Genomic DNA, 144,179 nt, shown 5'->3' with positions numbered 1-144,179 from the left:
AGAACAATTTTACTTTTACATAATGAACTCCCTCCCTTGGTAAATTTCATTTCGGTGTAGTCTGTTTTTCAAAACAATAGGTTGAAATATGGAACACAGCACAGCACCATTCATAAAAACAGAATGCAAGACATCAGGGTTTCCATTGAAAGTCAAAATATCTGGGGTGCCTGGGTGGCTCAGTTGGTTAAGCGGCCGACTTCGGCTCAGGTCATGATCTCGCGGTCCGTGAGTTCGAGCCCCGCATCAGGCTCTGTGCTGACAGCTCAGAGCCTGGAGCCTGTTTCAGATTCTGTGTCTCCCTCTCTTTGGCCCTCCCCTGTTCATGCTCTGTCTCTCCCTGTCTCAAAAATAAAAAAAGTTAAAAAAAATTTTTTTTAAAAAAGAAAGTCAAAATATTCTTTTGGATTTGTAAATGTATGCTACCAATATTTATCATGTGCAATGTGCATACAGCAGAGATTATGGGGATTCAACAAAGAAGCACAATTTGACATCTTTGGGAAGAGAGTGCTTCAGTGAATAAAAATGGAAGTTAACAACAGAAAATTATAAAACAGGTGTTATCTATATGTACACAGAAAATGGTAATTCAAGAGAGAGGTTTTAATTTAGCCTGAAATTGTCATTCTTTAATATGAAATAAAATAAGGCAGTCTCACTCAGTAATGAAGTATGGAATAATGGAGAATGGAAATGGATTAATTTACTCAGAAAATGCCAATATCCTCAAAGGAATAAAGCCCTGGAGTTGGAGCAGTGAATACAAGAGGAATTAGAGCCCTCAGAGAGGTGCTGTGCCCACATAAAACGTGTTCAACCCCCTTGCTTCCTGAAGTAATCATAGAGTTCCCACTCTATAAAATAATTATTGTCCTCTGTCTTTTTTTTCATTTAATTTACTTTTTTTAATTTACATCCAAGTTGGTTAGCATATAGTGCAACAATTATTTCAGGAGTAGGTTCCTTAATGCCCCTTACCCATTTAGCTCATCCCCCCTTTCACAACCCCTCCAGGAACCCTTGTTTGTTCTCTGTATTTAAGATCTCTTATATTTTGTCCCCCTCCCTGTTTTTATATTATTTTTGCTTCCCTTCTCTTATGTTCATCTGTTTTGTATCTTTTTAAAAAAATTTTTTTAATGTTTATTTATTTTTGACTGAGAGAGAGGCAGAAAATGAGCAGAGGAGGGGCAGAGAGAGAGGGAGACACAGAATCCGAAGCAGGCTCCAGGCTCTGAGTTGTCAGCACAGAGCCTGACATGGGGCTTGAACTCACAGACCACGAGATCATGACCTGAGCTGAAGTTGGAAGCTCAACCGACTGAGCCACCCAGGTGCCCCTGTTTTGTATCTTAAAGTCCTCATATAAGTGAAATTATATATTTATCTTTCTCTGACTAATTTCACTTAGCATAATACCCTCTAGTTCCATCCATGTAGTTGCAAATGGCAAGATTTCATTCTTTTTGATTGCCAAGTAATACTCCATTGTATATATATATCACTTCTTCTTTATCCATTCATCCATCGATGGACATTTGGGCTCTTTCCATACTTTGGCTATTGTTGATAGTGCTGCTATAGACATTGGGGTACATGTGCCCCTTTGAAACAGCATACCTGTATCCCTTGGATAAATGCCTAGTAGTGCAATTGCTGGGTCATAGGGTAGTTCTATTTTTAATTTTTTGAGGAACCTCCAGACTGTTTTCCAGAGTGGCTGCACCAGTTTGCATTCCCACCAGCAGTGCAAGAGAGATCCTCTTTCTCTGCATCCTCGCCAACATCTGTTGTTGCCTGAGTTGTTGATTTAGCCATTCTGACAGTTGTGTGTCCTCTGTCTTTTTTTTTTAAGTTTATTTATTGATTTTGAGAGAGAGAGAGTGAGCGTGTGACAGGGAGAGGGAGAGAGTGAATCCCAAGCAGGCTCTCACCAGTCAGCCCAGAGCCTGTGTGGGGGCTTGATCTCAAGAACCGAACCATGAGATCATGACCTGAGCTGAAATCAAGAATCAGACACTTAACTGACTGAGCCACCCAGGCACCTCTGTCTTCTTGAAACTTTATTCTAAGTGACACTTTATTTCTTGGTTGGATTTCTTCCTGATTCTTCTTTTCCATCCTTAAGTTCCACCTTCCTCCATGAAGTACTTCCTACTAAATAAAGGAGAGGAGGTAATGAGGCCTTCTCTACCCACAAGCAACTGATTGAAATAAGCATGTCTTCAACTTGCTTCACTCACCACTACACAAAATGCTCTTAACGTTTTTCTTAAATACAGCATAATTTGTAGTGTATTTAGTTTGTGTGGTGTTTCTGTTTAGTTGTCTTTCTCTTTTTTCTGTTGTATTAGTGTTTCTATCCAAGACGATCATGAGCTTTAAACAATATTTGACACAGAATCTATTAAGCAGATTAATGCTTCAGGTGATGATTCAGGTCAAGAATAAATATAGTCCCATAGACATTCATAAAGGAAGTTTTATTTTAACATTTGTAAGTCATAGCAGGGCTTACTGAGAAAATTTCCAATCCTAAAGTAGAATACAGGTGTCATCATTTTAAAAAATGAGACATTTCAAGCCTTTTCTCTTTACCAACTCAAACAACTCATAATTTTTGTGGTGTTAAAAATAATTCAGCAGAAGTGAAAAATTTGCTAAAGAAGGGACACAGAGGGAGCAATGGAACCCAAAAGGATTCTAAGGGCACAAATGTGACAGGAGGACCACGAAACTACTTACAAATTACCTGGAGACTTCAGTGACCCCCCAGTGCCTCCATTCCTCAACACTGAGATGGTCATTCTGTTTCTTCACACCAGATAATTAGGTTTCCATGAAAGACACAGCAGAAGTTGCTTCTGCACCCCGTCATCCACACTCCATTTCTCGTTGGCCAGCAAGCTATACCCCACAGAGGTGTGCAGAAAAAATAGACCCTGAGGTCTCTGCCCCTTTTTTTGTTTCACTGAATCAAAAACTGAGGAATTTCTTATCTGAACTTATTTATCCATTGGGTTTAATCTGTTGAAAGTTACTAGTAACAAACACTGCCAAACAAAATATTAAAAATTTTGCTCCTTGTGTTGGAACTGCACAGGCTCTGATTAAAGTCCATACATCTATAGCCAGTCTTTACTTCTTCTGAGCTATTTGGGTATAGGCAACTAACTTCACTTGTTCATGCCTCAGTTTACTTATCTGTGAGATGGCAATAAATTAATACAAGGAAACATTATACTTACAATCAACACTGAACTCTAGCCTCTTTCTTATTAAATTGTCACTTGTCTTCAGAAAGTATGGATTACTCTGGGATACCTTGGAAGCTGCTGTTAGGAAGCCCTATTTTCCTGAGATGATCAGCCTCCAAAGATAAAGTTGATAATGAGTCTCAAGACACACAGATGTCATCCGTGTAAATTACTAGGCACCACCTTCTGCCCTTTACACATTGGGCAGCTCCATTAGACAGGGAGAAACAATTACTCCCAGAGATCCCTGTTCTAAATCATGAATTCACCTTGGACACTGGTAACTCTGTTGTGTGGGTCCCCTGAAACTGATGGCACGATTCACTGACTCTACTCTGTTCAAACCTTTGTTACGTCTGGGTACATTACTTTGCTTCTACAGAATTTTCTCCCTCATTTGGGAGAATCCTTATCAAAAAAAATATCTCTAGGTTAGTTTTCCTTAATCTTTTCCTTGTCTATCAAGACTTAAAATCCTGAAGAATAATGGTGTTCTGTTAATGAGGTTAGTAATAGTAGCTGTTGAGATATAATAATAGCAATATTTTAAGTAGCTTAGACTTACATACCACTTACTATGTGCCAGATACAGTGCTTTACATATATTAATTCTTTGAATACTTCTAACAGACCACTGAGGAAGGTACTATTCTAATCACCATTTTATAGATGAAGAAGCTGTGGCACAGTTTGGTTAGTAATGTGCCCAAGTAGTACAGCTAGTGAGTGGTAGCACTGGGATTTGAACCCAGGCAATCTGGTTCCCAGTTCTTACTCTTTTAGCCTCTATGATGTACAGCTTTTTTATTAATTAATTATAAATTAGAAAGTGACAGAATAAGTATTCCTCAAAGCCTCTAACCTTAATCTGTATACCAAATTGTCCCAGGTGTATGTCCCTAGCTTCTTCCAAACTGGATGGAAAATTCCATTTAAGTTTTTGTTACTTTTTATAACCTCTCCATAATATCATATCAGGAAGATATCTTTTTTTTTTTCATTATCTCTTTTAATCTTTATTTTTTTTCCAATATATGAAATTTATTGTCAAATTGGTTTCCATACAACACCCAGTGCTCATTCCAAAATGTGCCCTCCTCAATACCCATCACCTACCCTCCCCTCCCTCCCACCCCCCATCAACCCTCAGTTTGTTCTCAGTTTTTAAGAGTCTCTTATGCTTTGGCTCTCTCCCACTCTAACCTCTTTTTTTTTTTTTCCTTCCCCTCCCCCATGGGTTTCTGTTAAGTTTCTCAGGATCCACATAAGAGTGAAAACATATGGTATCTGTTTTTCTCTGTATGGCTTATTTCACTTAGCATCACACTCTCCAGTTCCATCCACGTTGCTACAAAGGGCCATATTTCGTTCTTTCTCATTGCCACGTAATACTCCATTGTGTATATAAACCACAATTTCTTTATCCATTCATCAGTTGATGGACATTTAGGCTCTTTCCACAATTTGGCTATTGTTGAGAGTGCTGCTATAAACATTGGGGTACAAGTGCCCCTATGCATCAGTACTCCTGTATCCCTTGGGTAAATTCCTAGCAGTGCTATTGCTGGGTCATAGGGTAGATCTATTTTTAATTTTGTGAGGAACCTCCACACTGTTTTCCAGAGTGGCTGCACCAATTTGCATTCCCACCAACAGTGCAAGAGGGTTCCCATTTCTCTACATCCTCTCTAGCATCAATAGTCTCCTGATTTGTTCATTTTGGCCACTCTGACTGGCGTGAGGTGATATCTGAGTGTGGTCTTGATTTGTATTTCCCTGATGAGGAGCGACGTTGAGCATCTTTTCATGTGCCTGTTGGCCATCCGGATGTCTTCTTTAGAGAAGTGTCTATTCATGTTTTCTGCCCATTTCTTCACTGGGTTATTTGTTTTTCGGGTGTGGAGTTTGGAGAGCTCTTTATAGATTTTGGATACTAGCCCTTTGTCTGATATGTCATTTGCAAATATCTTTTCCCATTCTGTCGGTTGCCTTTTAGTTTTGTTGGTTGTTTCCTTTGCTGTGCAGAAGATTTTTATCTTCATAAGGTCCCAGTAGTTCATTTTTGCTTTTAATTCCCTTGCCTTTGGGGATGTGTCGAGTAAGAGATTGCTACAGCTGAGGTCAGAGAGGTCTTTTCCTTCTTTCTCCTCTAGGGTTTTGATGGTTTCCTGTCTCACATTCAGGTCCTTTATCCATTTTGAATTTATTTTTGTGAATGGTGTCAGAAAGTGGTCTAGTTTCAACTTTCTGCATGTTGCTGTCCAGTTCTCCCAGCACCATTTGTTAAAGAGACTGTCTTTTTTCTATTGGATGTTCTTTCCTGCTTTGTCAAAGATGAGTTGGCCATACGTTTGTGGGTCTAGTTCTGGGGTTTCTATTCTATTCCATTGGTCTATGTGTGTCTGTTTTTGGGCCAATACCATGCTGTCTTGATGATTACAGCTTCGTAGTAGAGGCTAAAGTCTGGGATTGTGAGGCCTCCCACTTTGGTCTTCCTCTTCAAAATTACTTTGGCTATTCGGGGCCTTTTGTGTTTCCATATGAATTTTAGAATTGCTTGTTCTAGCTTCGAGAAGAATGCTGGTGCAATTTTGATTGGGATTGCATTGAATGTGTAGATAGCTTTGGGTAGTATTGACATTTTGACAATATTTATTCTTCCAATCCATGAGCAGGGAATGTCTTTCCATTTCTTTATATCTTCTTCAATTTCCTTCATAAGCTTTCTATAGTGTTCAGCATACAGATCTTTTACATCTTTGGTTAGATTTATTCCTAGGTATTTTATGCTTCTTGGTGCAATTGTGAATGGGATCAGTTTCTTTATTTGTCTTTCTGTTGCTTCATTATTAGTGTATAAGAATGCAACTGATTTCTGTACATTGATTTTGTATCCTGCGACGTTGCTGAATTCATGTATCAGTTCTAGCAGACTTTTAGTGGAGTCTATCGGATTTTCCATGTATAATATCACGTCATCTGCAAAAAGCGAAAGCTTGACTTCATCTTTGCCAATTTTGATGCCTTTGATTTCCTTTTGTTGTCTGATTGCTGATGCTAGAACTTCCAGCACTATGTTAAACAACAGCGGTGAGAGTGGGCATCCCTGTCGTGTTCCTGATCTCAGGGAAAAAGCTCTCAGTTTTTCCCCATTGAGGATGATGTTAGCTGTGGGCTTTTCATAAATGGCTTTTATGATCTTTAAGTATGTTCCTTCTATCCCGACTTTCTCAAGGGTTTTTATTAAGAAAGGGTGCTGGATTTTGTCAAAGGCCTTTTCTGAATCGATTGACAAGATCATATGGTTCTTATCTTTTCTTTTATTAATGTGATGTATCACGTTGATTGATTTGCGAATGTTGAACCAGCCCTGCATCCCAGGAATGAATCCCACTTGATCATGGTGAATAATTCTTTTTATATGCTGTTGAATTCGATTTGCTAATATCTTATTGAGAATTTTTGCATCCATATTCATCAGGGATATTGGCCTGTAGTTCTCTTTTTTTACTGGGTCTCTGTCTGGTTTAGGAATCAAAGTAATACTGGCTTCATAGAATGAGTCTGGAAGTTTTCCTTCCCTTTCTATTTCTTTTTTTTTTTTTTTTTTTTAATTTTTTTTTTCAATGTTTTTTATTTATTTTTGGGACAGAGAGAGACAGAGCATGAAAGGGGGAGGGGCAGAGAGAGAGGGAGACACAGAATCGGAAACAGGCTCCAGGCTCTGAGCCATCAGCCCAGAGCCCGACGCGGGGCTCGAACTCACGGACCGCGAGATCGTGACCTGGCTGAAGTCGGAGGCTTAACCGACTGCGCCACCCAGGCGCCCCCCCCTTTCTATTTCTTAGAATAGCTTGAGAAGGATAGGTATTATCTCTGCTTTAAACGTCCGGTAGAACTCCCCTGGGAAGCCATCTGGTCCTGGACTCTTATTTGTTGGGAGATTTTTGATAACCAATTCAATTTCTTCGCTGGTAATGGGTCTGTTTAAGCTTTCTATTTCTTCCTGATTGAGTTTTGGAAGAGTGTGGGTGTTTAGGAATTTGTCCATTTCTTCCAGGTTGTCCAATTTGTTGGCATATAATTTTTCATAGTATTCCCTGATAATTGTTTGTATTTCTGAGGGATTGGTTGTAATTCCATTTTCATTCATGATTTTATCTATTTGGGTCATCTCCCTTTTCTTTTTGAGAAGCCTGACTAGAGGTTTGTCAATTTTGTTTATTTTTTCAAAAAACCAACTCTTGGTTTTGTTGATCTGCTCTACAGTGTTTTTAGATTCTATATTGTTTATTTCTGCTCTGATCTTTATTATTTCTCTTCTTCTGCTGGGTTTGGGGGTGTCTTTGCTGCTCTGCTTCTATTTCCTTTAGGTGTGCTGTTAGATTTTGTATTTGGGATTTTTCTTGTTTCTTGAGATAGGCCTGGATTGCAATGTATTTTCCTCTCAGGACTGCCTTCGCTGTGTCCCAAAGCGTTTGGACTGTTGTATTTTCATTTTTGTTTGTTTCCATATATTTTTTAATTTCTTCTCTAATTGCCTGGCTGACCCACTCATTCTTTAGTAGGGTGTTCTTTAACCTCCATGCTTTTGGAGGTTTTCCAGACTTTTTCCTGTGGTTGATTTCAAGCTTCATAGCATTGTGGTCTGAAAGTATGCATGGTATAATTTCAATTCTTGTATACTTATGAAGGGCTGTTTTGTGACCCAGTATATGATCTATCTTGGAGAATGTTCCATGTGCACTCGAGAAGAAAGTATATTCTGTTGCTTTGGGATGCAGAGTTCTAAATATATCTGTCACGTCCATCTGATCCAATGTGTCATTCAGGGCCCTTGTTTCTTTATTGACCATGTGTCTAGATGATCTATCCATTTCTGTAAGTGGAGTGTTAAAGTCCCCTGCAATGACCACATTCTTATCAATAAGGTTGCTTATGTTTGTGAGTAATTGTTTTATATATATGGGGGCTCCGGTATTCGGCGCATAGACATTTATAATTGTTAGCTCTTCCTGATGGATAGACCCTGTAATTATTATATAATGCCCTTGTTCATCTCTTGTTACAGCTTTTAATTTAAAGTCTAGTTTGTCTGATATAAGTATGGCTACTCCAGCTTTCTTTTGGCTTCCAGTAGCATGATAAATAGTTCTCCATCCCCTCACTCTCAATCTAAAGGTGTCCTCAGATCTAAAATGAGTCTCTTGTAGACAGCAAATAGATGGGTCTTGTTTTTTTATCCATTCTGATACCCTATGTCTTTTGGTTGGCGCATTTAATCCATTTACATTCGGTGTTATTATAGAAAGATACGGGTTTAGAGTCATTGTGATGTCTGTATGTTTTATGCTTGTAGCGATGTCTCTGGTACTTTGTCTCACAGGATCCCCCTTAGGATCTCTTGTAGGGCTGGTTTCGTGGTGACAAATTCCTTCAGTTTTTGTTTGTTTGGGAAGAACTTTATCTCTCCTTCTATCTAAATGACAGACTTGCTGGATAAAGGATTCTCGGCTGCATATTTTTTCTGTTTAGCACACTGAAGATATCGTGCCAAGCCTTTCTGGCCTGCCAAGTTTCAAAAGAGAGATCAGTCACGAGTCTTATAGGTCTCCCTTTATAAGTTTATCCCTTGGTGCTTTCAGAATTTTCTCCTTATCCTTGTATTTTGCCAGTTTGACTATGATATGTCTGCAGAAGATCGATTCAAGTTACGTCTGAAGGGAGTTCTCTGTGCCTCTTGGATTTCAATGCCTTTTTCCTTCCCCAGTTCAGGGAAGTTCTCAGCTATTATTTCTTCAAGTACCCCTTCAGCACCTTTCCCTCTCTCTTCCTCCTCTGGGATACCAATTATGCGTATATTATTTCTTTTTAGTGTATCACTTAGTTCTCTAATTTTCCCCTCATACTCCTGGATTTTTTTAATCTCTCTTTTTCTCAGCTTCCTCTTTTTCCACAACTTTATCTTCTAGTTCACCTATTCTCTCCTCTGCCTCTTCAATCCGAGCCGTCGTTGTTTCCATTTTGTTTTGCATTTCGTTTAGAGTGTTTTTCAGCTCCTCGTGACTGTTCCTTAGTCCCTTGATCTCTGTAGCAAGAGATTCTCTGCTGTCCTCTGTACTGTTTTCAAGCCCGGCGATTAATTTTATGACTATTATTCTAAATTCACTTTCTGTTATATTATTTAAATCTGTTTTGATCAGTTCATTAGCTGTTGTTATTTCCTGGAGATTCTTCTGAGGGGAATTCTTCTGTTTGGTCATTTTGGATAGTCCCTGGAGTTGTGCGGACCTGCAGGGCACTTCCCCTGTGCTGTGGTGTATAACTGGAGCTGGTGGGCGGAGTCACAGTCAGACCTGACATCTGCCCCCGGCCCACCGCTGGGGCCACAGTCAGACTGGTGTGTGCTTTCTCTTCCCCTCTCCTAGGGGCGGGATTCACTGTGGGGTGGCGTGGCCCGTCTGGGCTACTTGCACACTGCCAGGCTTGTGGTGCTGAGATCTGGCGTATTAGCTGGGGTGGGTAGGCAAGGTGCACGGGGGCAGGAGGGGCAGGCTTACCTCGCTTCTCCTTAGGTGATCCACTTCAGGAGGGGCCCTGTGGCAGTGGGAGGGAGTTAGACCCGCTACTGGAGGGGTGGCTCCGCAGAAGCACCGCGTTGGGTGTTTGCGCGGAGCAAGCAAGTTCCCTGGCAGGAACTGGTTCCCTTTGGGATTTTGGCTGGGGGATGGGTGAGGGAGATGGTGCTGGCGAGCGCCTTTGATCCCCGCCAAACTGAGCTCTGTCGTCCAGGGGCTCAGCAAGTCTCCCTCCCTTTGTCCTCCAGCCTTCCCGCTTTCTGAGCAGAGCTGTTAACTTATGACCTCCCGGATGCTAAGCAAGTCCCACTTGCTGTTGGGACACACTCCCTCCGGCCCCTCCGCTTTTGCGAGCCAGACTCGGGGTCTCTGCTTGGCCCGCGGGCCGCCCCTCCACACCGACTCCCTCCCGCCAGTCCGTGGAGCACACACCGCCTCTCCGCCCTTCCTACCCTCTTCCGTGGGCCTCTTGTCTGCGCTTGGCTCTGGAGACTCCGTTCTGCTAGTTTCTGGTGTTTTCTGGGTTAGTTAGGCAGGTGTAGGTGGAATCTAAGTGATCAGCAGGATGCACGGTGAGCCCAGCATCCTCCTAAGCCGCCATCTTCCTGGTCTCCTCCCCAGGAAGATGTCTTTAAAACAATCTGAGGCAAACAATTTTTAAAAATTCAAATATTTATTCTTAATTTATAATTGGTGAGAAAATACTTTCTGGATAGGGAGGGATTGGTATGTTCATAAACAAAAGCTGGGGTGGAAAACAGTGAGCTATGTGTTTTGACTGGAGACTATGGGAGGGTAATAAAACTTGAAATTCAACAGGAAATAAGCCTGGAGAGGTAGGATGTGGCCAAATCATGGAGAGAAGGCCTTAAAAGCCTGGTTTGGAGTTGTAACAAACTCTATAGCTGGAGGGGTGGATCCACTGAGAGCTCTGTGGAGAGTCAGGGTCCTAGTTGACTTAGGGAGATACCTGGAATGGTGGCAACTGAGGTAGAGAAGCAGAAGTAGGAAGCTTAGGTAAAAGGTCTTTGCATATTTCAATTATATCTACCAAAAGACAAGTAGGAATGTTTATAGCACTGCATTCATAAGAGCAGATGTATTCATAAAATCCATAAAGTGGAATAATAAATATTAACTAAAAGTGCCTGCTACTATACACAACAATATGAATGAGTCTCAAAGACATAATGCCAAGTGAAAGAAGCCAGACAAAAAAGAGTATATGCTAGATGGCATGACATGACATGATGCTCAAGAGCAAGGAAAACAAATATATGGTGAGAGAAGTCAGACTAGTTACCTCTGTGGAAGCAGTTGGTGTTTATTGGCTGGGAAGGGATATGGGTCTAACTGGGGTGTTGGAAATTTTCGTCTTTTTATCTGAATGGGATTACATGGTTTACACACACACACACACACACACACACTCCTGCATATATATGTGAAAATTCATTGTGTTGAACACTATGATTTGTGTGCTTTACAGTTATACCTAAGTAAGAAGATTTTTTTAAAGATTATCACAATAAACTCTACTAATAATTATAGAAACTTCCCAGTGGAGAGTTCCTTTTATTTTTCTCTAATTAAAAAAAAAAAAAACAGCATATTTCTTCTTCTACTTTAGATTTTCTTCCTGGTTGGTTGAGTGATCTCTCTGTGATTCACTGAATCAGTAGCAAGGGTGGAAGGGTTCAGGAAGAGGTGGAGAAAGGAGAAAAGGCTTTTGAGGTGATGAAGGAGTTGGGAGGAAATGAATCAACCGCTTTGGGCGTGATGCAGTGCGGGCTGAACCACTCAGAAGAGACAGCTTCTCTTCCTCTTACAATGATTTCAGCATAGCTTCCCTGTTTTTATTTCCCTCCACCAATGCTGCCATCTCATGTGAATGAAACAAGGCAGGTCACTGTGATTAACCCATTTTCACATAAAATAACCAGGGATTTTTTTTTTTTTTAAACTGGAAGCTAATTGGTAATCTGTATGTAGAGCATACAAAGGATTTGTAGTGATTGGACCATTTAATACCTGCAAATGTGCAAATGGAAAGAAAGCTGATTTTCTTGCAGGTTTACCCATATGGAAATTTGCAGTTCTGAGATGAACTCATGGTTTTGGAAATAAGCTGATACAAATCAGACTCAGACCTATTTACATTTTTTACAACTAGTGAATTTGAAAATTCTTTCTAATACAACAAATATTTGCTGAGCAGGTACTATATGTAAGACAAGGCACTGTTGTGGGGGAAACCAAAATAAATGAGGTGTAGTTCCTGTATCCAAGGAGGTTACAGTCTAGCAGGGAAGATCAGATTGGTGCCAAATAGCTGATTGGCAAGAAGGTACGTGATAACTAGCAAGAGAAAAGTACAGAATTTTGGGGAGTTCAGGGACAGATGGGTGGGATTTCAACAGAAAAAGGTGAACAAAACTTTGGAGACAGAAAGGAATGATGGTACAAGTAGCTACTATTTTTATGCTACACTGTCCAAGACGCTATCACATACTTTCTCATTGAATCCTTAGAAAAACTCTGTAAAGTAGTTATTGTTGGCCTCATGTTCCTGATGAGTAAATTGAAGAATGAGGAGGTAGTGACTTTCCCAAATGAGAAGACCCAGGACCTACATCCATGTGTCTCTGACTCTGTGGCTCCTTTTTATAAAAGCAGACAATATACCATAAAGTTAAGAACATGGACACTTGAGCTAGACCGACTTTGAATCCCAATCCCCTTACTTCCTGATTTGGGGACCTCTTGTATTTAATTTGTGTGTGTGTGTGTCTCTTCATTTGTAAACCATGGTTAAAAATAAAAATTTGCTTCAGTAAGATTAAATGATTTTACCTACACGAAGCATTTAGAACAGTTTCTGAATGTATTAATGGTATGCAAATATTTGCTACTATTATTTTTTTGAAAAAATGTTTTAAAAACAATAAATATTCTGTGGGAGATTGCTAAAAGATCTAATAAGAGTCTGGTACACTTGTTAGAGGCAAGACTAGCACATAAAAACCAATAATGCTCCTTCATCCAGGAGTGATCTATTTGAAAATGTATCAGAAAAAAAAAGAAACAGTTCAAGGTGGCAACAAAAGTTATCAAATATTAAGGAATAAACCTAATAAAAATGTGCAAAAAATTTATGGAGCAGATTTGGAAAATACAGATAAAGGTCAATAGAAATACCTTTCTACTGAGTTGGGGAGAGAAGACATTATAGATAAAAGGAATGCCATGAGTAAATACAGTGAATGGGTGTTTGAGGGAATAGTTTGGTACAGGATGGGATACACATAACAGGGAGTGAGATTAAGGCAGAAATATTCATTTTGAGTAAGGCCATAGATGGCTTCGAATGTTGGAATAAAGATTTTGCAATTAATTTAATAGGTGGCAGGGACCTGTTGCAGATTTATGAATAGAGAATAGAACAGACCTCAGAAAAGGAAGATTCTCCAAGAGAAAAGAATTTAAACAATCGGCTAGAATTTGCCTTGGACCTGGGGGAAGATAAAAATTTATGGATTTTAGGATGGTTAAAAAGGAAAATGAGCCTTTTTAAAAAAGCTTATTTATTTATTTAGAAAGAGGGAGGGGCAGAGAGAGAAGGAGAGAGAGAACCCTAAGTAGACTCTTCACTGTCAGCACAGAGACTGATGTGGGGCTTGAACTCACAAACCATGAGATCATGATCTGAGCCTAAATCAAGAGTCACTTAACTGATTGAGCCACCCAAGCACCCCAGAAAATGAGTCTTTTGAAAATAATGCTAAATAATAAATCAATCTTCTTGACAGTATTTTTTAAATCTGTGAATTATTTAATGATTTTTAGAAATGTATTGAGTCTGAGTAAATTGCTACTTGGTTTACCAGCCAGCTGAATATCTATTCTGGCAATAAGGAAATGGTAAACTTCAGGATTTGCTTTTATCTTGGTGTGTTTGGGGAATATTACAATGCCATAGATATGTATTGTCATGCTCAATATGAGAATGTGAATAGTCCTACTCAAAAAAAATTCTTGGCAAAAGTTGTTAAGTTTTTCAGAAGTAGCAATAGTAAGGAATAACATTAATAATTTGTTATTTAATGAATGCAATGTGAAGCACAGGGGTTACATAAAGGCAAAAAGGGAAGGAAAATGAATTGAACAATTACTATATGCTCCATGTTATGGGATTAGATTAGCCAATTTGTAAGGTAGACATTATTATCCCTATTTCACTTGGCATCAAATTTCCTCTTCATTATTTACTAATTATCAATCCCAGGTAAGTTACTTAAACTTTTTTAAACCTCAGTTTCATCATTAATTAAAATGGGGGAATACTAATGCCCAAGTCCCAGGGTTACTGTCTGGATTAAAAACAATAATACACATTAAATCCTTAACCCAGTGCCTGGCTCATAGAAGGTAACATATACTGATTTACATGCACCAGGCACTGGGCTAAGAAATTTAAATTCATCATCTCTCATTAAATCTTCACACCCTTTATTGTAACTCAGTTGTTATTGTTGTTCTTCTAAGTAGTAAGTTTTATTATTATTTTTTTGTAGCTCAGAGAGATTGTTACGTGTCCAAGGTCAAGAAATTAACAAGTGGCAAAACTGATATTCAAATTTAGGTTTGTCAGAGGGAAAAACCCAGAAACTTTTAACAATACCCCATATCATAAAATGATAAGATTATAATAAATTTCCTAAATTCCTTTTTTTACCATAGAGCTTCTGATTTGGACTCTGATGTGAGAATAAGACATTTCTGAGGTACAGAATCACATTTTTGCGTTTTAAAATGGACCTAAATGAAAACGTGATGCAGGTTGGAAGAATGTATGTGTGAAAATAATCAGTGGTGTAGTTAGAGGAGAAACCATAATAGCAATGGCTCTTGAGTATCTACAATTGTGCTCACCCATTCAGTGTGGTATTTGTACAGACTAATGAGTGTATATGGCCCAGCAGAAAGAATCTGGGTGACCTTAGGCAGGAGAAAAAGTCAGTCAGTCATATCTTCTATATATGAGAAGATATAATCACTTTGCTAATTTTAAATTCTACATCCAAGTTATAAACCCAACAGTGTGCACGTGACACCACTGTAACTCCATAGAGAGCATTTAATTTACTTTATTAGGTGTTCCTATGGATAAATCCACTACTTTTGGGGTGAAGATTTTGACAATCGTTTGGGGTGAAGGGATGGGGAAGAAACCTCTGAGACCATGAAGAAAGAGCAACAGATTCTTGCCCAATTATACCACTGGCCTTATTTTAGGATTTAGCATTTCATTTTTCCAATTAGGTTTGCAAGTTTAGGGACAGAGCTGAACTTCTAGAGGAGATTTTAAAGATTGCCTAGTGGGAGGATTGAGATGGAGGAAACACAGAGCTTGGCATCTGACAAGGAATTTACAGAAAAATAGAAGTTTAGTGGGGCTTTTTTGCCGTGTGGTATATGATATCAACTTCTGAATATCATTCATTAAATCTTTGGTGAAATTTGCATTTTGGGGGCTGTTGCTTAAAGAATGTTTTTTGTTTGCTTGCTTTTGTTTTTGTGTGATGGGAGGATAAGAAGCTGGTCCTCCTACTTGAAGGACGCTTAAACATATGCCAACACTATGATTTTTTCTAGCCTACAGAAATGATGGCCTTGAACTTTAATTTGCTTATAGTACTCTGAGTTCATTATTCTTTTCCTTAAATAATTATTCTGTTGATACAACATTTTTCTGTCTTTGAGAAGGTGATACAAGTTCCCTGGGCTAGTTGGGGCAGGTTGGGCAAAATGCCAGGTCAGAATATCGAGTGACTGACACAACGAAATGTGACACTAATGAACTAAATAGAACCTGACTTGGTCTGGTATATGTGGCTTCTTGAGCGAATTCTGTCTTTGGTAATAGACCAAGAGGTTGGGGATGCCCTTGAACCTCCCATATGTCATTAACTGAGAATCTCTGACCTGGGAACCAGGAGCAAGCTTCTTTTAGGAGATCTATTTACATGTCAGAGAGTCAGACATCCCAAAGCCTACACTGACACACTATCACACATGTGATACTGACATATGTAAATTCCCTGGATCAGCAAGAATAGGTCCTTTTGGGAGATTGTTCTCACATAACATCAATTATACTTGGCTACAGGACTAACTTGCTTAATTAAAGCAAAAGAAGAATCTCTACCCTCTCTGTTCCTTACACTGTCCATTTGGGCCTCAGGGTGGACACTGAATGTCCTGCTACCTTTTGTTGATAAAATCTGCAGCTGGTGAATTTATAATCTATTCTCTCAGCTGGATCCAGACCCAGTGGTTCTCCCTGGCAGTCTTGGTCTTACCTTGGCTCTTGCTGACATTACAAGACCCTTGATTCTCTGCCATGTCATCTATGCAGTCCTCATCTTGGATATATCCTAAAGTCCTTGATATTTCTTGATGATAAATATATAAATATAAATATATAAAAATATATATAATATATTTATTCTCATTCACCATGGCTGTCCTTTGGCACTATTTGCAGGCCTCTGATTAACTATCTCTTCTGTCTCTACTCTGGGGCACACTGGAGTTTCTGGATTCCTCTGATACACTTGAGAGTCAGGGGAAGAGCACAAGTGCTAATTGGTCTATCTGCCGAGTAAACAGCACATTACCCCATTTCTGTCATTTCCGAGGGAGCACCTTTTTGGACGTCGTGTTTCCCTATGAATCTTTATGTCTTCTTGGCTTGTTCCCTGGAAAGCCAGGCAATTGTTTCTTCTGCTCTAGGAGCTCTTCCTCTTTTCATGAAAGTTCTCTGGGTTTTCTAGCTCTTTGCTTCCTGGGCTGAAGTTCAGGAAAGTCTGGGCCATACATCTCTGATCTCCTGTGTCCCTGTTCCTCTCACTAGAGTCTTCCTCCTTGCTACCTTCCTCCACCTGTCACTTGCAACTGCACATTTCTCTTCTCGTTTAATCTTTCCTATTCCAACCTTTTCTTCGGTTTAAAAGTATGCGGTGTATAGGGGAGAGGGGAGGAAACTTAGCTTACTAATAAAAGAACACACATTAGATATAACTATTTTACTAAATGAGCAGTATGTGTAAAGCTCCTGGGGGTATTTGCATTTGGAAGGAAGAGGCATTGACTACAGAAGGATTGTTGGTGTGGTGTGTGTGTATGTGTGTGTGTGCATGCATGCAGCATGGTGGTTGGGGACAGAAATCTGTTTTTGACTTTTCTGGGTGTTTCTCCAGGAGAAAAAGTACCACCTCTCCCCTAAACAAACCCTCAACTCTGGGTAGACTGATGTATTCCTGTTCCTGCTCCTTGTTTTCTTTGGGTGCTCCCCCCACCTGCTGTCCTATTCCTCGTCTACCTATCTAAATTCTATATATCTTTGAGGGACTCATCTCAGCTCCAGTCTACTAAAAGAGTGAAAAAATAGAAATAGTGAAAAACAGACAAAAACTGCCTTTTGTGTAATTCTTTAAGAGTGTCCTGGATTGTGGGGCAGTAACTCCTCTATTTACAATGGGGTGCCTGCTTTTGTTTTTGTACAAATAAAGGTTTGTGTGGGGTTTATTAACCTGTCTGGAGGCCCATTTGGCACTACTCTTATACTATTAATTAGCCTTTTCTGTGTATATGTGCTTTAAACAAGATTGAAGGCATTGCAAAAGGAGGAGTTCTCACTCTCAAAACACAAGAACATATACTAGAAAGAATTTAAACTATATTATACTGTTCATGTTCAAACCATATGAGGGAACTAAAGGATGAGAAAAGACAGGTTCATCATTCTCAGACTTTACTACAGTCTAGTAGGGAACATGCCCCAGGTAACATTCAGGAGGAAGAATGAAGGTAAGTGATACAACAGAAATATAAACTATTTTGGGAGAATTGGAGAGAGATATCCACTGTGGTTAAAGGAGGGTGGGAGTGGAGAGCTTCTCAGGGAAGGAATGAGAAGACAGGGAGACCACATGGATGAGGGAGGAGACCAAGGTGGAAGGAAAAACATGGTGACAGCAAGGTACGACAGAATGACAGAGTGGTGTGCAATAATGTGGGGTAGGAGGCAAGTCTGGGAGCCCGATCTGATCCAAGGCTCTGGGCTCTGTTTTGCATTCTCACTGGAAGAGGAACAGTTAGCAAATCATTAGCAACCCAAGTGTACTTTCTCTGCTGATCTTTCATCTTTTTCAAGGAAGCTCTGTACTTGTCTCATTAATAATTCCTACCCTAAACTTGCATAGTTGGATAGTTAGAATCTTTCTCTTCTGACTCAGGAGGGAGTGAAAATCGTAATTTAGTTGACTTTTATAGAACTATTTGTGTGGCTGTCTGGTTTGACTGGAATAATGGCTCTTTTCTTTCTTTGTTTCTCACCAGCCAGTGTGGTTTGTGATTTAATAACCAGGCAGAGCACTGAAATTAATACTGGTAATACTCTAAGCTTGAAAGAGAAAAGGAATTTTAAATTGTTAGCTTTTTTATGTGGGCAGCTTTCTGTTTTCTTTGGGAAGAGTTTAAGCCAGGCAAGATCTCACCATCAGTTTTTAAAAAGAAGCATTAAAAAGGAAATACCCCTGCTCTTACTTTATTTTTTCCTTTAATACTACCGGTTCCTAGATGAGAAGATCCTTTTTGCCATTCTGTATCCAAAATGAAGTGATGAATTGTGGAGGTTGTTTTACTTAAAAAAAAAAAAAAGCCCAACTATGATTCTGGTGTTTTTTTGGTAACTGATCTAAGTTTGTTTGGGTTTTTTTTCTAAAATTATATTAGTGGAAGATAGATACATTCCTTTTTGTGTGTAGGTGGTGTTGGGGAGCTCAGATAGAGACAAATGTGAAAAATATGACTTAGATAAACTGTCTAAGCGGGTGTGTTTGATCAAAATAAAATTCTTGGCCACCTTATTTTCTCATCTTCCCTAATTCTTTTGAAGAAAAGCTATTTTTTTGTTCTGAAGGAGAACAGTTCTTTCTCTTGCATTGGTAGAACCAAGAAGAAAGGAACACTTGACTGTTCTTTATTTTGGGAAGGACTGTTGTTTATTTCCTGGTGTTTACCAGGAAATACTGAGAGGATACAAAATACAGATTTTGGAAAAATGAGGGACTGTGCTGAAGAGTCAACATTAAAGAAAATGGAGGTTTTTCCACTATGTTTTTGGTGATATATGGTATATATCATGTTAATGGACTTGTCATAAAACTGAATGAATGATTGTAGGGACCCCCTCAATTAACCTCTTATTTTTAAAAATCCTTATTTTTTGTTAGTTGCTTAGATTTTTTGTTCATTTCTCACTTAAAACAAAATCTTCTGTCACTTACTGTACATTATTTGATTTCATCCCAATAATCACATAAAGTTCAATGTGATTTTCTTTATTTTACTGATAATGAAATTGATTGTTCAGAAAGGCTATATAAAGAACAGACCTGGGATTTGAACCATATGCTCTTACTAGTATCTTCTACCTTATTTTTCCTAAGGCAACTATGTATACATAGTAGAGCCATTAACAACTATTTGCTTATGATAAAAATAATTTGGAATCTTTTACTACAGAAAAAAATAAGTTAATCGTTAATCTATCCAAGGTTACTTCAGGAATCTCTGTTTAATACTCAAATGGCCCAAGTTCCCAGAGAACATGACCATAGAAATCCAGTCATTTCATCAGATTCTTTTTTCTTAGTATCTCTATTCTGACCATTATTCTTCTCCCTCGTCATTTCTCAACCAAGGAAGGTCACTTCTAACCATCTGAGAACCAACTTTCCCATCTTCTCCTCTTCTCTCCTTGCAGATTTTCCCCCAAATGTGGATGTGAGCCACTTCCTTGCTTCCCAAAAGCATAACTACTGCCAGGTAGTAGCATTTAGGAAACTTTTCAAAAGTCTCATGAATTACAGAGGGAAATTAAAATTAAAAAAGGAAGAAAGCCATGAAACTCTATGTTAGATTAAATAGCAATAGATAGAAGTCCAAGATACTTGTAACATTTACCAGCCTCATACCTTTGCTGAGGGTCATCTATTTATTTTTTTGTTTGTTTATTAATTTATTTTGAGAGAGAGAGAGAGCAAGGGGAGGGGCAGAGAGAATCCCAGGAGGCTCCACACTGCCAGCGCAGAGCCCAATGAACTGTGGGATCATGACCTGAGCTGAAATCAAAAGCCGGATGCTTAACTGACTGAGCCACCCAGGCACCCCACGGGTCATCTATTTCTATGCCCCACAAGCTGCTGGTGGCAGGCTGGGTACCATTCCAGAGGTGTGCTTCTATTCTTGTGTTCCAGACTTGCCACTCCCAAGGGAAATCAACTCTCCATGGGCACCCTCAAGTTAGCGCTGCTGAGTTGCAGAGCCCACAATGAAGACTACCTTCCACATGAACACTTAGAGCTGTTTGACTCCCCATCCCCTCCCTTCTTCTTCCTGAAGAATGCTTACATTCACTTTTGCAAAACCAAAAGACCCATTAACTTTTGTGCCAAACTCAGACTTTCCCCAAAGAGAATGTCTGGTCACCCAGACCCCTAGGTAGTCTGGTCACACACCTAAACCAGCAGAAAACTACGGGTACATTTAAGCACTTCTCCTGCTTTCTTAAAAAGTAAAGAAATACTGAGGTCTAGGCTCTGAGAACCTCAACACCTAAACACAGTTAAAAGTCTGTTTTTCTTTGTCACTCCTTTAGGCAAGGTTAACACCTACACTGTAAAGACATTATGAAATATCCAGGTTATTTTTTATTCGCCTATGAGTAGATGAGATGGCTTTCTAGTGTTTTTAAGTAAAGAGCAAATTATGGTGTGGAATATGATGTGTGGAGAGGAAAATGTGCAAAATTGGTCATCAGTGGGTTACTTTGTAGAGGTCTTGGAACTCAGCCACGGGTGGAACACTGAGATTTTTCTGTTGAAATGTTTTGTAAGTGATTACCATTAGATTTGTCTTCAGGGTTTGTCTAGAGCTAGTTCACTTAGCTGGTTTAGAACATAATACTTTCAATACAAACATTTGTATTCAATGATTCTTGAATGGGTAAGCTTGATTCTGTTAACTGGCCACAGATTCTCCTTTTAAAATTTATTATTTAAAAAAATTTGGCAGTACTCTACTTCCTGAATTAAACTAATTGTTTTGCTGTGTGACCTTGAGCAAGTTACTTAATTTCTCTGCTTCTCAGTTTTCTTATTTGCTAATTGACTGTACCAATAATAACTGCCTCATGGAATTATTGCAAGGATTAAATGGAATAATAAGTGTGAGACCTTACTGAGTGCCTGACCCACAAGTGTTCATCAATGTTAATTATGATTATTAGTATTAGTAATACTAGGAGTAGTTGCACCTGATAGGGACCCCTAGTTGTTCACTCTGTCAAGAAGAATGTACCTGCTGGGTGGCCAAATGATACCAAACTCAACAGCATTACTATTTTCAGTATCTGGAGTCAGAACACCTGGCTTCAAATCTCTGTTCAGCCACTTGCAAGCTTTGTGACTCTAGGCAAATTACCCAGCCTATCTAAGCATCATTTCCTTGTCAGCAAAATAATGATAATGGCACCTACCTCATGGATGTTGTGAGGATTAAGTGAGATGATCCACATGTAAGGAACTTAGCATGATGCTTGGCACAGAGTAAGCCCTCAAATTTTAGTGTCTTTTCCTTTTTTTTTCTTTTTTTTCTTTTTTATGTTTATTGTTGAGAGAGAGAGACATAGTGTGAGTGGGGGAGGGGCAGAGAGAGAGGGAGACACAGAATCTGAAGCAGGCTCCAGATTCTGAGCTGTCAGCACAGAGCCTGATGCGGGACTCGAACCCATGAACCATGAGATCATGGCCTGAGCTGAAGTGGTACACTTAACCGAATGAGCCACCGAGGTGCCCCACATTAGTGCCTTTTCTGTTCATTTTCTTCATTTTATCTTTCTTATGCTATTATTCTCATTACCTGACATTTATCCTGTGAATAGTGTCAACATCCTAAAAGGATTGCCTCTGCCAGGCTGCACAGAGGCATCTCAAAATGTGAGGGCTGAGAAACACTTGCAGGTCAAGAGGCCAAGAAAAGGGTATCTAGTTAAAATTATCAGAAGACTATTTTGCTTCAACCAAAAATGACAAGAGTAGGCCAAAGAAAAATTCCTGAGGAAGGTACTAGGGAAACTTCTAAATGCTCACACAAATAGTCAAGGATGTGGCTTATTGCCTCACCTGGAGGTGGGTTTCCCTGCCCTCCAGGCTCCAGTCAGTCCTGAGTCACAGTTGTGTCACCCACTCTTCTCTGCCCAATGCCACTTCCTGAGGCTGGTGAGGATTTTCCTCTAGTTCCTAAAGGCTGTGATGACCTTGTTATTTTATAGGGGCACAGAAGAAGTGTAATATTGTGAAACATAGCTCTAGCCCAGAAAATCAGGGATTTGGCTTCTGGCACTGATTTCAGCCTTGATTTGTCAGCTGACTTCAGGCAAATCATTAACTTTTTGCCATCTTAGTTTCATTAAGTGTAAAGTAGAAGGACTTACGTCTACCCTTCCAAACTCCTTGGGTCATTTCAAAGATTCCATAACACAACATATGCAGCAACCATTTAAAAATTTTAAATACCTTTACATACTTAAAATATGCCTGTATGATGTATGCAGAGACTTAGAGAGGAGAAGATCTAATTTCAGCTTTGATACCTGCTAATTCTGTAGAATTAATGTAGATCCCTTACTTTCTTCGAGTCTCAATTTCCTCATGAACCCACTCTTTAATAGTGTGTTTTACTGCTTAATTATATTTTCTAATATTTTGTTAAAGATTTTTGCATTTCTATTCATGAAGGATTTTGATCTATCACTTTCTTTTTTTGTACTCTCTGTGTCTGATTTTGGTATCAGGGTAATACCAGTTTTGTACAATGAATTAAGAATGTTTTCTCCTCTTCTGTTTTCTGGAAGAGATTGTGTAGAATTGGTGTTAAATTTTTTTTAAATGTTGGGTAGAAATCTTCAGTGAAACCATAATTTCTGCTTTAATCATCAAACATAACTTACAAATTATGAGGAGAGCCTATGTCAATTATATTTACCCATATTTTTCAATACTGTACTCATTCTTCTTTCTTGATATCTCAAGATTTCTTCTTTTACTGTTCCCTTTCTGTTTAGAGAAATTTCTTTAGTGATTATTTTAGGGTACATCTTCTGACAATAAATCCTCTTAGTTTTCCTTCATGTGAGAGTATCTTGATTTTTTTCTTTACCCTGAAGGATCTTTTCACTGCACATAGGAATCTGAGTTGACAGTTATTTTTTTCAAACTTGACAAATATGCCACTTTCTTTTGGCCCCATGAATTCTCATAAGAAATTATCAACCATTAGAGTTGTTTTTCCCACACAAATAAACCGTGTTTTTTCTCTTGGGATGCTTGTAATATTTTCTCTTTGTCTCTTCTTTAGTTTCCAGAAGGTTTTTTTTTTAAGCTTTATTTTAATTCCAGTTGGTTAACATACAGCGTAATATTAGATTTTGGTGTACAATATACTGAGTCAACACTTTCATACAACACCTGGTGCTTATCATAACAGGTGCACTCCTTAACCCCCATCACCTACTTAGCCCATCCCCCCCCACCCACCTCCCTTCTGGCAGTGTGTTCTTTAGAGTTCTCTATAGTTTTTTTTTTTTCTTTTTTCAAGTAAGTGATGAATCACTAAATGCTATACTTGAAACTAATATTACAGTGTATGATAACTAACTGGAATTTAAATAAAATTTGAAAACAGTTTCTGGAAGTTTAATTATGATATGGGTTGGTATGGATTTCTTTGAGTTTATCTTGGGAAACCTCATTCAGCTTCTTGAATATGTAGGTTTATGTCTTTGGTGAAATTTGGGGATTTCTCAACCATCATTTCTTCAATTACTTTTTAAGTTTGGTTTCTTTCTCCTCTCATGAGACTCAGCATAAATGTTACATCTTTTGGTATGGCTCCACTGTTCCCTGAGGCTGTATGTATGTATGTATGTATTTTTCGATTTTCTTTTTGTTGTTAAAAATGAATAATTTATATTGTTCTATCTTCCAGTTCACAGATTCTTTTCTCTGTCTTCTCTGCTCAATTTTTGAGCCCATTCACTGAGACTTTTAATCTGGGTTATTGTATTTTTCTATTCTAAAATTTCATTTGGTTCTTTTGTATTTCTTTTCCAAGGCTTTCTATTTTTATTTCATTTGTTTCAATTGTGCTGTAATTGCTCATTGAATAATATGTATTATGGCTGCATTAAAATCTTTGTCAGATAATTGTAATGTCTCTGTCATCTTGGTGTTAGCATCTATTGATTCTTTTTTACATTCAGTTTGAGATCTTCCTGTGTCTTAGTATAATGCCATGATTTTTTAATTGAAAACTGGACATTTTCATATTGCATTGAGACTGAGTCTTTTTCAAATCTTCTGTTTTAATTGGTGCTTTTTTTTTTTTTTTTTTTTTTTTTTTTTTTTTTTTTTTTGACAGTTACCTGGCTTTTCTTCAGCAAAGGAAACCTTTGCCCATTACTGCTAAGTAGAAGTAGAAGCTCGGGTTCCCCATATGGCTTCCATTGAAACTTATGACATATAATATATTTAATAAAAAGAAGGCTCTGAAAGGTGTTGGGGGCTCCTTTTTACTGCTGGGAAGTTAGGGCTTCCCGTGTGATTTTCAGAGAACATAACTGGTGACATCATTATCAATGGGCAGAAGTGACAGTCTTGATTCTCTACAAGGCTTCCTCTGGTGCCACCCTAGCAGGGCAAAGGAAGAGTGCCTCATTACTGCTGGGTGGGGGTGTTAAGTCCAGATTTCCCAATGAGTCTCAGTGACACCACAGGAAGAGGTATGTAGGAGCTCTTTATAGGCCAATGGGGATGAAGTCCCTGACTCCTGATTGGCCCTTTCTGACATCACCCTGGTGGAGACATCAGTATGCCTTGTTACAGCATCTCAAGGGTGAAAGTCTAGGCTTCCCACTCAGCCTTGGCTGGTGGGGATAGAAGTGAGATGTCAGTTTGTCTGTAGGGTTTGTTTGCAGTAGAATGGTTATTGTCTAAAAGTTTTCTGTTCTGTTAGATTGCTCTTTTCTTTAGCCTTTGGTTAGAGAGAGAGCACTTTTGTTGGGGCTTAATTAGTCTGTCCACTGGCATTTCTGGGTTGCTGGCTTCTTCAGCTCTAAGTCTGGTATATATAAGAAAAAATAAAACCTAAGAAATTTACTACCATGTTGTTCCTCAGATCCCAAGGTTCCTAGCAGATATGGCTAATTCTCTCCACTTTCTGTATTCTTATATTTGCTTAATATACAATGCCCCCAATTTTTATTTGTCTATATTGGGAAGAGTAGGGGAAAGTATGACTATTCCAGCTTCCCAGGAGAGAACCATTCCATTTGTTCTTCTCTAAAATAAAAGTCCCATGAAAATGTTCGAAGATATAACTTATTCATCTATGCTACCCCTTTCACTGAGTTTTTCCTTAACCCAGAGTATTCCTAAAGTGACAGAGATAGAGATCTGCAAGTTCAAAATGTGTTCTTAGGATGTTAATAAATTTCACAAGTAAAGGGGCAGACAAGTTTAGGAAAGGCTTTGCTAAACAGTTGCCTTTACTGCTGATTTCCTTAGGGCTTTTAATGTGTTGGTATGTATTTCGACTTCCCCAGGTAATAGATTCTTGAACAGGGAAATAAATTGATAGATTTGTAATTTAAGGGGACTAGGAAGGTAGTTGTATACAGAGTAATATAGATAATGAAGTAAATTATAATTTTTAAAAATCTTGCATTAAGTTTGAAATAATCTTTTCACCCCATTCACCAATAGGCAGAAGTATATATTAAAATGTGTGAAAGAAAGTAGACTTAAAAAAAATTTTTTTTAATGTTTATTTATTTTTGAAAGAGAGAGAAAGAGACAGAACACAAGCAGGAGAGGGGCAGAGAGGGAGGGAGACAGAATTTGAAACAGGCTCCAGGCTCTGAGCTGTCAGCACAGAGCTGGATGGTGGGGGGGTGGGGGAGGGGCTCGAATTCATGAACCGGGAGATCAGGACCAGAGCCGAAGTTGGACACTCAATCAACTGAGGCACCCAGGTGCCCTGAAAGAAAGTAGACTTTAAATTACCTTGTGGGAGGGGCACCTGGGTGGCTCAGTTGGCTAAGCATCCAGCTTCAGCCCAGGTCATGATCTCACAGTTTGTGAGTTCAAGCCCTGTATCGGGCTCTCTGCTGTCAGCACAGAGACCACTTTGGATCCTCTACCCCCTCTCTCTCTGCCCCTTCCCCACTCTTGCGCTTTCTCTCTCTCTCTCTCTCTCTCTCTCTCTCAAAAATAATAAATAAATTTTAAAAATTTAAATTACTTTGTGACAAGATTCTTTCATTAGACCAGCGTGTACCACTCCTGGTTACATTCTCTGCCCCTATCCCTGTCTTTGGAATATGTTGGTAATTTCCACAGATTTATAACACACTTTATGGACTGTAACTCTAAGACATCTCAGTGAACTTTACATATACTTAATGAAATGGAGAAGTTGATGGAATAATGTGGTGACTGAATGGAAATTAAGGGCACATTTTAAGGCCACTTAATGCTGAGTTCCAATTGAAAAATAAACCAAGAGACAATGGAATGCTCTAGTAACCTTGTAGAGAGGCACTATGTCCAGCTTTCTGATAAACTTGTCAGTTTGGGCTCTGACTGCTATAAAGACTTCATTAATAAGACTGCTCAGAAGCAATCCAATGTATTATGTATTTAAAAAATGATTTCTTGCAATGATATGTTTGAATAGACAAACAAAAAAAATAATATGATTTCTTTCTTTTGGTACAGGTTGGAGGGGGGAGGAGAATGCATAAAGTAGAAGAGGAAAAAGAGGACCCCCTAAGGAAGGATGTGGTGAGTTGGTGTAGCTGAAGAAATTCCATGTGAAGGAGATGACAAGTTCCACATTGTCATTGTCCACAAGAGCATCCATTTGTCTGGGCCAAAGATTACACGTTTGTGTTGGAGTGCTATACATGCTCCTTTCTGAGTTCAAAAACATTTTTAAAGCCAAAGAGGACTGTTGGTTCTTTCCCTTAAATTATAGCTTTTGTTTGGCTTATGAACCCACTTGTAAGTATGTTTTCCATACCATCTGGCTCCTGATCTTGCTCTTGTCTAAAATCACAGGCAGAAACCTTGGAAGCAAGCCTTGGGTTGTTTAGAGAGCTCATGGTCATTATGTAGGAGACTTCAAATTTCCTAAAATTCTCTTTAAAGGGATATTAGTAGTTACAAAGGAACATTCCAAAACATTTTAATACAAACCTTTTCATTTTCATTTTTGAATGTTTGATTGTACATTACAATGAACTTCGATATATGTCCTCACCAGCTTCAACAATAACAGCTTTTAGCCAATCTTATTTCTTCTATGCCTCAGTTGACTTCTCTTCCCACCTAGGGCATTTTGAAGCATATCCCAGGCACCATATAATTTCATTTTTAAACATTTCACTATGTATTTCTAAAAAACAAAGGCTTTAAAAAATAACTACAAAACCATTATAATACCTGAAAATAACAATAATTTATTAATTTCATGGATTATCCACCCAATATTAAATTTTCCCTTTTGTCTTATATTTTAATTTTACAGTTTGTTTGAATCAGGATTCAAATACTAGCCATACACCTATGTAAGTCTCTTTTAATTTGTATGTTCTTTCTTTCTCTCTTCTCTCCTTCTATGTAAAAAATGGGTTATTTTTCTGATTTTTGCCAGTTGCATCTTTGTGGTGTTGTCTAATATGTTTCTGTATTTTTTGTGAATTGGTAATTAGATCTAGACTTTAAATCTTGGTCAGATTCAGATTTGATTTTTTGATCAAGAGTATTTAATAGGTAGTTTAGTGTATTTTTATCAAGAGATACATGCTATCTGAGTGTCTTTTTTGAGGTTAACAGGGATGGATGAACATTATCTAGATCTATTAATTCATTAGGGTTGCAGAATGGTAATATATTTATTTCATTGACAATCTCCTGTGACAATAGACTTACATCCTATTCTTCCTTCTAACAAGAACCAAACCCTATTCATATTTCCTTAGTTACTAAGAACTTTTCAGTTTTTTTCACAAATCTTCAAATACAATTTCAAATTAATGTTCATAGACTTTTACCACCTTTCCTTGACACTTCCACATGGGGTTAGAATTAATGTCATGTATTCCTAGACTATAAGAACCAAAGTAATATCTTTCTTCTTAATAACGTGGTATATTAACAAAATGTGATACATTAGTATTTTCAAGTCATAAGAAAACTTTATGAATTATTCATTTCAACTGGTAAGTATCAAAACAACTTATAGGTTATTTGTTGCAGAGTTAGTTGGTATTGTTTTTGAAGTATGATTTAGCAAGATCTCTCTAAATTAAGAATGCAGAAAATCCTATGAACCACTAATTCCACTTATAGGAAATTTATCCCGGAGATAATTCCCATAAATTTCCAAGGATATATGAAAAAATTCCTCATTACAGTACTACTTATAATTAAAATTTGGGGAGGGGGAACCCTGAATTTCCTTTAGTAGAAGACTGATCACATAGTTTTATAGTCATATGATGAACTACTATGTGATTTTTACAAAATATTAAGTAAATCTCTATTGTACTAATAGAGTTCATAATCTGAGAACTCAGCTTTTGTGGCCAGGCAGGGAATGGATTCTATTATTATGAACTATATATAATTCTACAATTTAAAAAATGATAATGTATTATTTTTTAAATAGGAATAAAATCTAATAAAGTAATCTACAGTTTTAGATAAGATGGAGAAAAAGAGGGGATCTTGGGTGGCTTAGTCAGTTAATCATCTGACTTTGGCTCAGGTCATGATCTCATGGTTTGTGAGCTCGGGCCCCAATTTGGGCAAGCTTAAGCCCTACATGGGTGAGCTCAAGCCCCTCTTCAGGTGAGCATGTGCCCCACTTTGGGTGAGCCCTGCTTCTCTCTCTCTCCCTCCCTCTTTCTCTCTGCCCTTCATTCACTTGCACCCTCTCTCTTTCTCTCTCTAAAAAAAAAAGATAGAGAAAAAGAATTTGATGCAACTTCAATATTTCTGTGAGGACATTTAATTTACATGCAGGATCTTATGGTTGGCAAGTCATGGGAAATAGTCTTACTTTTAACCCTGAACATAATTAAACAATGACAGTGGAAAGAAATTAGGAAATTCAGCTCCTTAAATCAATGATCCATGTCAGTTTGAAGGAGCTCAGAGCATGATATATAAGTGATAGACAAGTGAATTCTAGCTGGAGTTGGGGAGACTTGAGCCAGATTTTGGTACATTGGGATAGATGGGACAGATGAGATTAGTATTCCAGGCAAAGATGACAAAAATGTAAAGTTGTGTTGGGACAAAGGTGTGCAGAATACTTTGACTGGTGTAAAGGGTTAATGAAGGGGAGAAATACAGGCATGGTTAGAAAGATATTTCTGGACCTTGAAATATGTTGTGAGGGTGTGGATTTTATTTTGTAGGCAAGAAGTCCCTGAAAATTTACAGAGTTGATCTGTGGAGGGGAGACTCAGTGAACTTCATTCATAGAGTCAGGGAAGAGTGATTGTTAATCATATTTTATAAGGCTACTGGCATGAAATCAGCCTTGAGACAAGGTTTGAGCAAGAAGAAAAGACCATCCCCTTTCCTATTCTCAACTAGGGCTTTTAACACCTGCCTGGCAAGGGAAAACAGTGAGAGGAAGGCTGTCACCTCTTGCCTTTTGCTTATTTCACTAATTGGCTATCTTAATGAAACTCCATTCTGTCTCTCAGCACCTCTAGTCATTGTAAATTTTTCCACTGGAGCAAGGAGAGATATCAGCTGACCACTTTATTCATCAGAGTGACAGTGTTAGCTTTCCACCTTCCTAATGAAATCTGCCAGTCGGCTGTGAAAATAGCAGGAAGCCAGCTATATTTAGCAAAGGAAAGCAACAAGTCTAAGCAGTGTGCAGAGAAGGGGGAAAATAGAAGCACTGAGTCTTATGATTAGTGCAACCAACAGTGCTGCTTACAATTTTCCATATTTTGAAACTGGCAAAAGCAGAGTGTTTTGTTTTTTAAACCAAAGTGAAGCAAGCCTACAGGTTCCTTCATTGTTATATCTAAATAAAATATTTTATTAATTTAAGGAGCAGGGTATTTTTAGATTTCAAAAGAATGACAGAATAATGTACTTTTTGAAATAATCTAGCCACTAAATATAATCATGCTCATATTTAGCACTTTCTTTTTGATTAAAAACATTTCAAATCCAGGAACTGGCAGAAAAAGTATTTTCAATTTCCTCTAAGACTTCGACTCTCCCATAAGCCTGTATTAAATTTTGTTCATTTCTTTGAGTTCCAGCAACTTCACCTGAGTTAAAAGTTTTAGATTGTGTGCCCAAGATTTAATAAGACTTGGAATATAAAACTCTTTTCATGCTTAGAATTTCAGATCCTTAGCACTTCTGACGTAATTTTCCATCACCACTCTGGTATTTCCTGAGACGCATGCATTCTTTGCTTAAACCCATATAGAATCGTGGATGAATTCACTCTTATGAGATCAGTTCTACTCTGATTAAATTTCCCTCTATTGAGCTGAAATCTTTCTTTTAATTTCCACTTATAAGGGCTGCCCTCTGCATAAAATAGACAATGTCTACTCCTAATACATAGTAGCGCTTCAAATTTTTGAAGTCACTGCCACTGTTCCCACGATCTTCTCTTTTACAAAGAGAGCAACCTCATCACCTTCATTCTTCTTCATGCAATTGGCTTTCCAGCCCCTCAAGATACAAGTATTATCTGACTAGAGTGTATATTTAATGGACTAAGATAATTCCTAGTCTTTTAACACATGTCCAACCTTTTGTTCATATTGACTTTATGGTCAACTCATCTTCCTAGGTTTTAAATTAAAGAGCACAATTGTGATATATCTATTAGAGGAAAATATTTCTGATATCTTTCTAGGGCATCTGCTATGTGAATACAAGACTTGTTGCTCAGAGCACCTGGTTGATTCTTTCCATGTGGACTCACATTTGGCACACACAGAAAGTGTTTGCTTAAACCTTCAAAGGGTTGATGTTTCTTCTTCATCTATGGTTGTACTCTGAGTCTCCAAAGTAAATAACTAAATTAAAAAAGAAATTTGAAAGGCTCTTTGTTTACTCCAAGGCCAACACATTGTTAGTTGATTAATTGATTAGTTTGTCTAGCTATTAATATTTTAAAGGATATTTCCGAGTAATTTTAGGTACATACATGCTATATTTAACTGCAAATTATCCTCCCTAGCATTGGGTTTGTTATTTTTCTAATCATTTCCTCTTTGGTGGGCTGCTGTGGTTGACAACTTCAGGAAGTCCTATGAAAACTTGACCAGAGGAGGATAAATTGAAAAAAATCAATATAATAATGGTTAGTCACTAGTTCCATACTGTCACCAAGCCTCCAAGATGTCACCAGGGACAATTATTAATAGAAATTATCTTCCTAGAGAATACAAAACACAAACGTTTCTTTAAGACATTCCTACTCTTTAAAAAATTCTAGCAAAAAGTAAGAGCAAAATTTGGCAGACACTATTGGAATAAATCTTGAACTTTTACTTAGAATAGATTTAAATTATATTTGCGTACCATTGGTAATGCTAGTGTTCATTTTAATATGTAAACCTCTCACTTCCTCTGTAACATTTTTCAGTGTTTACATAGTTATAACTGGGTGTTCTGAGCTATCCATCAGGAAAGACTTGTGTCATATTTTAACATGTGTCTAACCTCAAATCCTAAATACACAACTACTATATTTAAAAAGGGAGGGAATTGTGTGGATACTAAATGGATGCCAGAGTGGCATCCACCGACTATAAAATATATAATTCTAATCCAATTTGTAAACAACGGAAGTCATCAGAATTTTCAAACATTTCATTGCCCTATTATATCCTATGTCCAGCCAAGAGTTGAGCTCATAGTGAACCCAACATACTCAGTAACCCTTTAACTAACTCTTCCCAGCAGGGATTTATCCTAACTTACACAGATTGTGCTAGTCCTTTTCCACAAGGACAACTCTAGAAAGCAGTTGGTGTCAAGTCTTATACTTCACTCTAGAAAGCTCTCCCCTTGCATATTCACTCACAGCAATCTTTCTCTCTCTTGTTTAAGCAACCATACATTCCTCTGTGATATCTCTCATGTTGTCTCAACATATTATTTAACTCAATTTGCTAGTGAAGTTTATATGCATTCATCTTAGTTGCCCAAGCACATGTTAATTTCTTGAGCACTTAACTCTTTTAATCCTCCACTTTTTAGTTTTTAGTTGGGATATTCAACAAATAATTATTGATTTTGCTCTTTCGGGCATTATTTAGATCAGTTTTATTTAACTGTTTTATTATTATTATTTGTATAAAATGCCTTCATAAAAATGCATTTTTGGTATAATACAGTATCATATTCTTCCCTTAGGGAATAATCTTGTTATACCTTTGAGTATAGCAATATAGGGTTTTGTAATTTTAAGAAACTGGTTTTCAGTGTTTTCCTACATCACTTTGGAATACCGCTTCCTGATTTATGAGGGCAAAGCAAGTGGACAGTACTTGTTTTCATAAGACATTTTCACTCCAAGTGGCAATTCTCAAAAATACCATAATTCTATGATTTGGGGTTCTTGTATTTATTTTAAGTTACTGTTTGGGAAAAGTTCCATATTACAGTAATGACAACTAGGTCTTCTTTTAAGATAAATTTTAGCCATTGTTGGAGGTATTAATGCAAAGTTGCAAATAACTTACCCTTTCCCTACTGCCTAATCTATTTTACATTATCCTTTTCCTTTACATATTATAAAATCATTTGCAAAAAAATAGCTAGATGAGAACTTTAATAGTACTTGAATCTCAGCCCTGGGTAGATGCTACATGTAGTAGAAGAAAAACTTTATGAGGGGCTCCAGCATGGTTATAACATAGCTGAGAAGACAAGATTTATAGGCACATAAAATTATTGAATAAAATTAAAGGCTTAAAATTATAGAACACAGATAAACACATAGTGAATGACATATAAGTATTATATTTTACATTCACATAACTTCTTTCTCCAAGTTTCTCAAGAGAATTCAAAGAGCGAATACTAAGAACTAACAATTATTAACATTTACTATATGCCTTATGTTGAACAAAGGGCCTTGGATGCATTATTTATTTAATCCCCCAAAACAATCTTTCTAGCTGAGTACTATTGTTACTTCTATTTTAAAGGCCAGAGCACTGAAGCCTATAAAAGCTAAATCATTTGTTCAAAATCAAAGTGCCCAAGTTTGGACCCAATTTAGGTACTGATTCAAAACCCTTAGATGCTCTCAATCTCTACCCTCTGTTCTTCAAACTTCAGCTCACAACCAACTCTAGTCTTGAGAATGATTCAGTGGGTCACAAGTATGATGTTAAAAAATAAAATAAAATAAAATAGAAATTAGCACGGTACTTCCCACATAACATTGTTTTGTGAAACGTGTGTGTGTCTGCATGCACAGGAGCTCGTGTGTGTGTGTGTGTGTGTGTGTGTGTGTGTGTGTGTAAGTGGACTGGGTCATGATGTGAAATGTAATGCTTACTATGTGTTCGAGGCAAAGAAAAGTTTGAAAAATGCAGCCACACAGCTGTCTCATGGAAATCTTAAATAGGCATATGGAGAAGACAGAAATAGTGATTATTTTTTTAGTTGAGGGTTGAAGAAGTTGAGGACCATAGGCCAGGCAGGACTACTTTTTTTTTTATGTTTATTTATTTTTGATGGAGAGAGAGAGACAGAGTGTGAGCGCACGGGGGAGGGGCAGAGAGAGAGGCAGACAGAGGATCCAATGTGGGCTCTGTGCTGACAGCAGAGAGACAGATGTGGGACTTGAATTCATGAACCTGTGAGATCACGACCTGAGCCTAAGTTGGATGCTCAACCGACTGAGCCGCCCAGGTGCCCCCAGGCAGGACTACTTCTTAACATGAAAAATACATGAAACTGGGGAATTCAGTTTGGTTTCATTGGATGACAGCAATATGCAATGTATGGTACTCGATGGTATGGTGAATACAAAGATATTTACAAATGCCCTACCTTTCCCCACAAGCTTCCAGTCTAGAAGAATAGGTAATATTATTGAGGAGAGCAATGATGAGTAAGAGAGGCACGCTGAATATTGTGAAGAGGCAGAGTGGGTGTCACTTGAGTGATTTATTCTTTTATGGTATTAGGGATACTTAGAGAATGCATTTATTATAGATCATCTCCTTGCCTGCTTTCTATGGTGTCTGAACTAGTAGCAAAACTTAATGCCTGGGGGAGAGAGAGTTTCCTTTTTGAGGGAAATACAAATGATTTCCAGAGGAGTAATATATCAACTTTGCAGGGTTAGTCTTTAACATGCAAGAATTATCTCAGATTAGCAGGTTTTATTTGACAGCTAGGAGGTGAGATTCCAAATGCCTAGGCATTTATTGGGTGCAGGAGTAAGAATGATTTTTGAATGAAGTGTCACAGGGTACTAGTTATTCAGGGAAATAAGAGAAGACAGAAGCTAAGAAGAGAGGCCAGATTTTGCTTAAGACTGGCATGGGCTAGGGTGGTACATACACCCAAGTGATTAAAAAATAGGCAGAAAGGGAGCAGAATTTGGATGCTCACAAAAGAACTTGCAGTTGGCTGGAACTACTTACCCATCAGTTTCTGTTCCCCTTTGCTCTCCCACCTTTGTTGCAGGCCATGCATTCTCAGCTGAGATGATATTGTGCCCAAGGGGGAGGATTGGTTCTTGGATGGGTAAAAAAAATCATGCTTTATACATGAAGCCTCCCCTACAGGCATTATATATATCAGATATTATGTTATATTATATTATACTTATAACAGGTAAGCTAATATATGGTATATCTGTAACTTTAAATTTCATGGGAGGGAATTAGGAAAAAATATGTTTAAAAAGTCCCCTTGGGGAAAGCAATAATAAAAAGAAAGTTGAGAAACACTGATGTAGACTGGGGTAATTGGGAAGGCAAAAAACTGAGGAGAAGGTATGGATGAGGAAAGGTTGTAAATTAAAAGTTCAGCTTTACTCTGTATAGAAGAAAAGGAGAAGAGACAGAAAGAAAGGAGCTAGTAAGTAAGTGGGCTTCCAGGAAAATTTTCAGGGGAATATGGCAAAAAAGGGGGGCTGGGGGAGAAGATACTAGAAAAGAAAAGAATAAAAAAGAAATAGGAAAAGCAAATTTAAGAAGTATTCATGTAGATTGTGAATTGAATTCCCTTTGATGCTGGCCTAAAGAAGCAAATAAGGGTTTGAATTACACCTACTTAGTTTTGACTTTTGATCTTCAGTGGTGACATCAAGAAAGTCAATTCTTTGAGATGAATAATCTGCTCTTTTTCAATTTTGTTTAAATTGTTATGGAAACATGGCTGTCATAGGCTGTCTAGCATCCTTCCAATAATATAATTCCCTAAGTCTATATTATTTAGGAGCCACAACAATTGACTGTGTTTCTTTGAAAGCAGCACCTGAAGAGACTGGGCCTCATGAACCCTGTACTTTATTTGGGTTATGGAGTTCCTTTAATTATCCCAGAAGCCATTTAGACTGCATGGTCTGTAGGGAGTGTGTTTCAGTTCCTTACAGCTGCCTCAAGGGCATTAAACTGTGTTTTGTGCAACTTTAAACACCTATCTACATAAATGCCACCAGTCCAGGGAAGTCCAAAGATCTAGTATCTACAAAGAAACCAGGCATCCTAAGTGTTTTCTTGGCCTTAAGAAGGAGCTATGTCTTCTAATGATAGACAAATGATTCTTCAGAGGTCTTGCTGCAAATCAATGTTATTCTTGGGAAACGAGTAGAAGTCTACCTTGTTCTGTTTATTATCTTAAAACAGTAGGATCCTCCCTCAATGAACAGTACATAGGCCATTTCTCACTGTCAGTGATGGACTCAAAATCATTCATTGTATTGTGAATAAAGTCTTTTGGTTGTCTGGGAAGGTTTACTGCTTTGAACCATAGTGTGAGGATGTGTGTTAATTGCATTACAGTACAAACACCCAGTTGGCTTTCTCAAAAATAATGGCATGCCCCAAAGATCAGAAAGGCATGGAGTTTTTGCATTAAATTAGGAACACAGATGTTCCAGTTCATTTAATAAGGAATGCCTTACCAACGACAAACATCTGAATCACCTGAATCAATTATACCAGTTAAAGGAGTAAAATATGTCTAGAATTAAATGTAAGTGCTTCCTTACTACCTTTTAAAAAATGTAGTAAGAATATTTAATATGATATCTCCCCTTTTAACCTGAATGTGAGACAGGAAACCATCAAAACCCTAGAGGAGAAAGAAGGAAAAGACCTCTCTGACCTCAGCCGCAGCAATTTCTTACTTGACACATCCCCAAAGGCAAGGGAATTAAAAGCAAAAATGAACTACTGGGACCTTATGAAGATAAAAAGCTTCTGCACAGCAAAGGAAACAACCAACAAAACTAAAAGGCAACCAACGGAATGGGAAAAGATATTTGCAAATGACATATCGGACAAAGGGCTAGTATCCAAAATCTATAAAGAGCTCACCAAACTCCACACCCGAAAAACAAATAACCCAGTGAAGAAATGGGCAGAAAACATGAATAGACACTTCTCTAAAGAAGACATCCGTATGGCCAACAGGCACATGAAAAGATGCTCAACGTCGCTCCTCATAAGGGAAATACAAATCAAAACCACACTCAGATATCACCTCACGCCAGTCAGAGTGGCCAAAATGAACAAATCAGGAGACTATAGATGCTGGAGAGGATGTAGAGAAATGGGAACCCTCTTGCACTGTTGGTGGGAATGCAAACTGGTGCAGCCACTCTGGAAAGCAGTGTGGAGGTTCCTCAGAAAATTAAAAATAGATCTACCCTATGACCCAGCAATAGCACTGCTAGGAATTTACCCAAGGGATACAGGAGTACTGATGCATAGGGGCACTTGTACCCCAATGTTTATAGCAGCACTCTCAACAATAGCCAAATTATGGAAAGAGCCTAAATGTCCATCAACTGATGAATGGATAAAGAAATTGTGGTTTATATACACAATGGAGTACTACGTGGCAATGAGAAAGAATGAAATATGGCCCTTTGTAGCAACATGGATGGAACTGGAGAGTGTGATGCTAAGTGAAATAAGCCATACAGAGAAAGACAGATACCATATGTTTTCACTCTTATGTGGATCCTGAGAAACTTAACAGAAACCCATGGGGGAGGGGAAGGAAAAAAAAAAAGAGGTTAGAGTAGAAGAGATCCAAAGCATAAGAGACTCTTAAAAACTGAGAACAAACTGAGGGTTGATGGGGGGTGGGAGGGAGAGGAGGGTGGGTGATGGGTATTGAGGAGGGCACCTTTTGGGATGAGCACTGGGTGTTGTATGGAAACCAATTTGACAATAAACTTCATATATTGGGGAAAAAAAAGAGATCTCCCCTTTTAAACACATTTTTAAGTGTACAATATAGTGTTGATAACAACAGGCACAATGTTGTAGAGCAGATCTCTAGAACTTACCTTGCATAACTGAAACTTTATACCCATCAAAGAGCAAGTCTCCATGTCCCCCTTCCCCTGGCCTCTGGCAAGCCACCATTCTTTTCTGCTTCTATGAGGTTTTTAGGCTCTGTTAGATACCTCATGTAAGTGAACTCCTTACTACCCTTAAGGTGGCATGTGTGTGGTAAATGAATGAGAGCTATAAGAGGAAAAATTGAGCAATATAATGGTCAAGGGCAGGCGGGCATTTCCCAGATGTAGCTTGGAAACGTTCCAAATCGTATAGTAAAAGATAAATAATGTTTTTTTATAAATCCCTTGTTCCCAGTTGTGAGCTGTCTGATGTGATCATGACCTTGTCAGCAAATTCTATTTTCATTGTGACTGGAAAATCTTTTACCTCATGCTCACTTTGGGGAAATCTTAGTCCTTACTGTTCTAATTTCTTCCTTCACTAATTTGCCTTCTTCTCTTTTGTCTGAGAAGCTTCATGGAAAGTTCAACTCATTGGTCTAAGAGTTTCTTCCTCAAGGTCATTCTAAATGCTATTGTATTATATAAATTTTATTTTAGCAATTGCTATTTCCCCTACAAAAAAAATATTGTTATGTATTGCTTAGACCTAAGTTGTGAGGTAATATCGCTGGCACAACCTCAATTCAATATCAATATTAATATGAATGAAGTAGTGACAGAAGAATTCTGTAGAAGTAGAAAGAATATCTGATATTTCAAAAATGGATTTTATGATAGCCTCACTTTCTCTTAATACTATTAAATGGTTAATACCAGTTAAAGTTTGTTTTGTTTTGAAACTCTTTCTGGGCGCCTGGGTGACGCTGGTTAAGCTTCTGACTTTGGCTCAGATCTCGCAGTTTGTGAGTTCAAGCCCTGCATCAGGCTCTGTGCTGACAGTTCAGAGCCTGGAGCCTGATCTGGATCTGTGTCTCCCTCTCTCTCTCCCCCACCCCCACTCACACTCTTTCTCTCTCTGTCTCTCAAAAAAGAATAAACGTTAAAAAAAAAAGAGCTTGAAACTCTTTCAAGAATTTCAGAAAATAGGGGCACCTGGGTGGCTCAGTCAGCTGAGCATCCAACTTTGGCTTAAGTCATGATCTCACAGTTTGTTGGAGGCCTGCATTGGGCCTGCTGATGTCAGCCCAGAGCTCACTTCAGATCCTCTATACCCCTCTCTCTCTCTGCCCCTCCCCCACTCGTGCGCACGCTCTCTCTCTCTCTCATAAAAAACCATTAAAAAGAGAACTTGAGAAAATATCTCCAAATGACTTAACTAAATCTGTGATATACCATAAATGGCCCTAGAAATTAATGAATTAGAAACATAGTAACTTCACTATAATACTCCCACCACTGGCATATACTAGATTTGAGTTTAATAGTGTAAATTATCCTACACTATAATAGTTAGGAAAGTTCATCATGATTAAGATTTACATTTAAAATTGGCTGCATTTGTGGAGGAGGGAGAAGGGAATATTTATATATAGTTTCTACACATTTTTCTCCAGCTATGATATGTAACTAAGCTCTATTCAATATGTAATTAGTCCCATGATTAGTGCTATAATAAAGAATATAGCAGATACACAAGAACTAAGAACTAAGTGTGCCTCCTCCTCCCTCCCACCCCCCCCCCCCCAGGAGAAAAGTATCATTGAAAAGATAAGATAACATTCATAGGAAACTGCACTGCCATCAGGGAATTAAAGAAACTTAGTTTCACAGCTAGTATACTCCTTAAATCACTCGTGTGTATTTTAGCAAAAACCTAGAACATGATGAGAATATAAATTACCTTAGGTTGTTTAATAGCCAGTATTTTTGCGGTTGTCTGTTGAATTAGACATGACAGCCACAGGAAGCATAGGAAATGGGGTAGGACTGAGAGTGGGTAGGGGTGATGCTAGTTTTGTCCCACTGTGTTTCCATGAAATTTTGTATAAAGTGGCCTTTAGAATGTTTACTAAAACCCACCCAAAGTGGAAATGTTGCTGTTTTATCAGAACTTGAGGTAAAATAAACTTCCCCGTGCTGGACTTACTGGCCTGCCTCAGTAAGGCAGCTGGGAAGGTGCTTTCCCCAGGTAGTTGCTTGCCTCTCACCCCATGGGCGAGGTCTTGCTTTTTGGTGCTTTAGCCAGTACATCTCCTCTTTGCATCCTGAATCTTTTTATTCTTTTACTACAAGGAACCAAAGATTAAAAATACATGAAGTTTTATATCTAAAGGAGGAGGTAAAGACAAAGTCTGTAACTTTTACTTGCATCAGTGGAAGCTGATAGTATCTGAAGAGCAGTGATCTACAGGGCTGGCTGCATGGACTGGTGGGCTCCCTGGGTGAGTGACCTGTGCTGCCACATAGACCCTATACTCAGAAGGGACCTCACTTGGTTTCATAGTCTGTTGATGCCATCTTTAAATTAATGATTGTCTTTGAACTGGTGTTTTCCGGGAAAGCATGTGCTTGAGCAGCTTTATAATTTAATACCTTTAACAGCATCTTCCCCCTGCTTTCTGGGCAAGAGGCCCTGCATTTTCATTTGTACAAATTATGTAACTGCTTTTGTCTCTTTGGGGTATTCTATGGTCTTTTTATTCTACTAATAACAGCACACCTTTAGAGAATTTTCTCCTATAAGTAGTTAGGTTCATCTATTAAACTTATAACGTTTTGTTGCAAACCTTCTTGAGACCACACTATAGAGTCAGTTTATGAGAATCATTGATCTAGTCTGTTTGGGCCGCTATAACAAAAGTACCATAGACTGGTGGCTAAACAGCAAATGTTTATTTACCACAGTTCTGGAGGACAGGAAGTCCAACGTCAAGGCACCAACAGATTCAGTGTCTGCTGACAGCCTGCTTCTTGGTTCATAGAGAGCTGTCTTCATATAACTTCACATGGGGGGAGGGACAAGGTAGTTCTCTAGGCTTTCATTTATAAAGGCACTAAATCTTGATCATGAGGGCTCTGTCTTTATGATCAAATCACCTCTTAAAGGCCCCACCTCCAAAAACCATCTTATTGAGGGTTAGGTTTTAACATATGAATCTGGGGGGTACACATTCAGTTTATGGAAATCATGAAAAGGTGTTAACTGTTATTAGTATCAGTATTAGTAATTCTAAAATCAAGACTACTTAAAAAGATGAAGATGTGCTAGTCAAATGTAGTTGTCATGGATACTGAAGGTATTTCTAAAGATTTTCACAAATGTGGCATGACTTCCTTAGAGAACTACAAGGAAATTTTACTTGGATATGTAAATTCTGATAATTTTTTAAAAATCGGTCTTGTTAATATAATTATTAGTTATAATTGTAAAACAATTATCTGTAGAACTAGAATAAGCTGAAATCTTGCTATCTGATGTTACATCTTAATACAAAGAAAATTTTCTATAGACTTGTTTTGGGTAAATGATCTAGTTTAAGAATGTGAAACCCCTGGCAACTAACATTATCAACTCAGGATAACCTCAACTACAGAGAAAAAGGTCCATATTTAGCTAATTCAAAATTGCACATATATATTACCTCTGATTACAAGGACACAATATGCTTAAGTAGCAGGATGAGCTTTCGAGAAGTCAATTATACATGCTCACCTATAATGTTGTGAACTTACCGAGAGAGAGTAAAAGCTTATCTGTGCCATGCTACCTACACCACAAACCTTCTTCCCACCCCCACTCCCCAAAAAAGAGAAAGTAGGAGTTTCTAAGACTCGAATTTCTTGAGCTTTATTATGCATAAGGAATATCTGATAAGCCTTCAAAAATGCAAACTTCCTGTGTGGACCAACAGAGATCCTGGTTCTTTTGATCTGCAGTGAGACCCAGGAATTAGTAATATTAATTCCTAGAAATATTTTCTTTATTTGCCTAAGTTTCTTCTGACTTCCCTGGCTGCTTCTTGTTGGCATTTTTTGCTGGTTCCTCCTCAGTTCTCCTACATCTAAAGTTTAGTGTGACCAAAAGTTCCAACCTGTTCTTACACTGCTTTTCTTTCTATTTTACTCACTCTCTTAATGATCTTATCCAGTCTTATGACTTCCAAACTGTCCATATGCTGATGACTCCCAAATTTATATCCCTAGACTGATATTTCATAAATCTCAGAGATTGAGTGTCCATCTACTGCCATGACATTGCCTTTTGGGTTTCTAATAGGTATTGTCCTTATTTCAGCTGTACCAGAAGGGATTTGAATACTAACAGATTTTTTGGTGTTGCATTTTTGTTGTTATGTTTTATTTTAGAGAGGTGAGATAAAGGTAAAGAAATGGGGAAGTGAGACAAAGAAATGAAGAAATCTAATAAAGGATTCATTATCAAACCAACTACCCTCTGGGCAAGTGGAGTGCTGGGAGAATTCTGGGGACCAGTATAAAACACAAACATCATTTATTCCAGCCAAGGGGTGAGGGAGCTCAGGTATTTATATCCCGAATCCTGTCAGTTACTGGTTGACACCTGCTCTGGAGAATATTAATTTCCTAGCATGTCCAGCCACTTTTTGTGGTAATTTCCTCCCTAAGGAAAGAAAAAAAACCCAAAAAACCTCAAGGCAACCTGGCTATATGTGTACGTGACAATATCCCTCACGACCTTGTAACATGAGACCACTTAATCAGACTACATGTTTGTGTGTGACCATATATGGAAGATAAAAAAAAATAAAAATTGCAGAAAAAACTAGCCATGTGGCATTCAGGGCTCAGTTCTTCAGGTACGAACCCAACTGAGCAGTACCAGCTCAAATAAAGTTGCTTCCTGGAAAGAAAAGCCTCAGTGTCATGACTCTCTGTGCAAGACTTCTGCTACAGTAAAGCAGATTCCTGTGGCAAAGGAATGTTGTGTTCAGGAAAAGATGTAAAGTTCTGGAATTGAAAGTTGGGCAGGCATGCAGTGGAGTGGACAAGAGGACATAAACTACTTCTGCCACAGATACTTCAAACTCAATTCATCATCTGATATTCACTATTCCAAACCTGCTCTTCCAACAGAATTCCCCATCTCAGAAGTGCAGCTCCATTTTTCGGTTGGTTGGGCTAAAGACCTTAGAGTCATTGTTGAGTCTTTTCTGTCTTTCATCTTCCAGATCCCATCAACTAGCAAATTCTGTCCTCTCTAATTTCAGAATACACACTGAATCCAAATACTTCACTCACTACTGCTCCAAGCCATTATCACCTCTTGTCTAGATTGTCCCAATAGCCTCCTAACCTGTCTCACTGCTTCTGCCTTTTCACCAGTCTCTACCCAACAGCCAAGCAATCGTTTTAAAACGTAGGTCCCAGTGATGGTGCTTTGCTGCTCACTCTGATGGCTTTCCATTCCACTCAGAGTGGAAGCCAAAGTACTTTCTATGAGCTATACAATGTTATATTTTGGCACTTTCCTGCTCCAACTTCATTATCTCTCTGACCTCATCTCTTACTCTGACTACTGTCTTTTCACCAGCCGTATAAATCATATTTGATGTTCCTCAAACATGCTAGGCAAGCACAATCCTGCTTTGTAGGATTTGTAGCACAAATCCTTTGTATTTGCTGTTCCCTCTGCCAGCAGTGTTCATCTCAGCTTACTTCCTGACTTCCTTCATTTTTTTAGTCAAAAGTTACTTTTTCATCGAGAATTTTCCTTACTACTCTAATGTAAAATGTTACTTTTCCCACATATTCCTAACCTTCCTTCCTGATTTAGTTTTTTTCTTAGTATTTATCACTATAGAGCATACTATACATTTTTATCTATTTAACTTATTTATGTCCTGTATCTACCCTAGATCTTAAGCTCCTAAAGGCAGGATTTTTCGCTTACCGTCAATGTCTGGTATCTTTTTGGCTCTCGATAAATATTTGTTGAATAAATGAATGAAATTCATACTGCTATACTTTTTTACATTAAAAAATTGTTAATTGAAATATAACTAACATACAGTTCTTTGTTAGTTTCAAGTGTACAAGCAAGGATTCTTTCAACATTTCTGTACATGATTCAGTGCTCAACACAGTAAGTGTAGTCTTAATCCTCTTTATGTATTTTACCTATCCCCTCACCCACTTCCCCTCTGGTAACCACTAGTTTGTTCTCTGTATATAAAAGTCTTTTCTAATTTGTTTACCTTCTTTTTCTTTGTTCATTTGTTTCATTTCTAAAATTCCACATAAGAGTGATATTATATGGTATTTGTCTTTCTTTGTCTGAGTTATTTAACTAAGCATAATACCCTTTATGCCCATTATGTTGTCACATGATGAGTAATATTCCATTGTATGTACATATCACATCCTGTTTATCCATTCATCTATCAGTGAATGCTTGGGTTGCTTCCATATCTTGGCTATTATATATAATGCTACAACAAACACAGGGGTATATATATCCTTTCAAATTAGTGTTTCCATTTCTTTGGGTAAATATCCAGTAGTGGAATTACTGGATCATGTGGTAATTCTATTTTTAATTTTGTGAGAAAATTCTATACTGCTTTCCACGCTGGTTGTACCAATTGCATTCCCACCAACAGTGCTTGAGAGTTCTTTTTTCTCCACATCCTCATCAACACTGTTATTTCTTGTCTTTTGATTTAGCCATTTTCTTGTCTTTTTGATTTTAGTAAAGTGATTTGATTTGCATTTCTCTGATGGTTAGTGATGTTGAGCATCTTTTCATTTGTCTGTTGGCCATCTGTATGTCTTTCTTGAAAAACTGTCTACTCAATTCCTCTACCCAGTTTTAATTGGATTATCTGGGTGGAATTTTGTGGGTTTTTTTTGTTTTTTGGTTTTGTTTTTGGTGTTGAGTTATATGAGTTCTTTATATATTTTGGATATTAACCCAGATATATTAATCAGATACATCACTTGCAAATATCTTCTCCCATTCAGTAGGTTATCTTTTTGTCTTGTTGATGGTTTCCTTTGCTATGCAAAACCTTTTTATTTTGGTGTCATCCCAACAGTTTATTTTTGCTTTTGTTTCCCCTGCCTTAGGAAACATATCTAGAAAAATGTCACAAAGCTTGATGTCAAAGAGATTACTGCCTGTATTCTCTTCTAGGAGTTTTATGGTTTTAGGTCTCACATTTAAGAATTTAATCCATTTTGAGTTTATTTTTGTGTATGGTGTAAGGAAATGGACCAGGTTCATTCTTTTATATGTAGTTGTCCAGTTTTCCCAGAACCATTTGTTGAAGACATTGTCTTTTCCTCATTGTATATTCTTGCCTCTTTTGTCATAAATTAATTGACCATGTAAGTGTGGATTTATTTCTGGACTCTATTCAGTCCCATTGATCTGTGTGTGTATTTTTGTGCTGGTACCATACTGTTTTGATTACTATAGCTTTGTAGTGTGTCTTGAAATCTGAGATGGTGATACCTCTGACTTTGTTCTTTCTCAAGATTGCTTTGTGGTTCCATAAAAATTTTAGTATTCCTTGTTTTAGTTCTGTGAAAAATGCTATTGGTATTTTAATAAAGATGCATTAAATCTGTAGATATCTTTGGGTAGAATGGACATTTTAACAATTTGGTTCTTCAAATCCATGAGCATGGAATATCTTTCCATTGGTTTGTGTCATCTTCAATTTCTCTCATCAATGTTTTATAGTTTTCAGAGTACAGTTCTTTCACCTCCTTGGTTAGTTTATTCCTAAGGATTTTATTCTTTTTGGTACAAGTGCAAGTGAGATTGTTTTCTTCATTTCTTTTTCTGCTACTTCATTATTAGTGCATGGAAATGCAACAGGTTTCTGTATATCAATTTTGTATCCTGTAACCTGATTTCATTAGTCAGTTCTAGTAGTCTTTTGGTGGCATCTTTAGGGTTTTCTATATATGGTATCATGTCATCTGCAAATAGTAAAAGTTTTACTTGTTTCTTACCAATTTCGATGCCCTTTATTTCTTTTACTTATCTGATTGCTGTGGCTAGAACTTCCAGTACAATGCTGAATAAAAGTAGTGAGAGTAGACATCCTTGTCTTATTCCTGATCTTAGAAGAATTCTCGGTTTTCACCTTTTAATATGACATTAGCTGTGGGTTTTTCACATATGGCGTGTATTATGTTGAGGTATATTCTCTCTTGTCCTACTTTGTTTAGAGTTTTTTAATTGTGAGTAGATTTTGTACTTTGCCAAATGCTTTTTCTGTATCTAGTGAGATTATCATATGGTTTTTGTCCTTTTATTCAAGTCTGCATCATAAAGCCTTTCAAAATTAATTTATACATAGTATTGGACTATAGGAAGAGAAAGCCATTTCTCCATGGCAAAAAAATTATTTACTAAGACAGTAGACAGAGGTTGGCATAGCTTGGTATAATATTCATGGTGGCACATGTTGGCATACTCTTTTTGAGGCTGATGAAAAATGGCTACAATATTTCCCCCTTTTTAACCACAACATCAGTTAGTTCGGTAGTTGTTACTTGAGAAGTTGTGTGTCTCAGGGCTTGACTTTGTGATTTGCTTTTGCCAATGAGTCATTAGCAACCATGAGGCAAGCAGGGCATTGGAAAGGGCTTACATGTAAGATTATCAGGAGAATGAGGCAGAGGTAGCCTGCTGGAGGATACAGGGCCATGAGAAAGAGAACTGAGCAATATTGCCTGCCAAATACCAGACACATGAATGAGTCTGTTCTAGATTATCCAACCCTAAGCCACAAGCCAGCTTACCACAGTGACATGAGAGAACCCAGAAGAAAGCAGTTGAGCAGTCCAGTCTAAAAGAGGCACCTAGCCAAACCAAAGGTCTATGAGCTAAATAAAATGGTTGTTGTTTTGAGCCCATAAGTTTTAAGGTGGTTGATGATATCTATTGATATATTTTCTTGATGAATCAAATCTACATGTTTTTTTACAGTTGTCAGTTTTCATTTGGTTCCTATCATTTATTTATTTCACATTCCTAGAGGGGTCTCTACTCAAGAGTATATGTTCCTAATTCCTTTCCAAATATTTAAGAATTAAGCCCTACTCTTAGTATTTGATGTATACATCCTATCCCTTCCCCATCTAAATCACATGATATGACTTATTTAAGCATTTGCTGACAGCAATAAATTGTAATTAAATAAAGAAGATTAGCTTAATATATTCCATGTATATAACCTATAAAAATAGTCAAATTATTTAGGCTGCTTCCTATAATAAGTATGCTTGGTACCATATAGTGAATGACCTACGTCAATTCAGTTAGTTATAATTTTCAAGTTTTTCTAAGTACTGATAGTCTCCAATAGCTAGGAGTGGCTGGGAGTTACAGGACTCCTTCTCCAGAAACTTGCTACCATAGTACTATATTACAGGGAAAACAATCTAAGATAGAATTCGCCACATATTTAAGCATTTATTAGCAACCAGACAAAAACAACCAAGGTATAAGAACACCTCATTGTATGTCCTTTTAGGCTTTCCAAAAAGTACCTCACATGAAAATTGACTCCTAGGCAAATGCAATGACATTTTCATGACAGGTTCAGCCTACTTTCTAGTTAGATCAGGAAAAAAAATCCTCCATTAACTGGGAAGTTTACTCTAGACCTTAAGAAGAATAAGGCTATTTGGGTGTATCACATTCTTTCACTCTGTTCACTTGGAAAAGAGGTACTTGTATGATCTTTCTAGCTTGCTTTATGTTTTTGTGGTTTATCCTGTTGGGAGTTCACTCAGCTTTACGAATCTGTAGGTTTGTCTTTTGCTAAATTTGAAAAGTTTTTGACCATTATTTCTTCATGTACTTTTCCAGCCCTGCCCTCTTTTTCCTCTCCTTCTTGGACTTCCATGACACAAATGTCAGATCTTTTAATATAGTCCCACTGGTCCCTGAGACTCTGTTTTTGTTTTGTTTTGTTTTGCTTTTTTAGCCTATTTTCTCTTTGTATTGAGACTGGGTAATTTCTATTTAATTCACTGGTTCTTAATTCAGTGAATTAAGTAATTAATTCACTGGTTCACTGATTCTTTTCTTTGTCCCTTCCAAACTTGTATTGAACTCATCCACTGAGTTTTTTTCAGTTATTATATTTTTCAGTTCTAAAATTTCCATTTGTTTCTTTATATTTCTGTTTCTTTTCTGAGACTTTCTTTCATTTGTTTGGAAAATGTTTATAAATTGCTCATTGAAGAATTTTATGATGGTTGCTATTTAAGATTATTTGTTAGGTAATGCTAACATCTTTGTCATCTGTATGTTGGCATCTACTGATTGTCTTCTTTCATTCAATTCGAGATCTTCCTGTTTCTTTGTATGATGAGTGATTTTCAGTTGAGTCCTGGATAGTAAATTTTATAATAAATTATGAGACTCTGGATCTCATTTAACTTCTGTTTTAGGTGACTTTCAATGACTCCACTCCAACAGAGGAGGGGTATGCTCTGACTCATCAGGGCCAGGTGAAGGTAGAAGCCCGGGTTTCCTACACGGGTTCTGTTAACATCATGTGTGTGTGTGTGTGTGTGTGTGTGTGCGCGCGTGTGCGTGTGTGTGTGCACGCGCGTGCGCGCTCACGCATGTGTGTATCTCCACATTACTCCAGGCAATGAGATTTATGGTTTCCTATGTGTTCCCCACTGGCACCATAGGTAGGTGGCATCATTACCACTAGGTAGTGGAGAAAGTCCTAACTCTCCACTAGATGTTCTCAGACAACACTTCATTAGAGAGATGCTGGATCCATTCTTCCCACATGGTCTCCAGTGATACCAAAGGGGAAGCTCCTCACAGGCTGGCTGAAGTGAAAGTCTCAGTTTCCTTCTTAGCTTTCTCTGACACCATGCCAGTAGTGAGGGTGGGGGGCATGGGGCACCTTGTTATAGACTCTCCAGGGGGGACTTGGCTCCCCACTCAGCCTTGGCTTGCATCGGTGGGAATGGGGCCACAGGTTTTTCTGTGGTGTTTGGCGAAGTAGAGTAATTATTATATAAAATGTTTAGTCTCACTAGATTGCCCCATTCCTGTTTCTTTGACTAGAGAGTGCAGGCTTTTGTTAGGGTTTATTTTTTATTTTTTGTCTACTATGGTTGGCATTTTTGGGTTGCCAATATCTCCAGCTCCAAGTCTGAGATACAGGAGGCAAAAAATATATAACCCAAGGAACTTAAAACCTGTCATTCCTTGGATTCCATGGTTCCTGGCCAGTCTACCTAATTCTCTCCACTCTTCAGAGTTTTGTTTGGTTTGTTTTACATATATATCCAGGGATTTTAAGTTGTACTAAATGGGAGGAATAGGGGAAAGTACCTGTACTCCATCTTCTCAGAAGTGAAAATCATCTATTATTACTTTTAATAGTTTTAGTAGTTTTACTAAACTACTAGTTTAGTAGTTTACTAAAACTTTTAGTAGTTTTAGGCTCACAGCACAATTGAGAGGAAGGTGCATTGCCTCCTCCATTATCTCCCAGTATCAAAATGGCACATTTGTTACCAAGAATGAATTTACATTGACACATCATAATCACTCAAAGTCCATAGTTTACCTTTGGGTTCACCCTTGGTGTTGTACATTTCAGTGGGTGTTGACAAATGCATGATGACATATATCCATAATTATAACATCATATAGAGTATTTTCACTGCCCTAAAAATCCTGTTTGTTCTGCATATCCATCCCTCTCCTCCGTTGATCTTTTTATTGTTTCCATAGTTTTGCCTTTTCTAGAATGTCATATAACTGGGATCATATAATATGTAGCCATTTCAGATTGGCTTCTTTCACTTAGTAATATGAACTTAAGTTTCCTGCATATCTTTTCATGGCTTGATAGCTCATTTCTTTTTAGTGATAAATAATATTATATTGTCTGGGTGTAATACCACTTATTTATTCATTCACCTACTGAAGGACATTTTGGTTGTTTCCGAGTTTTGGCAATTATGAATAAAGCTGCTATCAACATCCCTGGCTTTTGTGTTTGGGCAAACACCAAAGAGAGTGATTGCTGGCTGATATAATGAGTACATTTAATTTTATAAGATACTGCCAAACTGTCTTCCAAAGTGGCTGTACCATTTTGCATTTCTGTCAGCAGTATATATGAGAATTCCTGTAGCTCCACATCCTGGCCAGCATTTGGTATTGTCAGTGTTCCAAATGTTGGCCATTTGGCCATTCTATTTGGTGTGTGGTGGTATTTCATTGTTTTAATTCTCATTTCTTAATGCCTTATGGTATGGAACATCTTTTCATATGCTTATTTTCCACTTTTATATCTTCCTTGGTGAAGACTCTGTTAAGATCTTTGTCACTATTCTGATTTTGCTATTCTATTTTTTTTTTTTTTTTTTTTTTTTGCCAATCTAATCTTAATAGCATTACTGGTTTTATGGATTTAGAAAATGCTGAAGAGCTCACGGGAGCCAATATTAACATGCAACAAGGGCACTATCCTAGCCTCTGCCTTGTTCAAAATTCCTACAAATAGCTGAGATGAATGTTAAAAGGTAATAATATATTTGTGTAAAGACCAAGGGCAAGTGGCCCCATAGATGGGCCATGAAGATTATTTTTAGTTAAAATATAATCAAGACCCAGCAGAATCAGGAAAAAGTCTTTACTTCCCCCTCAACTGCCTAAAAAGAATTTAGATAGAGGACCTGTTTCAGGAAGAGAGCTATCACCATAGATAACTACAATATGTTATGAACTAGGTATGGTAGATAGGGAGTAACCTAGGTATGCCTGTTTGATCAAAGTCCTTCTTGTCCCATTGTTTCTCAATGATCCAGCAAACATTTGTTTACCAAACATTTACTCTTTTTCATCTTCCTGTGAATTGCATTCCTTCCCTTTGAAGTCCCAGATCCCTACCCCCATACCTCAGGTTGCCTGACTGTCTTTGGAATTTCCATGTCTGTGTGGATTCCTCATGCATATGAAATTAAATTTGACTTTCTGCTGTCAATGTGATCTTAGTCCAGCTAGAAGGACCTTTGAAGGGGACAGGAAATTCTTGCTCCTGAACATTTGCATCTAAAAGAACTGTCAGTCATAGTTAATCATAAAAATAAGATTCAAAAAATGTTGATAAAATAGTTATCATAAATACTACACAATGCATTTTGATTCAGAAAATAAATTACATAATATAGTATAAAGGGCAATACTGGTCTAATATTGGTTCTTATGGAAAAAGCAAACAACAAACAGGAGGGTAGTACATGATTAGAAATTAAATAAGAAGCAAAAGAAACCAGTATGAAATCAGCTTGTATTCTGGGACAAGCACTGACATAGGCATCTTGTATATGCTACAGAATCTATATTAACAGGAGTGGCCAGAATAAAGGAGGTCATTGTCACATTGTATGCTGAGATGTGTGGATGCCATGTGGGCATTGTGCCCAACTAATTGGAGATGACAAACATGGTGACAGGTCACATGAAAGGTAATTGAAAAATGTTTAAGTAATTGAGGAAAAAGGGTAGAGAACATGAAAGATGCCTTGTAGAAAAAAGAATGAATCATGTTGCCTAAAACTAGAAGTGCAAGGTGGTGAGTTCTTTGTTAGTTTAATTATTTAAACAATGGCAAAATGACCAACTATCAGAGATAAAAGAAAGTAATCCTGCTTTTGGTAAGCACTAGGATAGATGACCTCTCAGGTCATTCCTTCCAGGGAATTCTAGGCCCAGTTGGAAAGAGAATGGCAAAGTGTTAGGAACTTGAGCCTCACAAAACAGAGCACAGCTGGTCTTTGACTTTAATGAGATCCAGACATTAGTAAGAAACAAAAGAGATATTTTTGTTAAGATAAATTCCAGCTATTATCTTAGGAAGCAAGAATTTCAGGGTTTTATAGGAGAGATGTGTGCAAATGAAAGCTAGATTAAAAGTTTCCAGGGGGATTATTATTCATACAAAAGAGCCCTTGTTTTTTGATTATGATATTCAAAGGCAATGGGATATGAGCATTATTAAAGAGAGGCACCTCCTTGTGTATTTTAAAAAATAACTTACTGTGGGGAGATGTCTGCAAATTTAAACATGAATGAGAAGATAAAAGACTCTTTCTCTCAAGGGTTCTGCTTAATTTTATAATCAAAGTGCTTAAAAAAAGGTGAATGAGGTTGCCATCTAGTGACTGCTTTCTGGTTTTCAACTTTAGAGGCTCTTGATTCTCAAACCTGGCTGTCTGTTAATTAGTATCACCTAGGAGTTTTCTTCAACTATGGATTGATTCCTGACATCCACCTGAGACTGGAATCAGACTCTTTGGAGATGGGCCTCCAGAGATTCTGCTTTATCTTAAAGATCTTCAGATGATTACTTTGGACCTAGTCTACCACCAGGGTTTGGCATTAACTGACCTGGGGGCATATTGTGTATGGAATGAAGTGTTGCACAGGCAAATTTATGTGAAGTGAAGTATTTACCTACCTGCTCTAAACACCTGGTTTTAGGCATATGCAACTTGATATTGCATCTTTGTATCTGTGCTACTAAAATAGGTTTGCCACTGCTAGAATTTACCTTCCTGTTATGCCCCAAGATATATATTCAAAGATGTTTACTCTAATACTGGTTTTAATAATGATTAAACTAAGAACTATGTACATGTTCATCAATAGGGTTTGGTTAAAAAAATGACAGTAAATACAAGCACTGAAATTATATGCAACTACATAAAAAGAATAAGGTAGTTCTATATATGCTGAAACCCCAAATGTAGTATGTGAAAAAAAGCAGCTGTAGTTTCAGCAAAGAGGTGATTCTGAGTCAATAGTCTGGAGTCAATCTTAGAAACACTGCATTAGTGACTAGTATTTGTGATATAAGGCCATGGATGGGACCTGAGGATTTTCAATTCAAATTTTTTTTAATGTTTATTTATTTTTGAGAGAGAGAGAACATGAGCAAGGGAGGGACAGAGAGAGAGAGAGAGAGAGAGAGAGAGAAAGAGAGAGTGAGAAAGAGGGAGACACAGAATCTGAAACAGATTTCAGGCTCTGAGCTGTCAACACAGCTCAACAAAGAGCCCTATGTGAGGCTCAAACTCAGGAACAGTGAGATCATGACATGAGCTGAAGTCAGAGGATTAACCGATTGAGCTGCCCAGGTGCCCCAGAATTTTCATTTTTAAAAACATATTCCTCAAGTGATCCTAATACAACCAAAGTTTGGAATCACCACCATGAGCATCTTACCAGTGACCCTCAAATCAGCTTCCTGGGTCTCCTCCAGGTCTGTGGCCAGTCCAGATCTTCCTCTATATATATATATATTTTAAATGTTTTTATTTTTATAAAATAAGACAAATGTTTTTATTTTTATATATTTTAAATATATTTTATTTATTTTTGAGACACAGAGAGACAGAGCATGAGCAGGGGAGTGGCAGAGAGAGAGGGAGACACAGAATCCAAAGCAGGCTCCAGGCTCTGAGCTGTCAGCACAGAGCCCGATGCAGGGCTCAAACTCATGAAGTGTGAGATCATGACCTGAACTGAAGTCGGACGCTTAACCGACTGAGCCACCCAGGTGCCCCAATCTTCCTCTATATTAATATGGCATTGTGGGAATGGTTTCAGTCTATACTGATGAGATAGCATGTCTTGTGGATTATCTCTATCAACAAATAATGAAAATAAGATTTAAAGTCAACTTACAGGGGCACCTAGGTGGCTCAGTAGGTTGAGCATCCAACTTCAGCTCAGGTCACAGTCTTGCAGTTCATGGCTTCAAGCCCCACATCGGGCTGGCTGCTCTCAGCGCAGAGCCCACTTTAGATCCTCTGCCGCTTTCTCTCTACCCCTCCCTGGCTTGTGCTTTCTCAAAAATAAATAAAAATATTAAAAAAAATTGTTTTCTTTAAGTCGACTGACAAAACACTCTTCAAACATGGATCCTTAAACAAGCTCTTGTGAAACAGAACTTGTTCCCAGTGTGTAGCTGTGGCTTCCTTAGTTAACCACCATGTGGAAAGTAATATGGTGGCTGTAGAACTATGGAAAGTCATCAGGTCACATAGAAATCAGTCTCTGTAAAAGGCAGAACAGAAAGTGTAACAAGGAAATGAAGAAGGAACCAAAGAAGCAAAAGATGAAAGTGCAAAAGGAGCAGAAGGTCACAATGGGCTGATTTGAGATGTGTTTGCTGCCTTATGTTTCCCAAAGGTTTGGGTTCCAGGAGATTATCCCCCTGTTAATAGGATTTTCAGTTAGCAGACTTTGTAAACAATAATCCATGAGTCTGTAGTGTTCTACAGAGTTGGCTTTTGGGACCCGTTTAGTGTTGAGTTCTCTCTTTACAGAGACCCAGACTGTTGAAAAAAATGAGCCTCTTCCAGAGAAAGCCCCTCAGTTGAACAAACGTTTTATAACAAGAGGTGCGAGAGTGAGAGATCATTGAAGATGGGGAATACAGGTGCAAAAGTCCCCCTCTGAACTCCCCAGCCTCCCTGTGGCCAATGGAAATGAGTCTCCACTCTGACTCTCCAATGTATGGTCCTACAGGGATGATGTAGTTTTGAGTAGATGATGAGAATTTAGTATTTCAGTTTACTCTATCTTGTTCAACTATCCCTTACTAAAAACACGTGAGAGTAAGTCTTAAATCAGTTTGCATGTATTTCTTTGTCAAAATAATGTTTATAGTTTTTCTGATCATAAAAGAAAAATTTAATATATAAACTTATGAAGAATGTAGAAAAACATAAAGGAAAAATCACACAGGCATCAACATAGTTTCCCTTCTAGTCCTTTTTGCATGTATACATTTACATACATTTCAAGAAAACTGGTATCATAGTTAATATTCTGTTTGGTATCCTATTCTGTTAACTCATTGTGTCCTTTCACCACAGGACGAAATATTTTTTTTTAATTTTTTTTTTTAACGTTTATTTATTTTTGAGACAGAGAGAGACAGAGCATGAACAGGGGAGGGGCAGAGAGAGAGGGAGACACAGAATCTGAAACAGGCTCCAGGCTCTGAGCTGTCAGCACAGAGCCCGACGCGGGGCTCGAACCCACAGACCGCGAGATCGTGACCTGAGCTGAAGTCAGCCGCTTAACCGACTGAGCCACCCAGGCGCCCCCGAAATATTTTAAAACCATTAAAAAAATTTCATTGTGTATCCCTACCACAATTTTTTCAATTTACTAATGAAGGATATTTAATATTTTCTGGATTTTCTCCATTATAAACTCTTTTTGGTTTTTCTTTTTTTTTTAAGTGTATTTATTTTGAGAGACAGAGAGAGCGAATGGGGGAGGGACAGAGAGAGAGGGAGAGAGAGAGAATCCCAAGCAGGCTCCATGCTGCAAGCCTGGAGCTCAACATGGGGCTCAAACTCATGAACTGTGAGATCATGACCTGACCCCAAACCAACTGAGCCACCCAGGTGCTCCAATAAACTCTTTTTTGGTTTTTAAAATTAAATTTGAATGCCACTGGTATTTCACCATTATTCATAAAATTAGTTGTTTTTAAGATATACATTCTTTATCCTATTTAGGAGTATATTACTTTCTGGTATTCCTTGTTTACTAATAATTTGAAAATCAGAAATTGGTGTTGAGTATTTTAGAGTGGCATTTTGCATTTTACCAGTTTCTCAGTCCAAAAATTTAAAGTCACTTGTGCCCTTTTTCTTTCTTTTAAAACCTCATATCCAGTAATCAGTAAATTTTGTCTATTTCAGCACACACATAGAATCTGACCACTTCTCACCACCTCCTTCATCTGGATTATTAGAACAGCCTTCAGACCTTACCCTGCTTCTACCTTTACCAGACTACATTCTGTTCTCTAACACAGTAACCAGAGTCATCCTTTTAAGATAGTCTGGCCATCCACTTTTTGCTTACAATCTTTAGATGGATTTCCATTTTATTCCTTAGTCTACAAGGCTCTGTCTTTTAACCTTCCATTGCTTTGACTTGATCTTCTGCCACTGCCCATTTGCACATCCACCCAAATCATGTTTGTTTTTCTTAGTACATCAAATGAGATGCTGGCTCAGGGCCTTTCTACTTGCTATTAATTCTACCTGGAATGCTTCTTTCCTTCATATCTACATAGCGAGCTTCTTCCTCTTCCTCTGGATTCTGTTTAAATGTCACCTCCGTGCAGCCTTCTCAGACCACCCAATTTAAAATTATAATTCCTATCATCCTTCCCTGCTTTACTTTTTCTATGTTTATCACAATCTAACATATTTTATCTCTTCTTTTTATCTGTATACTGCTTGTCTTTCTTCCATTGGAATGTAAGTTCTGTGAGGGCATCCTATGACGCCTGTGACAGTATATGGCACATAGTAGACAGTCAACAGATATGAACTGAGCTCAACCCAACTCAAATATTTGTTGAATAAATGACAATGTCATTGTTTTTTTATGGGAGTGGAGTTACTGATGTGATGTATAATTAAATTTTATTGTATTAATTATTAATATTTTAATATTAAATATTTATTCAGGCACCTAGGTGGCTCATTCTGTTAAGCAACCAATTCTTGGTTTCAGTTCAGGTCATGATCTCTCATTTCCTGAGTTCAAGCCCCATGTCGGGCTCCACACTGACAGCATGGAGCCTGCTTGGGATTCTCTCTTTCTCCCTCTTTCTCCCCTTCCCCCACTCACTCTCTCTGTCTCTCAAAATAAATAAATAAGTTAAAAAATTAAAAGAAAATGAAAATACACCTCTATGTTTATTGAAGTATTATAATAATAGCCACGGCATAGAAGCAACCTAAGTGTTCATCAATAGACAATAGACGGATAAGGAAAATGTGGTATATCTATCTGTATATATATATAGGTACACACACAGAGTTAAATATTACACAGCCTTAAAAAAGGATGAGATCATACCAGTTGAGACAGCAAGACTGGACCTAGAGGGTATTACACTAAGTTAAGTAAGTTAGACTGAAAAAGACAAATACCATATAATTCCACCTCCAAGTGGAATGTAAAAAGAAAAAAATACAAATGAATAAACAAACAAAAAGCAGAATCAGACCTATGAATACCGAAACAAACTGATGGTTGCCAGAGGCAAGGAGGGTGAGGGGTTGGTCAAAATAAGTGAGGGAGAGTGGGAGATAACAGGCTTCCAGTTGTGGAATGAATAAATCATGGGAATAAAAGGCACAGCATATAAGGAATACAGTCAAGGATATTGTAATAGCAATGTAACAGGACAGATGGTAACTGCTCTTGTGGTGAACAAAACATAACATATAAACTTCTCAAATCACTGAGTTGTATACCTCAGACTAATGTAACATTGTGTGTTAACTATACTCAAACTAAAAAAGGTGAAACAAATTTTTAAAGTACTTTTGCTGTGTTCGTAAGTCACGTTTGCCTTACAGTTTTCTTATTTTGTTCATTTTTTTAAAGAGTTTGATGTCAAAGTCATTTTGGCTTTATAAAATGAAGTGGACGGTTTACCATCTTTTCCATTACTTCCCAAACAGTGCGTGTGCATGCATCATGACAATCATCTATTCGTTGAAAATATGAGAGGATATACTAGCAAAACCATTTGGCAATGAGGATTTTTTGAGAGCTAATTCTTTGATAACACTTTCCAATTTCTTTCACGGTTAGTAATAGTTTCAGGTTTTAAGATTTTTCAGGATTTATATGTTTCCAGAAGGAACTACTTCAGAGAAATGTTCTAATTTATATTTATATAATTGTTTTTGTTATCATCTTACATTTTAAATATCTCTCTACCCAGTGCTATATTCTTATTTTCATTAGCAGTTTTCTTTACTTATTTCATCTTTTCTTTGTCTCTCTAAGATCTTTCAGAGGCTTCTCTATCTTATTGTTTTAAATAAAAATTGTAAAACAAAAATTGTTTAAATTCTATTACTGATCTATTAATCTAACAAAAGTAAAAATCTACTTAAAATTCAATATAAGTAGGGACTGTACATGCTATTCTAAACTGTCCCCATAAATTAATAAAGTATTGTCCATTTAATACAATAGTCCATTTGACTATTATCTAAAGTCAAAACCACATAATTTCATGTAGATTTTCTTACAGATATTGTGTTAACTCACTCATCATTTTTAGTTTTTCCTCATCTGGGTTTCTAGCCTTGAGATTACAAGGAGTTCTCCTTCCTTTCCAGATTTCCTCAGTAAGTTTTTTCTGAACGTTTATTCCCTATTTCCCGTTCTGTTTTCAATTCCCCTTTCCATGACTTTTATCCAGACCCATCTGTTTCTTCTCCTTTTCCTTTGGACTGTCTAATAACACCCATGATTCCAAGTGTTAATATCTTGACTAGCAGAGTTTACCTTATGGGAAGTTGTTTTTGAAACATGGGCTTCTGTGAAAGCATCGTAGTGTCTTTGAAACTGTTGCCATCTTGAGTACCTACTTAGCTCAAAGCAGGTACTAAACACTGAGTGAGGAGACGATGTTATGTTTCTTCTGAATTATAGCAATAACCCTTGGGTATTCTTTTTTTTTTAATTTTTTAATGTTTATTTTTGACAGAGAGAGTGAGTAAGCAGGGGAGGGGCAGAGAGAGGGAAGCAGAGAATCCCAAGCAGGCTCCACAGTGTCAGCATAGAGCCTGACACAGGGCTTGAACTCACAAACCATGAGATCATGGCCTGAGCTGAAATCAAGAGTCAGACACTCTCAACCAACTGAGCCACCCAGGTGCCCCTAACCCTTGAATATTCTTACTGCTAGTCTTCTACCTTCCAATTCTCCCTATGTCTCTCACCCCCCTGCCACTCCCCATCCTCTAGCTGCAGTGATCTTTCTTAAGCTCTAAAATACATGTAGTACATTTAGGTCACTGACTGTCAGGCCCTCATTTGCCGGTTGGAACTATCTGCAGCTCCTCTGAATGTGTAATACCTTAAGGAAAATGGATTTTACTATGTTTTTGCTCTACCTTCAGCTCGAGTTCATCTTTTCCCTCAGAACTCCTATAATCTCGGTATTTATATTTTTATTACTGAATGTACCACAGTCACCTTGTATCTTTTGAATGCCTTTCTCCTTGACTAAATGATAGCCTTACTAAGGGCCAGGAGCATCTCATCTCTTCTTCCTTTTGATTCCCATGGAATTTTGTGAAATGTAGTCATTCAGCAAGTGTTTTATCACGGAGCTGAAAGTTTTGCCAAACAATCAGACATATTGCTCTGACTAGACAGATTGCCAAGAACAGATTAACTCTGGCTGTGAAATCAAGGTCGATATTGATAAGCAGAGAGATCTAGGAGGGTGAGGTTGGAAAGAGGAGCCAGCGTTGACATAAATGCCAGAGCCTGGAGCGATGTTTTCCTTTTGGGCACAAGGTGGCAGAATATACCCATTTGAATCATTGCATAAAAGGCAGCTTTGTGAGGCTGAAATTTTCTGCCCTATTTTGGAAATCTATGTTTGTTTAAAAAAAAAAAAAAAAAGCGAAGCAGTGCAGCTTGTTGGCTGAAACCTGTATTTGGATATAGCGCAAACCACAGTCTGACTGCAGGCTGTGGTCCTGGATCTCTGGTCCTTTAGTTTTGGGCTAAGCCCTCTATGTCAGGATCCCATAGCACTGCATCGAGGATGTTGAAACATTCTGAGTTTCCCTTAAATGGATGAAGAAAATCTGAACATTGTCAGTGTTTGAAATGAATATGCATATATACTGAAGCTTGGTGAGAGAAAGCAAAATTCATCCAGAGAATTGAAACATACAATTTCTCCACTAGATAGCAGACTGACGAACTTTGGAAACTCCTGCCTCTAATAACCCACCCAAAGAAAACCTTTATTTTCTCTATCAGTTCATTTTTTTTCTTTACAATGCCAACTGTTTTTCATGTGATCAGACCATTTGCATGTAAAAGTCTGATATAATTTGGGATATAATTAAAAAGTTGATTTTGGGGCACCTGGGTGGCTCAATAGGTTAAGTGTATGATTTTGGCTCAGGTCATGATCTCACCGTTTGTGTGTTTGAGCCCCATGTCAGGCTCTGTGCTGACAGCTCAGAGCCTGGAGCCTGCTTCAAATTCTGTGTGTGTCTCTCTCTCCCTCTCCCCCTCCTCCCTCTCTGCCCTTCCCCCTCTCAAAAATAAATAAACATTAAAAAAGTATATTTCAATTCATTTATCTGCAAATTAAATTCTGATATAGTTTTCTTCATTCATTAATTGCTTCCAGTTTGTGTGTGTGTGTGTGTGTGTGTGTGTGTGTGCATGCACCAAAATTGTCTTTTATGTAAAAAAAAAAAAAGCAAAGTGCTAGATATAGTTTATTCTGGAATTCTGATGTGACTAATTTATTAGATGGTATATTAACTCTTTCCATTGATATTGATTTATGTTATACCTAGAATTCTGATGGAGAATAAATGACAGAAAATATATAATCATTGTTTTCAGGTTCTACTTTCAGGTTCTCTTGTTGTGTGTGTGTGTGTGTGTGTGTGTGTGTGTGTGTGTTGTGTGTGCATGCATGTGTATATATATGGGTGTGTATATATCCACACACATACACATATTTGTATATGTGCATGAATATATACACATACTCTCTCCATTTGTGTCTATATATGCATACATTCATATATTATATGTATCTATTGTTGTGATATATGGCAGTACAGTGAATATTTAAGAATAAAGAGTCTAGAGCCTGGCTGTCAGTATACAAATCCTAGTTTACTAGTTGGAACACCTACTAACAGTTCTATGCCCCCAGTTTCCTCATCTGTAAAATGGGGATAGTAATGGTACCCATTACAATAGAATGATTGTGCAGATTAAAAGATTTAACAGAGCATGGCACATGCTATTATTATTTGTATGTGGAGAATCTGATTTATTCCATAGCTTATATTGCAACTTTTATTTAGTAAGAAACTGCCTTCTATCAACCTAATATGCAGTTTAGATTTTCTGAAGGCACCATAATGATGTATTGACATTGATGTTTTTCATTTGTGTTATATAGAGAATGTATAGTCATGGTTTCTGCTGTGGGGGAACTTACATCTTCAAGAGACAAGAGAAGTAATAGGCACCTTTTTCTTTCTTCTACCTCTTCTCACTGAGAAGAATGTCAGAATGCAGAGGTATATCAACTAGGAATTCTGTCACAGACTCTGAGTCTGGAGTTCTCTTTTGCCCAGCAAGAGAACAGATGCAGAATTGAATATAAAATCTGTCCAGAGAATTGAAACATACAATTTCTCCACTAGATAGCAGACTAGGACTGATGAACTTTGGAATGTCTGAGAGGAGACAAGAGCCCCCAAACATGAGTTTCATCTCCATATTTATTGAGCTCACAAGATATTACCCATGTGGTGAACGTGGAAGAAAAAAAGATTTTACACATGTGGATGTGAGAAAAACAATCAGACAGTAATCATTAACTTGTGTGTGTAAGAAGGAAAGGGTCTGGGAGGCTAGTGGAGTTTGTGATCAAAGTACAATAGTATATTGGCATCAGATGGACAGTAATTTCCTGCAGGTGATATAACAAGTTACTCGTGATCTCCTTACAATCTCCCGCTAGCTAACCTTGGTTGCTTTTGCCCCGTGGTGGCGGCTTTCCGCCCTAAGCTTTTTTCTAACCTAATTATGTAAGTAGAACCTATTTCCCCACAGAATTCAATTCAGCTATCAATAACCAAAGAAGAAGGAGGAGAAGAGGAAGAAGAGTTGCTTAAGAAGAGAATTGTTTTATTCACAGAACAAGCACTCTGGAGGTAGGAAGCTGATGGAGCTGGTATCTCTGTGATTATTTTGTCCTTTTGTGTTAGAAAACCTACACTTCTGTATGTCTGTTTTACTGTCACATTTCTACCACACTCACAATTCTTTTCGCATGAAATATGTGGGTTTCCCCCCACAATAAGTACTTCTGTGACACCAGCTATGTGTCCTACAATTGATCTCAATTCTGACACTATCTACCCAGAGATCCATCAGATCCCACAGGTTCCATAACACTCTCCCCCTCCCCAATTCAGATGCTGATTTTCAAGTCCATGTTATTACCCATGCTTCTCACCTATTGATTATAAATCAGAGTTTTTCCTACAAACCCCTCACTGGGTTTGGTTAATTTGCTAGTTCAGCTCACAGCATTCAAGAAAACAGTTTACTTGCTGTTGACCAGTTTATTATAAAAGAACATGATAAAGGACATCGATGAACATCCAGATAGAAGAGAGGTGAAGAACTAAGTTTGTGGGGATGGACACAGACCTTCCATGTCTTCTCCAGGTAGGCTGTCTCCTGTCATCTCCATGTGTTCACCAACCTGAGAGCTCTGTGAACACCATACTTTTGAGGTGTTTATAGATAGAGGCTTCATCATATAGGCATAACTATTAACTCCATTTCCTGCCTCTTTTCCTTCTCTGGAGAATGAGTAGGGGGTAGTGGGGGGAGGACTGAAAATTTCAAGCTTTTAGTCTAGTCTTTCTGGTGACCAGCTCCTATCCAGGAGCCCACCGAGAGTCACTTCATTAAAACAAAGGCTGAGGAAATTGCAAGGAATTTAGAACTCTGTGTCAGGAACCAGGGTCAAAGACCAAATATAAGAACAAAACTATCTCCTAGTGCTTTTAGGAAATTTCAAGGGTTTTAGGAATTCCATGCCAGGAACTGGGGGCAGAGACCAATATGTATATTTTCTGCTATCTCATGCCTTTTCTTCATGGTCACAAAATGGCCTTTGCACCTCCAAACATCATGTTAATGTCAAGCAAAGGAAACTAGGGTAAGAAAGGAGGAAGCATGGTACTAGCTGTATAAGCTTTTCTTATCGGGAAGAGCAAAAGCCTTCCAGAATTCCACATCCCTCCTTTACCAGGTGGCTTGGGGCTAATTTCCAGAACAATGTCATAAGGCCATTAGCTGGGAAAGCATCTATATGAAAGATTGGGAAAGCAAAATAGGCTGGAAATGATTTATGCATCTGCCAAAGTAAGTTTTTGTCTAGGCTTTGCATTTGTCCTCTCCTCAGATTCTCCCTGTTCCTCTCTGCACCCCATCCCCTTCTTTGTCTGGAAGGAGGTAGAACTAATAAAAGTGATAACATGGAAATTTGTTTCAGGAACTAAAATTTGCCTTATAAGAAGTTATAAATGTACGACAGAGGAAGGGAGTGTAGAGAGACGTGAAGCAGGGTATCTTCGCTGGAGCAGAGGGGGGTCAGAAGAAGAAGGAAATGCTGGCATAAACACAGTGGGATTCGGGGAAAATGGTTGAGATTTACTCAAGGGATTAACTTCATAACACTGCCTTTGCCAGAAACAGAACTAATCTTGTTGCCTCTGAAATGAAGCACCACAGACAGCAGACTTTCTTATAGATTATTTAATTACAGATTATCATAGGAGAGAGATTGTTGATTTTCATATCTATAGAGCAAACAACAAAGGAAGGCTTTTGTGGCATTCACAAACTATTTTTAAATGACTCCTATTCCACAAATCCTTAATTTTTCTTCTTTAAAAAAAGCGTCATAACTTTGAATTTCTTACTGTGACCATTATGATCACAATAAATCTCGTGAGGAGGCCAGGTATCTTGGCTTACTCAATTGTCCGCTCTGCCCTTCCTCATCTGGTCTGCTCTCAGGTGACTCTCCTTTTTCGTCCCATCATAGACGACTAGGTATTTGAACTTTCATCCTGCTGGAAACTTCTAGTGGGCTAGTCACCATCACTCTCACTGGAACTGCCACTATCAGATGAGTCACTACTGTCATTCTTTCTAGGAGGGCTAAACCTTCTACTGGAATGGGGTTTTCTATAACCCCAGGAGCCTTTTCTTTGTGGCACACCCTTATTCCGTGTAGAATTTTGCCTGTGGGGAACATAATGATTTCTTCTGCTGTGTGTTATTATAGTCCCCTCATTATTGAGGCCATTATGGGAACCTATTTCATTTTTAATTTCATTATCTAGATCTTGAGAAGGAACAAGCTGGCCCTGACTTTTGCCCTTACTGGGAAATCTTTGTTTTTCATTGGGGATTGCTTGATTCCTATTAGAATGCTCTGTGCCTTTTCTACTAGTACCTTTGCCATTTTTTGGAATTTCATTATAATCAGTACTTTCAGCTATATCACTACTGCCTTCCTTTTTTTTCTCTTTTGAGGGTGGATGAGGGTAATGAAACTCTACTTTTCCTTGGTGAGCATTTTGGCTGCTGGCATCTACTCTGTTTCCTTCTTTTCCAGGGAGTTCCTTAAAGTTGGTGCTACCTATGATGTCATTGCTGCCCTCCACTACTAGGCTTACATCAGCTGTGTTTGCTTCTTTCCTTGTTTCATCCCTGGTTCCAATGGTATTTCTGCCATTTTCTTCTTTTTCTGGGATCTCATTGTAACCTGGTCCTCTTGCATCGGCTTCACTTGGGCCAGAAAACTCTGTTTGAATATCTGCACCTTTTAGGTCGGGACCAATAGGTTCCTCTTTACCAGAAATGTCCTTAAAAGGTTGACCATCTCCACTGAAAGGAGAGATATCATTGTCCCCCCTCCCTTGAAGATCTGGGTAACCACTGCCTTCAAAATCACTGGGGATTTTTTTGAGTTTTGGGAGCTGTTTTGAATGGTCAGTGTTGTATTGAGTAAGGCGTGTGCTTTTGTTTTTAACTGGAATGTTCTGAGCTTGGGGATCTCTTTGATAATTCTTCCTATCTTTTGAGGGGACTTTAACATAGTTCACACTTGCTGGGATTTTGCTTAGAACATTTCTGTGTTGGTTCTCTTTGTTTTCTTCTGCCAAGAGTTCAGTCACAGTCCCTGGCTCCATTATATGTTGCATACTATTTCTAAAAAGAGCTGTACCATATTCTTCTTGGTCACGTAGTTTGCTGATAGCATTGTCTCCATCATCAACCCCATTATTCCCAGTGGATTCAGGATAAATGTATCTCTTTTGGTCACTGTGGGCATTTTCTTTGTTATCAATAGTATCGTCTTCATTTGTTGCCTGTCTGTTTTCAAAAGGAGTTTGGGTTTTGCTACTTTGATTATTTTCATTGGCTCCAACAATGGACAAGCTTTTCTCTCTTTCCTGGACAATGTTTTCTTTAGGTGCTGGTTCTTGATTTCTTCTTTTACCAGAATTGTGATGAGCAATACCGTCTTTCTTCTTTTCTTCCTGCTAAAGTGTAATTTTCAACATAAAGTATTATTTTATGTTAAATTTTAAAAATTTAATAATTCTTAGGCAATTTAAAAAGAATTACCCACCAGATACTTAAAAGAAAAACTATTAACTCAATAGAGGTTTGTTGGTAGAGATAATTCTGGAATGGCCAAAGTAAGTTTCATGGACAAAGAATGAGCAAGGCTGGAAGGCTGGGTAGGATCCAGATATATGGTAGGAAAGCAGGGAGAATATTTTAAGAATAAGTGGCACATTTAAATGTTTGGAAATAGGAAACATCTGAAAGAAAATACGAATAAAACTGTGGTTTGAATGTAGAAATTCTAAAGAAACGAATAAGAAATAAATTTGGAAATGTAGATTAGGTCCTGATTTTGAAGGAGGACCTGAATTTAAGGAGCATATGCTTCAAGAGTGGTCCTCCTCAAACACAGAGACATAATTGATAAAATAAAAGAAATTGAAGCCATAGTTAAAATTTCAATGACAACATTGTTGTTGAGACAAAGACAGATATTTAGACTAAAAGTGAAAAGTTCACTATTAAAATTTTTATGAGTACTGCACCAAATAGTAAGATGTTTAAATGCAAATTGGTTATAGTAATATTTTTAGCCAAAAAAAAAAGTCCCCATCTTGTGACTAGTAAGTCATTGCAAGTGAAATGTAGTTCATATTTTAAAAAGTAATTATTCTTTCTCTCTGCTCTTGCCCTGGTCTTCAGAGGTATTCATCTGCCTAAAGGAAGATTTTCTTTTCATTTCTTTTTTTTTTCTTCTTGTATTCAGAAAATAGACAAATAGATGAATCTAGGTGATACTAAGTTTTTGACATTCAAAGAATTTTCAGTGTTCCAAACCCAGTCATTGTCAGAAAAAAGGATTCATTAATTTTCTTTTCTTCCCTGCTTGTCATGCAATAAGCCAAATTGGATAGTCTAGATCAATAGTTCTCAAATTTAACATTTATCAGAACCATTTGGAAGTCTTACTAAAACAAATATTGTTGAAACCAATGGCCAGAGTTTCCTAGAGTGGGGCTCTAGAATTTGCATTTAATAACATTGCCCAGCTGATGTTGATAGCTGCTGGTCTGTAGGCCACATTTGAGAACTACAGTTCTAGATCATAAAGTTTAAGTAATGGAGATCTGGACAAGGAATGTCCCTGAATGATAACAGAATGAAAGGAGAAAGTGGAGAAGGAAAATAAAGTGTTTATCCATATATCTCAATTTATCCTTCTTTTGGGCAAGTCTGCAAAGATGCTGCTTCACAGGCTGTATTTTACCAACCTGGGGTACAGCCCAGTTGCAATAAGCTTGACAGAACAATGTGGTCAAAAAGAGGGGCTGAGATCAACTTTGCCCATGCCACTCAAAAGTTTCCCTGTGGCACAGGCTAGATATGGAAGTATCTGCAAGTCTGTTCAGGAGCTTTCCAGAAGGTGTCACTGTGGAGGGAATGAGGTGACTCTAAAAGGAGCAATGTAGATGGAGCATACACGTTATGGACTAAAGTGAGTCATACTCAGACATAGAGGGGTCTAAGCCAAGAGAGGCTGAAACGCTACTGGGCCCCAAATAAGACTGTACTATACTGATCCTAAGCGATGGTAGCCAGAGACTTCATCTTAGGATACAAGCAGGGTAGGAAGCACACAAGTGGTCAAGCAGCATTGCCCACGCATGTCTGAGGATTCCACGTCTTTCCCTCCACTATGGTGTTACCCATGTATGTTCATATGGTATGTAGGGGGTATGTATGTAAGCCATATCCTACTGTCTCATATGCCTGTATGCCACCTTAGAAAAGGAGGGAGAGTGAGGATCTGAATGTTTTTATCCCAAAGAAACTAAAATACTTAAAGAACTATTACAGTGATTTAATAACCTTAAGTTTAAGCAGGTTGAATTGAAATTAATTTCTGCATGCTCCCTCCTCCCTTCCATTAACCCATGGGTAGGAGCTCTTGAACAACAGAGCAGTGATAGATGAAACAAATAACATACTTTCTCTTCACCTCAAAATCGTAGCGTAAGATAAAATTGACAACACCATGACATAGGCCTTTGAACTGGTAAGTAATACAAAATGAAGAGTAAGAGATATTTATTGAGGGGCTGGAACATGTAAGAAATTGGGCTGAGTGCCACATGTTCTAAGCAATACCTGATGACTTATGGAATGGCAGAGACAATAGTCCTGCAGGGGCATAGAGGGTGGAGGAGTGGGGGAGGGACCTCATTTCCAACTGGGGCTCTCACAGACTTACAAAGTGCTGGAGATCTGTAGAGCCTGAGCCTCAGGGGCAAAGAATTTGGATTTATTTTGCAGAGAATGAAGAGCTAGTGAAGATTTATGAGCAAGGGACTAACAATAAAAATCAGCGTTTAGGAGGAACAGCAGTAAGAAAGAACAGTTAGGAGGATGCTGCAATGTCCACACCTGAGATACGATCACTTGGATTAGGGTAATGCCGGATGAAAACATTACAAAGAAAAAACCTTCTGTTGGTGCCCAAATAGAAGAAAAGTTAATAACGATAAATGGGCTGAAGTATTGATCTGTAAAAATGAAGACAAGAGAAAAAGATACTGGCTTTACTTTTAGACATATTGGTGTTGTGAGAATGTAGAACCTGAGCTTGAAAAAGCAATATTCAGTTGGAGATAGTCAGGTATCACAGCCTTTCAGGGTAACCTAGTGCCAGTCCTTCCTGGCTTCATGACCTAGGGTCAGCTTTTCCCTCCTTGAACACTTTTTGGGCTAACTGCTTGTTATGTTTTATGTGAGATCTTTTCATTTATATTCTAATTTTCATTATATTCTATTTTTTCAAGTTTTTTTAACCTGCAACTAGTAACTAGTATTTCTTTTTTTCCTAAAGCAATAATGATTAATTTATTTCCTCTTTCATGTGCAAACTTTCTAATGTTTTGAAAAGTTAAGATTTCCTCCAAACTCACTGCTTTCTCTTCTCCAAGTTGACACTTGCAGTTGTCAATTATTAGGTCACTATGTTCAGTCCTGTCATCTTACCGTGGATCTCTTTTAGCCTGTGGGGTCCCAAACAACCCCAGACTCTGATATAGCCTGAGCAGCCCAGAGCACACAGCATCTAGTAGCTTCCTTGCCCTGGCAGCAGCCCTGTTTTTACTAATGCAGCTTAATTTTGTCTCTCCCGCCCCCTTTTTTTGGCCACCACTTCAGTCTGTTGGCTCTTGTTGAGCATGTGGACATTTTCTTGGATGTATTAACTAAATATGTGAAAATACATGAGAACTCCCAGATGGAGGAAAACAGTGTAGTCAGCTGGAAGCTTGCCCTCACAGAGCAAGTGTGTAGGGAAGATAAAGGACATCGAAAGCCCACATTCAGGGAAACCAGGATAATGGGGAATCACATTTAGTGAAACAGGAGGCAAGAGGTGCCAAATGGTCTTTCTTGATCCCTCAGCCAAGCACTCATTGCGAGTAGGTACACTATGCAAAGAGCACGGGTATTTAAGATTTTTCTATGAGGAAAAAACACAATAGAAACAAACTTTATAGTGGATTATTTCTGGATAAAAAGTACTTTAAACATTTGACTTATTTTAAATCATTGAGTCTTAGTTTTACGTGGACATTTATATTTTCCTTTGCAATCAAGTTCATTCGCTCATTGTGAATATAGCTATTTGAGTTAAACATGTGCATTAGCAAATCAACAAATTATAATAATCTCTTCTTATTTTTTTTCTCTCCCTACTGTGCATGGGAAGTTTTGTTTTCTTTTTGGTGCTATCAAGCTTTAAAAACAGTAGCAGGTATACTAATTGTGTGCATTTCACAAAAGACTGAATAGAGTTCTTTTATAAATGAAACCGTGAAACAACTTTTAAACTGTGGAATGTGATGGTCAATCATTTTTACATTTGTTATGTTAAATGACTTCTGGTTGCATCACTGACCACAAGATGGTTCTTGTATCAGTGGGCTGGAGATTTTCTATGCTCTGCTTTTCTCTCTCCATTCCCTGGTTCATAGTATTCTTTTTGTGGAGTTTTGTGGAGAGTGTCCTATATCACCTACTTGTTTGCTCAAATTCTACTCATCCTCCAAGGCCCAGCTCCATTATGTCCATTACGTAGCTTTCCTTAAACACCAGGCTAGGAACTGATCTTTTTCTACTCCAAGTCCCTAGAAGCATGGTTTTGGGGGTACTATTCCCACAGCACTTTGCATATTCTGTCTTGAGTTATAATGACTTTTATGAGTGCCTTTTTTTTTTTTGCTTGTCTAACTCTAAGTTCCTGGAGAGAAAGAGTTAACTTTTCTCAATTATTTTATCTTACATAGTATCTTGCACAACAGGAAGAGCTCAACATATATTGATTACCACAAATAAGTTTCAATTTACTCCATATAACAAATGTAACAGGCAGTTAGTCTTAGAGATGCCATCTAAAGAATAACGAGCAGAACAAAATAACATTCTGAATAGAAACTACTACTTTCATGAGAAACGAAACCAGATTTGGAAACAGTAAATAGTCCTTTTGCTGATGGCATTTTAAGCTGTTTCCAGCTCTTTGACCAATGAATCTGCAAGAAGGGACTGAATGAAAAGAATTATTGTCCCACTCCAGGGACAAGGCCCTTATTCTTTCTTTTCCAAGCATCCTGACCCAGATGGACTTGTCAGTGGAATGAATTTAAGGGGAACTAAAGCATGTCACTCTTTAGTCTAAAATGATTTCTCTAATAGCCATCTAACCTTACCATTGGAGCATATGATAGAATATGCTCAGAAACTTTCCTTATAAAAGACCAGGTGTTACTCAGAAGCAATAAGAAAAAGGCACAGGCATTGGGGGTCCACAGTACCACATCTGCAGGGGTAGGTCCCAAAGCAGGGCAGGATTTGGGCCAGGGCAGGAGTGAACCATCTGTGTCAGGAAAGCTCTGGAACACAGAGTTCTATAGCAGAGATGCTTAAGGAGCCAGGGACTGTGGGAAAAGGACGAAGGCACCAGCCATAGACAGAAACCCAGAGTAATCAAAAGTAAACTTGTCTCCTCTATGGTTTTCCCCTAGGGTTTGTCCAGAGTTTGGCACATGATAAGGAACTTCACTCAGAGATTGAGCTTACCTTTATGTCAGTGTGATTTTTCCTCCCAGAAGATGTGTAAACATACTTAAACATGTAATACCCATGTTTCTCATGGTGGCCTTTATACGTTATCTACAAAGACAACATTATATTAAGATGTGTTTATATCATATTAAGTTTTCTGGTTCTCTTTTTGGTTGTACAAGACATTCTTTAACTTAGGTGAAGTCAAATTCTGCCTCTGACAAATGGTAGTGCTTCTTATAACCATAGGAGAGCATGTATCAGCCAGCTTCTAAGGATAAAACTTGTCCCTTTCTTTTCTACATGCCTGTAAATCTGTTTTCCCTAAGGATGACTATCAGCTGCGCGCGCTCTCTCTCTCTCTCTCTCTCTCTCTCTCTCTCTCTCCCCCTCTCTCGCAGGGTGTATTAATTTTATTGCCAAATTTCAATGGAAATGGAGTCTTTGGAAATATTTTCAGGTGGAGGGCCTTGTAAGGATTAGGTGAAATGCAGGTTTTACAGTATTCATGTCTGATGTCTAACTGGAAAAACTCACAGCATGAACATTCAGGCTCTCTTATGTTTGCAGCATTTGCCTTTGTAATTTTCAGCTGAGATAAAGGACAGAAGATTGTTAGGTCCTAGAACAGAATTTTCTGAGACTGCTGTGAGAAACCATGGTAGGCTGCAATTTGGTGACATGAAATGCTGAGGGTACTTGTTTAATTCTCTGGATGCATATGGACAACTAACCCCACATAAACATAAGATTTGTTAACTCCCCGCCCTTTGCTTTCTCCCTCATTTGTTGTTTTGTTCTCATGTACGTGTGTGGGGAAAATAGTTTGCTAATAATACACCAGAAGTCTTACTCACTTCTCCCTCTGAAGAAAGAAATCACAGTGAAGAGAAACAAATCCCAATTCAGAATGTTTCTCTCTTCTATCACACATTGTGTGAATTAAGTGCCAAAATTACGTTGTATAATTTTGCATCTCCATTCTAAGTGCACAAGAATATTTTGACAGTTAAAAATTTCCTCTCATGATTTTTTCTTTACAGAGTTGAAATAGGTTTATTTGAGAAGAATAATTCTGTTTACCCTCTGTTCTTCCACACAGTCTTCCTTAGTTTTCTCAGTCTGTGGTTGAAATGTCTGGAAGGGAACAAAAAATAAAACTTCACCAAACATTCATTCTTTCATCCACTTGTGCACACAATAATTGTCTCATTTATTTTTCTCTGACTGGGTTGTACTATTCAGTGTGGAAAATCATTCCAACCAAAGAAGATGCATACATTACAGTCATATTTATGTTAGTCCTTGCAGAAGAGGGAGTCCGTATTCCTCCTCCAGAGGGAGACAAGGCCATCTCCATTATACAACCATATTCAGGCACAGGAGCATTGCCAGGCTGGGGGAGGGGTGCCACTTCCATGTGGAAGCATGGATGTCTCCGATATCAACTGAAAAAGAAGTTTTCACTGGCACATGGAGAGTTGTTCAGTATCAGTGAACCGAAATCAGAATCTGATAATGTGGATTGTATGTGTGTATTGATTGTATAAGTTTAGTAATTGCTGTATGAACAAAGAACTGATGTTGCTAATGGTCCAGCAAGAGTAAAACCATAGCACTGTATGTCAGGGTTAGGATCACACCCAGGAATGGGACTTTGTTGTTGCCAGTCACCTGAGCAGAGATTTCTTTCAGGGAAAGGAAAATGCAGTGGCCTACGTATCGGGACAAATACTGTCTCTTGATCTGATATGAAAGTGTTCAAAGATCTTGAGAGTACCTGGGGTGAGAGGCAGCTATTGAAGTGCAGAAATGCCAGGAACTAGAAAGGAATAGCTCCAGGCAGCTTGTTCCAGGCTTTGGGGCTAAAATTTAGGTGTCACAGGAGAGCATTCAGAAGAGGACCTGAGAATTTTGGAGCAAGCCTGCTGTGGAAGAACAGACATAATTCTTTTAGTCCCAGTATTTTTATTTTCTTATTTATTTTTGAAATTCCTAGGTTATCTCAGATTTGAGAAGAGGAACCAATGGGTGGGATTAGTTTGTGTTTAAATGCATGTGCTAAAGTGGAAGCAGGCATCATGGTGGTGTCAGTCATAGAAGAGAGAGAAACCCTCAAGAGAAAGATGAAATAAAAAGGTCCTATCTACCTAGAAAGTATTCTTCCTGAATAAACTTTAATGTTCTATATTTTTCTGCAATAAGATCTAGGCAATTATCCTTTCGGATATTGCACTTCTGCTCTCTCTGGGATGACCTCTACAAACTACATTTCCCAAGCTCCTTTGCCATCTGGGTTCGGTCTGGGTTTGGATGATGGGAGGCCTAGCTTGAGCTTGAAGGGTAGAAGGAGAGCGACCAAGGCTCTCTCTGGGGTTGCATCTCTGGGATGGACATACCTCTTTTGTGGTCCTATATTTGTTGCCCCCCCCCCCCCCCCCCACTTAGGGCACAGAGAACAGCACCTCCTTCCTTGTTTCTTCAGCCCAAGGGGTGCTAGTAGCTTCAATTTTGGGTTGCCTCACCACCCTTGATTTGCTCTTTCTCTTTGTCCTATTACGTTATAATTATCCTCCAAATAAAATCCCTCTATTGAACACCCACCCTGTTGTGGGTTTTATTTTCCTGACGGGACGCTGACTGATAAAATTATCTTAGAAATAAATTCAGTACTTTACTAACAGTGTGCTATTGGCTTGGCTCCAAGGCAGATCTGCCTAACATTCCATTACATGCTAGAAACAAAAATAGCTTGTCAATAATACCAATATTTACATAGCACTTTACAGTTTGTAAGCTATAAAATTTATATCTATATAGGCAGTAGAAGAAACAAAGTTGCCTACGCTTAAAGTGGTGGTAGTTGTCGAAGTGAAGAAGATATTTTAACTGAAACCTCAGTCTCAAAGTTCCAGGGTTAAAATAATAAATTTTTAAGTGGCCTGCTATATGCAAAAAAATAATAATAAGAGGAAATGTTCCTGAATTTTACATGAAGTACCTTCAAGGCATATTTTATAATTCAATCCATTATTGACATTTTTTCTTATGTTGGTTCTTCTATTAGCCTGTGCATGTAAATTTACATCATTGTATCATTTCTCAAAAGTATCAACACTGTGAAAATAATTCTGAATATGAGGCTACAGAAAAGAGAAACCTAAAAATGAGATGGGTAGATATTAAACAAGAGAAAAAAAAAAACCAACAGGTTGGGGTATTCGGCATCTTCTTATAGAACACACATACGCATGAATTAAAAACTATACTCGGTAAGATAGAATACTTTAATATAGTTCATGATAATCAAGAACTTACAACAAAGTAACTTAGAGTCTTTGTAGTCTACTGCATGTTGATGAATATTAATTGAATTGCATGGCCCAATAACCATCTTTTCTCCCATTTTCAAGTTTTATTTTTGAAGGAAACCAAAATGTCACCCCCAAAATATGCTTCTTTGACATAAAAATTATTTTGAACTGGGGGTACCTGGGTGGCTCAGTTGGTTAAGCATCTGACCCTTGACTGGCTCAGGTCATGATCTCATGGTTCATGAGTTTGAGCCCCACGTTGGGCTCTGTGCTGATAGTGCAAGATCCTGTCCCCCTCTTCCTCTGCCCCTCCTCTGTGCTCGCTCTCTCTCAAAATAAATAAATAAACAAAAAAAAAAAAAATATTTTGAACTGAAGGCAATTAAGAAGTAGAAAATGCAGAATAAGTTCCCCTTTTCAGCCTCAAGGCAGGAAACCAATTCTCCTGTTACTGGAGATAGACTCTTATCAGTTCAGAGATGGCATCAGAAGAATCCACAGGAAATTTTGTTAAACTAACTTAATCCTCCTCATTAAGGAAGATAAGGACTACCTAGCCCTTGTTGGACTACTAACCCAAACCCCTTTGTCTTACCAAATTTTCACAAATTGTTTGTCTAAAAGGTATAAAGGCTTCCTGCTTTGGTCACCTCTTTGGGTCTTCTCTTGTGAAGGCTTCCATGTGCATGTAGAAATTTAATAACATTTGTGTTCTTTTGTCCTGTTAATCTGTTTCTGTCAGTTTAATTTGCTGACTGAGCCACAGACCCAAAGAGGGTTGAAGAAAACTTTTTTCCCCCTACAGTTTGAATCTGGATTGTAATTCCAAAACAGATGTGAGTGACTCAGTATATTCTAATTTCTGATACCACAATCTATTATTAAACAATTGAGGTAATTGCTCAAATGAGATCTATATATCTGGGAGAAAACATTACATTTAGCCATTCATAATTACAAATTTTGTCTCTATGTCCTTGCTGTGAGCCTCTTTCATCTGAAAGACGCATCCCTCCCTTCTTCCCCCACATTCACTTTGCAATTCTCCCACGCTTGAATGTGGCCTTGTAATGGAGAAGGCATTGTGTCTCCCTCTGGGAAGGGTGCTGGCTCCCTCTCTTGACCAGTGGTAACTGGATTGATATTGACATAACATTTACTGGAAAACGGTCACAGGGTGCCATTCCATCTGTTCCTGGGAATATGTTGCTCGAAATAGATTTGTCCTCAGCTGGCGGGATTGAGCTGGGTCAGCAAGACCCACTCAACCCCCGTCATGCCTAAGCACATGCCTCTGTGGTGATGATTGAGCTGAGTTGTGTGGATTGGGGCTGGCAGATGTCTATTTTAAGCAGTATAGCCCACCACAGGACTGTGAAAGGATATGTGCTAAGAGGGGCCATGCTTTCCTCAACTTCTGCTGTCCTCACTAGATGGTATGGTTCATGCTCATCACTGGATTACCTAACTGGTCACTCACTTGCTCAAGACCTATATTTAAGTACTTCCAGCAACAGGATGACTACTTATTTCCATGCTCTCCAACTGGAATGGTTGCTCTGAAAAGCTAGGATGCTTTTCATACATTATCTAATTAGCACTGTGTCTACACTATAGAAAATATTGGTAGCACTCAGCATTTTCACAAGATAATTTAGTCACATCCTGAGTACCCATCTGGGTGAATCAGAGGGAAGAAAAGATACAAAAGGAAATTGCAGCTCAATTTATGTTAAACCTAGGGGTCCTTTTTCCCATTTTTAGCCTTGCTGATGAAGTGAAAATCATTAGCAGCATTTCACAGTGTTGGGGTGTTGCAAGAATTACAGGAAAGGTCTGGTTTTTTTCCATTACCATGTATATACAAAATTTAGTTGGTCAGCCTTAACAATCAGGTCGGGGTTTTTTTTTTTTTTTTTTTTTTTTTTTTTTTTTTTTTTTTTTTCAGTTTTTAGTAAAATATTGAGAAGTTCTTTAGCTATAATTTGGGTCCCTGCTCATTTACTGATTAAAATTAGCTGATTTGAAACACTGTGGCTGGCTATTAATTTTCTCAAAAACAACTCTTTTTGGCATTTCTTAAAAGGCAACATGTTGACATTTTGTAATTCAGCACATGTTCATTGAGGTCCTCCTTGGTGTTAGACATTCGTGTCAAGTGCTGTCTGCTTTCTGTTTGCTTGGTACTTTATTACAACTAAACTAAGTAGGGGTTACTAATTTAAACAACATGCTTTAAAAAAAATAGAGCAAGAGATACTATGATGCATATAACTGAATTGGTAAATGCTTACTGGTGCTGCCCAGGTCACGCTGAAAAGAAGGAGTCCCAAACAAACAATTTGCATCTTCGAGACTCTCTGCAAAAAGACAATAATATTTTACCCTAAAGCAATGCCAATTATGAGCTGCAGTCCTAATAATAAATAAAACACAAAAGTATACACAAACATCCAATTGTCCATTTTCATATTTAAAAAAAAAAAAGTACAATTTATATCCAAGTGTAGGTACTTTGAGAGCTTTCACATGTCTAATTATTATAATGTCAAAATGAAAACTGTCCAATGCTATTAAAACAAGTCAGTTGATAGAAATGAAATGTATATATGTGTGTGTGTGTGTATGTATGTATATGTGTGTATATATATATATATATATATATATATATATATACATACACACACACAGCAAGTAAATATATATATATTTATTTATATATATTTATATTTATATATTGTTCTATTGTCAGCCCAAACTTTTCCCTTTTGTTTTTAGAGAGAGATCATTTAATTTGATTATTTGTTTAATTCATAATAATATTAAGTTAGTGTAACAACTCAGATTCCTCACATGAGGGCCAGCATAGCAGGCTCCACTGTGAGGAATAAACTCTTCTCTGCTGCCAGGATGGTCCCCCCAATATAGGTCCTTATATTCATCAGCAGTATATCTGAGCAAGTAGCCATCTGTGGGCTCCAGAGTGAAACAATTTACGTAATCCTTATATTAGTAGCTAAAATGCATTAAACTCTAAAACGAGCCACCACTGTCCTAAAATTCTCTATATATTCAATTAATTGAGCCTCAAAACAACCCTATGAGTTAGATGGCATTACTATTCTTGTTTTAGATTAGGAAATAGACCCAGAAAGTCAAATAAATTTGCCCCTGAATTCCCAGGGGGCAGAACTGGGATTAGTACCTAGGCAATGTAATCATAGAGACAGTGTTCTTAATAAAGAGTCTATGCCATCTTGAGTAAGTTTTTATTCTTTCATCTTATTACAGAAAAATCTACATGTAGTTGATTTAAAGGCAAACAATAATTTATATTGAGCTCAAAAAATTATGTTTGAACATTACCATTTAGCTAGGGATAAAGGTACATGTTTACACTTTGGCGAATATAGTCAGAGGATCTAGTGGGCCCATTTAACTCAAGTAGCCATTATTGAAAAAAAAAAGTCAGTATAACTGTGGATTACTAATCTGTTGATTTTTAATGAATATTAAGTATTTTTCTGACTACCACACAGAAATATAGCAACCAATATGAGAAATAAAAAAATTTACACCAGTCTTTGAGATTATTTGGGAAAACACTTTTAATGGGAAAAATAATCTAAACACTGTGCAATCTTTAAACATCTCAAGGTAAAAATTTTCATTTGGAGAAATAATGTAACTATTAAATATATTCTAAAATTCTAGGCTATTCTTTTCTAAATTAATACAATTTTCAGGATCTTAATTCTAGCTATAATTTAGCCATCCAAGCATTTTAGAAATCAGCACAAGTCATTTATCAAATGACTTAATGCTGATCAGTAAAATATCTGCACAGATGAGGTTTAAAACTATGCATATGATCGCATTATCCTTATTCTGGTTTGTAAGTGAAGGTATAGAGTAAAAGCAGAGTCTTTGAGTTATTGTACGTCTCGATAATGCTAACACTTAAACCAAAGAGGAAGTTGTACCAAGCCATCAATTTTAGTTGATAATATCCAGAACTTGGTAACACATTTTATATTTTATAAGCCAAAGCACTAAATATTACACAGTTATGCTGAGTAGGGAATACTTTCAGTATACATTTATTTTCAAAAGCAATGTCCCTACCTGGATGGCATTGATCTTGAAAATGTAAACTACATTATAAAGCTATTTGCTATCAAGAATATCAAGAGAGCCAAATTACCTGGTATCTTTTACCTTCAGAATACCTGGCTTCTTCCACAGGATTAGTAGTCTCTGGGCAAATTTTGCTGAAATTTAAAGTTTGTTAGAATTCCCAATGGCCAATCAGCATAGACTCACTTAGCACTAACAAACAATTTGTTACCAGTGCCCACAGATAACCATAGGGGGCAAAGTAATTTTAATCTAAAAATGTTTTTGTGGTGAAAAGCTGCTATCAAATGTTCCAGAAAGTAGGATAAACAGAAAATATAAATACCCCAGTTTGGTGTATGATGTTGTCAAGATAATTAAAATTGATTTCAGAACTATTGAATAGGACTCTCTGAATAACTAACAAGTGCATAAGTGGAAAACATCTTAGCTATTCTTTTGTGTAGAAAGTTTATAATTTCAATTCTGTCTGAATTAAATTTAGCAACATTCAACAAAAATGTATTGAGTGCCTATTTATGTGACAGACACTGGGGAAACAGCAGTAAGTGAAGGAGCAGAAAAAATCCTGTATTCTTGGAGCTTATAATCTGGTGGGGAGGCTGACAATGAACAAGACAAATAAGTAAAATATATAGATAAGTCCGAGAAGAGATGACAAACACTGGGGGTGGGGACATGGGGACACTAGATTGAAATACTAGATAGGGAGTTCCTGGGAAGGCCTTACTGAGAAGGTGACTTTTGAGTAAAGACCTATAAACATCTAACATCTAGGGGGAGAAGAAGAACATCTAGGGAGAAAAAAGAGAAGAGGAGAACCCAAGAGACAAGAGCCTGCTGACTTCTTCCAGACACAGAAAAGATGGCAGTTTGGCTAGAAAGACTGAATGAAGTCAATAGTGGGAAATGAGGTCAAAAAGGTAGTTGATGGCAGATGACATAGGGCCTATAGATCATTGCAAGGCTCTTGACTTTACCCTCAGTGAGAAGGAACCCTTGGAGGTTTGGGGCAGAGCAGTAACTGAAGTAAGGAAAGGCAGAGATGGGCTAGGAAGCTCTTGAGGAAATCCAGGAAAATGATGATTAGGACTTGAATCAGAGTGATGACAGAAAGGATTGGGGGAACTGGTCAAGTTCTGGATATATTTTGAAATTAAAGCCAATAGGACTTGCTGACATACCAGATGTGGACTATGACAGAAAATCAATAATCAAGGATGACTCTGAAGGTTTTTGTTTTGAGCAACTGGAAGAAGGAAGTTGCCTTTATAGGGGAAACGGCAGAAGTGGTTTTGGGAGAAATGTTGAGAGTTTGGGTTTGGATATGAATGTTATAGAATGGTCTACTTAGGACATTGACTTTCTCCAAGAAACAAGTAGCACACCCATATTAGAATAAACCTTTCTGGGGAAATTGCCTGCTCACCTCTTTTGCCCCATCTGTCTGCCAAAATAATGATTGCAATAATTCAGGCTAAAAATATTATAGTACCTGGAAGGATAATTTACATTCGAACTACATGTGAAGCATCAATGAATGATAATGTAAGAATTATTTAATTCAAACCAAATGATAAGAATTATCTTTGGCTAAACACAATTTTAACAAACTATAAATTATATATAATGAGATTTAAATAAACTCCCAATTTCTCCTAACTTCCCAAGCAGACAAAAACCAAAATAAAACAAACAAAACAGCCCTTGGATAGCTTTAGCTGAGAGAATGGTGTCTTTTCTAGTTTAGGCTGAATCCCTATTTTTGTTTTGTCCAAATTCTGCAGATCCTTTTTGAGTGTCTGGAGCTGGTTTTTGAAACACTTGCTAGGACTAGAATTTAGGCTGTTGGGCTGAAGCCACTGTTGATTCACTACCATTCAACCATGGATTTTAGAATATTTGAGTATTGTCACTGACAATGGGGACATTTAACACTAGTAGCTTTGGAGTCAAACAGACCTGAGTTTAAATACTGACTCCACCACTTGTTTGTTATGGTCAGTGGCAACTAAATTGAACTCTTTGAGCCTCAGATTCTTTGTCTGAAAATGAGGAGTATAGTAACAAGCTAAACTTTAATTGAATGATTACTATGATCCAAGCATTATTCTGAATATGGTCCGTTAACTCATGTGACGTTTGCAGCAACTCTATGATGTAAGTGCTGTTATTATCATCCTGACTTTAGCAATGAGTCATAGAGCAGTTAAGTGACTTGCTTAGGTTCACATATGTAGCAAGTATAAAAAGCCCGAAAGGGAGGTTTGAAAATCACTGCACTATACTATTTCATAAGGTCATCATAAACATTAAATTAACAAATGTCTTCAAGATGTGTAGCCAGGTACCTAATTCGATATTAAATGATAAATGATGGCTACCCATTTAACCCATTCTTCCTATCATTAAATAATCTGGTACTCAAATGACATTTTTCTGTATCTCCTTTCTGTCTTCTGTTTATTTCCTTACCATGTCTCCTTGTATGAATTGATGAGAGGAACAAAAGCAATGAAACATTAAAAGAAATATTAAAGTTGAAGCTTAAGAGGATCTGGTGGGCTACTTCTCTAATCATAAGTTATAATGACCAGAATTTCAGCAAAGTGCAAATGATTTGGGTGATATAGAAGGAAGCTAACAAGGAAATAGAAGTAAAGAAAAGGAAATGACAAGCAAAAATGTACAGTCAACCTCAAGACTGATATTAAGCTGTATAAACAGTAGACAGATGTGAATACCACTAAAATGCTCATTTTAAGGGCACCTGGGTGGGTCAGTCAGTTAGCATCCAACTTTCTTCTGCTCAGGTCATGATCTTGCAATTCACGGGTTTGAGCCCTGCGTGGGGCTCTGTACTGACAGCTCCGTGCCTGGAGCCTGCTTCAGATTCTGTGTCTCCCTCTTATTCTGCCCCTTCCCTGCTCTACCTCTCAAAAATAAACATTTTTTAAAATGCTTATTTTAGGGGCGCCTGGGTGGCTCAGTCTGTTGAGCGTCCGACTTCAGCTCAGGTCATGATCACGCGGTCGGTGAGTTCGAGCCCCGCTTCGGGCTCTGGGCTGATGGCTCAGAGCCTGGAGCCTGCTTCGGATTCTGTGTCTCCCTCTCTCTCTGCCCCTCCTCTGTTCATGCTCTGTCTCTCTCTGTCTCAAAAATAAAAATAAACGTTGAAAAAAAAATTTTTAAGTGCTTATTTTAATATTCTATTAAAGGAATGAATTATTCAGGATTTCTGTAATAATTAGCAAGTTTGCAGTGTTTACAGGTTTTACATTCTTCTATAATACTAACTTTATACTTTTTTTTAAAGTTTATTTATTTATTTTGAGAGAGAGAGTGTGTGTGAGTTGGGGGTGGGGAAGACTGGCAGAAAGAGAGGGAGACAGAGAATTCCAAGCAGGCACTGTGGTGTCAGTGCAATCCTGACTTGGAGCTCTAACCCATAAATCCTGCAATCATGACCTGAGCGGAAGGGAAGAGTCAGTCGCTTAACCAACTGAGCCACCCAGGTGCCATGTATTAACTTTATACTTTTGAATGATGCAAATAAAAGAGTAAGCACCTGGTACATGCCTCATGTATGGTGCAGCCTTAGAGAATGTTTGTTGGCTTTTCACTGATAATATTTTAAGGTTTCAGATATTTCTTAAATGCGCTTTTTTCATTGACAGTTTGGTTTAATTGGTTTGATTTCTCCATCTGACACAGTACTCCCATTTTTATATGTTTAAACCTTAGCCCTCATAATGGTTTATACAACGATGCAGAGTTTTGAACCCACATTTCCCACAGAACTTAGGGACGTCTACCAGAGGACATGTGACAATATGCATCCTAGTATTTGGAAACTGATACTTCTCTCTCTCTCTTTTTTAATGTTTATTTTTGAGAGAGAGACAGATAGACAGACAGAGACAGGGACAGAGCGTGAGCAGAGGAGGGGCAGAGAAAGACGGAGACAGAATCAGAAGCAGGCTCCAGACTCCAAGCTGTTGGCACAGAGCCTGGGAAAGGGGTGGGGGGGGGAGGAGGCTTGAACTCAGGAGCCTTGAGATCATGACCTGAGATGAAATCAAGAGTCAGATGTTTAACCAACTGAGCCACCCAGGTGCTCCTGGAAGCTGATACTTCTCTTAATGAAGGAAGAAATTTTAGTGAAAAAAGAAAAAGTGTAATGCCCAATAGATGAATCGTCAAGCAAAAAAATATGTATAACACCATAAACGAAGGACGTCGATGACAAAGGCTTAGGTATAATCTACAAATAAAGTTAGTTCTGCAATCAGTTATTTCTGCAATAATGCCTTGAATCTACACTGTATATTTTGAATATATTCAAATAGTTTGTATTTCGCAACAAGTGTTTTTAATTCTGTTGTTGATTTTTCATGTTTCATTATGCCCCCTTTAAGAAATGCCTCTTGTTTTTCGTGATTGTATCTTTTACGGCAAAGTTGCTTTACGGTCAATTAATTATGCGGCGAAATGCCTGCGGCAGAAATGCTTGCGGTAGAGAAGCTGGAGGTGAAACTCCCTAGAACCTGTAAGGTATTTCTCCTTAATTTCCCTGGTGGGAAAATGTTTAATTCTATCTAAATGTATGTTTTCAGTGAGAGAAAATTCATTGAATTTTAAGAGAAAATTTAAGAGAAAAAATTTGCTTAGCTTGCGGGGCCTATTGAGTAAACTGACAATAGCTAAATATATATCCTCCCAAGTTAAAATGAATTCAAAGCCTCAAAAAAAAAAAAAAAAAAAAAATCAACTTGGGCCTTAAATTTAGAACCTGCAATTGACAAAAGAAGGGGGGGGAAAAGAGCCTATTCTGGTTGTAAGGTTGCAGAGAACAAACTGTGGCGGAAAAAACGAGAATGATCATTTGCTAAAGTTCTGTGAAGTAGAAATGTTAATTCTACCCCCTTGACTTGCCCCTGAGTTAAGCTTGAACTACAAAACTAATGTAAGTTTACTAAATGTTTTTGTGTCGTAAACAGTTTTGCCATGACGTTTGGTAGGAACGAATAACCAAAGATAGAGAACAGCATTCTGTTTTTTTTAAAAAAAAAAAGAAAAAGAAAAAAAGGTTGTCCTCACACCATCTGTATTTAACTGGAAAACAAAACCAAACTTGGAAGCAATAGAGAAGGGCAAAAAATCTTCACTTGGATTTTCTTCTGGTTTTTGGCTGAGGGCTCAAGAATGGACACTTCCACAGATGATGCATGTAGCCTGGCTTTCCTGGGTCACGCTGACCCAGAGTTGCTCCTTAAAGAGATTTTAAGATGAAAGTAGTCCGTGGGACGTGTTTCATTTTGTGGTGGCTTCTTCATTTCTTACACATCAGTTGAATGAGAGCAATCATATAAAATGTTCACTAACTAGGCACCTATGCTGTCAGTTCCAGCTATGGGACCCTTACCCAGGAGTAAGGTTTTAATTGTTTTGTTTGTTGTTTTGTCCTCCCATGTATTCTGGAATGTTACACCTATCTTCCCTGTATTTGTGCTCTAGGCTCAATTGTCTTCATTTATATATATATATAAATATATATATATATATATATATATATATATAATTAATATTATAGGAAATGGTTTTACCTTCTGGGATCTTGGTCCCCAACTTATTTTTAACACTATTCTGCAACACATTTCTCTGTATCATAGGCAGTTAGAAGTCTATATATTATATATATATTATATATATATATGATCTGTATTATATTCATATATATCATAGAGACAGAGGAATGTACATATAGTAATTCTTTATTTCCTAACTTATGTACACAGCAAATATACATTACACCTCCAGAATCAGTGGGGGAGTCATTACAGTGTTGTGATTAGAAAAGAGGGGCTCTTGTTGAGTAATTTCCTTTTTAGCATATAGCTAGACCCTTAAAGATTTGTTAAGGCTTTAAGCTTTTCATAGAAGTATTTAATCCCCCTTGATCTTCAGAATAGAGTTCACAATGGGTGTGCTGGGAGTCTTACCCTGTGTTTAGCAGAAGAAAATGTTTCTGTTTTAAATATGTTCATTCATGTGTATATCAATATTCATCCTAAGTTTAAAAAAAGGTCACTTTTTCTAAAACATCACTTACAACCAACTTTCTCATCTACCCTAAAATTATTTTTATTTTTAGCTTTTATTTTTTTTTCTCTCAGTATTTGAGAATTTCAACAGAAGTACATAAAAATTTCAGCCAGATATGGAACCACAGAGGGTCACAGGACAGCGTGAAGCGAGCTGTGTTCATTTCTCTAGGCTTTGTTTACTCATTCAGCTATTACTAGCAAAGAGAAGACATGTCAATATAATTTACTTTTATTTTTATATTAGAAAGATGTCTTATTACACCTTAAAATGTAACTCAGAGGATGTAGTTAAAATGTAATTATAATGATACCAGCCTTTTCCTTCAGGACATGGTGACATTGCTGGAAGTGGCTGTAAAACTTTGTTGTGTTACCTCAAGGGGGGGAAATATCTCTCATTCTGAAAATAATGTTTTTCAGAGGTTGCCATTCTGTTTTTCCAGACTAAGAATCTTCTTAAGAGACAGAACATGGCAACATTTGCCAGCTAGTTACTCATTTCATTGGACACGTACTAATTTTTTTTTTTTTTTTTACCAAATTGAAGCATATCTAGTCTTCTCAGTTTTTAGTTTTAAACTTTATGTTTATTTGCATGTGTTATTTTAGCTCTTCTCTCGTGACTTTCTTGACTCTCATGAACCCAGATTTTCTCTGTGTTTGTCAGCTCCTGTTCCAGTTATCTATTACTATGAAAAAACACCTCAAAATGTAATGGTTTATTAAAATTTTTTTTAACGTTTATTTATTTTTGAGACAGAGAGAGACAGAGCATGAATGGGGGAGGGTCAGAGAGAGGGAGACACAGAATCTGAAACAGGCCCCAGGCTCTGAGGTGTCAGCACAGAGCCCTACGCGGGGCTCGAACTCACGGACCGCGAGATCACTCTGAGCTGAAGTCGGCTGCTTAACTGACTGAGCCACCCAGGCGCCCCAAAATGTAATGGTTTAAAACACCACTATATTATTTTCATTCAAGGTTCTGTATGGTGATTTGGCTTAGCTATGAGGTCCTCACTTGGAATTTCTCATTTGGAACGTTCAGAGAGGGGAAAGTGTTGCAAGATTTTTTTTTTTTTTTTACCTCAATACTTGGGGTTCCTTGTCTCGCTGCTTCAAAGAATGAAGAGGTGGACACAAAATAAGCAGCAGGCAAAAGTTTATTAGAGTATAAGATCAGAAAGTAAGAATAGTACAAAAGTTCTCTTTACAGAGAGGGGGCATTCAAAAATGAATGCCTGTGGCAGTAGGCAAGAGTCGTTGTTTTATAAGGTTCTGGTCAGCCCTCCCTTCCTTCCCACCCCTTGTTCTTTCTCAGGTCCTACCCTTATTGGCTTGATAGCTCTGGGTGCTGGGTTGTCAATTCCTGATTGGCCCGATTCCATTGTACGAGGGATGGCCTATGGCCATATCATTCCTTGTGGGTCATATGTTTTATGGTCTAATATTTTTAGTTAGGTCTTTTGTCAAATTCCTGAGGGAAAGCTGAGAGGGAGTAAGTGGTGTCTATTCTATTCTTAAGAGGAACATTCCTCCTGAGGAGGTTTGCTTTGGTCAGACACTCCCATTATTGTTCCAAAATAAGTGTTTTTCCCCACCCAGGGACCTCAGGTCCTAAGGTCTTTCCCTCTTTCCCTCTTTCCCTCTCTGCCTACTGAATTGAATCTTTTCCTATCATAACAGTGTAACATCTTATCCAAAGTATCCAGAGACTTGACTAAGCTGCCCATCCAAGATGGTGCCTTAATGTTTCTCCATATGACCTCTTTCTGGTAGAATAAGCTAGACTTCTTACATGGTGGCTCAGTACTTTAAAATACTCAGTGGGCTAAAAACTCATTAACTGATTTTGTTGACCTAAGAATAAAAATTGCCATGCAGTTTACATTCTCTTACATTCTGTTCTCTCTCAGGAGGCCTCCTCTTTCTTATATTTCATGAGTTCCAGGGTCTCAAGAGCAGAAAGCAGAAGTTGTTAGGCTAGTTTTGTGAGCTAATACTAGAATTGTTTTGGAGTCATTGTCATTATATTGATCAAAGCCATGAGATCCAAGGGAGTACAGAAGTAGTTTCTGTGCCTTGATGTAGAGAAGTGACAATGTCACACTGCAGATGAGCTTGTAGAATGAGTGATAGTATTAGAACCATTTTTGGAGAATACAATGTGCCTGCATCAGTCTCTGATAACAGTGTAGGTACTGAGCATTCAAAATGCATTCATTTCATCTGAAGCCCTGCAAACTAGGGGAGCAGATAGCAGGAGAAGGCAGATATCCCAATTCAAGAAGCCAGGTAAGACACAAAGGCTGCAAATTTCTTCTTCCTCTGCGTTTTGTTCTATTCTGGCCCTCAGTGGGTTGGATAATGCCTACCCATTGAAGAAGACAATCTACTTTACTGCATCCACCTCCGTAAATCTCATTTTAGGTTAGCTGATGATAATCTCATCAGCAAATACCCTCACAGACACACCTAGAAATAAAGTTTCATTTGGGCACCCCTGTTGACTCAGAATTAACCATCGCTGTATTAGAATTGATGATAACCCATTCTATACAGCATAAGTCATGGTTTACATTGTGCTGTTGATTTTTCATTACTGTCCTACAGCTAGAATCAAAATCCAGCTTTCCTTCAGCTAAGGGGTGAGACATAGCTGATAATCTGCCACAAACTTTCAAAAAATAGTATAGTGAAAAAAAATTATCTTTAAATATTTTTTTATCAAAGATAATACTTCTTGATGTGTTTAGATTCAGGAACTGTCAGAAGCATTTTGTTTAGTAGCTGCACAAAGGAGACAACTCACAGATTGCTGGATCAAGCACCAGAAAGTTTACTGAATTTTTAAAATAGAGTTTGAAATAAAAGACCAAACCTCAAGTTAAAAAAAAAAAATAGTGAATTCACTAAGTTTGTTTGTAGCCTAAGTGATTAACAGTAGCTAAATTTTAAAATTAAGCAGTTCTTCATGGTTATGACTTTATATAATCATGTAAAATAGGAGTCAGCAATCTATGGGCTGTGAGCCAAATCTGTTCCATCACCACAAATAAGGTTTTATTGGAACACAGCCATGTCTGTTTGTTCACATACATCTCTGGCTGCTATTGCTGCAATGGCAGATTTGAGTGGTTGTGACAGAAACCATAGAGACTACAAAAATACTATCTGGTCCTTTACAGAAAAGGCTTACTGACTTCTGTTTACAGAAAAGTTTATTGACCCCTGACTAATATAGTGAAGGTTGAATTTATATTTTAAAAAGAGATAAGACAAGTTCTGTATACACTGATGGGGGTCTTACGTTTTTGACTCTCGGAGTCATAAAATTCAAGGGGAGAAACCTGAGAAAAAACAGAGTAATTTGCCTGGCAGCTTTTATTCTTAGACCAACAAAAACAGTTAATGAGTTTTTAACCCACTGAATAGTTTAAAGATAGAAGGACAGAAAATTTTTACAAATATTTGCACGTGGATAAACAAAAGGTCTGAATGATTGCTTCATGGTTTCCCTTTAACTAGTATTGATTCCTTTTTTAAAGTGAGACTCCTATTTCCTGACATTAGATTATCCTTTTCAAAAAAGTGTGTTTACCTTTTTCTGCTTTTCTCCCACTTTAGTTATTTATTCTCTTGGTCATTCAGAGAGATTCACTTTGCCCAGGTATAGACTTGGTTTATTTTTATTTATTTGCTTTTATGTTGTTTTTTTGTTTTTGTTTTTGTTTTTTTTTTTATGAAAGGAATCCAAATGGAAAGAAAGTCAAAGTTTTTTTTTTTTTTCATTTTAGGAATAGTTTCTTGAATGAATGAATGAATGAAAGAGAAAGAAAAAGAAAAAAGAGAAAGAGAGTGGCTCTTGAAGCTTCTAGAAACAATTATTTTGAAAGCAAAGCTTTAGTTCTGTAAGGTGAGAATTTTGTGAAGAGAAGAAAACGTAGTAGAAAATCAACAGGGTCAGCCATGAAAGAAACAGGGTGTAGAATAAGTCACAATAATAAATTGAAAACGGGGCATGGGTGATATTCAGTGCTCCCACAGATTAAATATGGATTACCTGACTGCCAGCTGGGGAGGATATTGACTGAGGCATCATGATGAAGGAAATAAGGAGGACTTGAAATGAGGGAATGAGACCTAGAATGACCACAGGGAGAGGGACAGAGTCATCTCGAAGAAGCAGCTGCCCTCTGGCCACACGAGTAACCATAGACCATCCACCCCCAAAGTGTGGCCTATGCTGAGAACACTTTCAGCATACCATTGCCTGGTGAGGGCCCACATGGCTGCCAGGCATCATCTTGCAGAAGTAATCTTCTTCATGCCCTTTGTAAGCTTATCCAAATTCCCCTGTGTGGCCGGCCTTTTTAAAATGGTCCAAGAAACTCATAAGCCTCCCTAACCTTGGGTTCTAGAAGAGGTGTGTAGGGGAAGAGCTCTGTGGCCACTTCCTGACAACCGGGCATGTCTCCATATGCACCACGTGCAGTCTACCTGAATGTTGGCCCGGTGCCCTGTGATTCCTCCTAGAGCAAGGAGCAATGAGCAGCCTGGTGCAGAAATGCCAGAAGCAGTTCCTCTCCCACCTTTCCAACTAGTGGGAGTTGGTCAGAAGGCCATTTCTCATCCATCTCCATAGTTTCAGTTGAGCATAGGACTTTCAGCCTCTAACCCTTTGGGGCTCAACTGCAGATTTCTTTGTAAGTCTCTCTGCTTGGCCATAGGTGAGAGTGGCTCCTCAACAGCAGAATGACCTACTACTGATGTTGTTTGTCATCTGACCACGCTGGTTCAGTGTCATCCTATGGGATGAGAAATACAGAGATCTGATACTTTGATGATCCTGCTTTTGCTCTCTGTAAAAGTAATAAACTGTTTGACTCTATTTGAAGTCATTATCTTCCTTCTGGCTGAATCCATGGAACTGTGACATGCAAACCTAGTAGCTGTAGCTGAGATCCTCATGGCCCTGTTACGATTCACACTGCCTTTGGAGGGAGTGCCTGACAGCATGACAAGGGACAAAGTGTTGTCCTATTTTCACAACAGCATGAAAGGATATTTTCCTTATTTATGAACAGTCTCTGTTCTCAAAGAAATCCTTCTTTGATCACCTGAGCATGATGTGAAACCTGTAAAATTACATGTTCTTATTAACCCCAAAAGACAAAGGAGTAAAAACATCATTAGGTTTGTTATATGTACTCTTATCTAAAACTTAGTCTTCTGATTCCCAGTTAAATTCACTTATCTTAACAGGGTGACCTTGGAAGCTGTGAGAGATATATGGGATGTGGACCTTGGAGCAGTTTCTTTTCCTCCACTTACCAGCTGCATCATCTCAGGCAAGTTACCAAATGTCTCTGTAACTCCATTTCCTTACCTGTAAAATGTAGTAGATTTTTAGTAATTGTGAGAATTAAGTGAGGTAATATATGTAAAATGCTTAGAATAGAACTTGCACACAATAAGTGTATAATAAGCATTAGCTACTATATTAATCAAAATAGTGGTTCTCAAACTTTGAGGTGTATAAGAAACACCTGTCCACTCCCAGAACTTTTCATTGAGTTGGTCTTGGGTGGTGCTGCAGAATTTGCATTTCTGATGCTGAGGCGCTGATCTGATGACTATACTTTGAGAACTACTGAGTTAGGATGTAATTTGCATGTAAATAACAGAGATCCATAATCATAGAGGCTAAAAGAAAACAGTTTATTTGTAGAGGTAGATGTCCAGGGTTGGTATGGTGTAGACTTTTCTATCTCGTTACCTTGCCATCCGTGGATTATTGCTTCATGCACACTGTCATAGATGACTCACCATCATTGTTGAATTTCGCCAGTAGAAGAGAGAATTTGGAGAAAGGGGAAGAGAATAATACTTCTCTTTAGGGAGACAACCAAGAAATTGTACACATCCAAGGTATACATGGCCAGAACTTGAATAACCACATGTAGCTCCAATGAGAGTGAAAGAAATTGGAATTTACTCTGTAGCCACAGGTCCAGCTTAAAAACCTGGGTTCTCTTACTCAGAGAAAGGAGAACAGATATTATGGTCATCTATGAGCTTTGCCACTGCTACAGACTGGTTTCTACATTTTAACAGCAGCAAAAGAATTTTTTGTGGATAGGAGATTATAAATATACAACTTGATTTTTCCCTCAAATACAAGCATAACTTATTTAACTTTATATCTTTTCTCTATTTAGAGGGGTCATTTGACTGTTTCTCAGGGGAAGGATGGTCTTTCCCTGGGAGGAATAAAAATGTTCCCCCTTTTTCCTAATAATTTGGATTTTCATCATCTGCCAGATGGATCACCAAATAGGTACTATCAGGGAATACAGAAAATAGAGCTATTGGTGGGAAGGTGAAGGGAATTTGAAGCAAGAGGCCAGGGAGGCTAGCTAGTTAGGATGGCAGAAGGAGGTGGGAACTCTACTGTGATCCTAAGCAGGAAACATTGAAGAGGGGACCTTCCATGAAGAAAATTTTGCATGATATTACTGAGAGAACTACTGTAAAGGGGCATTGTTGGGATGCCTAGGAGCCATGGTAAATCACAGCTGTCATCAACCTACCCTCTGGTCTTCATCCAGGAACACCATATTGCCTTCATCTAGGCCCTGGGTACTTAGTTGTCTGTAGGCCTCACCATATGAATACACACTCATGTTGGTGTCTGGGCTAGGCTGTGAATCTTTCCTCTGCTGCCTTCTCTGAGTGAAAAATCCCCTACTAGTCTAAAGGAAACTCTTCGATGTTTGGGGCAGTGGTGGCATTAAAGTGGGCTAGCTCAAATCCCTGAGGTAGAAGAGGATGGAGCAGACACCCCCATTACATATGTCAGAAGCAAAGTGAGAAACCATAAAAGAAAAGATTAACCAATTTTGCTATAAAAAATGAATAACTTTGACATATTGGTAAATAATTCACAGATTTCAAAGATCCTTTTCAACTCTAAGAGTTGATGATTCTATTGATATATTGAGGTAGTTTGTGACAGTAAGTCACAAATAAATAGTAAAAATTACCTATATTGTCTAGTAAGTATTGATTACACTGTTCCCACTGTTCCCAAGGAGTCACTCTTATCAAAAGCTTTTGCTTTCAGGGGCACCTGGGTGGCTCAGTCGGTTGAGCGACCGACTTCAGCTCAGGTCATGATCACGGTTTGTGAGTTTGAGCCCCGCGTCGGACTCTGTGCTGACAGCCTGGAGCCTGCTTCTGATTTTGTGTCTCCCTCTCTCTCTGCCACTCCCCCACTAATGCTCTGTGTCTGTCTCAGAAATAAATGAACGTTAAAAAAAAAAAAAAAAGCTTTTGCTTACAAAGATGCATTAGGGTAAGAAAAAAAATGTTCTAAAAGACCAGGTAAGTCTATAACAGTCAGATGTACCTAAGTGTTAAGATGGAGAAAGGATGGGGAGTGGAGAGGAGAGAGATGATGATCCTGAGCACTTCATTAACATGCTGGACTCTGAACAGCAACCTACTGAGTATACTCCATGTGTGGGAGATGAGGTGAGGAAGTCTAGAGAAGGATATTAATTTACTCTCAATAACACCGTTATTCAAGCCCATCTAACTCTAGAGCTCATGCACTTTCCACAATACCAAGCTGTCTGTCTAAAAACATACCAAAAATGTGTGAAGATCCTTGCTTTGAAAACATTCTTTAGGGCTCAAGTCATAAAACATGGCTGATTCTAAGATAATTGTGATATAGAACAAAGCTCATATTTCAGCAGTGTTCTCATCATTAGAGATTTCCTACTCACTTACAGCTCAACATCCATTACTGATAAATACACACTAAGGAGTGTAACATAATGGTAAAGAGCAAAAATTCTAAAGCAAGTCTGCTTTGTTTTACCCTCAGCTTTGTGACTTGTGACCTTGTGCAAGCTGTGTCTGTGTCTCTCTTTGTGCCTCAGTTCCTTCATCAATAAAATGGGGGAGAACAAACATACCTACCTGATAGAGTTTTGTGAAGATTAACTGAGTTAATAATCAATGATATTATTAGAATAATTGGGAAAATTTGAATATGGTCTGTGTATTACAAAATGCTCTCATAGCAGTGTTTAGTTTCCTGAGAATGAGAATGGTATTGTGGCTGTCTAGGAGAATTTCTTATTTTTATACTAAATGCTGATATATGTAGGAGTGAAACATCATGATGTTAAACCCTTTAATGGTTTGGCAGAGAAGTTTGTATAATGAAGAAAGGCACACAGAAATAGAGCTAATGTAAATATAGCAAAATGTTTTAACCATTGATTAACCTAGGTGAAAGTTATAATAAGGCTGTTCATGTATTAGCTTTCCAATTTTTCCAAAGGCTTAGAATTTTTCAAAATAAAGAGTTAGGAGGAGCACCTGGGTGGCTCAGTTGGTTAAGTGTTCATCTTTGCCTCAGGTCATGATCTTGCAGTTCATGAGTTCAAGCCCTGCATTGGGCTCTGTGCTGACAGCTCAGAGCCTGGAGCCTGCTTCAGATTCTGTGTCTGCTTCAGATTCTGTGTCTCCCTCTCTCTCTGCCCCTCCCCTGCTCATGCTCTGTCTCTCTCTCAAAAATAAATAAACATTAAAAAAATTTTTTAAATAAAAAAGAAGAGACAATTAGTTGGTGCATGTAATGCCTTATAACTGTTAGCTGTCAGACTAAAATCACTTTGAGGACTGGATTCTTCATTTCCATATGCCCAATGTCTAAACATTATCTGGTCCAATAACAAGTGTTCAGTGCATCTTGTAAGTGAATAAATAAAAAGATGAATGATGTTTGTATTCTTACTCCTTACCATTATCAACTTTTCTTCAGTATATTTGCTTTCAGGTTTAAAGTATGAATTGTAGTTAAGGCTTTGCATACCAGCCCTCTTTGGTGTGTGTGTGTGTATGTGTTTGTATGTGGATGTGTGCATATGTGTGGATGTGTGTGTGTGTGTGTGTGTGTGTGTGAGAGAGAGAGAGAGAGTTTTCTACTGCATCCATTCCCTACCCCATTTAAAACCTAAATCAAATAGGAGTAGGGTTGCCAGATATGAAATAGGATATTCCATTGAATTTGAATTTTAGATAAATAATGATTTATTTAGTATAAATATGTCCCAAATAGTTCACAGAGGTCAAATTGTGCACGGAGCATACTTACTTCTACTAAGGAGTTTTTCATTGTTTATCTGAAATTCAAATTTAACCAGGTACCCTATATTTTTGTTAAATCTGGCAACTCTAATAAAAGCCATTTCTTCTCCTGATGTGTATGGTTGACCATGCCCGCAAGCATGTCAAAATATTAGTTATGTTGATTTATCTATGATAGAATACTTCTAGTTCTTCTGAGTTTTAAAGCATAGTAGAAATAAGCTTTTATCCTTTAGCTCAGTTATTCCCCACTGGTCTCATATTTTTCAGTTCTGAATCTCTCATTTTTTCCTTAATTATAAGATATGGAAGATTGCATTTTTTATTTATGATAAAACCCATAGGTAGAATATACATAAAGGTCACATAAACATACATGAAGATGATAATTAAACACAATATACAGAGTTGGATAGGCAGTGTGATTAAAGAACTACATATTTCGTTTATAGTGTCATTAATGCCAATACATAGAAGCACTTCTTGCATGAAAAGTATGTTTTAGCAATTAATAGTGCAAATACGTTAAAAAAATATTTATAGAACTACAACCTCCAAACATTTAATTGAACTCAATCTCATGGATTGGTTTACCACTTGATAAATGGCCCTGATTTATAATAACCCTTCAATAACATACCAGGGAAAAGCAACAAGAAGCCCATTACTCGCAGAAGCAATTACAGAAAATTACTTTGGAACAGTAGCACCATTCCACATTATAATATGCACATTTGTTGTATTGCACCTTCCTGAGTTGAACTTTGAAAATGGTAGCCACACAAAATGCCAGAATGAATGAATTCATCCAAGGCTGGACTTTCACTGGTGGTAGTAGTAATCTTGACCATCATAGCTGTCATAGCTGCGCCCTTTATAGTAGCTGTACTCATCCTCATAGGCTCGGTAATTATCGCCACGAGGTTCTCCATTCTCATTTTCATAGACTTCATATCCATTGTCATATTCATTGGTGCCTGTTTGTTCATACTCTTCCTCATATCCAGTGGTGGTGGCTTCCCTAGATGGTCGGATGGTGGTCCCATAGAGCTCTGGTGGTGGGGTTGTAGGTTGAAATCCACCATTTGGAGAGGTTGTAGTCGTGGAACCACCATTGTCCTGCCTTCCAGCCATTGTGGTTCCTTCTGCATTGACTTCAGTGACACTTTCTTCTTCACCTTCTCCATTGTTTCCATCACTGCTGCCATTGCCATTTTCTACCTCTGTGCTGTTGGTGCTGGTGCTGTTTATGCCTTGTTCATTTTCATCCACTTCTGATTCATTTTCTTCATTTTCTTCATCTTCCTCTTCTTCTTCATCACTTTCCTCCTCTTTTGTAGCCTTTTTTGTATCCCCAGCCTGTAAGGAAAAGTTTAAAAGGATCCAGATTTGGTGTGAAAATGTGAAAACTTAAGACCATTATTTCATCCAACACAGGCTGTACCTACAGCCTTGTTTCAGATGTATTTTTGAATTGAAGCCAGTTTAACTTACAAAAGAATTGGTGAGTATTTTAAAAATTCAGAACTAGTACCTTTGATGGGTGTTTTAGAAATTCAGAATTAGTACTTTCGTCATTGGGTTTTGATAGAGAAAATGTACTTGATAAATAAGCTTTCCTTGTGGGAGATGCTTCCCATAGCTTTGCTATTCACTTTGTCTGTCTTGGAATCCTCTTCCCTGAAATGCAGTGGTATCTTTCAGGACCTTTTATCCATTGCCAAGATGCTTGTCCTTAGTCTTCTGTTATAATGTGGAAAGTCAGTGTAATAACATGGGAAGAGAATTTGCCTGGGAAAAGATATTTCCTTACTTGTAAACAGGGAAATTGAACCTGCTCTTGCTTTTTCAATGAGTTAATGAAGGTAATGTAGAACACCTGTGTATAGTGTCAAGCTAACCTTAGATTTCAGTAAAGAAATGAAATCAGATTTAACATTTTTGAGGAATTATTACCTTTTTGGGAAGTTGGATTGCAGCTAAACCTATGTTCCCTGTTCCAGGTGTGGTCTCCTCTCCATAGCCAGGTGTAGCAGAAAGGGTGGTGTTCTCAGCCTCAGATTCTTCATCTTCATTTTCATCAGAATTTGCATTCTCTTCATTGTTTTCTTCTTCATTTGAAGCTTCCTGGTAAAGATATCCAGAGCAAGAAAAGTTAGTTTATTTGGAAGAAAACTCAAAATTTTTTGGAGTCATGAGCCATTACTGAGAAAAACGTATTCCTCAGCCAACTCATCACCTAATGTTAACAATTCTGCTTCCTCTTATGACATTTGCACTTCTCACTTCTTAGAACTCAACTCAGAGTTATTTCATTCTACTCACGTCACTATAGTCTGTTTTAGATATTTCTGTATTCTATTTTATCAATTCAAAAATGTTTGTGTAATAATTTCAGCATATCTGACTACATGGTATTTTATTCTACAGGCTTTAGGCTCTTAAAGTCTTACCAATACTATTATAACATGGTAGTAAATAAATGCTTACATTTGCTGACAAATAAGCTGAGAACTTATACCTGTTACTCCTTATAGCAGCCTTGTAAGGTAGGATTATTGTTCTCTTTAGAAAGGGAAAGTGAGGGACGCCTGGGTGGCTCAGTCAGTTAAGCGTCCGACTTTGGCTCAGGTCATGATCTCACAGTTTGTGAGTTTGAGCCCCGCGTCGGGCTCTGTGCTGACAGCTCAGAGTCTGGAGCCTGCTTCAGATTCTTTGTCTCCCTCTCTCTGTGCCCCTCCCCTGCTCACGTTCTGTCTCTCTCTGTCTCTCAATAATAAACAAACATTAAAAAAAAAATTGGAAAGGGAAAGTGAGCTCAGAAAAGCTAAATAACTTGCTTAAGGTCTTATGCATGATGAAGCTGTATCTTTCTAATAAAAAAACAAAAAACCCCAGCCCTTTCTAATGCACTATGATGTTTTTGTTGAGGAAGAGGATTTATGTGAATTGTTCACACTACACCTAGGATATTTTTTCAGAAAGGAATTTTTATGGAAATCCCCCTCTTCAGACAAATTGATTGCATTTCTTATTTACTACCAAAAAGAAGTGAATATATTTCATTTGCTTTCAAGTGTATTTAGAGAAAAGAACCATATTTAATTCAAAATTTATCTGGCAGTATATAAGCCAATTTTGTGTTGTATGCAGTATTCAGAAGATTTTAGACATTTGACACACAATCAATTTTTCTGTGCAGTGAAGAAGCTAAACACTCCAAGAAATTTTTAGTGGTTATATTATGTTATTGCATGATTTTTTAAAAAAATTAACACTCCTCAAGTGAATGTTTATTATAATCTTACTAATCTTACTATATAACCTTATTGAACATTTTATTCTTTGCCTTTATGTTGTCAGGCAGTTATTTGTTAATTGAGTTAATCTCCCGATGTGATTCATAGCTAATATTAAAAGTCAGGGATTCAGGGGAGCCTGGGTGGCTCAGTCAGTTAAGCATCCAACTTCAGCTCAGGTCATGATCTCACAGTTCGTGGGTTTGAGCCGCACACAGGCTCTGTGCTGACAGCTCAGAGCCTGGAGCCTACTTCGGATATTCTTTCTCTCTCTTTCTCTCTCTCTCTCTCTCTCTCTCTCTCTCTCAAAAATAAATAAACATTTAAAAAAGTCAGGAATTCATACAGAGAGTTTATTTACTTTAAATAAGTACTGGAAAATTGAATTCATTTCAGTGTATCTAATCTCTTTAGATGATGACATTAAGATAAGTTTTAAGACTTTAAAACATGGATAAAGAAGATGTGATGTGTGTGTGTGTGTGTGTGCACACACACACACACACACAGCTATGAAAAAGAATCAAATCTTGACATTTGCAATAATATGAATGGAGCTAGAGAGTATTATGCCAACTGAAATAAGTCAGTCAAAGACAAATATCATATGATTTCACTCATATGTTGAATTTCAGAAACAAACCAGCACAGGGGGAAAAAAAGAGAGAGAGAGGCAACCCAAGAAACAGACTCTTAACCATAGAGAAGAAACTGATGATTACCAGAGGAGAGATTGGTGAGGGGATGGGTTATATAGGTGACTGAGATTAAGGAGTGCACTTGTAATGAGCATCAGGTGTTGTATGGAAGTATTGAATCAGTTTATTATATACCTGAAACTGATATTACTCTGTATATTAACTAATTGGAATTTAAATAAACACTTAAAAGATAATGCACAGATTTCAAAACAAAGTGGTAGAAGAAAAAAATGTTTATATAAAGAAAAAAAATAAACACAACCCAGGTTTAGCTTGCCTTATTACTAAAATAGAGTGGCTAAAGAAGAATATGTTTGTTTCATCAAATTTGTAAATTCCGATGTTTCAATAAACTCTTGGGGCTACTAGAGTCCACCCCTAAACAGTCTTTAAGCCAATTGTGTCAAATATCCCACAAACACCATACTGTTTATTTATTCATGTTTATGCTTTATTCCAACAGACTAAATCTTTCAGGGCAGGAGGAGGAAAGATTCTTAGAGTAGAACATATAATTTGGGTCCTGTACCATCTTTTTACACGTGAAAAACCTGAGGTCCAATGAGATAAATGGCTCACATGAGGTCAAATAGATGGTGGTTCACTAGTGGCAAGGTCATGAGTAAAGATCCAGACTCTCAAATCATGAAGTTCTACATTTTCTCCTACAATGCCCTTTCTTTCCTAGATACTTTCTTTTTTTTTTAAATATAATTTATTGTCAAATTGGCTAATATACAGTGTGTACAGTGTGCTCTTGGTTTTGGGGGTAGATTCCCGTGATAGATACTTTCTTTAAGGATATGATGTTGCAATGAATTAAGAAGGAAAACAGGTCAGTCTGTTGATGGGTATTAACTTCAAATATCTTTTTGAATAGAAAAATTAGTATTAATGTTTTAAAACTGTTATTAACCCACTAGACTGGCTAAAATGGCTGAAAGACACAACTGTTGGTGAGAACGTGGAGTAACTGATATACTAATAGAGGGAGATCACAGTGCATTTGCTTTGGTTACATCTACTTAGGCTGAACATATGCATACCTTTTGGCCTCCAGAAATAAATGCATGTGTTCACCAGAAGGAGTACTAGAATGTTCATAGCAGCTCTCTTTGGTATAGCCCAAACTTGGAAACTTCCCCAAAGGCCCATCAACAAAAGCATAATACATTGTGGTATATTCACTTCATAAGATACTCACAATGAGAATGAATGACTTAGAGCTGTAGAACGATATGGATTAACTTTTGAAGTTGGGAGTAGAAGATGCCACGCAAAAAAAGAGTATATGATACATGATTCTATTTTTATAATATGCAAAAACGGGTGAAAACTGTTAGGATTCAAAATAACAGTTGCTCTTGGTGGGTTTGGTTAATGAGTAAAATGGAACACAGAGCATATGCTGCTTTTTGATATGGGTGCTTTTTGAAACTGTGTGTTCAATTTCTGAAATTTCAACGGTCTGTATACATATGATAATTGTGTTGTATATATTATATTTTTATAAAGTTTTTTTTTAAAGTGAGGCTGAATAGTTTAGAAATGGAAAAAAAAACTGTGATCATCATCAGATAGAAAATATGCCTAAGCACCCTCTAATGTGAATACCATTCCTGGAGACTCTATGTATTTAACCTGAATTGCCAATGAAATTTTAGGGAAGAAATGGGGAAAAAGGAAGTTCTAGAATCTCTTCATGATAGAAGCCTTCAGATTTATGTATCCACTTTTCTATGATCACTTTTAATGAATGATGTTTGGAGTATTTATTCCTCCGAAGTTTTCAAAACTAAACCACAAATATTTTTTGGGCACCATATATCATAGAAGAAACTGTGCTAAGCAGTGTGAGGAGCTATAAGGAGGATACAGTCTGTTTTTCCCCAAAGCTGGAGATGAAACCTATGGTCTCTTGCCCTCTGGGTCGTTAGGAGTTTGCAGGTAAGTTTTGGGAGGATAGTAAATGTTCAGAGATTGTTGACAAAATTTTGAGCATGTGTGATTTCATCATAGTTTTTAAACCTTACTGTCCTCGATCCTCAACCTCCATCATAACAAATGAAGAACTATTGCCAAAAGGTATGCAGTCTAATTGAGAAATCTACCTGGCAAAGCAATTTTGCGATCACTGTACAGCAAAGAACTGTAGTTAAATAGATTACCCCAGCTTAGTTCTTGTGTAAGATTACTATATGGAACTCCTGGCAAAATTTTGTGGGATTTAGTAGGTGGCATTTTTCCTGGTACTGGCTTGGTATTCTTGTAAGGTCTTCCCTTAAGCGATTAGGGTAAATTATAGTACTGGAAATGATACTTTTATGGTTAAAAAAATAAAATCAAATGAATTATTTGTCACTTTTAAAGTTCCCATACCATTTTGTTTTCAAGATAGCAGATGTTTATCCATGATCCATTTTTGACTGTCATTGCCCCTTCATAAATAGCACTTAAGAATACCTGAATTTAGAAGGTCCCCAAAGCAGTGGATAGCTATAATTGACTATCCAGGAAAATGTACCTAATTAGTATGTTTTCTTGAGCAAGAGTGTCAGTTATAAACAGGTTAGCACAATTTCCAAGGTATACAGATGAATTTTAGCTGTGAACTACACTAATTTGAGGTACTATGGAGGACTATGTATAGAATATGTAGTACTATATGTACTTATACATCTTGAGTATTTGCCTTTATGTAAGACCATAAATTTTATTTTTAGACAAAATGACATATGCAATTCCCATTTAAAAGAATAACCATACTTGGTGGGTCAAGAAAAACAGATGAATCATAATAATATTGTAGAGGATATAAGATTAGCTTTTCATATACTACCCACTTAGTAAGTTGAGCTTAAGTTCAGTCCTTAAAACAAGTATTGCACTGAGTTTAGGTACTTGTCTTTACCATCCTGCACTATCCACCTAAATATAAATGATCCTCCCTTTTCTTTTTATCAGAATGTACATTTCTTCCAACTTATAACAGAGACATTTTTGTTTTTGTGCACCACTTATAGGTAACTTGAACGCCAAATGCAGTAGCATTTTAAACAGGTCATTTTAGTTTATTCTAATTTAAATAATATTCTCCTTGTCCAAAATAGAAGATTGTGGGTAGTTGGTAAACTGGCAATGGCTTGTTTGCTAAGTCCAGACTACAGTAGACTAGTTTCCTATTTGTTTTCATGCTGCCTGGTTTGTTTTGAAAAATCCTGCAGAAATTCCTTACCTCTTCTTCTTCCTCCTCTTCTGAACTGTCACCGTCTCCGTTTTCTTCAGATGAGTCACTACTGCTCTAAAAAAAAAATACATCTATATATATATGAATTCATACATATATGAATATATGGGTACATATATAGGTACACATACATTCAACACAAAAGGAGATTTCCTGCTGATTGAATTAAGATAAAATATTCACAAATATTTACTGAAACTAATTAGTATTGCCATCTTGATTTATTTCTCATGTGAATTTAGTTCTCATGTGAATCTGAGAAAAAGATATGAAGAGATTGGGAATATATAAAATGAGGTTGGAGAGAAACAGGTGCTTTATAATGATCAAGATATGAAATGAGGTAGGCATTTCAACCCCAAAAGCATAGGAAATATGTTAAAACATTTTGTATATAAAAACTAGAACAATGAATCATGGAATTGCCTATGTCTGCAAGGACAAGATGATTATCTGATTCAATTTATTTTACAGAGAAGGAATCAAGCCCAGAGCTGTTTTGATTTCTCCAACAGTTCGAGGCAAATGAACTAACACACAGATCACATTGTTTTATTTCCTTTATAAAATATAAATGAAATGATGATTAGGGTTGTTATGAAATAAAAGTTGTTACTGAATGATTCTCTTAAATAATGAGCTCTCCTGATGAATTTAAATTAGAATTTGACTTGAAATTAAATTTGCATATAATTTTTAGTATCTTTCAGTCTAATTAAAGCTAATCCATAAAATAAGCCTCCCTCTATATATAAATGGGATTTTATATATATGAGGTAAAAATTATATAAGAGCAAAATTAATTCATTTAGGAAAATTACAGAGTGCCGTGCCTCTAAAGTGCTCAATATTGAATGAGAACATTTTAAACCAAGGAGTCTGTATATAAAAATATAATTATAACTTAATGAGCTTTGCTACTTTTTAAGAGGAAATATAAACCTAAACATCTCTTACCGAGACTTTAAAACAGAGGAGACTTTTTATCTTCCAATGATAAATTGAATTTTCCCTCTTTTTCTGCAACTACCCCTAATGGCACCAGGTAGATAAATGGATACCCAACTTAAGATTCTGTCATTTTTAAAAAAAATTTTTTAATGTATGTTATTTTTGAGAGAGAGAGCGTGAGCGGGTGAGGGGCAGGAAGAGAGGGAGACACAGAATCCAAAGCAGGCTCCAGGCTCTGACCTGTCAGCACAGAACCCAACGCAGGGCTTGAACCCACGAACTGTGAGACCATGACCTGAGCCGAAATCTGTCACTTAACCAACTGAGCCACCCAGGTGCCCCAAGATTCTGTCATTATCTGCCCTGAAAATCTTAGTTTTGATTCTGATGATCCAATTAAGCACTCTGGGTCTTAGAAAACAGAGATGCAGAAGAACCTCAGGATTAGGGATCAGATATGAGGAAGCACTCGTGTGTCAGTCCTGCTCAGGGCTGTCCCTGTATGGCTCATTCTTCACGTGGCCATGCCATCCACCCAAGAAAAGAGAATTATTTGTCCTCTTGAGCCAAGAATAACTAACCTTGGGTGGAAAAGAGAATAATTACATCTGCTCTTCCACTACCATGACCTTAAGGGTTGTGCTTTCCTAGCCCAGAGGGTGAACAAAACATAATATTACATGTAAACTATTTCTGTTTGTTAGTTAATAGAGAGGGCAGCATATTTCTGCAATGTATTTTGTCTCGGTGGGAGTGTTTGAATCTTTTTATAGGTTTCCTCACCTCTAGCCTTCTTGCTATCCCAACCACTCTTCAGTTAGTGTCTGCAGTGAGAACAATTTTAAAACTTCATGAAATCCCCTGAAACCTTGGCATTTTCTTTTTTCCTTTCTTTCATTTATGCTTTATTTCCAGTTTTTAAGTCATATTCTTCTGGAAGTCAAATATGTATATGACACATATATGTATGTATGTGTATTTTACCATTACTCCTTTCAGCTTCTATCACTCCCATTTATTCAATCCCCAAATTACATTTCAGACATTGTTTTGAGAATGAGGATAGTAGTAAGAGATGAAGTTGGAAACATAGGCAGTCTCCCTGTGTCAAGCACTGTGATAGCTAAGATAAGTCCAATAAAAGAAATATAAAGTTTCTGCCCTCTAAGAATTCACACACAATTCAAATAATATTTGAATCCTGAAAGAAACAGTTTCCTCAATTAAAAATGCTTAGGGTATTAAGCTTATTTATACTTCCATCTCTGTAGCTAAGCGGATAGATAAGCAATGGGTCGATTGTTGACAGCTTTGAAATTAATATGACATATTTCATGGAAGTTGGTATTTTAGAAACGATTATATATAAACACATATTTGTTTGATTAAAACATTAATTTCAAAGCCGGTACAGCCAATGCATTTTGTGATGACAATCTGGGCACCAAATACTTGATAGACTTAAGAGAATAAATAATATAGAGCTATGGAAAATATATAAGTAGACATGTAAGGGAGAAAATTCTGGGAATCAAACTTTGCAAGTAGGAGAATAGATCATAAATACTAGGTCAGACTGATGGATTAGGGCATACATTTTATTGTATACTTTTTAAATACAACTATTTTACAAATTCTACATTATTTGAGATGAATTTATCTGTATATAATTTCTCTAAATTTTTTATATTAAAGATCTACCTAAAGATCTTTGAACTTTGAATTTATCAGGAATGAAAAATATAACCTCTCCTAATATCTTTTCGCTATAGATATTTTAATTGGATCACATTTATATTTCTACAAAAATTGATAGTTGGGAATATCTCTTAAGTACCTGATATTTTAGAAAAATTGAGGAGCTATTCAGAAATTTAAATTTATTACCATTTCCACTGAGTTTAAAAAAGAGAATGAAGCACACATTTAAATGAGCAGTGTTTATTTGTGGGCCTGAGGTATACCAAAGAATGGAAGACAGTTCTGAAAACCCACAACTCTTGTATCATCTATGCTCATATTTCTGTGGCCACACACATTCCATAATTATTGTGGTGCTATAATTACTTTAAGATTATCATTTCCTATCATTGTATGATTTGGAAATGGGTTAGCCCAACATATGGTAGGATGCTCTGCCAAGCCACTGTGCTGAGGCATCATTTTCAGCATCTTGACTGCTCTTAGTGTCCCAGGAATCCTGGGTCAGATGTGCATAATTGGTGCCCTGAACCCAAACCGTGTAGTAATAAAAATAGCACAATTCTGGTTTGTCAAATATTTTAAATCAATACCACACCCTCCAGTTTTCAAAGGCCTTCTTCGCCGGTAACCCATAAAAAGAGAAATTCTTATTTTTAGTATTTGTTATTTTCTTTTTTGTTTACAAGTTTTAAGGATGTTTTTCTCACAAGCTTTTAGTTCACTTCATGAATTTTTTCTCTTTCCTCTGCAGTTTTTGAACCATGCTTCCATTATAGCTAAGCTTCAATACTTGGCATACTGCTCTAGTGACCAACACAGGTCAGAGGTTCAGAAAATCCTCAGCAATCACGAATGTTATTTTAAATTGTCTCTGCTGTTTATGAAATCAATTTTTTCCTTACCAATTAAAGGACTCTAAATTATTAGGTCTAAAACAGCTGTATGACAGTATTGACTCAACTATAGTATGACAGTTAGTGGCCTTATCACTGTCTTAATTGTCAACAACTGGTAAAGTTGTCCATTTTGTCAGTGTTAGCCAAAATACCTGAACTCTATGTACCAAGGTATTTGCTTTTATTATATCATTCTAGACTGGGCCCAAATGGTTTTATTCTCTGTGTGTATATCTCTGCTTTAAAAGAGAACTTAGGAATAAGTTGTTTTGTATTAAAAACAAACTTTTTGTAGTAAGTCTTTCTGGCTGAATTTTAGTGAGAGTTGAATTTTGGCATTTTGTAGTTAAATTTGATTACCTTTAAATTATAATGGGTGAGAAAGAAAATTAATTTTTATACTTACCTGAACTGGAAATCGTTTTAGAGGAGGATAAAAGTAGGCATTCTTGTAAAGGTAATATCGTGGCCTGTACTTAAAGACCTGCATAAACAGAGTAAATAATATATTCATGTTTAATATGCAATAAATCTAGAGTAAGTATAGTCAGACCAAGAAAGTATGCTAAAATTAATTACCCCATTTTCTTCAGAATCCTCTAATTTGGCTCTTCGATGCAAATTTTTCATCTGTTTAAAAGAACATTTAATCATTACATACATGAAAAGACAAAAATGGAAATAACTATAGGTTTTTAATACAGAACTTACTGAGAAAGCACAGGCCATTCCCAAAATGCTGAGCAAAATTAAAGCAGTCTTCATTTTGGTGAATGTTTCTGGAATTAATGAAGTGGTAAAGTTAATATATATTAAAACTAAGAGTATAACTTTTTTTTACTCATACTAGAAGAACTATTTAATTGGTTTTTGTGTCTGTCCAGTTACAGTTTTGACTAAGACCAAATTTCTGGCTTTTATTTCAAAATTGTTCCTCTTTGTTTTTAAGTGGTAGAAAACTGACTTTGTTTAAATAATCTTGAATTCCATATTTGGTTTTATCTATCTATCTACCTATCTATTTATTTTAAATTTTATTTCTTTTGAGAGAGAGAGAAGGAGTAGGGGAGGGGCAGAGAGAGAGGGTGAGAGAGAATGCCCAGCTCATGGGACATGGGGGCTCAGTCTCATGACTGTGAGATCATGACCTGAACTGATATCAAGAGTCAGATTCTTTCTTAACTGACAGAGGCACCTAGGAGCACTCCATATTTGATTTTAACCTATCTGCTGTGATTTGTCAGTGGCAGACCATTTCATTACTGTAAGGGGCTTGAATGCTTAGTGTACTTCACGTTGAGCAAAGAGGCTTCCTAATATCATTGACATAGGAATGTCAGCTAAGGAATTGAATTGTTAGTATATGATCTGTTTTGTTTATAATTAAAAACTAAGTAAAAATTGAATACATTTATATGATTGCTTTTACATCAGTGATTGTACAACGGGTTTTGAACTATGAGTTTTTTTTTAACATGAGAAATAGGAACTGTTTTCCTGTGGTTACCTTAGAGAAAAAAACTTTCTTTTTTTTTCAGTGTATGAAATCCATAATATGTGAAATACTATTCTCATAGCATGTAGCACCAAACAGCCATGTCTAAGAGTGATTCTATGGGAAGAGCTCATCAGACTTTCACCTTGGGATATCAGGGGAAAATTTCCTCAAATTAGGTTGTTCTCCAGCTCCATTTAAGCTTTCCATCACTAGTGCGGGAGACTATCACAGGATGGATCAAGGGCTCTTCAGGGTCAGGGCAATAGGCATCATGGAGACGTCAATGCTATGGAAGGATTGATTCTGAAATGCAACTCTCAGAATGGGAGTAGTTCCCACACAGTCCTGGGGTTTGCAGTCATACAGAGATCTCACTTCTACATAGATTCCTCATAAGTAAAAAGAGAGGGATAGTGAAATCATATTCTACTTTAGTTTTATTCTATTTGATAAAATCCTACTTTAATAGAGGTTGAATAAACTTAGCTGAAAGTCTACTAATACCCATCCACTTGCACTGACATATACATTTAACTGAGAGTGCTTAACTGAGAGTGACAGCTTTGGCAACGTTTTAGAAGCAATATGTAATGGTGGTGGCAATTTCCCCATAAACACATTTGGAAAAGTAATATTTAAAATGTATGAAATCCATGTATTCTGTATTCTGAAGTTTGATTTTGCATTTTGTCATTAGCCAGAATTTATGGCATCCTTACTGAGTATCTGACACTAAAACATTACACAGAATAAGACTTAACTTGAAGAAGGTGTCTTGGGTCCTAAGTCACACTCGATTTGTGGCAGACTGGGTCTTCTGATTTTGATGCCTATATACTTCCTCATAGTTCTGTCTAATTTTAGTAAAATTCTTAGTGACCACACCATGATAAAGAGGCTTTTCCCCAAAGGGGGCCTATCTGTATAAGATGTTTTTATTGCTATTGGGGTGCTTAAGTAATACTTCGAACTTTTGTCACCCATGGTCAGACTCACCAGCAAGTGGGAAGATTATTACTCTGTAGCTTTATGAAAAGAGTTGGAATATTTATAATGTCTTAACTTAAAACTTAAGTATATATAACTGTATACAGGATTTTGATTACATAAATTTCTCATAACAAAGCATAAAAACAACTAGATGAAAACATAGTACGAATAGTATAAAAAGAACCAAGTGATTCATGTAGGCAGCAATTGGCTGCCTACATAAATTTCATTTTATTTACTTTATGATTCATAAAAAACAAAGACGTCTATAGTGACCACTACTAACCCAGACAACAATTCAAACATTCTTAAAGGATAGTTTTGAAAATCTAATTATAAGTTTTCATTGGGAAGAGTATGATAAACTACCAGCATTATTTATTTCTCTAGTGTTGATGTATTTTTCCATACTGATTTTAGAGATACGGGATATTAACACTTGGAAACCAGATATATAACATATTGAAAAGATATTGTATGTAATTGAAGTATAGATTAGGCATAATTTATGGAGAAGTCTGCCTACATTGAGGCAGATTTAGAAGTGAAAAATAGTATTTCAGTCAGCTTATCTTGAATACATCAGAATGAGGAAACAGTTATTTGTGAGATGGAGAGATAGAAAGTAGTTTTATAGTTTACGTGCACAATATTAAAAACTTATTTACATGCATAGGTTAATAAATTTAACCTTTTGGAAAGAATCTAAAATCTGAGGTACTAGTTTAATGAGAAGCCAGTGTTAAATTACATACAAATTACCTTCTATACAATGCAGTAGATCAGCATTTAAATAAAAAATTCAAAGCCACGTCCAGAGATCTAAAATGTGGAGTGTTCGATTTTAAGAAAATGAAGTCGTCATATTAAATCTTACCCTTTTGCAGTTCTGGAGTGAGGAGACAGGCTAACAGGAGTGAGTGACACAGATTGAATATTTCCTCTGCTCTCTCACTCACTCATTTGCTTACTGTGACTGGCTATAAACTCTTCCTTGCCTTCTAACAGCCAATCACTGTCAGGGGCAAGTGATGTCAGAATGTGGATTCTCACCAGAAAACCCCCAAACTTCAACACTTTTTCAAGACACGGGCTCAGTTAAATAAACATGAAATGTGGTTCTAGTGCCAAGAGGTTTGCATTGTGGAATTTAATTGAAGGTTAAGATGAAGATGAATAGTTTGAGTTCTGAATATATATAATAATACACTAGATATGAATTAAAATAAATAGCAAAAGATTTAACCATTTAAAAATTTTATAATCATACAAGTTTTCAGTATGTTGAAAGGAAAGGAAACTTATTGTCATCAGGTACAATCCTGTATTATTAATTTAGTAAAAAAATCAAATAATAAAGTGAAGGAGCTGATGAACAGTTAATATTTTAATATCAATATATTTTTTCTAAAATATGTTTCAGTGACTCATAAATTAAAATTGCTGTAATTAAAAACAACCCCATAAATTTTGTTCAGTTTACCAAACCTTGAATTATTGAGCTTTCCACTGAACCAGGACAGTGGAGAGCCAGTGTTCTAGGACATGAAGAGCCAAATATAAAAAAGATCTGGTCCCTGTCTAAAATTTACACAGTTTCATAGACAGACTTATAGCTGTAAAACACAACAATGAAAATATCTACAAGATTTAGAGATCAGAATAGGAATTTGCTAGGTTATCAATAAGGGAGAGGTTATCAATAAAGAAAAGGAAAGCATTCTTAGGAATAGATTTAAAGGATACAGAAATGAATGAACATAATTAGACCAAAACTGTCTAATATTTACTGAGTGCTCTCATGCTATTTCTGTGCTATTTCAGTCATCCCTCACACATACAGAAAATAATTCAGTTAGATTATCCCATTCTGCAAGTGAGGTAAGTGAGGCACAGAGATGGTATGTCCTGGGTTGCATGGCTAGAAAATGGGGGAATATAGAGATCAAAGTCAAGTCTATTTCTAGAGTCTACTTTTAATCACTATAGATCCTTGTTGGCACATTCAGAGGGCTTCAGTGATTCAATAAACTGGAATATAGTGAGTAGAAGTCATGAAGATGAGGGTGGTTGAATAGACAAAGACCAGATGATGGAGGGGACTCTAGGTTGCACTAAGGAGTATGGATTCCACTGTGGAAAAGAAAATATCAAAGGGTTAACGCAGAGAAATAATATATTTAGATTTGTAACTTAGAAAAATCTTTTGTTGACAAGGCAGATCTGGGTTGAGGAAAGCAAGATAGTTAGGGAGGAGTGGGGCTCCAAGAAACTTTTCTAGTGATTCAGGAAGTCAGTGTGACAAAGGTCTGAACTAAAGCAGGGGCCATGGGGGTGGAAAGGATGGAACAAATGAGAGAGATGTCAAATAGATAAAATTGATAGGACTTAGTGAAAGTAAGAGAAGTGGAGAAGCCTAAGATGATTTCTGAACTTATGCCTTGGGTAATTTTGTGAGTGGCGGGACCATATCTCATATCATACCTAGCAGAGTAATTGGTATATTATAATCATTCAGTGAGATGTTAACAGCTTATGATATAATGAAAGGAGTAGAGAACTGCGAATGAAAAGACTGGGGGTTTGTTCTTGATTTTACCACTGTGTGAAATACTTGACTACAATGAGGCTTCAATTTAATCCATTTTTTAAAAATAGGGCAATTTCGGGGCGCCTGGGTGGCTCAGTCGGTTAAGCGTCTGACTTCAGCTCAGGTCACGATCTCGCGGTCCGTGAGTTCGAGCCCCGCGTCAGGCTCTGGGCTGATGGCTCAGAGCCTGGAGCCTGCTTCCGATTCTGTGTCTTCTTCTCTCTCTGTCCCTCCCCTGTTCATGCTCTGTCTCTCTCTGTCCCAAAAATAAATAAACGTTAAAAAAATTTTTTTTAAAAATAGGGCAATTTTCAACCAAAAATGAACCAGTCACTGTGTGCCTCTATCACCTGTGAAGCATTCTTGCCAAATAAATGGACTTGAATCTGATGAAGCCTCTCTATGTACCAGGTGAGAGAATATACTAGGCACAAAAGAATATGTAAAATGACACCACTAGGGTGTATTTAGCAAAATCCAGAATGTGGGAAACGTTATAGGACATATTACCTGGTTTATATTTTATTAGCAAGGAAAATTTTAAAAGAAGAAAGGGAAAACTATAGATAAAAAAGACTTCAGAGTCATATCTAGAGAAATTATGAAACAATTGGAGAAATGTTGAATGCTCACCATTTTATGGTATTATAAAATTATTGTTAATTTGGGGGGAATAGTATTGTTCTTTTTTTAGAAAAAAGTCTAATTTCTATTGAACTCATATATTTAAAAAGAATTTAATGTTTGTTTATTTTTGAGAGAGAGCATGAGTAGGGGAGGGGCAGAGAGAGAGAGGGACACACAGAATCTGAAACAGGCTCCAGGCTCTGAGCTGTCAGCACAGAACCCCATGCGGGACTTGAACTCACAAACTGTGAGATCATGACCTGAGCTGGAAGTCAGACACTTAACTGACTGAGCTACCCAGGTGCCCCAAACTCATATTTTTTAATTGAAGTATAGTGACACACAATATTACATTTGTGTACATTTGTACAACATAGTGATTCAACAACTCTACCTTATTCTCTGCTCACTACAAGTGTAGCTACCACCTGTAAGCATACAATGCTATTACATTCCCATTGACTGTATTTCCTAGGCTGTACCTTCCATCCCTGTGATTTACAAATTCCATAACTGGAAGCCTGTATCTCCCACTCCTCTTCACCCATTTTGTTAATCCCTCCATCCTCCTCCCCTCTGGCAACCATCAGTTTGTTCTCTGTATTTATGGGTCTGTTTGTTAGTTGTTTTGTTAGTTTTCACATATAAGTGATATCATGTGACATATATCTTTCTCTGTTGGACTTATTTCACTTAGTATAATATCTTCTAGGTCCATCCGTGTTGTCACAAATGGCAAGATCTCATTCTGTTTTATGGCTGAGTAATACTCCATTGTGTGCATATACCATATCTTCTTTATCCATTTATCAATGGACACTTACCCTGTTTCCATATCTTGGCTATTGTAAATAATGTTGTGATGAACATAAGAATGCATATGTCTTAAGCAGGAAAGAACATCCAATGGAAAAAAGACAGTCTCTTTAACAAATGGTGCTGGGAGAACTGGACAGCAACATGCAGAAGGTTGCAACTAGACCACTTTCTCACACCATTCACAAAAATAAACTCAAAATGGATAAAGGACCTGAATGTGAGACAGGAAACCATCAAAACCTTAGAGGAGAAAGCAGGAAAAGACCTCTCTGACCTCAGCCGTAGCAATCTCTTACTCGGCACATCCCCAAAGGCAAGGGAATTAAAAGCAAAAGTGAATTACTGGGACCTTATGAAGATAAAAAGCTTCTGCACAGCAAAGGAAACAACCAACAAAACTAAAAGGCAACCAACGGAATGGGAAAAGATATTTGCAAATGACACATCGGACAAAGGGCTAGTATCCAAAATCTATAAAGAGCTCATCAAACTCCATACCCGAAAAACAAATAACCCAGTGAAGAAATGGGCAGAAAACATGAATAGACACTTCTCTAAAGAAGACATCCGGATGGCCAACAGGCACATGAAAAGATGTTCAACGTCGCTCCTTATCAGGGAAATACAAATCAAAACCACACTCAGATACCACCTCACGCCAGTCAGAGTGGCCAAAATGAAGAAATCAGGAGACTATAGATGCTGGAGAGGATGTGGAGAAACAGGAACCCTCTTGCACTGTTGGTGGGAATGCAAATTGGTGCAGCCGCTCTGGAAAGCAGTGTGGAGGTTCCTCAGAAAATTAAAAATAGACCTACCCTATGACCCAGCAATAGCACTGCTAGGAATTTATCCAAGGGATACAGGAGTACTGATGCATAGGGGCACCTGTACCCCAATGTTTATAGCGGCACTCTCAACAATAGCCAAATTATGGAAAGAGCCTAAATGTCCATCAACTGATGAATGGATAAAGAAATTGTGGTTTATATACACAATGGAATACTACGTGGCAATGAGAAAAAATGAAATATGGCCTTTTGTAGCAACATGGATGGAACTGGAGAGTGTGATGCTAAGTGAAATAAGCCATACAGAGAAAGACAGATACCATATGGTTTCACTCTTATGTGGATCCTGAGAAACATAACAGAAACCCATGGGGGAGGGGAAGGAAAAAAAAAAAAAAAAAAAAAAGAGGTTAGAGTGGGAGAGAGCCAAAGCATAAGAGACTGTTAAAAACTGAGAACAAACTGAGGGTTGATGGGGGGTGGGAGGGAGGGCAGGGTGGGAGGGAGGGCAGGGTGGGTGATGGGTATTGAGGAGGGCACCTTTTGGGATGAGCACTGGGTGTTGTATGGAAACCAATTTGACAGTAAATTTCATATATTAAAAAATAAAAAAAATTAAAAAAAAAAAAAAAAAAAAAAAAAAAGAATGCATATGTCTTTTCAAATTAGTGTTTGTTTTTCTTTGGGTAAATATCCAGTAGTGGAATTGCTGGATCATATGGTATTTCTATTTTGAATTTTTTGAGGACCCTCCATACTGTTTTCCATAGCAGTTATACCAATTTACATTCCTACCAACAGTGCTGTAGGGTTCCTTTTTCTTCACATTCTTGCCAACACTTGTTATTTCTTGTCTTTTTGATACTAGCCATTCTGACAGGTGTAAGGTGAGGTCTCATTGTGGATTTGATTTTCATTTCCCTGATAATTAGTAATGTTGAGATCTTTTTATGTGTCTATTGACTATTTGTATGTATTCTGTGGAAAAATGTCTATTCAGTTCCTCTTGCCCATTTTTAATTGGATTATTTGGGTTTTTTTGGTGTTGAGTTGTATAAGTTCTTGATGTATTTTAGAAATTAACCCCTAATTGGATATATCATTTGTTAGTATCTTCTGATATTATTATGTGTTAAAAAGAATTGTTATATTTTAGAAATTCATGGTAAAATATTTATGGATAAAACAGTTATCTGTGGGTGTGGATGAAGATGAAACAAGATTGACTATAAATTGATAATCATTGAATTGGTGATAGGTTACCCTAGGGATTCATTATACGGTTCTCTTCACTTTGTGTATGTTTGAAATGGTCTATAAAGTTTTTTTTAATGTAAATAATTGAGTCAAATCTCTAATCCAGTCAGACTCTACCTATTAGTTGACTAGATATATTCATGCATGGTCATTGGAGCATTTTTTCTAAGGAGTCGTGCTAGAGAAAAAATAAATCACAAATCCTTATTAATTCTACTTTTGATATAATCAGGGTTGTCTCAACACTTAAAAAATTTTTTTTCTAATGTTTTTATCTTTGAAGGAGAGAGAGACAGCATGAGCGGGTGGAGGGTGGTGGCAGAGAGAGAGAGGGGGACAGAGAATCTGAAGCAGGCTCCAGGCTCCAAGCTGTCAGCACACAGCCCGATGCAGGGCTCGAACTCATGAACCGTGAGATCATAACCTGAACCCAAGTCGGATGCTTAACTGACTAAGCCACCCAGGTGCCCCTCATCATCACTTTTTGTTGCAATCTCATTGTTTTGATAATCTTTACTTAAACTGGTTGTTATGAGTTGATTCTCTTAGATGACATATGAACACACATTCATCTCATTGGCATGCCACAACCAAATTGCACTGTGTGGTGAGTCATTTCTGGGGAAACCCCACATTCATTGTGATGTATCCCTCTTTTTTACATGCCATATATACTCGCTTGCCAAATCCTGTTAACACAACCTCCACAGTTCTTTAGAATCCAGACTTCTCTCTCCTTTCTTGTCCCTGTGTTTGTTCAAGTCCTCATTACTTCTTGCCAGGTTATAGTCAGAATATTCTAATTGTGGACATGTTACCTATTTCCCCTTCCAAAATATTCTGTGATTCAGGATTTAGAATCAAGGATTGAGGTAGAGTCCTGGTGCTGTCTCTTACTAGCTTTTGACCTTGGTTAAAACTCTCTCAACCTAAAAAGTCTGACCCCGACTTTCTTTTTTATTGTTTATTTGTTTTTGAGAGGAGCAACCAAGTGGTGGAGGTACAGAGAGAGGAGGACAGAGGATTTGAAGCAGGTTCTGCACTGACAGCAGAGAGCTCATGTGGGGCTTGAACCCATGAACCGTACGTAGCTCATGACCTGAGCTGAAGTTGGACACTCAACCAACTGAGCCACCCAGGCATCCCCAACTTTCTTTTCCAGTATCATTTATTACTTCTTGCCTGCTAGAATACATTGCAAGATGGTCTATATAAGGCTTATGAATAACCAAGTCTAAAAAGTAGATAAATACTATTAAAACATATTTTCATGTGAGGTCTCTTGGCAGCTCTTAATTGAAATCTTAGTAACTAGAATTTTCTAGAATAAAGGATAAAATTTCCTCCCCTCCAGTAGAAAAATGCTGAAATCTTGGCTATGCTAACACTGTATTTATTACTATACCCTTCTATTATTTCTTCCATATCCACTCTTTCTCTGAAACCAAAAGGTAGTATCTGGTTTAGACACCAACACTCACCTTTACAATACTCTTCTCCTGAACTGTCTCATTAACAGCCTAATTGCTCTTTGATGTTACATCACTAGAAACCTTTTCTAGCCAGTCCTTTTATTTACAGTATGCATTATGTCTTCCATCCATGCTTACCTATTCAACCTTAGTGGAACCTAGTTGGAAAACCTAATTTTTCCATTAATGAGTATCTGGATTTAGGACTTTATACAATCAGTCAATTGTTGTCACTTACTGAGCTCTTTTAAGCCTGGTGGTAGGCAATACGACAGGTTTTTTGTTTTGTTTTGTTTCCCCCCCTCAGAGTTTATAAACCAGTCAAGCTCTCCCTCCCTACTTACTTCCCAGGCTGCCTCTGTTTATGTGGAAGTCCAGTAATGCTTTTCCTAACCCCACCCAATATTCCAATAAAACTTTCATGTATTCCATAGCCAGAAATAACAAATACCAAACTCGTACCTAATATAAATTCCTGTTTAAGAAGCATCATGTTCTCTTACTATAATATTGTGACCTCATGTGGTAGTGGTGGTGTGCCTGTCATCTGTTTTTTATTGTGAGCTTCTGGAGGGCAAGGAGTATATCTTTTTAAATTACTGTATATGGAATCAGGGAAACCACATCTATGGCTATTTACACAAGACTGGATGTTCTCATAGAAACTGACATCAGGTGAACATTGATTCCTTGCCCTTTCTAAAGAAAGGTAAAGGTTGACACATAGATTCTTCTCTTTCCTGTCTCCAGGGGAAAGCTCCTGAATTTGTTTTCCCTATCCAAATCTTCTTTATTCAAGATTTGGCTGGAGTGAATAATAGTTAAGTCTTGCTGGATCTTTCTATAGCTTTCCCAGCTCTCTTTCTCTGTCTACCATCTACTTTTCCCTAATATCTTTCATTGGCATTTGATTTTCAAATCTCTTTAATAAAACAAAAACCTCCTTCATATATACACATTCCCATCCAGCTACTCATGTATTTCTCTCTTCTTCACAATTAAGTTTCTTGAGAGTTGTCAACTTTTTGAAAAATGTTTATGTTTTTTTTAAAAATGTTTTGATGTTTGTTTTCGAGAGAAAGAGACAGAGAGTGAGCAGGGGAGGGGCAAAGGGAGAGGGAGACACAGAATCTGAAGCAGGCTACAGGCTCCGAGCTGTCAGCACAGAGCCGGGCGTGAGGCTCAAACCCATGAGCCATGAGATCAAGACCTAAGCCAAAGTCATACGCTCAACTCACTGAGCCACCCAGACAACCCCTATTTATTTATTTTTGAGAGAAAGAGGGAGGCAGAGAGAGAGGGAGACAGAGAATCCCAAGCAGACTCTCCGTAGTGAGCACAGAGCCCGATGCTGGGCTCAAACCCACAAACCATGGGCTCATTACCTGAGCCGAAATCAAGAGTCAGATCCTTAACCAACTGAGCCACCCAGGTGCCCTGAGAGTTGTCAACTTCTAATGACCCAATTTCTTTTTTTGTTTGTTTTTTAAATTTTTTTTAGTGTTTGTTTTTGAGAGAGAGAGAGAGAAACAGAGAGTGAGGTGGGGGCCAGAGAGAGAGGGAGACACAGAATCTAAAGCAGGCTTCAGCCTCTGAGCTGTCAGCACAGAGCCTGAAGTGGGACTCAAACCCACAAACTGGGATCATGACCTGAGTCGAAGTTGGACATTCAACTGACTGAGTCACCCAGGTGCCCCTAATGACCCAATTTATTCACCTTCTCATTTCTCAACCTACTGCAATATGGTTTTTGCCCCCACAACTTTGTGGAAACTTGTCTCATAAAGGTGACCGATATCTTCATTTTGGTTAATCAATGAGTGCTTGTTAGTTAACTGGAGTGAACACTCTCAGTCTTTATATTCTTTTGTTGATAGCAATTGATGCCACTGTTTCCTCCTCTTTCAAAAGCCTGTACCTACCTACCACATGCATGGTACTGCATTCTCTGGTCTTCTCTTCCTCCCTGCCTACTATTTCTCAACTGCTCTTATGTGTTACTCTTTCTCTAGCTGTATTTTAGATGTTTTTGTTTTCAGGTTTCTGTCCTTGTCCATCTCCTCTTCTCATTCTCCAGTCTCTCTTGATGATCTCTTTCATTCCCATGGCTTCACTTACTCACTTGGTTTTTAGTATCGATATTCCTCCTATGCTTCAGGATTGAATATCAAACTTACACCTGATCTTAGCCAAAGAGCCAAGAAACGATGAATATCAAACTTACAATAGAAATCTCTACCTGGAACCTCCAAAATTACCTCAGATTGCCAAGTGTTCTTCCTCCTGTTTCTGTTCCAATTGCTCAAGCTAGAAATCTGAATGTCATTCTTATTACCTATCTGTCCTTTACCTCTTGCACCTCAGTGTAGTCCTGTGAATTCCTGTCAGTTCCACAGCCCTCAAATCTTACTTCAGTCCACCCCCATTGTCACTGTTCTCTTATTTGAGGCCACTGTTGTCTTGCCTGGGTTAATATAAGAACATCTTTACTTTCTCTCCAGTCTGCTTTCCACATCATGGCCAAAATAATCTGTGCTTAAAATATTCCATGGCTCTAATACCTTCAGTATAAAATTTACACTCAGTGTCGCATAGAAAGCCCTTCAATTTCTGGCTTTAGCATAAGACTCCAGCCCCACCCCTTACACTTTCTTGCCTCACACTAAGATTAAGTCATACTAAAGTATTTCATTTCCTTTCCTCTGCCCCAGGTCTTTTTCTGGGAGCCTTTGTACATGCTATCTTTGTCTGTCTAACTTTGACCTGTCATTCACGACTCAGTTCTGAAGTCATATCCTTCAGAAAGCCTGTCCTGATTCCTAGGTCCACCTTGTCTGAGTTGCCTCTTTTGTATTTCCTAGCACTACTATAATAGTCCTGACCCTTCTTTATTGCAGCTGGTTGCTTATCATTCTTGCTGTCTGGATAGATTAGGAGTTGTTGAGGACAGGGACAAGGTCTTATTTACCATTGTATCTTTAACCACTCATCACAGTGCCTGATGTGAGCATTTATTCAATAAATGTTCTTGAAATAATGGCTGACTAAGAATGAATGAATGAAAGACTATTATAGTGTTTTATAATTTTTTTCATTATTGCCCATTAAGGAGAACATTTTAGTTTAAATTAATGTCTCCCTAAGGAGAGAAATTAAATACTAAGGAATAAGATTTTGTTGGAAAGAGTTGAACTTTGAAGGGCCACATACCATTGTAATATCTAAGAATGAGGAAGGGAATCTATACTGATTTCTAGAAGGCTGTCATGTCTATATCTATGCCAGCCAAAGTTAAGGAATTCTTTTCTACATATAGACAAATTGAGGGGTAATTTTGATCTTGCTCTTTATTTAATAATTTTCCTTGACTCTCTTCATGTTTTTAGCTAGAAGCAAATTTCTACTTCCAGAGTACAGTAACAGTAAGCCTTCTGTTGCATGCTATTATCTAATTATTCAGTTACTTGTGAATAACCTGATTGCTTCATGAATGTTCACTTTGTGGTGTTAAAATGACTATGACCAATATATCATTAAAATACCAATGATATATTGGTATTATATATACCAATATATACATATATTGTATATATATGTATGTATATATCTGTACCTATATAATTTTTATAAAATCACATTCTTTCATGAAAAACTGAAAAATGTGTTCTCAGACATCATTTCAGAGATTTCGCAATTGCACAATTGACAAACATAGCCTTTTACTTACTAGCTGGGTTGTATTTTTGGTATATCTTAGGTTTTTCATCGCCTCGGACCTTCTGCAATGATCTGCAATAATAACAGTTTGTGATTCCATGGAAAACAAATCACTGCCAATCTTTAGTTGTGGTCTCGCTGTAATTTTGTATGAGATACGGCTTATTGCATTACATCAACCATAAAGGTTGCAACATTCATTGGAAATCTGAGACCAGGTGACCATTTAGTGGACTTGTATTGGGATTTACTTTGATATTTTTTGCTTAAATGTGTCTAATGTGGATTCTTAGGGATAAGAATGGCCTAGCACATTCAATGGCCTAGCACATTCCAAGCAAATTTCTTCCTTTGGAGAATAATTTATGTATGTCTCATTTTCTTGAAGCTGGTTTATTCCCCTACCTGAGTTTTTATCTAGATTTTCAGTCCTAAAAATTTCTGATTTTAGGGTTTTTTCTTTTTTTTCTTTTTTTTGAAATTTTCTAGTTAATTCATCAATTTTTCTCTGTTCCCAAATGACTTCCTGTATTGCAGTCATAGTACTGCACATATAGAAAGAACTTATTAAATATGGGGTGACCGGGGGCACCTGGGTGGTTCAGTTGGTTAAGCGTCCAACTTCGACCCAGGTCATGATCTCATGGTGTATGTGTTTGAGCCTGCCTTAGGCTCTTTGCTGACAGCTCAGGGCCTAGAGCTGCATTGGATTCTTTGTCTCCCTCCCTCTCTGCCCCTTCTCTGCTTGTGCTCTGTCTTTCTGTCTCAAAAATAAAATAAAACATTAAACAAAACTTAAAAAATAAATATTGGGTGACTGACTGAATGAATGACTGATTTTCTCATATATGACCCTTATTATTGAAGGTGTAGTTTTCCTACAGTGTCAGAATTTGAACTGGGATATGGGTTCCTTCCTCCTCCTAATCTACCTACTTTTACCCTAAAGAATAAAATATCAGTTATTTAAGTTCAAAATTATAAATGCCTAAGAAATCCATTTCTTAGAGGGATTTTTAAATACAAGATGGCTATACATATATCTTTATATTCTCCTGGCAGAGCTATGTCTCTCCTCAATTTATATAAAAAAATTATTTTTAGAAAGGGGGCATTTGTTGGAGAGATAGAAAGCTGGGGAGGGGCAGAGAGGGAGAGAGAGAATCTTAAGCAGGTTCCATGCCTGGTGCCAAGCCAATGCGGGCTTGATCTCACAACCGTGAGATCATGACCTGATCTGAAATCAAGTCAGATGCTTAACTGACTGAGCCATCTAGGTGCCCCTCTCCTCTATTTTTAAAATCTAAAAAATTTTTAAACAACTTATAATAAAATTAGATGGAATAAAGTGATGATGAGTTAAATTATAGACAAAGTCAGAAATAAAATGAAGCAGATTAAGCAAAAAAATATAACAACTCTGAAAACGGTCACTCTTACCATGAAAAATGTTGAAATGCCTACCTGTGCTGGCAAAATCCTCCTCTTGGAAGAACAACCTCTATATGTAAAAAATGTCTAAGTTTTTTTTTTTTTTTTTAGATAGAAGTATCTAAAAACTTAGGAATAGTCATTTCTTGTTAGAAATATAAAATTAAATAACAGCCCAAATAGGCCAGATTCAGTATTCTCATAGTATAAGGAAAATAATAAATACAATTATGAGCTGGTGGATTGGAGAGCCCATTAAAATTCAAGTTTTGTAATCCAGTTCTACAATTTTAGAAAAATCTGTTAAAACACATGGAACTCCATACTTTTCTTTAAATCTGATGAGCTGGCATCAGCTTCCCTTGATGTTGTGGCTTTACATCTAGGGTGGGGGGTCAAAGTATTTGCCTACAATTTCAGGCTGATTCAAAACCAGAACGAAGTCCTCCTTGTAATTATGTTTTCCTGTAATAGCTCAAAAGCTCCTGCTCCACATTCAAGCTCATACTTTGTTAAGGTACATAGGCAGACAGGAACTTCTCTCTCATGGTGGCCAGCACTCCTTCCACCACAAAGACCGATTCTGGTCTCCGCGGGTGGTGGCTTGTCACTGTTTGACACAGTAGCACCAACAGAAGCAAAGACTCTGCCCATTTACCTTAACAAAATATGAACTTGAATGTGGAGCAGGAGCTATTACAGGAAAACATAATTACAACATGGATGGAACTAGACAGTATTATGCGAAATGAAATAGAGAAAGACAAATACCATATGATTTCACTCATATGTAGAATTAAGAAACAGAACAGATGTACATAAGAGAAGGGAAGGAAAAATAAGATAAAAGCAGAGAGGGAGGCAAACCGTAAGAGACTCTTAAATATAGAGAACAAACTGAGGATTGCTGGAGAGGTGAGTGAGGGATGGGTGAAATAGGTGACAGGGATTAAGGAGAGTACTTGTATGTAGGTGTTGAATCACTAAATTCTGCACCTGACACTAATATAACGCTGTATGTTAACTACCTAGAATTTAAATAAAAACTTGAAAAAAAAAATTTGGTAGTAGATTCTATTCAGGACTAGAGGGGAACTTCACAAAAGAGCAGATTATTTAGAATAATCAAATCTAAAGGACTGTAAAGAAGGCAATGGAGTGTATCAAATGAGGCACTGGGTTGCAGGGGGGTGACTGTCCAGCTTGGGGCCCCATGGGGAAGTACAAGCATAATACCAACAATAGCTAGGGCAGCAGGGGTGGAGGTAGAGGGTAGGAACAAAGATGATGACAGAAAAAGGTGGCTCTAATGGAGAAATTAAACATCTTACTGTGCCTAATCATAAGAAAGGCACAAAAAATTCAGAACTTAACAAAACCGTTCTATGGCACTAGTGGGAGAAAATGTTTTTTTTGCCTCATTTGTTTTCTAAAGTGAAATTCATATTCCGAGAGAGAATGGTTAACACAGTCTAGACATTTATCCCAGAATATGAAGAAAGAAAGATTACAATTTTCTAAAACACATTTTTGCTAAGCAGTAATATTCCATTACTACCTCTTCATTACTCTGTGTACCTTTTTACTTACACTTTAATATAACTATTTAATTTATAGCTACATTCAATGTGATATGGCTAATATACATTCAGTGTTATGTGGCTAATTTGTCATTCAGTATACAGTAAATGTAAAAAACATTTTAAACCCTCATGAGGTAATCTCTATATGTCAATAACTCTAATTTATTCTTTATAAAAACCATGTCACAAATGGTATGTTTTAATGAATGCCTTTGATAATGATGTAAAAACCATCTTCTTCCTACTGAGCCACTCAGTTGGTGAAGGAATCAACCCCAACTTGATAAAGTAGAGCAGAATGAGTGGTGGTGTTCTTTGATCAAGGCAGAATAATTCTACGTTTTCCGGTGAACACTCTACTCTGTGTTACCTTGTAGTGACTTTTCTTCCACTATTCTGATTTTTATCCCATAGATTTGTTTTGTCTTCTGTTGAACTTTATAGAAATGGAATTGTATAGTAAATCTTTCGTGTCTGACTTCTTTTGCTGTGCTTAATGCTTTTTATATCCATCAATTTTGAAACATAAATTAGTAACTCCCACATTGCTTATAACCCAGATCAAGAGAAACTACTCAATTTAGTTCTGTGCTTCCTGGCAGCCAAAGCAAAGAAGAAGATATGAGCAAAGCAAAGAAGTCTGTAATAGAACTCCTGAAGTTAAGATTAAGGTGATCCTCTTGGAAAATTAAATTTTTTAGAAAAATTATAAGTTCAACAAACCAACTTTTCTATGATATTTATATTTATTTCAAGGCAGTTTTAACAAAATTTGAAATACCACATTCTTTCATAAAATTATTTTGGTGTCTTTACTCAGCTGGTGTTGTAAGTGTATGTTTAGCATAACTGTTGTATAAATCCAGTATTGATTATAGCTCTTGGGGGGAACCAACAACAACATTGGCAATGACAAAAGCTAAACATATTGTAGGGATAGACAAGCTTCCAGAGTTTTAGTTATATAGTTTAAATATACTCTGTATCTTTCTGAATCCTCTTTCCCTCTCGCTGTATAATCATATAATATATGGTTGGTTGTTGGATATTTAGGTTATTTTTAAAATTTCATTGTTATATATAATGACTTGAAAGTCTTTTTACATTTATATTTCTGACAGAATTTCTGACCATCTCCTCAGTAAGGATTCCCAGAAATGGAATTACTTCATCAAAAGTTACATTTTTAAGTTCTCAGATTTGATTATTAAATTACTTTCCACAAAATGTGAACCAGTGTAAATTCCTACAACATATGTGGCCATGCCTGTCATAGTTAGCAGCATTAAATATTACCAGAGAAGGCCCTCATTTTAAGGCCCTCCACTTTTGAATAATTATATAATAGCTATTCTGTATACAGGGGCTAAAATCCTATATTAAAAATTGTATATATTTTATATAAAAATTTATAATTTATATTTTAAAATATTTAAGTATATAAAGAATACCTTCTCATCAAACTTAATACCTACTTTTTGCAGAAATTGTTGAATTCTCTTCATTTTGACATTGCAAGAAGAAAGACAGTATATGAGCAGGATGACTTTTCATTTTTAATTTTCCAAATAACAAACTTTGTGCCATCTTTGAGCCTGTGGAGGCCTGCTGGAAATAGGACTTCTAAATGACAAATATGTCTGGAAGGCTGTGGTCCAAGGCCATTTTCTCCCCACTATAAACAGGATCTCTGGAACCAGTATCACCTGGACTGCCTCCCCCTTGGTAATTGACATGTAGGACATGTACAGGGGAGTGCTTGTTGGGGTAATATTTATAAGTGGAGGAGGGAAGCATGATTGGCCAGATGAACAAATTGAGCTGTGACTCAATTACAACAGAAATCTCAGCCAATTGTACAGAGAGCTCTGAAGCAGCCATGACCCTTCAGGGTTGCCTGGAATGAAGGTAAGGGTTCTGAGTCTTTGTACTCAACTCTTTGTTGACCAGTATTTGGATATGGGCTGCCTGTAGTTGTGAGTGTGTAATTTTGGATGAGTCATTTTCCTTCATCTGAGAGGGATTTCTTTAGAGGGACTCAGCAGTGAGCTGTTGGCAAGCAACATTCCTGACAGCTAAGGAATGAATGCCGTAGATCTGAAGGAAGAAGGATGATTAATCCAGAAGGAAACATGGAAATACAAGTAGTGATAAAGAACAAGGGGAAGGTAAATAATGAATAAATCTAAAGTAATATGGACTATAAATAATAATAATGACAACAGTGTCTTACAGAGTTCAAAATATATATAAAATAAAAATGCATAATACTACAAAAGATGGATAAGAAAGAAATGAATGTAAAGCATTCCAAGGTCCTGATACTATCTGCAAAGGAGTAAAAGCACCAAAATTTGATAGCAAAGAACACATTTAAAAATTTTTTTGATGTTCAGTTTTGAGAGAGAGACAGAGACAGAATGTGAGCAGGGGAGGGGCAGAGAGAGGGAAACACAGAATCCGAAGCAGGCTCCAGATCCTGAGCTGTCAGTACAGAGCCCAATGAGGGGCTCCGACCCACAAACCACAATATCATGACCCTGAGTCGAAGTCGGGCGCCTAACCGACTAAGCCACCCAGGTGCCCCTCAAAGAACACATTTTTATTGGGTGTCCACTTAGCAAATATTAAAAGGTATATAACTAATTTATAGATGAGAAAAATGGAATTCTAAAGAAATACTTGATTGATCCAAAAGAGGACAGGAAAAGAGATAGAAAGGAAAATCTATCAATGAGACAAATAAAAAAACACTGAAAGGATAGTTATAAAACTAATACAGCAGTAATTATTTATTAATGGAACAAACATTTTTTTAAAAGAATGTTTATTTTGAGAGAGCATGTGTTGGGGAGGGGCAGAGAGAGAAGGAGAGAGGAATCCCAAGCAGGCTCCATGCTGTCAGCACAGAGCTTAATAGGGGCTCAGTCCCATGAACCATGAGATCATGACCTGAGCCGAAATCAAGGGTCAGACACTCAACCAACTGAGCCACCCAGATGCCCCCAAATACTTTTTAAAATTGAAGTATACTTAAGGAGAAATAGTGTATTAGTTTCAGGTATACAGCATAGTGATTCGACAATTATATAAATTTTGAAATGTGTTTTTGTCACCATACAAAGTTATTAACAATATTACTGTATTCCCTATTTTGTACTTTATATATCTTATTTATTTTGTAACCGCAAGTTACCGATAGATTATTATTCAGCCATAAAAAGAATAAAATATTGCCATTTATGACAACATGGATGGACCTAGAGGGTATTATGCTAAGTGAAAGAAGTTACACAGAAAAAACAAATACCATGTGATTTCACTTTTATGTGGAATTTAAAAAAGCAAAACAAAGGAACAACACAAAAAGAGACTCTTAAATACAGAGTACAAACTGTTGATTTCCAGAGGGGCAAGGCTGAAGGTGGGGGTATGAGCAAAATATGTGAATGGGATTAATAGGTACAAACTTCCAAAGTGGCTGCACCAATTTACATTTCTACCAACAGTGCATGACGATTCTCTTTTCTCCACATCCACGCCAGCACTTGTTGCTTATCTTTTGATGCTAGCCTTTCTAACTGCCGTGAGGTGATAATGGAGTAGGCAATTAGACTTGAGCTGGAGGCCAAGTCAATGATAAATAACCTCCGCAAACATAAAGAAAAGACACTTATATACCAACGGTGCACTTTGGGACTTCCTGTTCTCCCTTCCTGAGAGTGTACTGTCCTTAATAAACTGCTTTGTGCTTGCTCCCTTTCTTCTGGCTTGGCTTTAGTTGATCATGGATCTTCACATAAATCTTCTGTGGGGAATCCAAGGAACTAAACCTCTCTTCACACAACACAGACTCTCCTACTGGTAACAGTGATATCTCATTATAGTTTTGATTTTTATTTCCCTGGAGGTTAGTGACATTGAACATCTTTTCATGAGTCTATTGGCCATCTGTATGTCTTCTTTGGAAAAGTATCTATTTAGATCCTGTGCTCATTTTTTAATCAGATTGTTTTCTTGGTGTTGAATTGTATAAGTTCATTGTATATTTTAGATATTAACCACTTACTGTATATATCATTTGCAAATATGTCCTCCCATTCAGTGGGTGGCCTGTTAATTTTGTTGATGGTTTTCTTTTCTTTGCAGAAGCTTTTTAGTCTGATGTAGTCCCAGTTGTTTGTTTTTGCTTTTGTTGTTCTTGCCCAAGGAGACAGATGTAAAAAATTATTGTGTAGCCTGATGGCTATGAGTCTACTGCCTATGTTTCTTTTAGGAGTTTTATGGTTTCAGGTCTTACATTTAGGTTTATACTCCATTTTGAGTTTATTTTTTGTGTATGGTGTAAGAAAGTGATCCAGTTTCATTCTTTTGCATATAACTCTCAACTTTTTCCAGCAGTGACTTCCTTTTCTCCCATTGTATTTTCTTGCCTCCTTTGTCATAGATTAATTGGTCATATAAGTGTGGGTTTATCGGGGCTCTCTATTCTGTTACATTGATGTGTGTATCTGTTTTTGTGACAGTACTATACTATTTTGATTATTGTAGTTTTGTAAAATAGTGTGGAATCTGGGAGTGTGATACCTCCAGCTTTGTTTTTTCTCAAGATTTGTTTGGCTATTTGGGGTCTTTCATGACTCCATACAAGTTTTAGGATTATTTTTTCTCATGAAAATGTTATTGGTATTTTGATAGGGAGTACATTGAATCTGTAGATTGCTTTGAGTACTGTGGACTATTTTTTAAGAATATTTTCCAATCCATGAACATGGAATATGTTTCCATTTATTTGTGTCATCTTCAGTTTATTTTATTGGTGTCTTCTAGTTTTCAGAGTTCAGGTCTTTTACCTCCATAATTAAATTTATTCTTAAGTATTTTATTCTTTTTGGTACAATTGTAAGTGGGAATGTTTTCTTAATTTCTCTTTTTAGTAGTTCATTATTAGTGTACAGAGAACATATTTTTGTATATCAATTTGGTATCCTACAGCTTTGCTGATTCTGTTTATTCATTCTAATAGTCTTCTGTGGAGTCCTTAGGGTTTTCTTTGTATATTATCATGTCACTTGAAAATAATGACAGTTTTACCTTTTTACCAATTTGGATGCCTTTTCTTTCTTTTTCTTGTCTGATTGTTGTAGCTGAGACTTCCAGTAGTTTGTTGAATAAAAGTGGCAAGAGTGGACATCCTTGTCTTGACTTTAGGGGAAAAGCTTTCAGCTCTTTACCACTGAGTATGATGTTAGCCATGGGTTTATCATATATCGTCTTTATAATGTTGAGATATGTTTCCCCTATACCCACTTTGTTGAGAGTTTTTATCATGAATGGATGTTGAATTCTGTCAAATGCTTTTCTGCATCTATTGATATAATCATATGATTTTTTAAGCTTATTTATTTTTGAGAGAGAGAAGGAGAAAGAGCATGAGTCAGGGAGGGGCAGAGAGAGGCAGACACACAGACTCTGAACCAGGCTCCAGGCTCTGAGCTGTCAGCACAGAGCCCTATGCAAGGACTTAAACCCACGAACCGTGAGATCATGACCTGAGCCAAAGTCAACTTAACCAACTGAGCCACCCAGGTACCCCAAGATGATCATATGATTTTATCCTTCTGTATATCGGTTTTGTATCCTGCAGCTTTGCTGAATCCATTTATTTTATCCATGTATTTTATTTTTTTTAATTTTTTAATATGAAATTTATTGTTGAATTGGTTTCCATACAACACCCAGTGCTCATCCCAACAGGTGCCCTCCTCAATGCCCATCACCCACTTTCCCCTCCCTCCCACACCCCATCAACCCTCACTCTGTTCTCACTTTTTAACAGTCTCTTATGGTTTGCCTCCCTCCCTAACTTTTTTTCTTTCCTTCGCCTACCCCATGATCTTCTGGTAAGTTTCTCAGGATCCACATAAGAGTGAAAACATATGGTATCTGTCTTTCTCTGTATGACTTATTTCACTTGACATAACACTCTCCAGTTCCATCCATGTTGCTACAAAAGGCCATATTTCATTCTTTCTCATTGCCACATAATGTTCCATTGTGTATATAAACCACAATTTCTTTATCCATTCATCAGTTGATGGACATTTAGGCTCTTTCCATAATTTGGCTATTGTTGAGAGTGCTGCTATACACATTGGGGTACAAGTGCCCCTATGCATCAGCACTCTGGTATCCCTTGGGTAAATTCCTAGCAGTGCTATTGCTGGGTTATAGGATAGATCTATTTTTAATTTTTGAGGAACCTCCACACTGTTTTCCAGAGCGGCTGCATCAGTTTGCATTCCCACCAACAGTGCAAGAGGGTTCCCGTTTCTCCACATCCTCTCCAGCATCTATAGTCTCCTGATTTGTTCATTTTAGCCACTCTGACTGGCATGAGGTGGCATCTCAGTGTGGTTTTGATTTGTATTTCCCTGATGAGGAGTGATGTTGAGCATCTTTTCATGTGCCTGTTGGCCATCTGGATGTCTTCTTTAGAGAAGTGTCTATTCATGTCTTCTGCCCATTTCTTCACTGGATTATTTGTTTTTTGGGTGTGGAGTTTGGTGAGTTCTTTACAGATTTTGGATACTAGCCCTTTGTCCAATATGTCCTTGGCAAATATCTTTTCCCATTCCATCGGTTGCCTTTTAGTTTTGTTTATTGTTTCCTTTGCAGTGCAGAAGCATTTTATCTTCATGAGGTCCCAATAGTTCATTTTTGCTTTTAATTCCCTTGCCTTTGGAGATGTGTCAAGTAAGAAATTGTTGCGGGTGAGGTCAGAGAGGTCTTTGCCTGCTTTCTCCTCTCGGGTTTTGATGGTTTCCTGTCTCACATTCAGGTCCTTCATCCATTTTGAGTTTATTTTTGTGTATGGTGTAAGAAAGTGGTCTAGTTTCATCCTTCTGCATGTTGCTGTCCAGTTCTCTCTGCACCATTTGCTAAAGAGACTGTCTTTTTTCCATTGGATATTCTTTCCTGCTTTGTTGGTTGATTAGTTGGCCATAGATTAGTTGGCCAAGATTAGTTGGCCATACTTCTGTGGGTCTAATTGTGGGGTTTCTATTCTACTCCATTGGTCTATGTGTCTGTTTTTGTGCCAATACCATACTGTCTTGATGATTACAGCTTTGTAGTAGAAGCTAAAGTCTGGGATTGTGATGCCTCCCACTTTGGTCTTCTTCTTCAATATTACTTGGGCTATTCGGGGTCTTTTGTGATTCCATACAAATTTTAGGACTGCTTGTTCTAGCTTCAAGAAGAATACTGGTGCAATTTTGATTGGGATGGCATTGAATGTGTAGATAGCTTTGGGTAGTATTGACACTTTAACAATATTTATTCTTCCAATTCATGAGCACAGAATGTTTTTCCATTTCTTTCTATCTTCTTCAACTTCCTTCATAGGATTTCTATAGTTTTCAGCATACAGGTCTTTTTTATCTTTGGTTAGGTTTATTCCTAGGTATTTTATGATTCTTGGTGCAGTTGTGAATGGAATAAGTTTCTTTATTTGTCTTTCTGTTGCTTCATTATTAGTGTATAAGAATACAGCTGATTTCTGGACATTAATTTTGTATCCTGCGACATTGCTGAATTCTTGTATCAGTTCTAGCAGACTTTTGATGGAGTGTATCAGGTTTTCCATGTATAGTATCATGTCATCTGCAAAACGTGAAAGCTTGACTTCATCTTTGCCAATTTTGATGCCTTTGATTTCCTTTTATTGTCTGATTGCTGATGCTAGGACTTCCGACACTATGTTAAACAACAGTGGTGAGAATGGACATCCCTGTTGTGTTCCTGATCTTAAGGGGTAAGCTCTCAGTTTTTCCCCATTGAGGAGGATATTAGCTGTGGGCTTTTCATAAATGGCTTTTATGATGTTTACGTATGTTCCTTCTATCCCGAGTTTCTCAAGGGTTATTATTAAGACAGGATGCTGAATTTTGTCAAATGCTTTTTCTGCATCGATTGCCAGGATCATATGGTTCTTATCCTTTTTTAAATTGATGTGGTGTATCACATTGATTGCTTTGCGAATACTGAACCAGCCCTGCATCCCAGGAATGAATCCCACTTGATCATGGTGAATAATTCTTTTTATCTGCTGTTGAATTCGATGTGTTAGTATCTTGTTGAGAATTTTTGCATCCATATTCATCAGGGATATTGGTCTGTAGTTCTCTTTTTTTGCTGGGTCTCTGTCTGGTTTGGGAATCAAAATAATGCTGGCTTCATAGAATGAGTCTGGAGGTTTTCCTTCCCTTTCTATTTTTTGGAACAGCTTGAGAAGGATAGGTATTATCTCTGCTTTAAATGTCTGGTAGAATTCCCTAGGGAAGCCATCTGGTCTAGGACTCTTATTTGTTGGGAGATTTTTGTTAACTGATTGAATTTATTCGCTGGTTATGGGTCTGTTCAAGCTCTATTTCATCCTGTTTGAGTTTTGGAAGTGTGTGGATGCTTAGGAATCTGTCCATTTCTTCCAGGTTGTCCAGTTTGTTGGTGTATAATTTTTCATAGTATTCCCTGATAATTGCTTGTATATCTGAGAGATTGGTTGTAATAATTTCATTTTCATTCATGATTTTATCTATTTGGGTCCTCTCCATTTCTTTTTTGGGAAGCCTGGCTAGAGGTTTATCAATTTTATTTATCTTTTCAAAAAAACAACTCTTGGTTTCAATGATCTGCTCTACTGTTTTTTTTTAGATTCTGTAGTTATTTCTGCTCTGATCTTTATTATTTCTCTTCTTATGCTGTGTTTGGAGTGTCTTTGCTATTCTGTTTTTATTTCCTTTAGGTGTGCTGTTAGATTTTGTATTTGGGTTTTTTCTTGTTTCTTGAGATAGGCCTGGATTGCAATGTATTTTCCTCTCAGGACTGCCTTCGCTGTATCCCAAAGCACTTGGATTGTTGTATTTTCATTTTCATTTGTTTCCATATATTTTTAAATTTCTTCTCTAATTGCCTGGTTGACCCATTCATTCTTTAGTAGGGTGTTCTTTAACCTCCATGCTTTTGGAGGTTTTCCAGACTTTCTCATGTGGTTGATTTCAAGTTTCATAGCCTTGTGGTCTGAAAGTGTGCATGCTATGATCTCAATTATTTTAATACTTATTAAGGGCTGTTTTGTGACCCAGTATGTGATCTGCCTTTGAGAATGTTCCATGTGCACTTGAGAAGAAAGTATATTCTGTTGCTTTGGGATGCAGAGTTCTAAGTATATCTGTCAAGTCCATCTTATCCAAAGTATCATTCAGAGCCCTTGTTTCTTTATTGATCCTGTGTCTAGATGATCTTTCCATTGTTGTAGGTAGAGTATTAAAGTCCCCTGCAATTACCACATTCTTATCAATAAGGTTGCTTATGTTTGTGAGTAATTGTTTTATATATCTGGGGGCTCCGGTATTCGGCGCGTAGACATTTATAATTGTTAGCTCTTCCTGATGGATAGATCCTGTAATTATTATATAATGCCCTTCTTCATCTCATCTCTTTTTACAGCCTTTAATTTAAAGTCTAATTTGTCTGATATAAGTATGGCTACTCCAGCTTTCTTTTGACTTCCCGTAGCATGGTAGATAGTTCTCCATCCCCTCGCTTTCAATCTGAAGGTGTCCGCGGGTCTAAAATGAGTCTCTTGTAGACAGCAAATAGATGGGTCTTGTTTTTTTATCCATTCTGATACCCTATGTCTTTTGGTTGGAGCATTTAGTCCATTTACATTCAGTGTTATTATAGAAAGATATGGGTTTAGAGTCATTGTGATACCTGTAGGTTTCATGCTTGTAGTGGTGTCTCTGGTCCTTTGTGGTCCTTGCAGCATTTCACTCACAGAATCTCCCTTAGGATCTCTTGTAGGGCTGGTTTAGTGGTGATGAATCCCTTCAGTTTTTGTTTGTTTGGGAAAACCTTTATCTCTCCTTCTATTCTGAATGACAGACTTGCTGGATAAAGGATTCTTGGCTACATATTTTTCCTGTTCATCACATTGAAGATTTCCTTTTATTCCTTTTTGGCCTGCCAAGTTTCAGTAGATAGGTCTGCTACTATCTTTATGTGTTTACATTTGTATGTTAGGGCTCATTTATCCCTAGCTGCTTTCAGAATTCTCTCTTTATCCTTGTATTTTGCTAGTTTCACTATGATATGTTGTGCAGAAGATTGCTTCAAGTTACGTTTGAATGGAGTTCTCTGTGCCTGCTGGATTTCAATGCCTGTTTCCTTCCCCAGATCAGGGAAGTTGTCAACTATGATTTGGTCAAGTATACCTTCAGCCCCTCTCTCTCTCTTCTTCTGGAATTCCTATGATATGGATATTGTTCCATTTGATTGCATCACTTAATTCTCTAATTCTCCCCTGATAGTCCTGGACTTTTTTATCTCTCTTTTTCTCAGCTTCCTCTTTTTCCATAATTTTATCTTCTAATTCACCTATTCTCTCCTCTGACTCTTCAATCCATGCTATGGCCGCCTCCATTTTATTTTGCAGCTCATTTATAGCATTTTTTAATTCTTCATGACTATTTTTTAGTCCCTTGATCTCTGTAGCAATAGATTCTCTGCTGTCCTCTGGGTTTTTTTCAAGCCCAGTGATTAATTTTATGACTATTATTCTAAATTCTTATTCCGTTATATTGCTTAAATTGGTTTTGATCAGTTCGTTAGCTGTTGCTACTTCCTGGAGTTTCTTTTGAGGAGAATTCTTCCATTTTGTTATTTTGACTAGTCCCTGCGGTAGCTCCACACTGCAGGGCACTTCCCATGTGCTGTCTGGAGAAACTTGTGCTGGTGGGCGGGGCCACAGTCAGCCCCGATGTCTGCCCCCAGCCCACTGCTGGGGCCATAGTCAGACTGCTGTGTACCTTATCTTCCTGTCTCCCAGGGGCAGGACTCACTGTGGAGTGGTGTGGCCCCTGTCTGTGCTACTTGCACACTGCCAGGCTTGTGGTGCTGCTTTGATGGGATTTGGCCAAAGGCATATTAGAGGGGTGGATCCACAAGGTGCCCAGGGGTGGGAGGGGCAAGCTTAGCTAGCTTTGCCGTGGGTGGTGTCCCATGGGAGGGGCCCTGCAGCACCAGGAGGGAGGCAGGGCTGTTGGAGGGTTGGATCCACAGAGGCACAGCATTGGGCGTTTGCACGGTACAAGCAAGATTGGTGATGGGAGCTGGTTCCCTTTGGAAGTTCCACTGGGAGATGGTAGAGGAAATGGCGCTTGCCAGTGCCTTTGTTCCCCCACCAAGCTCTGTCCTTCAGGGACTCAACAACTCTCTCTCCTGGCTTCCTCTCACTCTCCTTGCTCTCCAAGAGCAGAGCTGTTGACTTTTAAAATTCCAGATGTTAAGTCCTGCTGGCTGTCACAACTCACACAGTCCTGCCCCTCCTATACACATTTCTCTTAGAACTGCTCTTGCTATGTTTCAAAAATTTTAGAACACTGTCTTTTTATTTTTATTTGTCTCCATGTATTTTTTTATTTCCTCTTTCATTTCTGTGTTAAATATTGGTTATTTAGGAGCATGTTTAGATTCCGTGTTTTGTTTTTTTTTCAAAAGATTTTTTTCTTGTTATTGATTTCTGTTCTCATATCTAGTTGTAGTCAGAAAAGATGCTTGATATGATTGCAATATTTTTTAAATTATTTTTTGGGGCACCTGGGTGGCTTGGTCGGTTAAGCGTCCGACTTCGGCTCAGGTCATGATCTCACGGTCCGTGAGTTCGAGCCCCGCGTCGGGCTCTGTGCTGACCGCTCAGAGCCTGGAGCCTGTTTCAGATTCTGTGTCTCCCTCTCTCTCTGCCCCTCCCCTGTTCATGCTCTGTCTCTCTCTGTCTCAAAAATAAATAAACGTTAAAAAAAATTTTTTTTAAATTATTTTTTAATTCAAGTATAGTTAACATACAGTCTTGTATTACTTTCAGGTGTACAATATGATTCAACAGTTCTATACATTACTGAGTGGACATCATGATAAGTGTACTCTTAATCCCCTTCACCAATATCACCCATATCCCTATCCCCCTCCTCTCTGGCAATCACCAGTTTATTCTCTATATTTAAAAGTCTGGAGGTTTTTTGTTTGTGTCTTTTTCTCTCTGTTTGGTTTGTTTCTTAAATTCCACATATGAGTGAAATAATATGGTATTTGTCTTTCTCTGACTAACTTATTTCACTTAGCATTATACCCTGTAGATCCATCCCTATTGTTGCAAATGGAAAGATATCATTCTTTTCATGGTTGGTTAATATTCCATTGTATACATATATACCACATCTTTATTCATTTATGGATAGACATTTGGGTTGCTTTAACACCTTGGCTCTTGTAAATAATGCTGAAATGAACACAAGGGTGCATATATCTTTTCAGATTAGTGTTTTTGTTTCCTTTGTGTGAATGCCAAATAGTAGAATTCCTGAATTGTATGGTAATTCTATTTTTAATTTTTTGCGGAACCTTGATACTGTTTTCCAGAGTGGCTACACCAGCTTGCATTTCCTCCAACAGTGTACAGGGAGTCCTTTTTCTCCATAACTTCTCCACTACTTGTTATTTTTTGTGTTTTTTATTTTAGCCATTCTGACAGGTCTAAGGTGGTATCTCATTGTGGTTTTAATTTGCATTTCCCTGATGATAAGTGATGTGGAGCATCTTTTCATGTGTCCATTGGCCACGTATATGTCTTCTTTGGAAAAACGTCTGTTGAGGTTCTCTGCCCATTTTTATATTGGTTTTGTTGTTGTTGAGTTATGTAAATAGTTTTGTATTTTGCATGTTAACCATTTATTGGATATATCATTTACAAATATCATCTCCCATTCAGTACGTTGTCTTTTTGTTTTGTTGATTATTCCTTCGTTGTGCAAAAGCATTTTATTTTTGTATCGTCCCAGTAGTTTCATTTTACTTTTATTTCCCTTGCCAAAAGAGGCATATCTAGAAGATATTTCTATGGCTGATGTCTAAGAGATTACTACCTACATTTTTTCCTAGGATTTTTATGGTTTTGGTCTCACATTTTGGTCTTTAATCCACTTTGAGTTTATTTTTGTGTGTGGTCTAAGAACATGGTCCTGTTTCTTTCTTTTGTATGTAGCTGTCCAGTTTTTTCAGCACCATTTGTTGAAGAGACTGTCTTTTTTTCTATTGAGTATTCTTGTCTCCTTTGTCATAGACTAATTTACCCTATACACATTGGCTTATTCTGTTTTATTAATCTGCCTATTTTTGTGCCAGTGCCATACTGTTTTGCTTACTACAGCTTTGTCGTATATCTTGAAATCTGGAATTACGATGCCTCCAGTTTTGTTCTTTTTCAAGATTGCTTTGGTTATTTGAAGTCTATTGTCGCTCTGTACAAAGTTTAGAATTATTTGTTCTAGTTCTGTGAAAAACGCTATTCATATTATGATAAGGATTATGTTGAATCTGTAGATTGCTATGAACATTTTAACTGTATTCTTCCAATCCATGAGCATGGAATTATGTTTCCATTTGTTTGTGTCATCTTCAATTTCTTTCATCAGTGTTTTATAGTTTTAGTTGTACAGGTCTTTTACTTCCTTTCTTAAGTTTATTCCTAGGTGTTTTATTCTTTTTGGTGCAATTGTAAATGAAATTATTTTCTTAATTTCTCTTCTGCTTCATTATTAGTGTATAGAAATGCACACATTTCTGTATTTTCACTTTGTATAATGTGACTTTACTGAATTAATTTATTCTACTAGTTTTTTGGTGGAGTCTTTAGGATTTTTTATATATAATATATCATCTGCAGATAGTGAAAGTTTACTTCTTCCTTACCAATGTGTATGCCCTTTATTTTTTTTCTTGTCTGATTTTTGTGGCTAGGACTTTGAGTACTATGTGAATAAAAGTGGTGAGAGTGAACATCCTTAACTTGTTGCTGATATTACAGGAAAAGCTGTTTTTGGCCATTGGATATGTTTGCTGTTGGTTATTCATATATGGACTTTATTATGTTGAGGTATGTGCCCTCTAAACTTATTTGTTGAGGGTTTTTATCATGAATGGATATTTTACTTTGTCAAATGCTTTTTCTGCATCTATTTAAATGATCATATAGTTTTTATCCTTTTTCTTATTAATGTGATGTATCATATTGATTGATTTGCGAATATTGAACCAGTGTTTCATTCCTGGAATAAATCTCACTTGATTATGGATGAATGATTTTTTTGAAAGTATCATTGAAAACAGTTTGCTAATATTTTGTTGAAGATATTTGCATCTATGTTGCTCAGAGATATTGGCCTGTAGTTTTGTTTGTTTGTTTTTTAGTGTCATTACCTTGTTTTGGTATCAGGGTAATGCTGGCCTCCAATTCATAGAATAATTAAAAACTTTCCTTCCTCTTTTATTTTTTGGAATAGTTTGAGAATAGGTTTTAACTTTTCAAAATATTTGGTAGAATTTACCTGCGAATTGGTCTGGTCCTCAAGTTTTGTTTGTTGGGAATTTTTTTGACTACTAATTCAATTTCATTGCAAGCAAGTTTTCTGTTCGGATTTTCTCTTTCTTCCAGATTCAGTTTTGGGGGATTATATATTTCTAGGAATTTATCCATTTTTTCTAGGTTGTCCATTTTATGGCATATAATTTTTCACAATATAATGACTTAATCCTTTGTTTTTCTATGGCGTTAGTTCTTTCTCCTCTTTCATTTCTGATTTTATTTGAGTTCTCTCTCTCTCTCTCTCTCTCTCTCTCTTTTGATCAGGCTATCAAAAGACTTATTAATCTTGTTGATCATTTTAAAAAAAACAGTCCCGGATTTCATTGATCTGTTCTTTTGTTTTTTAGTCTTTATCTCCTTTATTTCTGCTCTTAAATAGTCAAGAGACACTTTTAGTCTCTATTTCATTTATTTCCTTTTTTTCATCTGGCTTAGGGATTTGTTTGTTCTTCTTTTTCTGGGTTCTTTAGGTGTAAGGTTAGGTTATTTGAGATTTTTCTTCTTGAGGTAGGCCTATATTGTTATAGTCTTTCCTCTCGGAACAACTTGTGCTACATCCAAAGATTTTGGTCTGTGGTGTTTTCATTTGTCTCCATGTATTTTTTAATTTACTCTTTGATTTCTTGGTTGACCCATTCATTGTTTAGTAGCATGTTATTTAGCCTTCATATGTTTGTTTTCTTTCCAGAATATATGTGTGTGTGTGTGTGTGTGTGTGTGTGTGTGTGTGTGTGTGTGAGAGAGAGAGAGAGAGAGAGAGAGAGAGAGAGAGAGAGAGAGATTTCTAGTTTCATACTTTTGTGGTTGGAAAAGATGCATGATATGATTTCAGTCTTTTTAAAATTTATTGAAACTTGTTTTGTGGCCTAGCTTGGGATTTATTCTGGGGCATGTTCCATGTGCATTTGAAAACAATGTATATTCTGCTATTTAGGATGGACTATTTTGAATATACCTGTTACATCCATCTGATTTAACATGTTATTCAAAGCCACTGTTTCCTTGTTGATTTTCTGTCTGGATGACCTATTTATTGATGTAAGTGGGGTGTCAAAGTACCCTACTATTAATTGTGTTACTATAAATTTCTTTCTTTTTGTCTTTTAATAGTTACTTTATGTATTTAGGTGCTTTATGTTGGGTGCATACATATTTAAAATTTGTTACATTATCTTGTTGGGCTGTTTAGTTTATTATTATGTAATGTTCTACCTTGTCTCTTGTTACAGTCTTAGTTTAAAAGTCTATTTTGTCCAAAATGAGTATCACTATCCCAATTTGCATGGTAAATGTTTTTCTATTCCTTCACTTTCAGTTTGCATTTGTCTTTAGGTCTGAAGTGAGTCTCTTGTAGGCAGCATATAGATGGGTCTTGCATTTTTATCCATTCAGTTTTTCTGTGTTTTTTGTTGGAGCATTTAGTCCATTTACATCCAAATTAATTATTGATATGTTTATTGCCATTTGTTACTTATTTTACAGTTCTTTTTGTATTTCTTTTCCATTCCTTTTTTGTCTTGCTCTCTTCTCTTATGGTTTGATAGCTTTCTTTAGTGATATGCTTGGATTTTTTTTCACTTTATTTTTGTGTATCTATTTCACTTTTTTGACTTGTGGTTACCATTAAGTTCATGTATAACATCTTATGCATCCAGCAGCCTACATTAAACTGATGATTGCTCAAGTTTAAACCTATTCTAAAAACACTGAATTTTTACTCCCACCCCCATATTTTATGTATATGATGTTATTCTTTACATCATTTTGCGAATCACTTGAGTGATTTTTATAGATACAATTGATTTTACTGCTTTTGTGCTTTAACCTGTGTACTGGTTTTAAAAGTGATTTATGGGGCGCCTGGGTGGCTCAGTCGGTTGAGCGCCGACTTTGGCTCAGGTCACGATCTCGCGGTCTGTGAGTTCGAGCCCCGCATTGGGCCCCTGTGCTGACAGCTCAGAGCCCGGAGCCTGTTTCAGATTCTGTGTCTCCCTCTCTCTGACCCTCCCCCATTCATGGTCTGTCTCTCTCTGTCTCAAAAATAAATAAAGGTTAAAAAAAAAAATTTAAAAAAAAAGTGATTTATTTACTACTTTTATTATGTTTGTATATAGTTGTGAAATTTTTTCCTTTCCTAATTTTTTTACTCCTGATTATAGCCTTTCCTTTCTAGGCAAAGAATTCCCTTTAACATTTTGTGTAAGGCTGGTTTAGAGGTGATGAATTCCTTTAACTTTTTTTTTTTTTTTTTTTTTTTTTTTTTGGTCTGGGAAGCTCTTTATCTCTCCTTCTATTCTGAATGATAGCCTTTCAGGTGGAGTGTTCTTGGTAGCAGATGTTTTCCTTTCACGACTTTGAATAAATCATTCCACTCCCTTCTTTCCTGCTGAAAATTCATCTGATAGCCTTATGGAGTTTCCCTTGTATATAACTGTTTTCTTTCTTCTTGCTGCTTTAAAAATTCTCTCTTTATTGCTACTTTTTACCATGTTAATAACTATGTGTCTTAGTGTGGACTTCCTTGGATTGATCTTGTTGGGATCTCTCTGTGCCTTCTGTGTCTGGATTTCTGTTTCCTTCCAGGATTTGGTAAGTTTTCAGCTATTATCCCTTCAAATCAATTTTATGCCTCCTTTTGTCTCTTTTCTCTTGGAAATCCCTATAATGCAAATGTTATTATACTTATGGTGTTGCTGAGTTCCCTTAACCTATTCTTGTTTTTTTTTTCTTTTTCCTGTTCAACTTGGTTACTTTCCATTACTCTGTTTTCTAACTTGCTGATTCATTCTTCTGATTCCTCTAGTCTATTTATTCCCTCCAGTGTATTTTTAATTTCAGTTATTTGAGTTTTTCATCTCTGATTGATTCTTTTTTATATTTTCTCTTTGTTGAAGGTCTCACTTTGTTGTCTTCAACTTTGTTGAAGGTCCACTCTTTTCTCAAGTACCATAAATATCTTTATGACCATTACTTTGAATTCTCTATCAGGCATGTTACTTGTCTCTATATGTGCCCTTCTACTGTGACTGGCTATTACTGCTGTGGGTGTGCTGATGGTGATGGTAGGGCTGGCCCCCAACCGAGCTCGCTGTAATGCCTAGCCATCACTACTGCAGGCACATTGGTGAGTAGAGCTGGTCTCCAACATAGCTGGCTGAGAGTTCTGGCTGCACCAAATACTATAGTTAAAGAAAAAATATTTCAAAATGAATAAGAAATTAGAAATCCACATCAGTGTCCAATAAGTCTTTTTTTTCCTGATATACAAATTGCACATATGTCCTTTAAATGTTATAAAACATTCAGTGTTAGTGTCCTCATTGAAATTGATTGCAAAGGTGCATCTGTTAATGAAATGGTATTCTGCATTTTTTATCTTTGAAAATGTGTTTTTACACAGATAGGTCTTACCGTGCTTATAGATATCATTCCATAAGCATACTATTTTAATTGAGCTTATGTGTTACTTGGAAGACATTTAGAATTTTCTTAGACTTGCCCCTTGGTATTTGCCTTTCAGCTTACCATTGCATTGTAGATTAATCACTTTGAATTGAAGGTTAGACAGGAGGTTAGATTGGAAGTTAGATGGAAGTGCCTCAGTTGCTTCCATTAAAATTCAGTTCAGTTGATCTTTATTGAAGTAAAAAACTTCAAAGTTTTTATTCAGTGAATGTTGAAATATGAAAACTTTCTTTATACTCACATGAAGGTTCAACAAATGTTGCTTGAACTATAATTTGAGCTTGGAAATACATCTGCTGCAAATTTGTGTGAAAAATGAAGATCTCACTTCTTTTTGTAGCTTTGCCAGCATAGGAAATATATTAAAGCATTTCAGGTGTAACCAAGAAGTTTTGTTCTCTAGTATCTTACATTTTCATTTATTTAGGTGGCCAGTTGTTACTGATAGTACTTGTTAATTGGACTTTTGTATTAAATGTAATAAAAGAGAATACTATTCTCACTTTAAATTAAATTAACTTTTGTGTTTAATCATTTTTACTTACATGATTTATGGAATGAAATGAGTATATAAAACATTTATACTCACACATTATTTGTGATATATGTTTTTCATAGTTCTGTAGCCCTTTGGAGCACATTACCTCTTCCTTTCTTCTCCTGATTGTATGACCTTAGTTTTCAACCTGCAATAACTCCTGGTTTGGGACTTCCTATTAAGAAATTTGGTAACCAAAATTGACTACAGGACATTAGTCTTGTTTAAAATTTTACACCACTAATTTTCATTAAATTGTCACCTTTAAATAAAGTTGTAACAACAAATAGTTAACTTAGAAATTGTTGACATAGCTTCACATATCTTTTATTAGAATTAAAATTCATTTTAGCTTCTCTGAGCCTCAGCTTCCGTATTTTTAATATGGGGATTATGATACCTATTTTAAAGTCCTTATGAGAAATGAAAGTATATAGTGTCTGTTATTGTAAACCTTTACTATATTTCATTTCCGGCATCTTAAACCTTTTATAATTTTTGCATAATATATTCCTTTTATCTTGGAACATCTCAAAGAATTTGTTGTTTACATATCATTTCACTTTCATTATGTCCTCAGGAATATAACAGTACAGTTTCCTAAATCACATGTGTGAACTTAAAGTATCCTTTAAATATATATGTGTGTATATCTAAATGTAACATGTTGTGCATATATTTAAAACGGCCCTTCCTCTACTGTTTTATTATATCTATAAATATGTTGCCTTTTCACTAATTAAACATTTTAGTGAGAAAATTAGGGAGGAAAATGAAAAGAATATCAGCCACCATTCCTTGAGGCGTATCATTCCCAGACCATAGGGAAAGAACAAAACAGTTTGTGGAACACTGCAGCCTGAAACCAACCATTACCAAACCAATGCCTTTCAAATTTAAAGGGTCACTTTGTGGGAAGGAGGGTACCACTACATTCTGACGTTTCCAAAGATCTCAAGAGCAACACCCCATGAACCAATGTTTTCTTTGGTGGTATCTTGTTAACTCATGAACCACTAAGTTTTGTGCTTAAAATGTGGTTGAAAATTTAAGCAGAAACCTGTAAATGAATAGCTTAGTATTTTAAAACCATATATTTAACCAAATGAAGTTGTGGTCCCGTGATGTTTCTCTTTAGATGCCCACACTTTAAAGAGCAAAAGGTTGGATCACTTTTAGGCATTTCTTGCAAGTGTGTAGAGGCTTCTTTCCTCTTATTTTCTGCTCCAAATATTATGTTCATAGCTTAGTAAAGTAGTTACCTTTTATATTTGCCACATTTGAATGTGAAGACTGTAGTTGGTGGTTTTAATAACTCAGTAGTATTCACATGTTTCCACCCTGAGCTATTCTAAAGAGAAACCAGAATTCCAGAAATAAGCACAGCAAACAAAACAAACTGAAGCGATGTCTTTTAGATTGCAGGTAGTAAGGTTACTGGTAAAACAATGTTCAGTTCTGCAAATATATTTTCCCCTGCCTTTAAAATGTAAATATAATTAGATATTTCTGCTCAGTTTTATTTTGCTACCCTTTGAATGTCAATGGCAGGTCAGAAGGGGAGATTGAATGTGGGGACCTAGATTGCTGGAAGACCACTCCTGCCTGCCTCATGCTTTGGCCTCTGGAATGCTTCAATCTGTTAGCCCATCCTCCTGTACCTCCTTTGAATCTTGGTGGAAATAATTCCAGTATTTCTTTCATTCGTGTTTCCTCCTGTCTCATCTCTTATCCTTTCTGAGTGCCAAGACTCTAGAGCTTCTTGCTATTATCCTCTTTCTGAAGACTAATAATGAAGAGTCATTAATTTGTTTATGAAAGTAAATATCTAGTGATCATCTACTATGAATACGATCACAGAGTTCTAGACTGTACATTCACAGGCATAAAAAGAAATAAAAGATGCAATTTAGAACTTGCAATCTAATGAGAAAATATTACTAGACCCATTAAAAAACTATATCTTAATGTAAATGCATGAGTGAGTTGAGAAAGTGGTGACCAATGGAAACCATGTTATCCAGCAGAGTGAACTTGGGCAGTCAGTCTGACAGGTGCAGAAACCAAAGTGTCTGGAAGATTAGGTCCATATTTTATAAGGAATAATATGTTTTCAGGGAATAAAAATCTTCTCAAGCTACCTTAAAAAAAAAAGGAGATGTAGAGCAACATAGCATAACTAGAATCTCAGAGGCAGCCCCCTGTCCCTTTGACTCAGTCTACATTTCTTTCTTTAAGTGATCTTTCTTCCTTGTCTGTTCTTTTCTCCTCTCTGCAAATAGACTTCCTCTACAATATTCTTGGCTTCTGCTTTGCCTGAACCTCAGCTAGGGTGTGCCTCGTTTTCCAAGAAACCAACTCCAATTCCAACAATGAACAGGCACCTAAATTAGACTTACGAGTTGCAATGATATCAATCCATGCTTTTGTGTTATTTTTTCCAGAAGCACTCAAAACCCAGATATAAGAATGGGGAAACCAGATAATAAATTGGATCTAGGATTGGGTGGATATAGGATGAATGGGGTGAAAGGAAATGGAAGCTAGGATGTTACAACTGTATGGAAAGAAAAGATTTTATTTATTTATTTTTTAATTTTTTTAATGTTTTTTTTTTTTTTTTTTTTTTGAGAGAGAGAGAGAGCGTGAGCCGGGGAGTGGCAGAGAGAGAGGGAGACACAAAATCTGAAGCAGGCTCCAGGCTCTGAGCTGTCAACACAGGGCCTGATGCGGGGCTTGAACTCGTGAACTGTGAGATCATGACCTGAGCCAAAGTCGGCTGCTTAACCGACTGAGCCCAGGTACCCCAGAAAGAAAAGATTTTAACTAATGGAATTAAAACTGGATTAGGAGGCTCAAAAGGATAAAAAACATTAGGAAAAAGAAGAAAGTCCAAGAATTCAGTTTGGAGAGATTTATCAATAAATGGTATTTAATTTTCCATTTACACTGATTTTTGCCCTTATATTAGCTTACACAAGCTACATTTTCTTGCTAAAAAGAGTTACTGTAGTAAGTTCATGTGTAAAAAAAATTTCCCAGAGAAATCATCTGTGTTTAAGACGTTGGGTACAGTGAAAGCCAGGAAGTATTGTGATGGCTATTGTAGTATTTGTGTAGGAGTACATGGATTTATTTTAAATTAATGCAGTGTGGGAGGAAACAATATCCACTTGGCTTAGAGGTGAGTAGCACTGAAGGGACTGTTCTAAGAGGCAATTGTCCATTTTGTCTGACTGTTGGTTTAAGAATGGTGAGATAAGAAACAAACTGATATAGGGGAAACATACCTCAACATAATATAAGCCATATGTGACAAACCCACAACTAACATACTCAATGAGGAAAAGCTGAAAGCTTTTCTTCTAACATCAGGAACAAGACAAGAATGCCCACTCTTGCCACTTTTATTCAACAAAGTACTGGAAGTCCTAGGCATGGCAATTAGACAAGTAAAAGTGTTGCAATTTTCCGATTATATAATACTATATATAGAAAACCCTGCAGGCTTTACTAAAAAAAACTGAATAATAAATTCAGTAAAACTGAAGGATATAAAATTAATATACAGAATCTGTTATATTCACGTGCACTAATAATGAACTAGTAGAAAAAGAAATTAAGAAAAATTCCATTTGTAATTATATCAGAAAGAATAAAATAGCTTGAAATGAATTTAACCAACGAAGTGAAAGACCTATACTCTGAAAACTATAAGACACTGATGAAAGAAATTGAAAATGACACAAATAAATGGAAAGATATTCTGTGTTCATGGATTGGAAGAATTGATATTGTTAAAATGTCCATACCACTCAAAGCAATATACAGATTCAATTCAATCCTTATGAAAATATGAATAGCATTTTTCACAGAACTAGAATAAATCTAAAGTTTGTGTGGAACCACAAGAGACCTCGAATAGCCAAAGCAGTCTTAAAGAAAAACAAAGGTGGGGGTATCATACTCACAGATTTCAAACATAGCTACTGTAATCAAAATGGGATGGTACTGGTGCAAAAATAGACACAGAGATCAGTGTAACAGAATAGAGAGCCCAGGAATAATCCTATGTTTTTGTAGTCAGTTAATTTATGACAAAGGAGGCAAAAATATGTAATAAATAAATGTAAGTGGCCAAAACTCAACAACTACCTGCAAAAGAATGAAACTGGACCACTTTCTTAACACCATACAAAAATGAATGCAAAATTGATTAAAGACCTAAATGTAAGGTCTATGAAACCATTAAAGTCCTTAAAGAAAAAAAGGTGGTAAACTCTTGAATATTGGTCTTAGCAATATTTTCTTTTGCATCTGTCTCCTCAGACAAGGGCAACAGAAACAAAAATAAACAATTGGAACTACAAAAGCTTTTGCACAGAGAAGGTAACTATGAACAGAAGGAAAAGGCAACTTACTGAATGGGAGAACATGTTTGCAAATAATATATATAATAAAGGATTAGTATCCAAAATGTATAAATAACTTATACAACTGAAGACCAAAAAAAAAAAAAAAAACAATCCAATTTAAAGATGGGCAAAGAAACTGGGTGGACCTTTTTTCCAAACAGATGACCATCAGGTACATGATAAGATGATCAACATCACTAATCATTAGGAAAATACAAATCCAAACCATGAGGAGATGTGACCTAACATCTGTCAGAATGGTCAGTGTCAGAAAGACAAACAGTAGGTCTTGGCAAGGATATGGAGAAAATGGCACCCTCAGGCACTAGTAAGTGAGAATGTGAATCGGTGCAGCCATTATGGAAAATAGTATGGAGATTTCTCAATAAATTAAAAGTAGAAATACAGTACAATCCAGCATTTTCACTTCTGGGTATTTACCCAAAGAAAACAAAACACTAATTCACACAAAACATAAAAAAGATCTATGCACCCTTATGTTCATTGCAGCATAATTTACAATAACCAAGATATGGAAAGAGCCCAACTGTCCATTAATACATGAGTGGATAAAGAAGATGTGGTGTATATGTATAATGGAATATGACTCAGCCCTAAAAATGCATGAGATCTTGCCATTTGTGACAACATAGATGGACCTAAGTGGTATTATGCTAAGTGAAATAAATGAGAGAAAGACAAATACCATATGATTTCACATTTATGTAGAATCTAACAAAACAGAAACAGATTCATAAACACAGAGAACAAACTGATGGCTGCCAGGGCAGATGGGGTGGGGGAATGGGCAAAACAGGTGAATGGGATCAAGAGATACAAACCTCTAGTTATAAAATAAATAAGACACAGAGAGGTAAAGTACAACATAGGAAATATAGTCAATGATAATGTAATACGTCATAGTTAATAGATGGTAACTACACTTAATCATGATGAGCACAGCATAATGTATAGAATTGTCAAATTACTGTTGTAGACCTAAATATAATATTGTGTAGTATTTTATATGATTTATATTTTGGTTAAAAAAAACATAATGGAGGAGTCCATATAGATGAAAAGATGTCCATTCTAAGTATAAATTTCTATAGCCTTTTGTGCAGTTTATTCCCTAGTAAAGTAGAAGCATGGTCATTTTGAGCAA

General features: G+C 37.2%; 2 protein-coding genes and 1 long non-coding RNA gene across 3 annotated transcripts; 1 reads left to right on the top strand and 2 right to left on the bottom strand.

The window, feature by feature from the left end:
* The first annotated feature begins 61,184 nt into the window (after positions 1-61,184).
* LOC132693298 (uncharacterized) lies at positions 61,185-88,722 on the top strand. Its single transcript, XR_009616707.3, has 3 exons — positions 61,185-61,279; positions 87,174-87,292; positions 88,642-88,722. It is a non-coding gene; the product is annotated as an uncharacterized LOC132693298 (long non-coding RNA).
* Positions 63,011-77,372, bottom strand: MEPE (matrix extracellular phosphoglycoprotein). Its single transcript, XM_060655961.2, has 5 exons — positions 77,340-77,372; positions 75,430-75,495; positions 70,905-70,958; positions 69,837-69,929; positions 63,011-64,696 (listed from the first exon to the last, which is right to left on the bottom strand). Exons 2-5 carry the CDS (start codon positions 75,481-75,483, stop codon positions 63,236-63,238), a joined length of 1,662 nt encoding a protein of 553 aa, XP_060511944.1. The 5' UTR covers positions 75,484-75,495; positions 77,340-77,372; the 3' UTR covers positions 63,011-63,235.
* A 4,148-nt stretch (positions 88,723-92,870) lies between the features above and the next one.
* On the bottom strand, positions 92,871-106,786 carry IBSP (integrin binding sialoprotein). The gene is made up of 7 exons (XM_060654658.3): positions 106,705-106,786; positions 104,051-104,118; positions 103,919-103,969; positions 103,746-103,823; positions 99,777-99,842; positions 94,498-94,668; positions 92,871-93,900 (listed from the first exon to the last, which is right to left on the bottom strand). Exons 2-7 carry the CDS (start codon positions 104,102-104,104, stop codon positions 93,364-93,366), a joined length of 957 nt encoding a protein of 318 aa, XP_060510641.3. The 5' UTR covers positions 104,105-104,118; positions 106,705-106,786; the 3' UTR covers positions 92,871-93,363.
* Positions 106,787-144,179: the final 37,393 nt, after the last annotated feature.

Source organism: Panthera onca, chromosome B1 (assembly GCF_046562875.1).
Source record: "Panthera onca isolate mPanOnc1 chromosome B1, mPanOnc1 haplotype 2, whole genome shotgun sequence".
NCBI lineage: Eukaryota > Metazoa > Chordata > Mammalia > Carnivora > Felidae > Panthera > Panthera onca.
The sequence above is the reverse complement of the archived record's forward strand: the minus strand, read 5'-3'. Positions and strand labels throughout refer to the sequence as shown.

What these genes read in the sequence shown, in the direction of transcription:
- MEPE (XM_060655961.2), bottom strand. Translation starts at nt 75,483, where the DNA reads ATGCAAATTGTTTGTTTGGGACTCCTTCTTTTCAGCGTGACCTGGGCA. An exon ending in ACTGTGTGGAAGAACAGAGG is followed by an intron (nt 69,930 to 70,904) that starts GTAAACAGAATT and finishes TTGTCTTTGTAG; the next exon opens with ATAACGTATAAAGGCCACCA. An exon ending in AAAATCACACTGACATAAAG is followed by an intron (nt 64,697 to 69,836) that starts GTAAGCTCAATC and finishes ATTACACTTTAG; the next exon opens with CAGGAAGAAAAGAAGAAAGA.
- IBSP (XM_060654658.3), bottom strand. Translation starts at nt 104,104, where the DNA reads ATGAAGACTGCTTTAATTTTGCTCAGCATTTTGGGAATGGCCTGTGCT. An exon ending in GAATGGCCTGTGCTTTCTCA is followed by an intron (nt 103,970 to 104,050) that starts GTAAGTTCTGTA and finishes TCTTTTAAACAG; the next exon opens with ATGAAAAATTTGCATCGAAG. An exon ending in AGGATTCTGAAGAAAATGGG is followed by an intron (nt 103,824 to 103,918) that starts GTAATTAATTTT and finishes CTGTTTATGCAG; the next exon opens with GTCTTTAAGTACAGGCCACG.